The sequence below is a fragment of the Zootoca vivipara genome, chromosome 6 (genome assembly GCF_965207765.1).
Source record: "Zootoca vivipara chromosome 6, rZooViv2.hap1.1, whole genome shotgun sequence".
NCBI classification, from domain to species: domain Eukaryota; kingdom Metazoa; phylum Chordata; class Lepidosauria; order Squamata; family Lacertidae; genus Zootoca; species Zootoca vivipara.
Genome location: NC_142589.1, coordinates 81,704,340 through 81,845,100, shown reverse-complemented (window position 1 = coordinate 81,845,100; position 140,761 = coordinate 81,704,340). Strand labels below are relative to the sequence as shown.

The 140,761-nt window shown below is 48.7% G+C and overlaps 5 protein-coding genes across 8 annotated transcripts; 3 read left to right on the top strand and 2 right to left on the bottom strand.

Moving 5' to 3' along the window:
• Window positions 1–23,951: 23,951 nt before the first annotated feature.
• On the bottom strand, window positions 23,952–31,917 carry MED29 (mediator complex subunit 29). The gene is made up of 4 exons (XM_035117366.3): window positions 31,634–31,917; window positions 27,210–27,268; window positions 27,023–27,107; window positions 23,952–25,615 (listed from the first exon to the last, which is right to left on the bottom strand). Exons 1-4 carry the CDS (start codon window positions 31,886–31,888, stop codon window positions 25,388–25,390), a joined length of 627 nt encoding a protein of 208 aa, XP_034973257.2. The 5' UTR covers window positions 31,889–31,917; the 3' UTR covers window positions 23,952–25,387.
• A 139-nt stretch (window positions 31,918–32,056) lies between these two features.
• On the top strand, window positions 32,057–44,488 carry PAF1 (PAF1 component of Paf1/RNA polymerase II complex). The gene is made up of 14 exons (XM_035117365.3): window positions 32,057–32,367; window positions 33,128–33,157; window positions 33,240–33,332; window positions 34,085–34,206; window positions 35,424–35,490; window positions 36,454–36,555; window positions 36,787–36,892; window positions 37,257–37,325; window positions 38,745–38,848; window positions 39,023–39,139; window positions 39,692–39,820; window positions 40,729–40,834; window positions 42,400–42,487; window positions 43,637–44,488. Exons 1-14 carry the CDS (start codon window positions 32,318–32,320, stop codon window positions 44,083–44,085), a joined length of 1,632 nt encoding a protein of 543 aa, XP_034973256.2. The 5' UTR covers window positions 32,057–32,317; the 3' UTR covers window positions 44,086–44,488.
• A 763-nt stretch (window positions 44,489–45,251) lies between these two features.
• LOC118086104 (suppressor of cytokine signaling 5-like) lies at window positions 45,252–52,293 on the top strand. 3 transcript variants are annotated; one of them, XM_035117367.3, is made up of 2 exons: window positions 45,252–46,488; window positions 49,613–52,293. In XM_035117367.3, the coding sequence occupies exons 1-2, from the start codon at window positions 45,946–45,948 to the stop codon at window positions 50,933–50,935; spliced, it is 1,866 nt and encodes a 621-aa protein (XP_034973258.2). In that variant the 5' UTR covers window positions 45,252–45,945; the 3' UTR covers window positions 50,936–52,293. The 3 variants fall into 3 exon arrangements, with proteins under 3 accessions (XP_034973258.2, XP_034973259.2, XP_034973260.2); XM_035117368.3 differs by having other exon boundaries at window positions 46,156–46,492; XM_035117369.3 differs by lacking the exon at window positions 45,252–46,488 and adding an exon at window positions 46,685–46,818.
• Window positions 52,294–55,270: 2,977 nt separating this feature from the next.
• Window positions 55,271–85,733, bottom strand: SAMD4B (sterile alpha motif domain containing 4B). Of its 2 annotated transcripts, none has more exons than XM_035117370.3 (13): window positions 85,603–85,733; window positions 76,368–76,824; window positions 71,854–72,336; window positions 70,179–70,421; window positions 68,747–68,868; window positions 68,186–68,272; window positions 66,923–67,232; window positions 65,077–65,162; window positions 64,864–64,982; window positions 60,771–60,969; window positions 59,829–59,952; window positions 59,266–59,349; window positions 55,271–58,248 (listed from the first exon to the last, which is right to left on the bottom strand). In XM_035117370.3, exons 2-13 carry the CDS (start codon window positions 76,561–76,563, stop codon window positions 58,220–58,222), a joined length of 2,082 nt encoding a protein of 693 aa, XP_034973261.3. In that variant the 5' UTR covers window positions 76,564–76,824; window positions 85,603–85,733; the 3' UTR covers window positions 55,271–58,219. The 2 variants fall into 2 exon arrangements, with proteins under 2 accessions (XP_034973261.3, XP_034973262.3); XM_035117371.3 differs by having other exon boundaries at window positions 68,759–68,868.
• A 5,542-nt stretch (window positions 85,734–91,275) lies between these two features.
• Window positions 91,276–108,533, top strand: GMFG (glia maturation factor gamma). The gene is made up of 7 exons (XM_088672849.1): window positions 91,276–91,608; window positions 93,046–93,142; window positions 96,361–96,410; window positions 104,756–104,807; window positions 105,814–105,894; window positions 107,415–107,488; window positions 108,238–108,533. The coding sequence occupies exons 1-7, from the start codon at window positions 91,606–91,608 to the stop codon at window positions 108,307–108,309; spliced, it is 429 nt and encodes a 142-aa protein (XP_088528975.1). The 5' UTR covers window positions 91,276–91,605; the 3' UTR covers window positions 108,310–108,533.
• The last annotated feature ends 32,228 nt before the right edge of the window (window positions 108,534–140,761 follow it).

Here is a 140,761-nt window from a genome sequence, read left to right as displayed (position 1 = left end):
CATCACAAAATCACGCAAGCTTGTTGCCACAGCAGTCAGTCAGTCATCTGAGACTCCAGACAGAAGAGTTGGACACCCCTGAAGATCTCCGCTTCGTTTTATTTATTTTTCAAAACACATGCACATGCATGTTTCTAGTCCTCATTGAGGCTCCTTCTAAAATTGAAAGTAGCAACCTAACCCAGACTATGGAGAGGTGATATGCTAGCCATCTTTAAATATCCGAAGGCCGTTCCATGGATGATGGAGAGGAGGCCTGTTTGCTGCCTGCTCCAGAGGGCAGGACACGGACAACAGATTCAAAAGGCAAGGAAGGGGAATATAGCGAGTATCTGGAAAAGCACTGCCCTCAAATCAATACCTGGACTTGCCTTGACTAGTTTCCGCAAAATAAATTAAGGTGTGAGAATGTAAGATAAAGAGAAAAATAGAGAAGAGGAATTGAGAAAGAAACAGTTGACTGAGTATACAACCGGACCCACGTTGAGGATGAAGGAGTCAAATGGAAATGAAGAAGAACTGAAATAGGGATGTGTCTCTAACATCTGCTTTGCATTTGTAGTTGTAGTATCTTTTTGTTAGTTTGTTTTGTGAGTGTTTTCTGTGTTGGTGTCGGTTTGATACATCAATAATAAAGAAAGAAAGATTGCGGGGGGAGGCAAGGAAGGAGATCCCAGCTCCACATTGGGGAGAACTTTCTAACAGTCCTTCAATGGCAGAACAGACACCTTGGGAAGGGGGTGGAGGTTTTTAAACAGAGAGTGGATGGCTGTCTGCCAGGGATGCCTTTGTTGTGATTCGTGCATTGGAAGGTTGAACTGGATGACCCCTGGGGTCCCTTCCAACTCTATGATTCTACTCAGTGAAAACCATATACTGTACTGAGTCATCTCCAGAAAATGTTGCTCACCACATGTATCGACAGTGTTAATGAACCACATTACCCCAAACTCTCTGGAACTCTGCCTCTGCAAACCTGAAGCCCAGATGTTTTCTACTACAACTCCCATCAGCCCCAGTCAGCACAATCATGGGAGTTGTAGTCCAGAACATGTGTGCTATTCTGGCCCTTTAAGAACAGGCCAGCCTCCAGCTGTTCCTGATTTTCCCTGCTGCAGGCCTGTCTTTGGTGCACCTGCTGGAGAATCGTATAAGACCTCATACATTTAAAGCAGCATAATACCACTTTAAACAGTTGTGGCTTCCCCCAAAGAATTCTGGGAGCTGTGGTTTCCTGATGTGGCCCCTGCATTGCAGGGGGCTGGACTAGATGACTCTTGGAGAGCCCTTCTGACTCCCCAATTTTTTATTTATTTAAATGTCTGGCCTATGCAGGTGCTGTCTCCCTCTCCCTCTCGCACAACACAGTCCCCCCCCCCAATTCCCCTGGTCTGCATGCATGCATGGCAAATTCTTGCAGCTTCACCATCATTGATGACAGGTGGATGGCTGAGATTCGCTTCCCTCTTGAAACTCCTGCTGACCTTGTATGACCCTTGGGCTTGTCGATCAGAAAGTCAGCGGTTTGAATCCCCATGACAGGGTGAGCTCCTGTTGCTCTGTCCCAGCTCCTGCCAACCCAGCAGTTCGAAAGCATGCCAGTGCGAGTAGATAAATAGGTACCACTGCGGCGGGAAGGTAAACGGCGTTTCCGTGTGCTCTGGTTTCCGTCATGGTGTCCCGTTGCACTAGAAGGGGCTTAGTCCTGCTGGCAACATGACCCGGAAAGCTGTCTGTGGACAAACGCTGGCTCCCTCAGACTGAAAGTGAGATGAGCGCTGCAACCCCATAGTTGCCTTTGACTGGACTTAACCGTCCAGGGGTCTTTTACCTTTTTACTTTACCCCTATTTTGTGCATCTCAGTTCCCTCTGTGAGAACAGAATGCTGGACTAGATGGGCCATTGGCCTGATCCAGCAGTTTCTTCTTAGGTTCTTAACTAAAGTTTCTGTGGATATGCGATACCCAGAACCCAGCTTCACCCCTGGGCTGAGCTCAAAATCCCAATCGTGGCTTTGGAGTGTCAATGTGTGTGCTTTGATTCAAACCATCTAAGGACCAGATCGGGAAAGAAACATCTCTGAGCATGGGCGAAGTGCCTTAAACTTGCCATCATCACATCACTCTCCCTATGTACCTGAGGTTTTAGAGGGAAGTAAACTGGAGGGTTAAACATCTAGGCCAGGGGTCAGCAAACTTTTTCAGCCGTGGGCCGGTACACCGTCCCTCAGACCATGAGGTGGGCCGGACTATATTTTGGGGAAAAAAGAATGAACAAATTCCTATACCCCACAAATAACCCAGAGATGCATTTTAAATAAAAGCACACATTCTACTCATGTAAAAACACCAGGCAGATCCCACAAATAACCCAGAGATGCATTTTAAATAAAAGGACGCATTCTACTCATGTAAAAACACGCTGATTCCCGGACCATCCGCATCCGGCCCCCGGGCCTTAGGTTGCCTACCCCTGATCTAGGCTCATCTGGTCAGGTCTTCCTGCCTTTTACAAGAAACGGAGAAGCTTCTTAAAAATGGATGTTATTTATGAGATATGGGGTGGGTGGTTTAGGCAAAAATGAAAGAAGAGGGGAATGAGCTTGGGATGGCCTCCTCTTGCTGGAGAGTCAGGTCTCATGCATCCTGCTTCCTGTGGAAAGATGAGCCAGGTTGGTTTTCTTGAGATGTAGTTTCTCCCCAGAAACTGATCCCCTTCCAGGAATCGGCTCCAGCGGTGGGAGAGGTTTCTCCCGACTTCTTAATGGAGCACATTGAGTCTGCCTTTGGCTACTGGGGAAACCCCTGGCACTGAGCTTTGTGCAGAGAGGCTGGGCCAAGCCAGCCTGGAAATACCCCTTCGGGAGGGAGACAGCGCAGTGCTCTGTCAGTCGGCAGGCCTGCAGCATGTGCTTTCCGGGTGTCAAGGAAGCAGGGAGTGTTTTGGAAGGGGATTGCCTGCTCTGCTTCGGTCGATGTCGCAACGAGATGGTTTATGGCACAACAGAGCTGGGGGGGGGGGAAGAGGAGGGAGGAGGAAAAACCCCTCCACCTGGTGCCTATTTGCTATGATTGACCATTTCCATTTCCTGGCGGTTGCCAGGATGGTTTCCCTAGGTGGTGGAAATCAGGAAAAGGAAAATAAATCTGCTCTTGGAAAGGCGCCAGCCTGCTGGTTTGTCACCTGGGTTGATTAAATTTCAGTGCCTTTGCAAGGGCTGAAATATCGACACAGGCGCCTTTCAGAGATCTGGAGATATCGAGGGAAGGACACGGTCACTTAAACAATGCATGCAATAAGCAACAGACGCCCGCTGATTAAATAGCCGGAGTTGGTCAATCGTCTGCCTAAGGAGTAATTAAAATTAAAATCACCTTGGACGTTGCTTGCTCAAGAGAGGGACAGGAGCTTCCTTGTGGGAAGGAAAGGGTGCCTTTGGGATTTCCCGTTTTCATTCCCCAACCTTTCCCAACCTAGTGCCCTCCAGATCTTTTGGACTTGCAAGTCCCATCAGCAACCGGCAGCCCTGCTGTGCTCCCCATCGACACCCCCCAGCGTTGCTTGTTGTCAGTAGCTACTGGGAATTGTAGCCCAAAGCCTCTAGAAGGCACAGAGGCCACATAAATGTAAAGGTAAAGGGACCCCTGACCATTAGGTCCAGTCGTGACCAACTCTGGGGTTGCGCGCTCATCTCGCATTATTGGCTGAGGGAGCCGGCGTATAGCTTCCAGGTCATGTGGCCAGCATGACAAAGCCACTTCTGGCGAACCAGAGCAGCACACGGAAACGCCGTTTACCTTCCCGCTGTAGCGGTTCCTATTTATCTACTTGCACTTTGACATGCTTTCGAACTGCTAGGTTGGCAGGAGCTGGGACCGAGCAACGGGAGCTCACTCCGTCACAGGGATTCGAACCACTGACCTTCTGATCAGCAAGCCCTAGGCTCAGTGGTTTAACCCACAGCGCCACCTGGGTCCCCTAGTAGGTCAGTAGCTACTGGGAATTGTAGCCCAAAGCCTCTAGAAGGCACCGAGGCCACATATTTCACCATAAATCTAAGGTGCTCTGACACCGCTTTAATCAGTCACACCTCCCTGCAATGAATCCTGGGAGCTGTAGTTTGTTAAGGGTGTTTTTTGGAGGCTTCTGCTCCCAGAGTGGTTTAACAATTATCAGTCCTTCTTCCCAGAGCATTCTGGGAATTGTAGCTCTATGAGAGGTATAGAGGTCCCCGAACAAACTATAGCTCCCAGAATTGTTTTGGGGAAGCTGTGTCCTGTGTCCTGGAGGGAACTCAGTGGCAAATGGGACGATGGACTCGGTGGTCTGTTCTAGCAAGGCAGTTCTCACATTCCTTAGATTCCTTAGTTCTCTCTTTGCTTTCCAAAACCGATTTTAATAGAGGGCTGGAAAACAAGGAAATCTTAAGCCAGAGATAGATATAGATAGATAGATGATAGATAGATAGATAGATAGATAGATAGATAGATAGATAGATGGATGATAGGTTTTTTTCAGCCAGAACTCGATTCAGGTGGACACCATTGCCATTATAAGAGAACGGAGGGGGGCATTCATGGTGAGTTCTGGCACCTCTTTTTCTAGAAAAATAGCACTGGATAGATACACAGTGGGACCTCTGTTTAAGAGCAGCTCTGTTTACAAACTATTCGGTTTACAAACTCCGCAAAACTGGAAATAGTGTCTTGGTTTGCGAACTTTACCTCGGTCTACGAACGGAAGCCGAACGGTGGAAGGGCACCGGCAGCGGGAGGTCTCATCAGGGAAAGTGCACCTCGGTTTAAGAATGGATTTGGTTTAAGAACAGACTTCCGGAACGGATTAAGTTCGTAAACCGAGATACCACTGTAATCATTATATAATGAGTCTGGCTGCCAGCATAGCTGCCAAGTTATCCCTTTTTTAAAGGGATTTTCCCTTATGCTGAATAGGCTTCCTCGCGGGAAAAGGGAAAACTTGGCAGCTATGGTCTGGCTGGGGCAACCCAGTGAGATGGCCAGCATGTAAATCATAAAATAATAATAATAATAATAACAACAACAACAACAACAACAACAACAACAACAACAATCCTGCCAAACCACTGTGCTCAGCAATAGTAGTCTGATCTGCCAAACCACTTAACAGCACTTAAAACTGGTGTCGCAGAGAATAGCTATGAAGCTATGAAAGTTTGCAAGGAAATTCAAGACTGGGGAGGGAAGTCTGGAGGTTTTCCGTCAATCCGTTTCCGTTGGAGAAGGACCTGGAGTCTTCCTAGTGGCGTTTCCAGGGGCGCAGTGGAAGCCGACATGGGCACCCTGACCGCCTTTGCGACACTGCCAGAGGTCTCCCAGCCCACGCTTCTGGAATGGCGCACTGCGTCACAGGTGCCCTGAAGACCGAGGCCACCTCCAATAGCCCCTCGTGGTGCCGGGCTGGCCTTGAGTGGGTGGGGGTGATACCAAGAGCGAAACCCTCTGGATGAGGACGGGTGGCCCCCTTGCATTGCTGCTGCTTCTAAAGATAGGGCAGCGTGTTTGCTAAGGGTTTACACATTGACAGAACTCCAGGCGGGCGCAGAAAAGCCAGCCGTCAAATTGTGAGTAAGCGCTGCGGTACCGAAACACATATGACCACCCTGGTTATTCACCGTCTGAACCTGTCTGTCTGCAAGCAGCAGCTGCTGTCTTTTACCCACTCCTAGTCCTGAGACTTTGGCACTTGTTCTTTTATTTTTTAAAACCACAAACAGGATCTGGGACGTGATGTCCAGGCGCTGGGAAACATGAAGGCGAGTGCAAGATAAGGGTTCAGTTGCTGGGAAATTATGATCTTGCTTCTTGTTATCAAGTGTCCTTGGGTTGGGACAGGTTTGTAGTCAAAATAAGGGGAGAGGGTATAAGAGAAACCGCAGACTGAGCTTTGCTGTTGCTCTGTGCTTGCTGAGAAGGGGTAAACAGAAGGATTCTGGGAAGTGAGAGGCCATAGTGTCATGTTTGGGTCTGGTCTATGGCTGAGCAGGCCCTGGAGGATTCTGGGAAATGAGAAGCAACCATAATAGTCAGAAAGGATTATGGGAAAGGAAAAGGCCCTGCTGGCAACCAGGAAATGGGCCCTTTCAGTTCCTTTGCGAATCCCGGCTCACTTCTCCTTTCTGTGCACTTGTATAACGTCTCTCAAATGTCAGCGCGGAGAGTTAGGCAAGTGGAGGAGGGAATCTCCCACAAAAGAGGTTGTTAACTTCCTCTCCAAGCTGGGTGAGGAAGTTGGTCATGCGCACAGGAAATTGCGCTTGCTCTGTGTGTGTGTGTATTATTGCCTCCAAACTTCTGTTGAATTTCAGCTACGTACCTTGCGACTCCCAAACAAAACAAAACAAAACAAAACAAACAACAACACCCCGCTCAGCCCCGGAGAAGAGGTTGTGGGTAGAGTGCGCACAAGATGGGGGAAGATGCTGGGTTCAGATCTTACTGCTGACACTCACTCGCTCGGTGGCGTCAAGACAATTGGGGCGCGCAGCCAAAACAGCACACATGACCCCCTCAGAGCAGCCCCTTCAGCAGCCTGGTGCCCTCTGGACTACAACTCCCATCTTCAGCCCCCTCCTGGTTGCTGATCATCATGACAGCTAAAAAATGCAGTAGTTAAACTGTGGAACTCCCTCCCACAGGAGGCAGTGATGGCTTTAAAAGACGCTCTTCTTCTGCTTTTATGTGCACATTCCAGACTGGGGCCCTGTGCCGTTACTTCTCCTTTGAAACTGAAGAGGTCAACTTCTGCACACCATTTTTAAAATATGGATAATGGTGATTACAGAAACAATGGGCCAGATTCGTGGAGGAGGGCAGGGGTGTCCTCAAGATGTCCTTCAAAGCGTGTATTCATGATCTGGGCTCACGGTGTCTTGGATAGACACGACCCCACTCTCATGAACTGTTTGCGCCTGCAAATGTTTCGGAGGACGGGCACACTTCTCCGTTTCCAAACAGGGCACGCCCCGTAACTTCCTGCTGCAATCGGGCAACTTTTTGTGTACCACAAATGCTCTGATATATTTTCTGCTCCTCTTTTGTTGTGCTACAGCGCAAGGGTGGCAATAGCGCAGTTGTTTTGGGGAAACACCACGGAACAAGAGGAATGACGTGTGGACGGTCCGGTATAAATCTTCCAACAATGTGTTTTTATTGCACCCATGACCTGAGGCAGAAGGCACCCGCAGACCACCTCCAGCACCCTGCAGTCTGGAGGGTCCCTTCTGTGCTGCCGGGTCCTGGGGTGGCAGAGCCCAGGCTTTGGACACAGGGGGTCTCCAGTTCAACAACCAATTACTCAGCAACTGAACTTGACCATCGGGCCTCTCGCTTCCCAGAATCCTCCAGGGCCTGCTCAGCCATAGGCCAGATTATGCCATCAATGTAGCTCTCTTATCCGGGTTTTCAAAGAGTAGGGAACTTCTGGATTTAGAGAGGGGAAACGGCAGTAGTTGGAGGAGAATGCCGTTTGGGCAAGGGGGAAACTAAAGGAGGCACACGGGGGTTCGCAAATCACATGAAGACGAGGTGTGGACAAGCCCCAAATGAACATAAGAACTGGGGGTGGGGGGGGGAGAGAGAGAGAGAGACAACCCCAAGTTCAGGCAAAGGAGGGTGTTGCGGAGAAGAAGTTAGGGCAGACTGCAGAGGGACAGAGGGGTTTGGCTCTCCTAAAATCTACCTGATGCTGCCTGGGTGCTCCTTTGTCTAGCTGAGCACCTCCTTCTCTAAGACATTATCTGGAAGCTCTCTTCCCACACCCACGGGTCTCTCCACGCTGGGAAACCACCCCTGTCGTGCAGATGCCAGCGTCTGGCCCTCCTTGAGACATACACGCCTGACTCATCCTATCCCGCTTGGCTGGGGTGACACAGGGTCAGGGCAGCCTGGCGAATTGTTTGGGGACTGTTCTGCAGATGGGCTTGGATGAGAACAAAACCGGGTGGCGGGAGGCAGAGGGAGCCAAGTTTTGTTTTTTGTACCCCTCCGAAGGAGCCTTGGCAAGAAAACACACACATCAGAGCTGTTAAAGCCAGAGGGGGCAGGGTTGTGACTCCCTGGAAGTAGCACCAAGGCCCCGCCAAGGCCCCAAGCTAAAGTCAGGATGATGAGCCTGACCGTTCCCCAATACCATACACAATTCTTCTTCTTTGGCGATCACTTGTAGCTGAGTTTGTGTTCCATAAACATGGTTTAACAATGAGTCCGTAAGTGACTGTGGAGGCCAATTCTGGATCCACACGTCCTTCCACAGTGGGGACATTGGTTTTGGGGAAGGAGTTGATCACAGCGTAGATTTGCCAAGCGTGCCTTCCTCTTAGCACGTTTCTCCCTTGCGTCCAGAGTTCGAGCGTCTTCAAAGCCCATGACACCTTTGGTGAAGGCTGTTCTCCAATTGGAGCGCTCGCAGGCAAGTGTTTACCAGTTGTCGATGTTTATACTACATTTTTTTTAAAAGATTTGCCTGGAGAGTGTTTTTAAACCTCTTTTGTTGACCACCAGCATTACACTTTCCATTTTTAAGTTCAGAATAGAGTAGTTGCTTTGGAACAGTGTTTCTCAACCTTTTTTGGGCCACGGCACACTTGTTCCGTGAAAAAAATCACAAGGCACACCACCATTTAAAAAGTTAAAAAACTCTGTGCCGCGCTATATTATAATTATGACTGTAAGAAACACTTGCCAAATATTGCTTTCCGGCGGGTCAGTGTTGTGTATTGGCGGCCGCCAGGCTCGTTTGCACTGAGCTTTGGGAAAGAGGAGGAGAAATATTGCTTTCCGGCGGGTTATTGTTGATTATTGGCGGCCGCCAGGCACGTGACAATGCAAATCGCCCTTCTCGTCGCGGCACGTCGCGGCACACCAGCCAGCGTCTCGCGGCACACTAGTGTGCCGCGGACCAGCGGTTGAGAAACGCTGCTTTGGAAGACGATCATCAGGCATCTGCACAATATGACCAGTCCAATGAAGTTGATGTTGAAGAATCATTTCTTCAACACTGGTGATCTTTGCTTCTTCCAGTACACTGGTTTTAGTTCACCTGTCTTCCCAAGTGATGTGTCAAATTTTTCGGAGACACCTTTGATGACCTTAAAATCCCAAACCTCCCTCTTTTGTCCTAATTCTACGGCACAAGTGAAACCAGCTATTAAATGCATGCTTAAATGAAATACTATTATTTTATTAAAGAACTCCGCATTTTCTGTGAATGGGTAACGACTGACCAATCAGGATGGTTACATTTTGACAGACAGCCAACCAGACGTTGCAAACAGCAACCTCTAGTGTCTGGAGCGCACACTCAACAGGGAATCACCGCGATTCTTATGCAGGGAAGGCAGCCCAGCCTTTTGAATGGTTGATTGAGCACCGTCCTGCTGGCAGACAATGGAATTGGATTCATAAAATGTATCCATTCTGATTTCAATTGCCCAGAAGTGTTACAATGCAACTTGGCTGAAGGGGAAAACATACAACTTCTCCAGAAATTTATATAAAATCAATGTCTTAACTCAGGGGTCAGCAACTTTTTCAGCAGGGGGCCGGTCCACTGTCCCTCAGACCTTGTGGGGGGCTGGACTATATTTTTTTGGGAGGGAAATGAACGAATTCCTATGCCCCACAAATAACTCTGAGATGCATTTTAAATAAAAGGACACATTCTACTCAAGTAAAAACACCAGACAGGCCCCACAAATAAATAAAAGGACACATTCTAAAAACACGCTGATTCCCGGACCGTTTGCAGGCCAGATTGAGAAGGCAATAGGGCCGCATCTGGCCCCCAGGCCTTAGTTTGCCTACCCATGCCTTAACTGATTCGCTGCATTCCAATGACATCTTACTCTGACTTGGAAGGCAGATCTTAGGCACGGCCTTCTTCCATAATCCTACAGGCATATGGTCATGTAAGGGACGCAGGTGGAGCTGTGGTCCAAACCACTGAGCCTCTTGGGCTTGCTGATCAGAAGGTCGGTGGTTCAAATCCCCGCAACGGAGTGAGCTCCTGTTGCTCTGTCCCAGCCCCTGCCAACCTATCAGTTCGAAAGCACATCAAAGTGCAAGTAGATAAATAGGTACCGCTGCGGCGGGAATGTAAACGGTGTTTCCATGCGCTCTGGTTTCCGTCATGGTGTTCCGTCGGGCCAGAAGCGGCTTAGTCATGCTGGCCACATGACCCGGAAAGCTGTCTGTGGACAAATGCTGGCTCCCTCGGCCTGAAAGCGAGATGAGCACCGCAACCCCATAGTTGCCTTTGACTGGACTTAACTGTCCAGGGATCCTTTACCTTTTATGGTCACGTCACATACAACTCGCCCCTTCCCAGGAGGAAGCAGAATAAGGAACAGGAGATGTTCAGAAGCAACAATGAACCAGACAGAAATCCATTGGTGGAGTGTATCGGAACCAGGTACTCTCAAAGCCCAAACTCAGGAAAGTCCGGAAGGCAGAGAAAAGTGTAAATAGTTTTATTGTTCTTTGGGAAGTTGGTTTGTTGTTGTTGTTTAGTCGTTTAGTCATGTCCGACTCTTCGTGACCCCATGGACCATAGCACGCCAGGCACTCCTGTCTTCCACTGCCTCCCGCAGTTTGGTCAAACTCATGTTCGTAGCTTCGAGAACACTGTCCAACCATCTCATCCTCTGTCGTCCCCTTCTCCTTGTGCCCTCCATCTTTCCCAGCATCAGGGTCTTTTCCAGGGAGTCTTCTCTTCTCATGAGGTGGCCAAAGTATTGGAGCCTCAGCTTCACGATCTGTCCTTCCAGTGAGCACTCAGGGCTGATTTCCTTCAGAATGGATAGGTTTAATCTTCTTGCAGTCCATGGGACTCTCAAGAGTCTCCTCCAGCACCATAATTCAAAAGCATCAATTCTTCGGCGATCAGCCTTCTTGATGGTCCAGCTCTCAGTTCCATACACCACTACTGGGAAAACCATAGCTTGAACTATACGGACCTTTGTAGGCAAGGTGATGTCTCTGCTTTTTAAGATGCTGTCTAGGTTTGTCATTGCTTTTCTCCCAAGAAGCAGGCATCTTTTAATTTCGTGACTGCTGTCACCATCTGCAGTGATCAAGGAGCCCAAGAAAGTAAAATCTCTCACTGCCTCCATTTCTTCCCCTTCTATTTGCCAGGAGGTGATGGGACCAGTGGCCATGATCTTGGTTTTTTTTGATGTTGAGCTTCAGACCACATTTTGCACTCTCCTCTTTCACCCTCATTAAAAGGTTCTTTAATTCCTCCTCACTTTCTGCCATCAAGGTTGTGTCATCTGCATATCTGAGGTTGTTGATATTTCTTCCGGCAATCTTAATTCCGGAAGTTGAGAAGTTGGTACTTAGTGTCATTTGAAGTCTACTCACTATTGATCCAGAGTAGATTCCAATGTATAGTTAGCAGAGTAAAAACTTAAACACGTTGCAGGATTCCCAAAAGTAGACCAGAGGCAATATTTCATCCAGCAGAACTTTACTGCTACTGAAGGCAAATGAGCATAATGGTCACAAATCCAATGCAATCAGGATTGGCTCTGTCCATAAGAAATCCAGTTGCAGCAGACTTAACTAACTTACAATTACTAATAAAACTTTAGAACCTTGACACTATACAGTATACAGAACACCAAGAGAAAAGAGGTACAGAAAGCAAAAGAGAGTGAAACTCAGGCTTCTTCTGGCCGTACTATTATAGTCTGCATGACCTTGCAGAAGAGATAACAGAACCAGTTTAAACCAACTGTACTCAGCTTCCCAGAAGGTATAACCCATGGGTAGGCAAACTAAGGCCCGGGGGCTGGATCCGGCCCAATCGCCTTCTAAATCCAGCCCACAGACGGTCCAGGAATCAGCATGTTTTTACATGAGTAGAATGTGTCCTTTTATTTAAAATGCATCTCTGGGTTATTTGTGGGGCATAGGAATTCGTTCACCCCCCAAAAAAAATATTCTCTTCCCTCCTGCCTACTGTCCTTTCTTGGCTTTCTCTTGGACAGGGCTAGTGAGAGAGTCTGCGGACCACTGCTCAACTCAAAAGGGAGTTCTGAGCTCTATCCCTTTCCTCAAATTCTTCTGGCCAGCCACACCAAGGGAAAAGCAAGGGGGGGCAGGGCCTTCCGCCCCAGCTGCCCTCAGGCAAAATCCCTTGAAAGCAAGGGGCCGGAAGCCCTATTTCCTACTTTCTGCACTATCATAACCCCAGCCACACCTGTCAGGTCATGTGACCCACGTGACCCCCACTTCAGAAAGCAAGGGTGGTCTTCCAGTCTGAAATATATCCAGGGAGCGCCCGAGCTGGCGCCATGCTGTGTGGGCATCCAGCAGGGTCCCTTTTCTCAAGTTTGTGACGATAGGTAGGAGGATGCCAGGAGGGATAGCCTAGTGCAGGCATGGCCAAACCTGGCCCTCCAGTTGTTTTGGGACTACAATTCCTATCATCCATGACCACTGGTCCTGTTAGCTAGGGATGATGGGAGTTGTAGTCCCAAAACATCTGGAGGGCCGAGTTTGGCCATGCCTGGCCTAGTGGGAGACTGCTAGGGCATGGCAGAGTGGAGGCTACTGAGTAAAAGAAAAGGCAAAGGTCAAGGAAAGCCAGATAGCTCAGGACTTGGGGCCAACCCTGTGAAAGTCCACTCCGCAGAAAGGTATAGTGCCACGGCCAGGGTTAAATCAGATCCTAAGCAGAAATTGCCCTATTTCCCCTCCCCTTCCTGGTTGTCCCAGAGCTCTAAGAAAATGGCTACCAAATCATCGAAACACAAGCGGACTTCAACTGGGAGGAAGGCCTCCCGCAAGCCTTCTAGATCTGGAGGGACCCCGACTCTCCTTTAGAACATGTCTTATCCCCCTGGAAGGCAGTACCAGGCCATGAGATGCTGTCAAGAGAAAAGTTAGAAGATTTGTGGACCATCAACACAGCCTCTATGAAGCCGGAGCTGCGCTGGCCCCCAGAGGGCTCCTTTAATGAGGACCGGCTGGAAAAATTTGAAGAAAACCTTAAGGGACAAAAGGACCCATTGATTAGAGTATCTTGCTGCCTTTGAGGAGATACAGAAGCTCACGAAGAACCCAGCCTCCCCCCCAAAATCCAGCATTACAACTTCCTGTGATAAAGCAATCTACTCTTACCCCAGCACCTCCTTACGCGGATCAGTCGAAGGAAGAAGATACTAAGGAATAGACACTGATCCCCTTCTATTACCCTACACCAAGGGACCGAGCCCCTGAAGACAGACTTATAGACCTAGAGGCTGGGGCAGAAGGAGGGGGAAGCATCTGGGATGACTACCCACCAGCAAAGAAAGAAAGGGAAGGATGCACAGCCCAGACTACCACGTCCCATAATTCCTCTACGAGCCCTCCCAATACTGCCAGTTAACCCGGGGGGAATTGATGCAGACCCTCCAAGATCAGGAAAGGCCAGTAGCCTATTCTTCTTCTTTCTTTGGCAATCACTTGTACCCGAGTAAGATTGTCTTCCATCAACACGGTTTTAACAATGGGTCCGTAAGTGACTGTGGAGGCAAATTCTGGATCCACACGTCCTTCCACAGTGGGGACATTAGTTCCCGGGCGGGAGTTGATCACGGTGATAGTTTGCCAAGCATGCCTGCCTTCCTCTTAGCACGTTTCTCCCTTGCGTCCTGAGTTCGAGTGTCTTCAAAGCCCATGATGCCTCTGATAAGGGCTGTTCTCCAATTGGTGCGGTCGCAGGCCAGTGTTTCCCAACTGTTGGTGTTTATACTACATTTTTTTAAAGATTTGCCTTGAGAGATTCTTTAAACCTCTTTTGTTGACCACCGGCATTACGCTTTCCATTTTTAAGTTCAGAATAGAGTAGTTGCTTTGGAAGGCGATCATCAGGCATCCGCACAACATGACCAGTCCTACAAAGCTGATGTTGAAGAATCATTGCTTCCACACTGGTGATCTTTGCTTCTTCCAGTACACTGATATTAGTTCGCCTGTCTTCCCAAGTGATGTGTAAACTGCCAGTTAACCCGTTGGGGGGGGGGGGGATTGATGCAGATCTTCCGAGATCAGGAAAGGCCAGTAGCCTATTGCTGTCAGAAAGTTCTTCCTACGGTTTAGTCGGGATGATCCTTTCTTGCTGTTTGAATCCATTGATTTGGGTCCTGCCCTCTGGAGCAGAAGAAAGCAGGATATCTTAATGCACACACAGTTCTGGGATTGTATAAGTTTTATTTTATTTTATTAAAGCAGCAATAAAGCTCTGCCGTGAGATTGCAAGCTCCGTGGGGCCAGAGCGCTGTGCTTTGCTCTCAGTGGACACTTCTACAACAGCCTTCGCCAACCTGGTGACCTCCAGTTCGCCCGATCCAAGAGCCACCCCAATGGGAGCGCTGTGACGAGGCCTGGGTTTCTGCAGCCCAAGGTGCATCGAACTCTGTGCACAGAGCGTATTCGACACCAGCAACTCACGTTCCTGCTGAGACCGTGACTCGCCGGTGTGTGTATTTGCGACCACTGCCTTTGTGCTTGTGGAGGGGGTGGAAAGGAGGGGTTGACTCATCCCAGCTGCTCTGAAGAACCAAACAAAGCAAAACTGAATCTGGAATGTGCTGAGAACAGGACGAGGGTGTGCGTGCGGGTGACGCATAAGAACAGAGACGTCAGGCCTGGGAAGCAGGGGTGTGCCTCTGCGAGTGTGTGCAGAAAGCACAGAGCTTGTGCAGAAAGCACAGAGTTTGCTTTTCGCAAGCTGGGATCACCAAGCACTTTGGTTCCCTCCCCATCCTCCGCAAATCATCTCAGAAGCAGCACCTAATTCTCAGAATGAGGTCCTCAAGGCACTCGCACAGGCTCAAAGATGTGGCTTGTTATAATTGCTTGGTAGGTTCTAAAGCTCAGCCCTGGCTGGAAAAAGAACAAGGCCGATGGATGTCAATAATGGTTTCTGGCTTTTAGGACAGTCCTTTGGGGTTGTTTGAAGTGGATTATAGTGAGAGTGTAGGTCGCTAGACCATCCACCCAGGGGAAGAAGCAGTCCAAATCTCATCACTGATTGTTTTATTTTTATTTTTAGTTTAAATATTTTTTGTTGCATTTTCAAAATTACATATACATATGCATATATCTTCTTCAATTCCTGTTAATTATATATACTATATTCTTACATACATTGAATTTTCCCTTTCAAAGAACTATGACAGGCACCAAAGAACATTTCCCACCATCAAATTCTTTTTCTCCAAATTGTCTTCCTCCCACCTCACTGATTGTGTTAATCGTCCGTTCAAAAGCATGCCAAAAAGTGCAAGTAGATTAATAGGTACCACTCCGGTGGGAAGGTAAATGGCATTTCTGCTCTGGTTTGCCAGAAGTGGCTTTGTCATGCTGGCCACATGACCCAGAAGCTGCCTGCAGACAAACGTCAACTCCCTCGGCCAGTAAAGCGAGATGAGTGCCACAACCCCTGAGTTGTCCGCGACTGGACCTAACGGTCAGGGATCCCTTTACCTTTAACCGCCCTCAGCACCTTTCATGAACTACAGCTCCCAGAATTCTTTGGGAGGAGCCATGACTGCTTAAAATGGAATCAAAGTGTTTCAAAGGTATGGTGTGGAATTTGCTCTAATTTGTGCTCTTCCAGGATAGGGAATTAGGAGCTTAATTTAAACCATTCTGTCTTTCTTGCATTTCTGTAGCGATTTTAAAATTTCCGTTTTATAATGTGCATAAAAAAAGGAGAGTTATGGCAACGGATTAAAATTAAGAGAGCAAAACCGAAACCATGAAACAGGCACGCAGAACGAGCACATTTGCACGTGGGTTAAAATAACGAAGTCCAACTAAAGAATATCAGTGTTATTTGATTATCAAGTCCGGTTCCAGATTTCCCAGGCTTGCGATGCAAAGGAGGGTGGTCTTGAAAACGATGGCCCCAGTTTTGTATATGTAATAAAGGAATGCTAAATGATAGGTAGGAAGTGTCTGGAGTTTCCGGTCCCTGTCAAAATCTCAAAAGGGGTGCAATCGTCTCCATTAGAGCTCTGCCCCGGTGTGAGCGGTGCCAAGCACACAGTGTGAGATTTCGGGCTGTTTCCCGAAACATAGCCAAGTTTGCTATGGCATCACCCTGTCTTCTGAGCTGCGAGAGGCACCCTGGATTCCTCCTGACCCCTTTCCCGCATGTGTCAAACCGCAGCGGCCTTTCCGAAAACAGCAACTAAACGCGAAGCCCCGACTCTCACGCCCAATGCTGGGTTATCACTTCCCTTTCCTGACTACAGATGCAGTCGTGAGTTCCCAGCACGCCACTTAATCGACAGGCTTCATTTAGCCATCAGATGCCATAAAGGCACACAGCAAGAGTGCCTCTGAGCAGGTCCACAGCCAGCACTCGGTCCTTCCAGGACGAGGGGAGCTAGCAAAACGTAAGGCGGGAGGCCCACACATTTGGAAATAGTTTTGTTATTTAAAGGATGTCTAAATTAATCACCGCGGGAAACTCTCACACACACGTAGGCACGATGGCAAAAGCTGCCTCTCCGGTTCTGGAAAACAGCCCTCTAGATTATGTTATTAAGCGTGAGGATTATTATTACTAATGGCATGTTATTAAATTGCTAATTGCCGCTGTCTTTGTCTGCGGCACTTACATAACAGGGGCAACCGGGTTCACCTTGAGAACGCGATTTCGCCCCAAGTTCTCCCACACTGACGCAACGTGCAATCAGATCAGATTTGTCGGTGTGGTTTTCTTAATCAGGAAATACAAAAGAGAGAGAACCTAGTGCCCTTTCCATGCCACGAGCAGCGCTCTCTGCACTTACTGGAACCCGTGCGGAGGGTTCCATCTGGCTAACATGCTGATCACCTATTGGGGGGTGGGGGGGAAGCTTGCCCCATATGCAGAGTTACTACTGAGTACACACAACTGCCCCTAGCACCTTCCTTTTTATATACGAGTGCTGCAATACCGTGGGAAGAGGGAGGAGGAATCAGGACCCGCACAGCCTATTCGTCACTGAGGGATGGAGGTCTGATTCCTGAGTTAAAAGTGGTTTGAGCTCTTTTGCTTGCAAGAACATAGGTTCCCTCTCCTCCACCACCTTACCAGAGGACCTGTGCTCCAAATAGCTCCAAATACAGGCAGTAACGCAGCAGGTGAAGCACGCTTGCTGCAGCAAGAGTCTAATATCTATGAATCTAAGATGAACTCAGAGCAAATCTGGTTCAGAGCAAATCTGTAGTCAGAGACAGGCTGACCTGGAAGGCAAAGGCCCCATTTATATATACCATCCAACATTTCTCTAATGAAAATGGGGATGTTCTATTACTACTACTACTGCTACTACCCCACCCATCTGCCTGGGTCACCCCAGCCACTCTGGGTGGCTTCCAACAGATATAAAAACACAATAAACATGAAACATGTGTTATAAGGATTTAAGGTCTCAATTATAGGGGCAGTATTTCAATATGAGTAGGAAAATGAGAGTACTGTTATAAGAATTTAAGATCTCAAATATATAAATTAAATGTTCCTAAATTTACAAGGCAAACACATACATAAGTATGTAAACCACCTGTCTGAAAAAGCACAGGAGAGCAATCCTGAAAGCATTTTGACTCTCCCAAATTGACCTCAAATGCTTCTCTGCAAGGAGGAAGGAAATGGGGAAGCCTCTCCATTGTCTTTTGCTTACCTGTCTTTAGGGCATCTTTGTGTATGAATAGGGCAGTGGTTCCCAACAGGTGGTCCGCGGACCCCCAGGGGTCCGCGAGCTATGCCAGAGGGGTCCGCAAGATGCTATTAGAATAAAAAATATATTAAATATATTTCGTATGATAACAGATTTTTTGTTTTGGCCGCTTCCTGCATGAGCAGAGTCTAGCGCAAAACTAGAATTAGATAGAGGCAGTAGTTCTGCTGTATGCCGTTAGGTGGCGCTTTACAAACACTACTGTTTTGCAAAGAGGCAGCACGCGCATTCTACTAACGCTCACCTCCCCAAGATGCTTTGCGCGCGTCGGCTTCATTTGTGCGCTACTGCGCAGGTACCCTGTCTTCTCCATTCCCCTCCCTCCTCCCTGTTTGTAAACAAAGCGTTGTTTTTTGCGGAAGCTACAGTTCGCGTAGTTAAAAATGGACCGTTGGTTAAAAAGTGGTTCGTTCAAACAACAAAGGCCTACAGATGAGGAGGAAGATAATGCATTTGATGTTCAAGCAAGTAAGTCAGTGACTCTCGAACTGATCTTGTCAGTGTCCATTGAACCTAAATCGTCGGCGTCCCTTGAACCTAACCCTTCCAAGATCAGTGTTAAGTTTACTGGAAGAATTAGATTAGGAATTAGGAATTAGATTTAGGATTAGGAATTCATGGGGGTCCTTGTCACAATAGCGGCTCGATGAGGGGTCCTCGGGAAAATTTTGTTGGGAACCCCTGGAATAGGGTGAGCCTGTAACCTGGATTCAGGAATTAAGAGTATTTACCATCACAAAAGAATGGCCAGGTTCCCCAGATAAAGCAATCAGTGACCATTGTCAGGTACCCTGGCAGACAGGATTCCTGCTGTATACCGCCTCTTTCTGTGATGATGTTTTTGGGGGTGGTCTTGAGCTACACGGTGGGCAATTTCAAAAGTCTGTATAAAAAGGGCTTGCACATCAATGTTCTGGGTTCCTTCTCCCTCCTGCGTGTGGTGAGTGGGGACCCTGTTGCAACAGTTTAATAAAGATCAGGCTTACTAGCTGCTTTGCTTCTCAATATTCTCTGGCTGGCCTCTGTTATTTTCTCCTACCAATAGGGAACCTACTTAAGGACTCTATACGGGCTCTTGGGTACCCCATAAGGGAAAAGGAGATTTTGTTTGCATCACATGAAAAAACTTCCCCATATGGCGTAGCCTTCAGATGTCTTCTAAAGGTTGTATAGTTACTTACTTCCTTGACTCGGGGGTTGCATAACTCCAACATTTCTCTGCTGAAAATAGGGAAATCCTAAGGAAAAGCAGGACATCCCGGGGCGGCTTCTGTAAATCTCTGAAAAACAGGGACACTTGGAGGCATCCTAGTATTTAGGCATTCTAGCTAAGAGTCCAATATATACAGACCAACCCTCTGTGAGTCCCTGGTCACCTCTGGAAGACCTGCCCCCAAATAGGGGAGTTTGGTCGAGCCTTGGGGTGGGGGACCTGTGGCTTTCCAGGGGCTGTTGAACTTGCAACTCCCATGGGACACCCCCCCCCCAAGCACAAACGACCGAGGAAATCAAGGGTGGTGGGAGTCCAGTCCAGCAATATCCAGAAAGACCCCCCCAATTTAAGAAAGAGAGGAGGCAATAGGGTACAACTTTATAAAATGACCAAAACAAAAATTTAAAAAAATCCTTCCAGTAGCACCTTAGAGACCAACTAAGTTTGCACCTTAGAGACCAACTAAGTTTGTCATAGGTATGAGCTTTCGTGTGCATGCACACGAAAGCTCATACCTATGACAAACTTAGTTGGTCTCTAAGGTGCTACTGGAAGGTTTTTTTTATTTTTTGTTTTGACTACGTCAGACCAACACGGCCACCTACCTGTAACTAACTTTATAAAATGATGTACGGCATGGGAAAAGCGAGCAGATAAAAGTCTCTCCCCCCCCCCACAGGACACTAGAACTTGTGAACATCCAATGAGCATCGGAAAACTCAGGAAGGATTTTTTCATGCAGGACAGAGTTAAACCATGGAACTCACTGCCACAAGGTGGCAGCCAGGCCTTTGGCCGGTTAATATCCTAGAGAGTCCTTTAAATGTGTCTGTGGGAAGGGTTGGGTTACTGTTTTGTTGTTTTTTTGCTTTCATTATCTACTTGTGTTTTTTTATCTTGTATTTCATTCCGTGAAACACCCCCCCCCCCGGAGATCTGGTGATGAACAGCAGTATATAAATTTAATAAGTAAACAAAGAAATGGCCACCAACTGGGATGGATGGCTTTTAAAGAGGATTAGATGAAATGGCTATTGATGGTTGCTAACCGTGATCCCACTGGATTGTGAGCGACGGAGAAAAATATCTCTATGCAAACTTAAAAGAGATTTCTCTCCAGGCTTCGCACTGTGAGAGCTTGTCCCCAGACTAAATAAATGGGAGAAATAAATACATAGCCTACGCTACAGATTGGAGCTCAGCCTTGCAGAAAACCAGCTGATTTACGAGCCGCTTTTCTGGGAATTGCATACCCGAAAAGGAGCATGTGTTATTGAGGCTCAAAATAAACCGAAGAAATTGTATTATTCCAAGTGCCTCCAGCTGGAAGTTCTCTGCTGGTGACGGGAGGAGTGTGTGGGCATATTTGTAAAGGAGACTTATGTGTGAGGAAAAGGAGACTCTCCTCTGAACCTCTCACAAGATGCAAAGCAAGATCATTGAGAAGAACACAAAGACACACACACACACACACAAAAACACATGAAACACAACCAGCTCAGCACTGCCCCCTTCAGGTCAAGAGGGGACAGCAGCCTGTTTCTAGGACAGCCTGGTCCGTGTGCCAGGTTCACTTCCCAGAATCCTCCAGGGCAATCAAGCCTCTTTTATTTCCCAGAATCCTTCAAGACCTGCTCAGTCACAGACTAGGATTGAACTTTGCACGGGATATAAAAGGAATGTGTGGCCTCATTTTTCTGTTAATAATAAACAGGACAATATCTGTAGCCGTTGAGACTATTGAGGTCCCGATGGTGGATATCAACAAGATAAGCACCTGCCCGGCCGATGCTGAACGAACCGTACGCTTTGAGCACAACACAAGTGTGCATCGCACAAGGACGTTGCTGTATTTGCACGGGGCTCGCTTACAAAAATCACTGCACACAAGATGCAGACCCTCCAAGTGTCCCTATTTTCCAGGGACAGTCCTGGATTCACAGAAAAACCACCCTGGTTTCTGATTTGATCCCAGAATGTCATGCTTTTCCTTAGGGCATCCCTATTTTCATTGGAGAAATCTTGGAGGGTCTGGAGTTATGCAACTGCGAGCTAAGGAAATAAGTCACTATACAAGCTTTAGAAGACACCTGAAGGCAGCCCTGTAGAGGGTTTTTTATATTAAAAAGTTTAATTTAATGTTATATTATCTGCTTTATATATGCTGAAAGCTACCCAGAATGGCAGGGTATAAATAAATAATTTACTATTATTATTAGGGAATAGGACGTCCCTGTTTTCATCAGAGAAATGTTGAAGGGTATTATTATTGTTTTTCAGCTCTCCCTAACAGGGAAGTTTCTCTGATGCTTAGATTCTCAGTCTCCCTCGGGAGGTGGTGGTCTCTCCTTCCTTGGAGGTTTTTTTTAAGTCATCTGTCATGGATGCTTGAGTCGAGATTCCTGCATGGCTGGGGGTTGGACTAGATGACCCTTGGGACCCTTCCAGTTCTACGGTTCTATGCTGGACCAAGATGGGTCCTTGGTCTGACCCAGCACAGGCAAAATAAGATTAGCTCCTGAACAACAGTCTTATTACTGATCATGGCAGATCCCAAACCATCTCCACTGCCCCAGGGTGGATTGGCAGCAGGCTTTAATCTGGGCAGGCTCCTTTGCCACCGTGCCAACCTGGCCGGCGATCTCGGAAGCCGCGTTTGGCACCGTTTGGGGAATGAGCTGTCGGAAAGCCCAAACGAGGCTTTTTCCAGCCCTCGGCTTGCTTGCTGACACAGCTCTGCCCCTGTGGCTTGGCAGGAGGTGCCTTTTTCCAATAGCTCACAGGCGCTTTTGGCTCGCAGGCCCAACATGCTCGAAAGGGGAGGCCAGGGAGCAGGCTGAAGAGGTGCAGCCCGAGCCGTTTGGGGACAGGCTGTTCTCTTGCGGTTTCCTCTGCAACCCCCGGCAAGAGACGGGTGTTGGTGGTGCAGAAGGGTGTGAGGTCGGTGGGTGGAGGAATGAGACATCATTGCACCCAGGGGGAAGGACCCAGGAGACGGCTTGGCAGGCTGGACGATTTTGTCCCTTAGCAGCAAGAGGCTTGAAATATATATATATAAAGAGAGAGAGGATCATCCAGTTGTGATGCAACAGCTGCTTTTCCGGCCACAGCTCCCGGGACTGAACGTCCCCTTCTTGCTCTGCCTGCCTGGAAAAAAACTATTGCAAAACCTTCCTCCTGGGTAGCTCGAGGATGGACTGGGTGGGGCAGTAAGAGCACAGAACAGCAGAGAAGCCTGCTGGAAGTCCAGCATCCTCTTCCCCCCATGGCCAAATACCTCTAAGAACTTACAAGTTCAGATAGACTGCCTCTGGACCTGGAGGTCCCATTAGAATGTAAGAAGTTGAGGTTTGGGAACAGAAATGTGACCTTGATGTGTAACAAGGGATGTGGGGCTTGGAACTTCCCTTCCCACCTCTCTCCCTCCCTCCCTTGCCAAATACCTCTAAGAACTTCAGATAGACTGCCTCTAGACCTGGAGGTTCCATAAGAACATAAGAGCCTGCTGGATCAGGCCATGGCCCACCTAGTCCTGCATCCTGTTCTCACAGTGGCCAAGCACCCTTAAGAATCTAGGGATCTAGATAAGACTGCCTCAGGACCTGGAGGTTGTGAAAGAAGTCTTGCTGCCCTATCAGGCCAGTGACCCATCTAAGGCCAGTCTCTTGATCTCATCATGGCCAACTGGTTGGCCTGGGAAACCTGCAAGCAGGATCCAAGGGCAAGAGCCCTCTCCCCTCCTGCGGCTTCTAGCAACTGGCAATCAGAACCATTGCTGCCTCGGGCTGTGGAGGCAGAGCACAGCTATTGCGGCTCGCAGCCATTGATAGACTTGATTCAGGTAGGTAGCCGTGTCGGTGTGGCACAGTTGAAATATATTTTTTTTAAAAAATCAGAGACAAACTAAGTTTGTTCTGGGTATAAGCTTTTGTGTGCATGCACACTTCTTCAGATACAAACAATTTTTTTTATTGATAGACTGAGTTAGTTGAGGTTTGGGAACAGAAATGTGTCAGGGATGTAGGGCTTGGAACTCCCCTTCTCTCTCTCTCTCTGTCTCTTTTTACTGCTTCAGAAGAAAACATCGGACACAGCAGCTAAATGGAACCTCCTTGGACTGCAGCAGTCTACCAGATGGAAGGCTGCTTGTGAACTTCAGTGGTGGGTGGGTATATCCCAGCCATTTGCTGCTGGAAACGTAACACAGAGAGATAAATGCAGTTTGCTTTCGTCCTATGAGGGCACCTGTCTCAAGAGACAAGAGTGCGCGCCTCTGGGGGTGAAGTCAAACAGCTGTGTTAGCATCACTGAAGTGATCTCCTTGGGGCGCAAGCTTGGGCACTGTGTAGGGAGGTATTGGGCTGCCCAGATGACCCCCCCCCCCAGGCAGTGAAGGTTTAGGATCAGAGCTTTCCTTCTCCTAGATGGGCATGGGCTACCTTCTCAGGTGGACGAGCCCCACCTGCCCCTCACGTCCCTCTGCAGCACATGCAGAAACCACCTTCTTGGCAGTTGGACTCACAACTGGTCTCATCCACTCAATCTGCCGGAGCTTGTCTTTCATATGTAGAGGAATTCCATAACTCACTGAGGATTTGAGACCCATCGGCTGCCCTCACCTGGTTGAGCCGGCTGGTCAAAACTGTTCCTGGTCTGTGGCCACTGTTGCAGCTTCCAGGAGCCGCAGGTGAGGTCTGAGTGCAGGGTGGCTACCAAAGGTGATCAAACTACTCCAGAAGGAGCATGACCCCACCAGAGGTACTACTCGTCCCCTAACGCCCAGTACACCACATATACCCCATTCTGACCCAGTGTAGTGATTATCTTTGAACCCTGGTCTCCCAGATCCGAGCCCAACGCTCTAACCACTATGCCATGCTGGTTCTCGATCGAGAAACCTGCTCTCAGTCTTGTTGAGAAATGCCCAGAGTTCCACGGGTTCCCCTGCTAAACGAAAGCAACCGAGTTGGGAATTAAGAGAAGCAAAATGAACACTTTTTTTAATTATTAGGAACAGAATGGATTTTTGGGGGGCGGGGGGAATCACAAAGGAATCCTTTACTGCTGTACAAAGTAACAAAACTGCATTGCCTTGGTCCCCAAGTCTGGCAGCGTAGAAGGAAACAAAGCTCTTTGAAAAGGTTAATGGGTTGGATCCGGACCTAGTCTTACTTAGAGTAGGCCCACTGAAATCAATGGAATGTAAGCTGGTTCTGGCAAGCTTACTCCTTTTCTGCTAGTGGGTCTTCAAAGCAGGACTGCTAGCGTAGAAGCGTGAACTCAGAAGGAAGTCCCACTAAACCCAGCAGGACTTACGCCCAGGTAAACCTGTGGAGGACTGCAGCCTAAAGTCCGGCACCCTGAGAGTCTTCCACAACTGAGAGTCTTCCACAACAGGGGACAGGTCAGGTCTTCTCTGCAGTGGCAAATTATTGCATGAAAACAGGGAGCAAAACCAACGAGAGATGGAAAAGGACACACTCCCCCAGGGCAGAAAAAAACAAAATGATGAGCAGAGAGAACGCAGAGATAAGAACCAGATAAGATTGCATTCCTTCCTGGATTCATTGTGTGAAGACTTGCTTGCAGGGTCTCTTCTTCCGCAAGAAAATTTTTTATCCTGCCAGGGTCACCCAATTTATGGACGGCAGGGTAGAGACAGCCTGCCCAGGTTGACCTAAGACTACTGGGTCAGATTTCTCATTTTGTATTCATTAGGAAAGGAAAATCCACAGGCAGGAGGCCTGCACAGGGTTCCAGGAAGTCTCCTTTGCAGAATTATGCATTTGATAAATCTACAAACTTACACACACATTCGCACAGGCTCATCTTCCAGAAAAAAGTCAAGGTGTGAGATTTAGAGGGGTTTCTCTATAGCAGGCGGAAAGGTTTGGCTAAGGAACCTGCAGAATTGTGGGGGATTAGGCTGGCAGGTTCACTTCTTATGGGTGGTCCTCAAGCCTCTCTCTCCCGAAAGGAAAAAAAAGAGAGCAAAAATATTGACTGGCCAGCTCCAAGAAAGACCTGCAGATCGTGAGGCCTGATAGATCAGGAGAATTTTAATTTGTCGTACTTCCACAGCATCCTTCTCTGACAAGAGAACTGTTTGTAAGCGAAAAGATTTCTGTGCATCTGAGTTGAGCTCCTAGTGTTTCGGTTAGAAGTTGTGGAAGATGTGAAACCAACACAGGCCCAGATGGAGACAAGTCCTGTCGGGAACCTGAACACCACAGAGGACTCACGTCTAGACCTGGGCAGAAGGAAGGGAGCAGAGGAGGGAGGACAATGAAGCTCCCTGCTCCTTGTCTGTCTGTGTTGACAGGACTGCCTCCTTCTGGTCATGCCGGGAACTGACTGTCGCCCAGCGGTTCCAACCAAAACGTCCTGCAGGAACAGCTTGCAGGCGGCCCTAAAGTACGCCCTGGGAGGGGGCCTTTCCTGTGATCTTGTTGGAACACTCCAGGAGGGCATTGTGGATGTCTTTGGCGCAAGAGATCTGGGACTTGATCATGCTGAGGTACTGGGTGTAGGGCAGGCTCTCTGCCTGGACCGCGTCCGGCTTGGTGGCTGTCGGCACGAGGGTCGGGGAGTGCTTGGCGCTGTCAAAGCTCTGGGAGAGGCACTCGTAGGCCAGGCGCTGAGGAAGGGGAGGCAGATCGGAAAGAGAGTTAGGAACTTGGCCTCGCTGGATTGGGCTGAAGGGCCGACTAATCCAGCATCCTTTCTCCCCGAAACGGTGACCCAAGTTGTAAGGCAGAGCAAGGTGTTTCCCCTTGATGCTAGTCCCGGGCACCTGCTACCCAGGGGTAGACTGCCTTTGTATATGGAGGACCCATTTAGTACTCAAGGGTAATAGCAGCCAATCAGTCTCTCTGTCTAACCAGGGACCGTGGGCTTCATATGGACTGTGAGAAAATATCTGGGGAACAGCCAGGCTTTTAAGTTTTCAAAAAATGGGGAAGAGCATCGCACTCCTGGGCAGCTATCTCAGATGGCATCAAATACCCCACAGGGATATTGGTGCAGCTGCAGGAGCAGGGGGACATTTCCCCACTTATGGTGGGAATGCCCCCCCCCGACATTTAGGGGGAAAAAAATAAACACATTCCCCATTCAAGCCTCCCCACAACTTTCCCTTTTGAATCAGAGAGTTGTAGTGTTAGGAATGCCCCCAAATGTCATCTAGTCCAACCCCGTCTAATGCAATTAAATTTGTGGGGCAGACAAACAGCAGCTTTCCAACCTAAGAAACTTCTTAATGTGGCTGCAACGAGGACCTCTTTGGCCCAGAAATGGAAGGCACCACAGGAATTAAAACCTCTTGTTGCAGTACAAGAATATGTACTCTGGCAGCTGCAGAGAAAACAAATTGCACATTGTGCGTTTCTAAGGGTATGAAGATCCCAGAACACTTTTACGTCGCTTATGGGATCTTATTTCTTATGTGCCCAATGCAGATATGCAAAACTCTCCTGGGCCTTCATGATGTTTCTTGCTCCTCTTTATTTTGCTACTTTTATCTGCTCTCTGTTTATTTGAAAAACACCACCTCTGCCCGGCTCCTCTGTTTTGTAACCTCAATTGTGGGGTTTATTTGCGCTTCTGAATTTACATCAATACAAATCTGCACAAAATAAATAAATCCAAGTTGCAACCTGCAGCACCAAGCAAAGATGGATTCCGTCTCCCATCTTGGAGCCAAATCCAGACTTCACAGCCAGATTTTTGCGCCCCACTCCCAACCCTGCTGCTTCTTTGCCTGATGAAAGAGTACTGGAGGACTTGGAAAGCCTGCTCACTATTTTGTGGCTTTGGGGTTGGTCCTAATGAAGATGCTGCCCAGCTGTGAATTTGGGGGTTAATCTCTTACTGACTGACCTTTGCTTTGTACGTGCCTGTTTGTTTGTCTTTCAGTGCTCCCGAGCAACTGAACCTGCGGCGGTGAATCTCGCCAATTAATGATATGGCGTGCAAAATAAAAAGGAGGGAGCATTTCATAAGGCCTGATCCTGCTGCCAATATGGGAAACTCTTGGGACACTCACCAGGCACAACTCCAGCTGGTCACACAAGGCATAGAATTCCTCGAGGCTCTTGTCCACTCTCTGCACGGGGCCGTCGTTGCTTTTCCTGGAAGGAAAGGAAAGCCAATCTTTGATTTGCATTTAGGGGAGGGGGTGAGGAGGGGAGGGGAGAAAGAAGCAGGGCAAGGGGGTAGGAGCAAAAACTCACTGTCCGCTGTCAATGTTGGTGTTCTGGATGAAGTTCTGGGCAGCCACTTTCATCAAGCTCTGCAAATAGAAGAGGCAGAGAGTACAGTATATTGGCTTACAAATCGGGGGCGATAGACAGCTGTGGCAGGAAGAGAGGGCACATCTGCCAAAGACCCACATGCACACCCCTCTGGAGCCTGGCCAAGTGTGCAAATATCAATATACCATATGCTGCCGATTTCTTAAAACGATGCAAATTTTTGGTTTCAGCATGAAGCAAACAAGCACATTTTCAAGACAAAACGCCTGATCTGGGCTTGAAAGGGCAGTTTGCCTGGCAACTTCTCAGCGGCTCTGTGACGCTGGGAATCAAGACGATTAGATAACCAAACTGTTAACTGGGAATGAATTAAGGCTGTGGCCTAGCCACCTGCTCAGTGGCCCTGTGACAGCAGCCTGAGAGGGTGTTTATCGGAACAAAGAGTGGCTATTTTGGCTGGACCCCCAACACCCAGCATGGCCAATGGCATGGGGGGATGGGAGTTGTAGTCCAGCAACATCTGGAGGGTCACAGGTTCTCAGCAGCACCACTGGACTCCCAGGTAGGGTCAAACAAGAGCAGAATAGAGCAGTGTGTTGAGTTTATTATTATTAACCTAATCTGTATATTGTACTGCCCTTCTTCCATAGATCTCAGGGCAGTTCACAATATTAAAATACAGTAGGACACCCATTAATCTGGACACTAGACTTCTGCTGATGCAGCCGAGAATTGCATTTGCTTTTTATCGCTGCTGCATCACAGTGTTGGTTCATGCTAAGTGTGCAATCTACTAAGACCACCTCCCTGCCCAATCCTTTTGGCAAGCCCTGCTGCCAAGCCAGTTGTCCCCCCATCCTTTCATTTGGGCACTAGCTTATTCCTTTTGGAAATCTTTTTATTATAGGTATGCGACAACAGCAGCATGGATGCGACTAGCCCAGAGATGGAAAGAAGAAAGAGTTCTCACCAGAGAGGAATGACAAACTAAGCTGTTAGACTACACTGGGAAAAGTTTATAATTTATTTGGGAGACCACTGTAAGCGGATGAAAATGTGAGCAGGATTTTAATCTCACTTGTAATGTAACAAATACTATGGACAATATGGATAGATATAAAATATAGATTATGAAATAATATGCAGTTGAAAATGCTGACAATGGGACCCATGGAGGGGATGGGGGGAAGTCTCGAGAGTCAGAGTAATCTCTTTATAAAGATGTGTATTTGGTATGGCTATAAATTTATATTTGTAAAATCAAATAAAAATGATTTTTTTTAAAAGGAAAGCTTTTTATTATTGCGCAGCTTCCTAGTATGTTCCACAGAAACTGAGCCCCAGGGCACATTAAATTCTACCCCAAGGCCACAGCGAGTCAGAAATAGCTGGCTGGGAGCAAGCAGCGATTCCGAGAGCTGTGGTTTCGTTTCCAGGACCTCGCAAGGTCAGGAAACGCGAGGGCAAGCTCGATGGTATCAAAACAAAACACACAAAAAACCACCAGATCCTGGAAACCTGCATGCCAACGCCTCCGGGTCCAAGCAGAAGTGTGTTCCGTTTCAGCTCCATTCGTTCTAGGGATATTGACACAGGGATAAAGGTGCCCCCCACCCCCAGCCCCGGGGGCTCATCCTGCCATGCTGATTCATTTACCAGAAGCCTTGGACACGAGCCCTGGGGCTGGTGAAGCATCCATTTCCCACCCCACCACGGGACCCCTGTTTGTGCTCTCTTCGCCCCCGCACCACACAGACCAAAGGAGGGGAGGGTAAAAGTTACCGCTTCAGCAATTCATATATTTGGGCCAAGGACTGACGCTTCATTCTTTCGGAAAGAGTCAAGAGTTGTTTCAAAATGCGGGGATAAAAATAAAAATAAAAAGTCTGACTCGGCAAAGGGCTATACGGGAAAAACAAAGCAAAAAACAAAACCACACATTTGCGAAACAGAAAGGGAAGGGAGGCCTGTGCAAGAGAGACCAGAGCAGTGGAGGCAGGAGGAGCAAGAGGGGAGTGATGCCTAAGGGTTAGAGCTGTGATTTCTCAAAGGTGGGTTGCTAGCTGCTCTGCAGCCGAGGTCAAGCAGTCTGGCAGAGCAGATGTAGGAAGTTGGCTTTGGACCTGGGGAGGGAGAATTTAAGGGCCTCGCAGGGCTATCAGTTCACAACAGCTTCCGAAAGGGCCATTGTATTTCATGCTGCCCTACTTGCCCCATATTTAAAGAACCAGTGTGGTGTGATGGACTCAGGAGAGGGCTCAAATCCCCCACTAAGCAATGAAGATGACCGGGAGTGACCTTGGGCCAGTCACTGCCCCTCTCAGGCTAGCCTAAGAGGTGTCTCCGAAAAATTTGACACATCACTTGGGAAGACAGGCGAACTGAACTGGAAGAAGCAAGGATCACGAGTGTCAAAGCAATGATTCTTCAACATGAACTTCGTTGGACTGGTCATATTGTGCGGATGCCTGATGCAAAGCAACTACTCTATTCCAAACTTAAAAATGGAAAGTGTAATGCTGGTGATCAACAAAAGAGGTTTAAAGACACTCCCAAGGCAAATCTTAAAAAATGTAGTATAAACACTGATAATTTGGAAACACGGGCCTGCGAGCGCTCCAGTTGCAGAACAGCCTTTACCAAAGGTGTCATGGGCTTTGAAGACACTCGAACTCAGGGCGCAAGGGAGAAACGTGCTAAGAGGAAGGCACGCTTGGCAAATCCACACCAGAGACCAATGTCCCCACTGTGGAAGGATGTGTGGATCCAAAATTGGCCTCCACAGTCACTTACGGACTCATTGTTAAAACCGTGTTTATGGAAGACAATCTTATTTGGCTATGAGGGATCTCCAAAGAAGAAGACGACCCCACAGGGTTGTTGCGAGGATGAAATGGGGAGAAGTATGTGTGCCAGCTGGAGCAACAGTGGGATATAAATGTAATAATTATAATAATGTAGCTACAGCCTGTCATATTTTTCAAAAAATCTAAACAAACCAACAGCTATTTCAGATACAGCACAGCCATCAGGCTGCCTCAGTGGAGGAGGAAGCAGAAGGCTCACTCCACAAGCTTTGCCAAAACCCTGGCTCCATCAGGCACCTCCTTGCCCCCTGAACTGTGCCAGGTGGCTGTGATAAGAGCTGATTAAGCCTGAGTTTGCTTTTTTCCTTTTCCCTCCCTGCCCCTTCCCCCTTGTGCGCCGTATTTTGTTCTTAGATTATAAGCCATTTTGCTGCATGTAAGCCACTCAAGCAAAGCTGAAGAAGAGCTGGGTAGGAATGTTATAAATAAATAAATAAATAAATGCATATGGCTAGATTAATGCTAGGTTTCTCTCTCTCTTTTAATTGTCTAGATCAGAGGTCAGCAACCTTTTTCAGCCATGGGCCGGTCCACCGTCCCTCAGGCCATGTGGTGGGCCGGACTATATTTTGGAAAAAAATATGAACAAATTCCTATGCCACACAAATAACCCAGAGATGTATTTTAAATAAAAGGGCACATTCTACTCATGTAAAAACATGCTGATTCCCGGTCTGTCCGTGGGCCGGATTGTGAAGGTGATTGGGCTGCATCCAGCCCACGGGCGTTAGGTTGCCTACTCCTGGTCTAGATTTACTCTCTTATCTGCTCTCGCTCTAAAATCTCACCCACAGAGTATGAGCAAAGAATGAGATGGCAAGCAGCCTTTGGAAGGGGATTTAAATGTTGAAAAAGCTTAATGCATGGGGCACACCGAGGACTAAATGAGTTGAGGGGAACTTGCATCAGCCCTTAGAGGGCACATTCAATGGGTGCAGATGGTGGGAGTTGTAGCTCACCAATACCTGGAGGGCCACAGGGCTCCCCTCACCCAGACTAAACTCTAGCACAGTGCTTCTCAAACCTGGGAGTCCCAGCTGTTGTTGGATGACAACTCCCATCATCCCTGACCACTGGTCCTGCTGGCTAGGCATATAAATTTAATAAATTAATAAGAATAGTAAAAATAATAAATAAACACACCACAATAAACAAACCTGTCACTGGGAAGTGACATATAAAGATTTGAAGAGACTGTTCAAAATTATTTTTGTTTAAAAAAACACAGAAGCTATGATTTTGAAAGGTACAGGACTTAATTGTGCTGGACTCAGAGCGCGAAAGACTTGACTCCTGTATGTGAGAGTGGATGCTAGGCCAAGACCATCCCATCCCTGCAGAAAGAAGAAGCCACCGCCAAAGATACAGAAGACTGGAAAAAGGACTAGAAACCCACCTAAGTAAACACACAGAGCTTAAGCTCTGCCCCCCTTTCCCCCGCCCTTTCCCCGAACTCCGTCCCTCCGTCTCCACGGAAACGGCCCAGCAGCCCCTCCCCTTTCTCTTGGCCATCAGGCCCCGCCCCCCGCCCCTCACCTGCAGGCTTTCTTTGAGCTGCGGCAGCAGGAGGCGAAAGCGCTGCACCGGGTCGAAGTCCTGCGCCTGCGCGGGAGGTTGGAGCCCGCCGGGAGCCTGGGCGACCGTTAAAGAAGCCGCTCCCGCCGCGGCCTGCGCCGAGCCGGGGTGCCCACCTACCGCCGCCGCGGCGCTGCCGGGGGGTGGCCCCACCTGCGCCTGCAGGAGCGTCAGCTGCGCCGGCTGCGGTTGAGGCGGCTGCTGAGGCGCCGCCATCTTGCCTCCCCCTCAGCGCGCTCGGTTCTGTAGTTCGTCTCAACTACCTCTCCCGGCATGCATCGCGGGAGCAGGAGGAGGCGCCGGCGCCGGCGGGGAGGATCCCGGCATGTATTTCGCCTGAAAAATCTGATTGGCCGTTGCGGGCTCTTATGTACCCCACAGTGCATTGCGGCCAGGACTCCATTTCCCGACCTGCCTTTCGTGACAGCTTTCTGTGTGGGGGAAGGGCGGCTCTCGGCGTGCTATATCGCACTATGGATTTCCCGCGCATATAAGCAGGCTGCGACGTTTTCCCTTCTGGCCGGAAGTGGCTTGACGTAGCAGGCGAACTACATTTCCCAGCGGGCTCCGCGGCGGAAAGAGGTGTTATTAAGCCCCGCCCCCGTTGACTGGCGTAGCCTGTTGCTCCTGAGGGGGGGCTTCGCGATGGCGCCCACTATCCAGACTCAGGCGCAGCGGGAAGAGCCCGGCCACAGGTACGGGTGACGTCACTCCCCTCTCCCGGACGCCTGGGTCCCCTGTGGAAGAGGGGAGGGGGAATGGGGGAGGAAAGTGAGAGGGGTCTCCTGCTCCCCCCCGCCCCGCCAAGCAGTTCTCCCCAAAGGTTTCGCAGAGGGGGAGGGGCTGAGCCCGGACTCCTGGGTCCCTCTGTCAGGCGTCTTGTTGCTCACAGTGGGAGGAAGGGCCAGGCTGGGCAACTTGCTCGCCTGCACTTGTTCTTAAGTCGATTTGAGTCACTTCCGTTAAAAACTGAGAAATAAAGTGTGGAATAATGCAGTAAATAGAAAGTAAGAATAGTATTTAGGTAGCTGCTGCATATTAAAAACTGCTTTTAATGCTGTGTTTTGATGCTGAAAACCGTCTTGGGACCTTGGGGTGAAAGACGGGTAATGAATAATGCTACTCATATTATGGACAAGCTTGGAATGTGTGCAGAGGAGGGCGCCCAAGACGATCAAGGGTCTGGAAACCAAGCCTTATGAGGAACGGTCGAAGGAGCTGGGTAGGTTTAGCTTAGAAAAGTGGAGACTGAGAGGCGATATTATGGCCATCTTCAAATATCTTATTGGCCGACACTTGGTAGGTGGTCCAAACTTGTTTTCTCCTGCTCTGGGGGGTAGGGCATGAACCAATGAATTCCAAAGGAGATTGACTAAACCATTCCCCCAAGTATCATTTCTTTGGCGCCGGCATCTCTGTGCTAAAGTATCAGTAACCCCATCTCTTTTTCCTCAGGCCCAACTCCCACCGGACGCTTCCTGAGAGGTAAGGATCACCCCTCGCCATCCCTCACCCCTTGCTTGGAGCGTGGCAAGTGGTCCCACCTCTCTCCCCTTTCCCTTTGCAGGTCGGGAGTGGTGTGTCGCGTCAAATATTGCAACAGTCTTCCCGATATCCCCTTTGACCCCAAGTTCATCACATACCCATTTGACCAGAACAGGTGAGCAGGGAGAGGTGTGTGGAGCTGCCATTTTCTGCATATTAGCATGTCCACAGTGGATCCTCTGGTGCCTTAAACAGACCAGGCTGACTTTTCTACAGCGCATGGCGAGTTAATTCTGGAGTTATATCTGCAGGTTATCAGGCTGCAAAGCGTTGAATGGATATGATGTCTTAAGTTTGCATGTAAAAATAGATTATAGAAGCATAGAAGATGTGCAATACTTATGTGAAAAGTTACACAGAGGAAACAAAAGTGAATGGGCAGTCATTAGTTGCTAAAATAGTTTCATTTTTAAGTTGGCGCTGTTTTATGTGCTCACATTTTTATATTGCCATTTTTATTCTTCTTTCTGTTAGTTTACTGTTAGTTTACTGCTTTAGGCATCATTTATGGAAAGGCAAGATCCATTCCGCATTTTTGAAAGGTGTCTTCAGTAAATTGGGTTGCAGATTTAAAGACTGATTATTTTTGTGAAAACCGCATATTGCTGGTTCATATTCTCTCCTGTGCCAGAGAGAAAGGAGAATGCCCCCACTAAGTTGGTGTTCAGAGGCACGTTTTCTGCAGATTAAAACTCATAATTAGAACTGCCCTTTAGCTGGAGAACAGTGCAAGAATTTTTCATGACATACCCATGCAAAATTGGAAAATGCTTGTTCTTATATATTTTGAAATAATTATATTCCTTTGAAATTCTGCTTATGCATTTTCTGCTGCTTGACCTGCCTCTTGCTGCTGTAACCTTCCAGGTTTGTACAGTACAAAGCCACCTCTCTTGAGAAGCAGCACAAACATGACCTCCTGACTGAGCCTGACCTGGGGGTCACCATAGACCTAATCAACCCCGATACATATCGCATCGACCCCAATGGTGAGAGGAGTTGCGGGACCAGGAAACGTTAATAACCATGCGGGACGCGGGTGGTGCTGTGGTCTAAAGCACTGAGCCTCTTGGGCTTGCCGATCGGAAGGTCGGCTGTTCGAATCCCCATGACGGGGTGAGCTCCTGTTGCTCGGTCCCAGCTCCTGCCAACCTAGCAGTTTGAAAGCACACCAGTGCAAGTAGATAGATACTGCTGCGGTGGGAAGGTAAACAGTGTTCCGTGTGCTCTGGTTTCCATCACGGTGTTCCATTGTTCCAGAAGCAGGTTAGTAATGCTGGCTACATGACCCACCTGTGGACAAACGCTGGCTCCCTCGGCCTGAAAGTGAGATGAGTGCTGCAACCCCATAGTCGCCTTTAACTGGACGTAATTGTCCCGGGGTCCTTTACCTTTTTTACCTTTTTAATAACTGTGCACAGCAGTTGTGGGTTCTGATTGTGGAGATGTGCTTGATACATTTTGGATTCCCATTGCACAACCCACTTGATGTAACACACAAATATGTTGTGGATTAGGATGCCAGCTTTTAAACATGGTTGGCATCCGTCTGTTTTGGGAGGCAACAGAGGAGTGTGTCTTTGGGGGTGAAGTCAAAACCAATCGAGAGTTATCTACAGCAGTGTTTCTCAACCAGTGTGCCTCCAGATGTTTTGGGACTACAATTCCCATCATTCCTGACCACTGGTCTTGCTAGCTAGGGATGATGGGACTTGTAGTCCCAAAACATCTGGAGGCACACTGGTTGAGAAACACTGATCTACAGCACCGACTTAGGCTGTAGAGACCTAAATGGGAGAGACATGTTTCGTTGCAGCTGGGGCTGATAAAGGCATCCAGTTGTGCTGCTGCAGATGCACCGTGGCGTTTCTTCTCTTCGCTTCTCCCAGCGGTCATTTCTCCTATGGTCATTACATGAGCTGACTGTCTCCAGTCACTGCAGTTGTCTGCAAGGAATTCCCAGAAGGCCTGGGTTGATGTTCATGGCAAAAAAAATCCCACTTTATTGCCTACGATTGGTACATCTTAATGTGACTGTGTATCAGGCTGTCATGGATGTTCTGAAGCCAACAATCAGAACTCCAGGAAGTCTGGCCAGAGATGGTTGCCAGGGGTTTGGCTGAAATAGTTAGACGAGGCTAGGTGTTTATATAAGGGGTAACAGCCTGTGGCCTCTAACCACTGCTGCACCTTTGGCTTCTTGCAGTTCTTCTAGATCCTGCCGACGAGAAGTTGCTGGAGGAGGAGATCCAAGCGCCAACCAGTTCCAAGAGGTAGTGCTTTTCACCTGGGCCGGGAAACTGTTTTCTGCCCTTTGTTGTCTCCCGAGACTCCAAATGTCCCTTGCCCTCTTGAATCTTCAGGCCATCATCATCTCCCTTGGGTTACTGCTCTCCTCCTTCCTCCTTCTTTGCCTTTATTTCCCACCTTGTTCTCCAAGGAGCTCAAGGTGGCGTACGTGGGTCTCCCCCTCTTCACAACAACCCTGTGCGGTAGGTGAGGCCGAGAGGCAGCGACTAGCCCCCAAGGTCTCTTGGTGAGATTGACCAAGTGGCCATTTGAACCCAGGTCTCTCCCAGGTCTTGGGCCGATGCTCTTGCTACCTCACTGGCCAAGCTGTTCCTTCAGGAGCATCTCTCCCATGTAAGCTGCTTTCCTGGTTTGGAGCTACCTTCCCGAAACTCCCTTCTCCCCAGCTTCCCTTTCACCCCCTGGGGGCTGCACAACTCTTCTGCCCTCCCCCATCTTGTGCTGTTCTGTTCATCAGTTATGGGTCGGCCCCTCTCCCCAGTTCCAGAGTTTCTGCCCATGTAAATGCAGATCAGTGCAGTGGCCTCGTGTTCTGAAAAGCACATTGGCACGAAATACATACGTTTTAATGCTTGTTTTAAAGCAGGAGTCAGCATTTTGAACTTATATGTTAAGTGGAAAAATACTCTTAGAATATGGAAGGGACCCCCCAGGGGTCATCTGGCCCAACCCTGTGCAATGCAGGAATTCTGGCCACAGGGACCCCTGGGTGGGCTTGAACCACCAACCCTCTGGTTAACAGCCAGGTGCACAGCTCAGTGATTGAAATGAAGCAATGTAGTGGCAAAGGATAACCCAGCAACGTTTCCTTCCTAGGTCTTTCTCACAGGTGTTGCAGACCATCTTGAGGGCTAGGAACATGGCTGTGGGAATTGGAGGCTTGCCTCTGTAGGGAGACGTGGATATATATATATCTTTCTTTGCAGATCCCAGCAGCATGCCAAAGTGGTGCCATGGATGAGGAAGACCGAATACATCTCCACAGAGTTCAACCGCTATGGCGTCTCCAACGAGAAGCCGGAGGTTAAGTGAGTAGAAATTAAACATATTTTTAAAAGCTGCTGTTTCAGTGTAAAACAGCCAACAATACAGCGATGAACGTGATGAATCTTTGAGTTTCTGGACCAGGCCTTCAAAGCCTCCGGAGAGATCTGTTTCAGCCAGTTTCCCAAAGTTCCTCCCGAGGACTGCTATGGTCTTCCTTTATCTGGGTAAACGACTCCTTTCTGATACATATTTCTTTCCTGGTTCTCAATCAGGATTGGCGTGTCTGTCAAGCAACAGTTCACAGAGGAAGAGATCTACAAAGACAGAGATAGCCAGATTGCGGCCATCGAGAAGACCTTTGAGGATGCTCAGAAATCGGTGAGCTGCCTAGAGTGGAAAAATTCATTTTTGGAAAATGAAACCGGTGTCCTCTCACTGTTGCACTTTTGTAAAGGGGGGGATGATGATGATGATGATGATGATGATGATTGATTGATTGATTACCTACCCTTCACCCGAAGGTTCCAGGGCAGGTTAAGCATTAAAACACAATACTCAGAGCTTAAAGCTGCCCACCTGGCTAGGAAATGCAGAGGTGGGGGGCAGCATAAATATATTTGCTGTGTCCCTTTGGGAGGATGATGCTTTTCGGGGATTTGGGGGTGCAGTTCTGAGAAGCTTAATGGTGTCCTTGCCGCCGCTGGCCTCGCCCACATTTCTCACTTCCAAATTCTGCCTCCAGATCGCTCAGCACTACAGCAAGCCTCGAGTCACACCTGTGGAGGTCATGCCTGTCTTCCCTGACTTCAAGGTGAGATCGAGGGAAGGGGCAGTTGGATCTAAGATGTTTGGGGCTTTGTTTACAGCAGCCCTGCTCTCGCCACTAGGCCTCTACCTGCTCGGTTCCTATGGTTTGTCGACTACGAAGCTTCCTTTCCTGTTCATTTGCAAAGGGTCCGGAGGCAGGGAGAGCGAGATTAGAGAGGTGTTGGGCTCTTGGCAAAGGTGAATGAACCACTGAGCGAAACAAGCACTTGCTTAGGGCATCAAGGGAAGTGGGGAAGCCACAGAAATTTCCCATGGCTGGATTTTTAACATTAAAGGGTAAAGGACCCCTGACAGTTAAGTCCAGTCGCAAACGACTCTGGGGTTGCGGCGCTCATCTCACTTTACTGGCCGAGGTTGTACAGCTTCCGGGTCATGTGGCCAGCTCACCGAGCAACGGGAGCTCACCCCATCACGGGGATTAAGTGCTCACAAATTGCTCAGCTGGGTGTTCATTTTCTCAGCCGAAATATATTAAAAATCCCAACAGAACAACTATGCGACAAGGCAGGCGGGGATGCCTTATCTCCACTAAGTACAGAAGCAGCTGTGTTATGTAGAGTTGGTTTTGAGGATCTGATCAAACACTTTGCAATTGGAAAAAGTAGGAGAAAACTTTCTGAATACAAAAAAGCGGAAGTACAGTTGTACCATGGTTCTCGAACAGAATGTGTTCTGGGAGTCCATTTGGGAGTCCATTTGACTTCCGGAATTGTTCAAAAACCAAGGCATCGCGCCAGATGTTCAGTTTCTGAAAATCATTTGAAACCGGAACACTCACTTCCAGTTTTTGATCATTTGGGAGCCAAAACGTACAAATTCCAAGGCTTCTGGCAACCAAGGTACAACTGTATACAAAAGTGAACATTATTTTCCATGTTACTGTAGGTTTCATCTCGTTTCAAAAAATAAAATGTTATTTTGTGGTTTATAATTGCATATACTGTATTTTAAGTGCTTAGAGCAGGCATCTCCAAACTGCGGCCCTCCAGATGTTTTGGCCTACAACTCCCATGATCCTTAGCTAACAGGACCAGTGGTCGGGGAAGGTGGGAATTGTAGTCCAAAACATCTGGAGGGCCGCAGTTTGGGGATGCCTGGCTTAGAGCCTCTAAAGGGCTTAATCTGGACCTCTCTGCCCTAATCCCAAAGAAGAGAGAGTAAGACTCAGGGGGTGGAGTAGTAGTCACAGAACCCCTTCTTGCCCTGGTCTTCTCGCATCCACTCCCCATTTTTGCACCAGAAGCCCCTCATCTCTCCTCCCTGGACTATGCAGCCAGGCCCGTTTGGGGCGAATCCTGGAGGGGTGGGGATGAGGCACTTCTAAGCAGGCCCTGCCAGCTGTGTGCCATTTCTGGAGGGTTCTTGCCATGCCGTAAGCTACTCTTCTTCCGCCCTCTGCCAGATGTGGATCAACCCTTGCGCCCAGGTCATCTTCGACTCTGACCCAGCGCCCAAGGACACCAGTGGGTCGGCCGCCCTCGAGATGATGTCCCAGGCCATGATTAGGTATGGAAATGCAGCTCTCTTCATGGGCTCCAGGCAGGAATCCCTCCAAGCCCCACTTGGAGAAGCTGGGGGGGTGGGGTTAAACAACTGGTTTGTTACTGGATTCCATACAAGAGGTAACCTTCCTTCCTTCCTTTTCCTCTCTCTCTCCCCCCCCCCCCCAACCAATTGCAGGGGCATGATGGACGAGGAAGGCAACCAGTTTGTGGCTTACTTCCTCCCTGTGGACGACACGATGCGGAAACGCAAACGGGACCAAGACGAAGAGATGGACTACGCTCCCGAGGATGTGTACGTGTGCCAACTGGGAGGGCGCACAGGTTGTCTGGTTAAGAAAGCAAAACTATACCAGGAGACCTTTTTTTTAAAAAATAATAATAATCCCCGCACTTGGAAAACCAACATGTCAGACATGCTTCCTGCCCACGCCGTTTCCGAGGCACTACCTTTTTGCACGCGGGGACTTGTTTTCTCCTGCTTTAAAGGGTAGGGCTCAAACCCAATCGCTTCAAGTTTACAAGAAAGGAAATCTTGAATAAACATTTGGGGATGACTTTCTGAGAGGAAGGGCTGTTCAACAGAAGAACGGCCTCCGACTCTCCTTCCTTGGAGGTTTTTAAACAAGGTTGGATGGCCATTCTTCGGGGATTCAGCTGTGATTCCTGCATTGCAGGGGCTTGGACTATAGATGACAGTGCTGTGATTATATTTTGAGAGAGCCTGGCTAGAACCGTTTGCCCTCTTAGCCGAAGGGATTATTGGAGGGGGGCGGGAGAACACCTCGGAATGAATATGGGGGTGCTCCAAAGCCCTCACCCTTTTCTTTCTATCCCTTTCCTCCAGGTACGAGTACAAGATCGCCCGGGAATACAACTGGAACGTCAAGAACAAAGCCAGCAAGGGCTACGAGGAAAACTACTTCTTCATCTTCCGGGAGGGCGACGGGGTCTATTACAACGAACTGGAGACCAGGTGAGGCGGAGGGAGAAACTGAAGCCTTTTGGGAGGGTGGGGCAAGTGTGCTGGAGGCCAGGGGGGTTAAACTATGGAACTCCCTGCCACAGGAGGCAGGGATGGCCACCAACGTAGGCGGCTTTAAAAGAGGATTAGGCACTTTATGTATTTCTTTCCTTGTTTCTTGTTTGGTTCCTTTGTATACTGCCTTTCATCTGAAGATCTCTGGGCAGTTTGCGGCGTAAAAATGCAAAACAGAAGCACAAAATAGATAACGAAAACAAGGACAAAAACAAAACAAAAACAAATTATGAAGGAAGAGAAAGATATCGGTGGCTGCTTGCCATGATAGCTGTCTCCTCTGCCTCCCTGGTCATAGGCAGTAAACGCTTCTGAATACCAGTTTCTGGAAACGGCAGGAGGGGAGAGTTGCTCCTGCACTCGAATCCTGCTTGCGGGCTTCCCATAATGGGCATGTTACGATCTCATGGAACTTCCAAGTCCAGAGGCAGTCTACCTAGACTCCTGGGTAATTTGGGGTATTTGGCCACTGTGAGACTAGCTGGGCTTGATCCAGCAGCCTCTTCTTATGTCCCCCAACCTTCCCTACCTGAGTCCTTTCCCCCTGGCACATGTTGCATCCGAGCTGCAAGTCCTGCATGGCAGGGGGTGGGCTGGATGACCCTTGGGGGTCCCTTCCAATACTTTGAATTTATTAAATAAGGGCCTTCCCAGAGACATCCCATTGTGTTCCCTCTGCTAAGCGGTGCAGGCGGTTCCGGCATGCAACCAGCCCCTTGCTACCGCCAGTTTTGTGCAACATGCCACCAGCACTCGAGGGCTGTATCCTGCTGCCAGGGCATATCTGTATGCGCAGAGGGAGTCGGGTCCCTGCTCCCTCCTTAACCTCTCCCTTCCCATCGCAGAGTGCGGCTGAGCAAACGGCGAGCCAAGGCCGGGGTGCAGTCGGGAACCAACGCCGTTCTGGTGGTGAAGCACCGAGATATGAACGAGAAGGAGCTGGAGGCACAGGTAAGGCTGGCCTAGAGATACCTCCCTGATGGCGGGAGGATGGGGACCTATGAATCCTGGCTCTGAGCTTCCACCCCATCTCACTGTCCTGCTCTGGCCATTGGAGCCGGCCGGGTGCTGACTGGAAATGAGGATCATTGACAGAATTAGAACCAATTCCTAGTGAGGAGAGGCGAACCACTGGCTATTGGCCACCACCACTAGGGATACGGAAATCCTGTTTGGTCCTCGGCATCTGGGGCCTGGTACACCTTAATCTCTGAAGGCCAGGCCTTCTTTTCTGGTCAAAATTCTCTGGAAACGAGGACTTGGGATGGGAGACAGATGACAAAAGTCCACCCCCTGGGAAGGAAGGTCCCTCTGCTCACTGGTACCTTTGGGGTTCCTAAGTTCCAATAACAATTTTGGCCATGGCAGTTCTGTGGAGCCTCCATGTTCCGAAGCAGTCTATACCCGGGGGGGGGAGGTGGAGTCGGGAGAGAACAAGGCTTTTTCCACCTTGCTTTGCTAGATAGGTTCTCAGGGGCATCCCATCAGCCGCTGTTGCGGGAGCAGAGTGCTGGACCCTCTGGCTGGTCTTGGCCGGGTTAGGCTAGGTGAACCCAGAACCTGGGGAAGTGACATAATAATAATATAACAATAAATTATTTTATACCCCACTCATCTGGCTGGGTTTCCCCAGCCACTCTGGGTGGCTCCCAACAGAATATTAAAAATAGAATCAAACGTTAAAAACTTAAACAGAGCTGCCTTCAGATGTCTTCTAAAAGTCAGATACAGTAGTTGTTTATTTCCTTGACATCTGGGCGTTCCACAGGGCGGGCGCCACCACCGAGAAGGTCCTCTGCCTGGTTCCCTGCAACCTCACTTCTCGTAGGGAAGGAACCGCCAGAAGGCCCTCAGAGCTGGACCTCAGTGTCTGGGCTGGACGATGGGGGTGGAGACGGACTGGATGATAAGGAGTGGTGGGAGGCACCAGCCGGGGAAACCCAAGGGATATCCCAGAGGAGGAAGGCTCGGAACCCGGGGATTGATGGAGCGGTCAGAGGGAGATTGGAAGGAGATGCTGGATACGGACAGGACAACAGGGTTTAGTGAGCAGGAGGAACCTGTGACAGGGAGCAGTTCAGACTCTGAGGCTGAAACAGAGGAAGGGGGTCAAGAAGCTGCTGAATTATCCAGGATATCTCCCTCTCCTGTTGCAACAAACTCCCCTCTCCCCTGATCTCCAAGAACATGCAAGATAATGAGGAGGGCAGGCCAGAGGTGTGCAGATGCATCTTGAGACGGTTTGGGGAACATCCGGGAGAGGAGGAGACTTAGGAGGGGTGGAAGGCAGGGACCTTTAGTCCTGGCAGCTGCTCAGAAGGGGCAACTCAGGGTTGCTCGAGTTGCATGCTGTGTCCTTGAATAAAGAGTTAACTTCCCTGGCAGCCTAGCCCTTTGTTCTGACCTGCCTCTGACTCCAGCCCTGGCGCAGGAAGGCCAATGGTGTTGCTGGAAGTCAGCTGGGGGGATTTCTCCTTCCCCAAATGCCCCCTAACTCGCAGCTCTGTCCCCTGCAGGAAGCCCGCAAAGCCCAGCTGGAGAACCACGAGCCGGAAGAGGAGGAGGAGGAGGAGATGGACCTGGGCAAAGAGGCCCAAGGCTCAGGTAGGTGCTGGGTTGGCAAAATCTCTCCCTGGTGCCCTCCCTGCTCGCTGCTGAAGGTGCCTGTGTGGCCAGGCGGCCACATTGCAAAATTTGCATCCTCTGCTTTAAAGAACACCCCCTGCCTTTTGGCACCTGGTGGAACACTCCAAGGCGGCTCCATCACTGTTGCCTCATTGGCTGGCTCAGCGGCATCACTTTTTCTTAAAGGGGGAGGTCCTGCCTTCCATCGCTGCCCTTTTCGTTTAAAGGGATGGGAAGCGTATATGTTGTGTTTACAGAAGTATTGTAAAGAAGTGGACTCACCAGCAGGGTTTGAGTAAACACTTACAATTAAGAAAACAAGCATGAAAGTTAAGATGCAATAATGGGGGAATAATAAAGGGCAAGATGTAATATGGATAAGTATGGTACAAAAGTGATAAGATTGTAATAATACAGTCATACCTCGGGTTACGTATGCTTCGGGTTGTGTACTCTGTAAACCTGGAAGTATTTTTTACCCTGTGCGCGGTCTGCACATGCGCAGAAGTGTGATGTCGCACTTTTGTGCGTGCGCAAAATGGACACTCAGGTTGCGTAGTTTTCGGGGTGCGAACGGCACCCCGGAACGAGGTACCACTGTATCAATTAAAAGATTATAAAATTAAGGTAGAATAAAACCGGCAGGAGAAGTAAATATCTAAAGAACCAGAAGAGGAAGTTGAGGGAAGTCATGGGTGGGATGGGGTGGGGGTGGGGATAGGGGTTTATATATACTTTTGTGATAAAAATGATTGTGTTGAATATAAAATTATAAAACTTAATAAAAAACTATTTAAAAAAAAGAAAGAAAAAGGAATGGCCCTGGCCCGTCCTCTCGCTTTAGCTAGAGCGTTGGGCGAGGAGAGAGCAGGGTTCAAATCCCCCCAGTTGGCCATGAAGCTTACCTTGTGACTCCTCGGGGGGGGGGTAGCCATCGCCTCTCTCAGCCCTTGCCCCACCTCAAAGGGTTGTTGTGTGGGATTAAATGAGGGGGGGGAGTCAAGTACTGCCACCTTCAGTTCCTTTGAAAGAAACTCAATCGGTCCCCCTGAAAAGCCAAGTTTCCCCCTGTTTTTTCCCTCCCCTGCCCCCATGTGCTCACCTCTCTCTCTTTCCCACTCGCCCTAGACGAGGAGCCAGAGAAAGGCAGCGAGAGCGAGAAGGAGGCCAGCGAGGCAGAGGAGGGCGAGGACGAGGAGGAAGGGCGCTCAGCCAGCGAGAGCGAGCGGGAGGCCAGCGAAGGCGAGGGGGCTCCGGCCGAGGAGAGCGAGGAGGACGAGCGGGCGGCCCGAGACAAGGAGGAGATCTTTGGCAGCGACGACGACGAGGAAGAGGACTCGGAGCAGGAGGGGGGCCAGCGCGACGAAGGGGAGAGCGGCAGCGAGGAGGAGGAGGACGAAGAGGAGGACGAGGAAGGGGGCGGCCGGCGCCAGCAGCGTCGCGGCAGCAGCCAGAGCCCTCTCCACAGCGGCAGCGAGGAACACTCCAACCACGAGGAGGAGGAGGAAGAGGAAGGGGAGGCCAGCGCCAGCGAGGCCCCGTCCGAGTCCAGCGAGGAGGGCAGCGACAGCGACTGAGGAGGGCCTGCAGGGCCATTCGGAAGTCGGCTTCACCCCTCTCCTGCAGGGAGGACACCTGGGAAGGGACGGTACTTACCTTGGCTGGCTGGCTGGCTACTTTGTCCCAGTTAAGCCCAGTGGATTCTGGGAATGTTCCTCCTGGCGAAAGAGGCGGATTGGAGGGCTGCCTGCCCACCACCCATTTCTGCCGATCTTCCGCCTCCGCCAGTGAACTCTTTGCTGCGAACCTTCTGCAGAAACGTCTGGCGTTTGGGGTGGGGTGGGACACAGACTCACACATGTTTGGTTCTTCCGCTCCTCTTCTTGTGTTGTTCTTTCCCCCCGCTGTACATAATGTGCCACACAGCAGATCTCTCACACACTCACACCCACCCTAAAATAAAGTTTTTTGTTTCTTGAATCTCCACTCTATTGTTAATCAGGGCCACTTGCAACATTGGGGCCAGTGTATTTTGGAAAATATTTGCCTACCGCTCTTTTGTAAAAATTCATTAAATCGGGATACAGGAATAAAACCATCCTCTAAAGTCATAAAAAGTTAAACACCCGCTGAATCTGCGGTGGCAGAGTTCCATAGGACTGGGCCAACAGCACCAAAGGGTTCTTCTAGTTGTCAAGTGACTCTCGCAAACTTAGGGAATGCCCAACAACACTCCTGTGGATGATCTCGGTGTTTGAGATGGGATCTACAGTATAAGGGTTTGGGCGAACCCTGAGGCACCCTGGACCCTTCAGGGCTTTGTAATCTTGGGTGGAGGGGTGCTGGTCAAGCTTGCCCGATGGCACCGATTGGAGAGGGAGAGCTGGTAAGACTCGGGACAGCATTTGAGATGTTTTGGGCAGAATTTGAGAACCCAGAACAAAACTCATGCCTTCAGCAGAAATCTCTGTGAAGTTCTGCATTTGGGCAGGAAGAGTCAGGCTAGCAAGTGTCTTGGTAGCAGGACTTGAGGAAATGATCTAGGGCAGGGGTTCTCAAAGGGTGGGGCAGGAGAGGATGGCAATGGGGCAGGAAGATTCAAGGATAATCAAGGGAACATTTAAACATTTCCATGTTATATAGTATAAAAATATTTCTTCCCCCTTTGGATAATATGGATAGGTACATTTTCAAAACGAAAGCAAGAGCAGGAAGTGATACGGAGGACAATCCTAGATGAGTTTTCCAATGTATTTCTTTTCCATTAAAAAAACCTGGTGCAGCGCAAACAAATTTTTAAGTTTGGCTCAGAGGGGGGGAAAGTTTGAGGACCACTGATCTAGGTTTTTTTTTTGGTAGAGCACAATCTGAACAGGAGGCAATGCAATGCGACTAATTTCTCCACTCTGCAAGGCCCATGTTGCATATTTTGCAAATAGCTGGGGATGTTTTGGGAACAGCTGAAGAATATTCAGAACCTGGCATTTTGGGGAAGACTTACAGAAAGGGGCTAGGAGCAGCACCGGGTGGTATTCTGGCTCTATCCAGGTTCAAGTAAATATGGCTGTGTTCCTTTGACTGTGGAGGCAGTCCTAGCTTAAGAAATTTGGTTGATTCACCTATTTACACCTTCAGTCTGTGTGGAAGAAGTCCTGACGTTGCAGCATGGTCATTTCAAGAGCTGCTTGTCCCCCGCAGCAGGGCAATCCTGGAGTCGGAGGCATCTCTCCCAATTTTTCCTATGGACGATTTTGTCCGTCGTCTTCTCTGTAAACCGCTTTGAGGGCTTTTGAATTTTATGAAATAAAAGTAGATAAAATCCCGCACGGGCGTGGTCTCATTTCCAGTTTTATCCTCTCCCACCCTCTTTGAGTCTCTGCCCCGCTCTGCCATCGCAAAGAACCCCAAGGCCATGGCGCGTCGGCCTTTTGCGCTTGATGGAAAGAAAAGTGGCGTGCGTTAGGAAGGAAGGAATTTTAAAAGGGGGTGGGTGGGGAGTAAACTGGGGATCGGGGCTCCCCCCTCGGGTTGCTTCCCGGGTGGGGATGGCGAGTAGGGAGGTGGAAGGCAGTCGGAGAAAGCGGGCTTTCTGTAGCCCAAGATGGCGCAAGAATTGGTCCAGCTGCTCTGCGTTCCGGAAGGGTCTCCCGCCAGCCCGGACTCCTGGGTCCTGCGGGGCGAGGGCGCTTTCCAAGGCGCGTGCCCGCCCGAGGGCTCCGCTGTTTCTCCTGAGTCTCCTCCGGCGGCAGGTGGCGGCGCTGCGCCAGGCAGGCAGGCGGCGCGCTCTCGCTGCCTTCCCGTCTCTCGTCGCTTCCCGGATGCCACCCAGGAAGCGGTCTCGATCGGGGCAGGGCGAGCGCGCCTGGACGCGCGGGGCTTCCGGGGAGCCGGAGATCCAGCGGCCTGGAGAAGCGGAGAGGTTCCGGGGCTCGCCGTGCGCCTCCAACCCTCGGAGAGGAAGGAGGCCTCCGGGGTCGCCGGTCGGTAAGGGGCGCGCAGGGCGGGCGGTGCACTCGGCCGCCTTGGAGAGGCCTGGGAGGTTGATGGAAGCGCGGGGGTTCCCTTTTGGGTGCGCGAGCGAGCCGGCTCTGAGCATGTGCAGAGTGCCTCCCACGGGCGAGGCCCTTGGGTGGATGGAGCGGTGAGGTGGAGATGAGGAATGCGGGGTGTGAGCAGCAAGGTGCGTCGGGTTTCGGGGTGCGCCTCTGGGGCGTCCTGCGCCAAGCCTCACTGCTGCATTTGAAGCGCCGATCCCAGCTGCGGGGAGGCGGAGAGGGCCCGGCGCTCTGCACACGCCCAGAGGCCCACAGGTAAGCTGACTCCCCCAGCCTCACTCAGGTACCCTAAAGAAAGGAGTTAGAGCCTGTGTGGTATGGAGGTTAAAGTTTCGGGTTAGCACCTGGGAGGAGCCAGGGTTCGAATCCCCCACTTGGCCATGAAGCTCCCTGGAAGATTTTGAGTGCCAGTCGCCGCCTCGCAAGCTCACAGGGTCGTTGTGGGGATTAAATGAGTGGTAGAACCCTGTTTGCTGCCTTGTGGTCCTTGGAAGAAAAGGTGGCAAATAATTGTCTTTCTCCTCTTCTGATTATATCTAAGGCAGCACCTGAGTTCATTGATTCTCTCCTGTGTTATTTGCCTTTCCCAGCAGACCTAGAAAGCAACCTCTTGTGAAGGAAAAAGGGGGTGAAAATCTAAGAAATAAGTGGCAGAAAGGTGGTCTATAAATGGAGTATTGGGGGGGAACAATTCCACCTGTTGCTGTCTCTTTGTTCCCAAACTGTGGTCTTCCTTCTGGCCTGCTCAGGTGCTCCACGCGAAGGAAAGGGAACCCCCCCCCCCGCACCTGCCTGCTTCCAACACTTGGTTAATGGATGAGCCGAGCAGGGCAAGGAACCCCATTTGTAACCCTAAGCTCACCCCAAGATGGGATAGTCTGATGGGGAGTAGGGGGCCGCAATGGGCAGCAGAGGGAATTTCGTCTCTTTGTTGCATTTATGCTCCACCTTTCTTCTGAGATGTCGTACGTGGTTCTCCCCCTCCCATCATTTAATCCCACTACTTCTTCAGATGCACACTTCTTCAGATACTCTAGCCCAGGCATAGGCAAACTCCGGCCCTCCAGATGTTGTGAGACTACAATTCCCATCACCCTTGACCACCGGTCCTGTTACCTAGGGATGATGGGAATTGTAGTCCCAAAACATCTGGAGGGCCGGAGTTTGCCTATGCCTGCTCTAGCCTCACAGTTCTCAAATGTGGGTCCCCCAGCTGGTCTTGGACTACAACTCCCATCATCCCTAGCTGGCAGGACCAGTGGTCAGGGATGATGGGCATTGTAGTCCAACGTCATTTGAATACCCACCTACTATGCAATACTGTCTCTTTGGAGCAGGGAGGGGGCAGTGTTGAAATAAGCTTGAGCCAGAGAAGTTGGTGGAGGAGAAGCGAATTGTGGGGCAGGAGAGAGGGAGAGGCGAGCTTGTAGTTTGCATGTGTGAAGGGAAGCTGGACTCCAGTGAGGCGCAGCTGCGGGCCAAGGCAGCAACAGCACCCTCCTGCCAGCTGCTTGGCATGCTCCTGATGGGAGCTGGACTCCAACGTTGTAACAAAACCCTGCAGGATCGAGCCCGTGGCCCATTTAGTCCAGCATCCTGTTTTCACTGTGGCAGTGCTGGATTAAACCCTGTGGAGGCCCCATGGCAGTTAAAATCTCCGGGGAGGGGGCCTTGCAAATCATTTCCTGATACGTTTTTGATTTAACCAGCCAACCCTTCCATAGGCCGGGGCCTGTTCTGCCTACTGTATTTGGTAATCTGGCACTGTGCAGTGGCCAACCAGACGCCCGCAGGAAATTTGCAAGCGGGACCCGAGTGCGAGATCAACTCACCCCTCCTGTGCTTTCCGGCAACCGGTATTCAGACATGTTGGCTGCCTCCAACCACGGAGGCATGCCTTTGTCCAGACCCTAGTCCTTTTTTTAAAGCCGCCCAAATCGGAAGCCATATTTGCTTCCTGCAGCAGTGAGTTCCACAGTTTAACTAGCACTTTGTTTCATCATCTGGCGGGCCCCTAGTTGCCCAGTTCTGGCCTAACTGGAACCCTGCCGGTTTCTGGGGTCTTTCTGCCGAGTTGCAACCAAAGCAGTTCTGTCCCTTGGGAAACAAGGTTGAAGTAAACTTCATCCTTGCAGCTTTTTGGGTGGGTGTTTTTCACAGTCCTCCTCTGTGTGGGGCAACCTGCCCCTCATTCCCCTCTGGGCCTGGTGGGTGGTGGTGTTTTGGTTATGGAGACAAGGATCCACTTAGATCACACACACACACACCTTAAAATAGCCATGCTGGCTTCCAAGTTTATTTCTGTGCATGATTCAAGGTGTTGAAAAACCCCAAATAGCTGAAAGGCCGCCTCCTTACCTACAGATCCTTTTGGGGGCTGAGATGGGCAGAGGGGGGCCCTCTTGGTAGTTTCTCTGCCCTCTGAGGCTTATGGGGTGGCCCAGTGGGAGAGGGCCTTCTCTGTGGTGGCCCCTAAGCTGTGGGACTCCCTCCCCACAGAGATGCACCTGGCACCTTCATTGCACAGCTTCCAGAGGATGCGGAAAGCGCACCTTTTTACCCTGGCTTTTCCACCACCAAGGTACCCCGAGACCTTATGGTGGAGGTCAGTCAATCAAATCTATCAATCAATAAGGGTCCTAGCTGATTTAATGTGGCACCGATGACCTGATGACCGAAATTCCCCAGGCACATATCGCTACTGGCACAGGTTCAGTTCCAACTATGTGGAGGTTTCTCCACAATTACAAAACCTCTGCCCTTAGTCCATAGCTAATGCCATTTCCAGTTCCACTGCATGTTTCTCCTTCTTGCTTATTGAGAGACGTGAACTGTTTTAAGAGTGAGCAACAGTCGAGCAATGTAGTTGAGAGCACAGCATCATAGGATCGTAGTGTTGGAAGGGATCTCTGGGGGTCATCTAGTCCAACCCCCTGGCAAATAGACATTTGTGGTGTTGTGGCGACTGTAACCTAGGGTTAAGGAGCCATTTGTTGCCTAGCTTATGTTACCCTAGTTTCTAATACGGGCTCTCTCTTCCCTTGCCCAGGTCGCACTTCCCACGCCGACGACGCCACCATGTGCTTCCGCTTCCATGTCTACCTCTCTGTGCGCCTGCAAGATGCTCCGCCCCTCTAGCTCCTCCCCCCGTGGGGCCATGTCGCAGGAGGGCGGCGCCCGGCCAAAAGCCAAGCAAGATGCAGGTCCCGGCGCCCGTCCCGGCGGCCGCTGGAGAGCCCGAGCGAGCCGATCCGTGGAGAGGCAGAGCCTTTCGCCGCTGGAAGCGGAAGCAGACGGAGGAGGCTTCTCGGGGTCCCCGGAGCCCGTCGGCAAAGGGGTGGGCCGTTCCTTGCGCCAGAAGCTGCAGGCAGCCGTGGGGCAGTGCTTCCCTCTCAAGAGCGCCTCCCGCTCACCGGACCTCTCCGTGCAGCGCAAGATCCACCTGCGGGAGCTGATGCTCGACACCTGCCCCTTCCCTCCTGGCTCGGAGCTGGCGCGCACCTGGAACCTCATCAAACAGCACACGGCGCCCGTCTCTGATCACGAGGCCCTGGCCGCACCGCGCTCTGACGACGAGGATGACCGCCTGCGGGAGCGCCGGCGCATCAGCATCGAGCAGGGCGTCGAGCCACCCCCGGATGCCCTGATCCACACCTTCGAGGTGACGGCGCAGGTCAACAACCCCCTCTACAAACTGGGGCCGAAGCTGGCACATGGCATGAGCGAGCTTGCCGGCGCTGGATGGGCGGCGCTGGCGGCTACGGACGAGGAGGAGGAGGAGGAGGAAGAGGAGGAGGCCGCGGGCTCCTCTTCCTGTGCCGTGGGGCTGCCGCCTGATGTGCGCATCCACACCCAGATCGACTACATCCACTGCCTGGTTCCTGACTTGCTGCAGCTGACGCAGCTGCCCTGCTACTGGGGCGTGATGGACCGCTACGAAGCAGAGGCGCTGCTGGACGGGAAGCCCGAGGGGACGTTCCTGCTGCGCGACTCGGCGCAGGAGGACTACCTGTTCTCGGTGAGCTTCCGCCGCTACGGCCGCTCCCTGCATGCCCGCATCGAGCAGTGGAACCACAACTTCAGCTTTGACGTGCACGACCCCAGCGTCTTCCATGCGCCCACCGTGACAGGGCTCCTCGAGCACTACAAGGACCCCAGCGTGTGCATGTTCTTCGAGCCGCTGCTCTCCGTCCCCGTCAACCGGACCTTCCCCTTTGGGCTGCAGCACCTCTGCCGCGCCGTCGTCACCTGCTGCACCACCTACGACGGCATCGGCCGCCTGCCCATCCCCAGCACCCTCAAGGCGTATCTCAAGGAGTACCACTACAAGCAGAGGGTTCGCGTCCGGAGGCTGGACGCCTGGTGGAGCTGACCGGGGAGCCTGTGGCTCCCATCTCCAGCTGGTTAGCTCTCTCCCGCCACTGCCTATTTTACTCCGATACTTCTGTCCCCTCGGCCCCCTAGGAGACATTCTAATCCATCCCGCTGCAGGGTTTCAAACGTGGGCGCTTTCCTCCGCGAACCAGGTTTCATTCCTGCTGCCGAATTGCGTGGCTCGCTTTCGAGAGACGGTCTGGGAACCTACGGGGAGGACTTGCGTCTGCAGAAGAGGAGTGAAGAAGCAGGACTTTGGTGGCGCCGCTGCCAACAGCTAGGAAGGGACCTTGGAAGCAGCCTTATAGAGTCTACACTGACTGGCAGCAATGGCTGGCTGGGGTTTCGGGCAGGGGACGCTCTGAGCTGGACATAAAGGTGCCGTTTGGGATTGAACCTTCTGCAGGCAAAGCAGGTGTTCTGCCAGCTGGAGGACCCCTGCCTCCCCGCCCCCCAGCCTGTTCTGACCCAAGTACCCACCCACCCTGCCCCGTTTGGGTGCTGCTTTGGCACTGGCCAGAGGTCAGTCCCTTTGCCATTTCCTACTCCACCAAGTGTTTATGTGTCTGTCAAGTGCATTAACCAGGTTCTGGGTGCAACCTTTGCCTTTCGAGAAACTTCCAGTCACACGCAGTGCCCACACCTCCTCTTTCCCCAGGAAGGAGATACTTCAGCTGCGGTTCCTGTACCGCTGCGGGTTGGGCTAGATAATGACCCTTGGCGGTCCCTTCCAGATCTACGGTTCTGTGACCCAGTTGTCTTACGCACACTCTTATTCCTGAGCTCACACCACTGCCGAATGGGAACTGGGTGGGGTGGGGCGGGGCTGGTCAGTGACCAACCATTGTAGGTGGCTGGGGATAAAAAAGCACAAAACTTTAAACAAGAGTTGCTTCTTCCAAGACAGGCTTTGGAACAAATTTCACACAGGAGGGGAATGGACCGAGACTCTCTTATTTGGCAAGAGTCCTCCTCTCGACTTGTCTTTAATCCATCCCCACAGGCCTGAATCCTGCGCTGCTGCCTTTGCTCCTGATGCAAGGGTGGCAGGGAGGCTGAGGAACTCTGAGGCAGGATGGCAAAGGCTTCCTAACTGCGAGCTGCTCTCAGAGCCAAAGGAGCAGCTTTTGGCAAATCCAGCCAGTTTGCCACTGGACTTTCCTCCTGCCAATGTGGATCAGCTGAGTGGCGATGCTTTTAGAAAAATGAACTGCCGAGGTGGTAGTTTTTGAGTGGAGGGGCAGGTTGAATGAAATCTAGGTCTTGCACTCCCCTCTACTGCCAGAAAAGGACTGCTGCTGCCTTCTGTCTCACTGTGTGTGTGTGTCTTATTAAACAGCTTTCTTTTTTTGTCTACACCTGCTTGCAATTAACTCTTCCCTAGCATCGCATCCTGGGAACAGTGCAGGGAGGGAGATGTGGGTGGTTCAGATCCCTGGATCTCAAGGAAGTGTATGCACTCAGAAAACACAGAGCCGGTGCTTGTTAGTGCACAATGTAAGAGCCTGCCGGAACAGGTCAGCGGCCCATCCAGTTTGGCATCCTGGAGGCAGAGCAGAGCCATCCTGGCTAGTAGCCACCGATGACCCTCTCCATGAATTTGTCCAATTCTCATATAGAGTCGTTCAAGTTGGTGCCCATCACTGCGGGAGGGAGTTCCATAGACTGCGCCAAAGCTGGGACATAGCACCTTGCAGGGAAAAGGCACTTGAAATGGATGCTGGAACCAACACGCACCCGGCTCTGCATCTGCAACTAATCCAGAATGCGGCAGCTAGACTGGTGACTGGGAGCGACCGCCGAGACCACATAACACCGGTCTTGAAAGATCTACATTGGCTCCCAGTAAGTTTCCGAGCACAGTTCAAAGTGTTGGTGCTGACCTTTAAAGCCCTAAATGGCCTCGGTCCAGTATACCTGAAGAAGCGTCTCCACCCCCATTGTTCTGCCCGGACACTGAGGTCCAGTACCGAGGGCCCTCTGACGGTTCCCTCGTTGCGAGAAGCCAAGTTGCAGGGAACCAGGCAGAGGGCCTTCTCGGTGATGTCGCCTGTCCTGTGGAACGCCCTCCCATCAGATGTCAACGAGAAAAGCAGCTACCAGATTTTTAGGACATCTGAAGGCAGCCCTGTTTAGGGAGGATTTTAATATTTAATTGTTTTAGTTCATTTTTCTGTTGTAAGCCACCCAATGGCTGGGGAAACCCAGCCAGATGGGCAGGGTATAAATAATAAATTATTATTATTATTATTATTATTATTATCATCATCATCATCTATTTTAGACACTACCAACCCCAAGAGTCCCCACCAGCTGCAGTCCTAAACATCTGGGTGGGGGCAGCAGCCGGCAGAGGGACACGGAAGGGAATTGGTTGAGGGGCTTACAAAGGGGCGCTGGGGTGGCAAACGGGAGCATGCCCGACGACACAGTGGCTGCCGGAGCTGCCTTTGGAGCAATGCCGGGAGGTGGAGGGCAGGCTTGGTGCGCAGAGTTTGGCGCATGGGCTCTTGCGCTTGCTTTACACTGAGTCAGAGCCTTGGCCCGGCCAGCTCAGTGCTGTCTACCCTGAGCGGCAGTAGGATTTCATGCCGGGAGTCTCTTGTCGACTCTTAACCGGAGGCGCTGTCATGGACTGAATCTGGAGCCTTCTGCAAGCTGGTCCAATGCTCCGCCGCTGAGCTGCGGCCCTCCTGCTCCATGAGTCTGTGGCAGGCTCATTCCTATGAAAAGACCTCGCCGGGCAAGCAAGCATTGGAGGGCACCGTGAAGTCACAGGGGGAGGATGAGAAGAGTTGGGTTACCGTGGGGCTCTGAAGCAGCACCCGGCCCGGAGGAAGCTCAGAAGCTGCCAGGCTCATGGCTGCCATAGGTGAATCAAATGCGCATCCAAGTACCCTTTGCCCAAGCGTTGCAGGCGAGGATGGCGAGCCTGGAGAAGGCTGAGAGCGGGTGTGAGAGCCACCTCCAAACATCTGAAGGGTTGTCAAATGGAGCAAGCTTAGGGTAGAACCAGGGTTGGAAGGGACCATGAGGGCCATCCAGTCCAACCCCCTGCAATGATGGAATCTCTGCCTAGCATGGGGCTTGAACCCACAACCCTGAGATTATGATTCTCACGCTCTGCTGACAGAGCTGTTTTGTCCCTGTCTGCTCCCGAGGGGAGGACCCGTACCAGTGGATTCAAGTGTCAAGGAAGGAGATTCCAACCAGGTAACAGTGGAGCGCACTTCTTCAGAAGGTGGACTCTCCTCCTTTGGAGGTTTTTTAAGCAGAGGCTGGATTATTTGATTCCTGCATTGCAGCGGGTAAGCTGGATGACTCTAGGGGCCCCTTCCATCTCTGCAGTTGTGTGATTGGTGTTTTGTGCCTGATCCCACTAAGACACCCACTAGATTTGAGGACGCTTTGCCCCTCCACCCCCAACAACCGAACAAGAAGGTTCATTGGAACAGCATTTGCTGCTCAAACCAAGAGAAATTCTGGAGTACGGAAGGAAACGCCAAGAGTCCCTTCGACTGGGTTTTGACCCTTTGTGAGGAGGCATGGCTGCCAAAAACCAAGGGGGGAAATCCAGCCAGTTCACTCAAGTCCGTCTTCCTTCTGGAGCATAGGTAGTCAAACTAAGGCCCAGGGGCCGGATCCAGCCCAATTGCCTTCTAAATCCAGCCTGCAGACGGTCCAGGAATCTGTGTGTTTTAATTGAGTAGAATGTGTCCTTTTATTTAAAATGCATCTTTGGGTTATTTGCAGGGCATAGGAATTCATTCATTATTATCCCCCCCCCCCCAAATATAGTCTGGTCCCTCACAAGGTCTGAGGGACAGTGGACCGGCCCCCTGCTGAAAAAGTTTGCTGACCCCTGTTCTAGGGTGCACAACCCAGCAGGAAGACATCCCAATTTACAGGGGGTTGGAGGTCCCATCCAATCCTACGATTCCCATGAGGTCCATTGACTATGAACAAATAGGAGTTGTGTGGATCAGGGCCGCAAGCCTTCAAGAGAGTTGCCTCTGGCTGTAAGTTCTCCCGAAGGTTCTCCCGAGGGGTCTTTAATGAGGAAGGGGTGTTTGCCTGCGTAGACCAGCACCTCCCGTCTCTTCCATGGGTGCAAAATGGTGCTTGTGTCCCCCCCCCCATGAACTCAACTCTAAGGGTTTTAACCCTTCACCCCCCCCCAGTTGGTGAAAAAGGCTTTGATAGTCCTGCTACCCATAAGAAGACATTCAGGAGCCCACCCCTCCCTCCCCATGTCGACCTGTCAACCCGCCACCCTCCCCACAAAAAACCCAAACCCAAGCCAAAATAAAAAACCCAAACGTTTTAAAAGAAATTAATACAAAATAAGCACAGCTTTATCATAGAGGTTAATAAAAAAGGGCTAATACTTAAATTCTGTATGCCTTTTACAAAGCAAAAAACTGGAAGAAGGGAAAAAAGCGGTAAAGGAGTCCAACAAAGCAATCTAAAGTCAGAATTTGGATTTTTTTTTTTGTAAAACATTTTGTGGTTTTTTTTTTTAAATAACGTATTCATGGTTACCAGCCATAGTCATAACAAAAGTTATTCATAATAAAATGTATCTAAAATAACATTTCTATCTGAAACAGGAACCTTGTCTCTCTAATTTTTTTTTGTTTTTTTTTAAAGAAATAATTCTCTCAGGTCTGCTCTTCTGGGTTTTTCTGTATGCTACTGTTCGGGATACTTTTGGGGGGGGAGGGAAAGGCCTTTTTTCAATATTTAAAACAGTTCTTGGAGGGCGAGAGAGGGGAGAGGAAGAGGAGAACGATGAAAGGTCCTCTGTACCTAAGAGCCTGCCAAGGTCAGCTTTTGGGGAACGGGGAAAAGGGTTGGGTTGGGTTTTTTGCCCATCATGCGAAAAACAGTGGCTGGGGAAGAAAGGCACACTCACACACCCAACTCGCATGCACACGCACAAACAAAGTCGGGGCGCAAGGGAAACTAGCAAGGCGACCCTCCCGCAACCCCCCCCCAACCTGACAAGCTGCCTTGGGCACCCTGCACCTTGGAAGAACCCCCCCCCCTCCCGCTCAGCGCCAAAAGTGAAAACGCTTAGGATGTCTGTTTCACCCTCCACCTGCACAGAAAGGTCTCGCCCGGGCCTCCCATTAGTCGTTTTCTTATTTTTAAAAAAGAACAGCCAGTGTCTCAGCGCCTCTGAGGGCATCAGAGACGCGGCGAAAATCACGCCCACCCCCACCCCCGTTCCGCAGCCGTTCCGATGCAGAACGCTGACCCAAAGGGCTGGTGGCAGGAGGTTTGGAAGTCCAGAGGGTCCCGACACAGCCGTTTGCCCGCCTGTAGTGTTTGTGTAAATGCCAGCACAGAGAAACCCTCCACCCGCCTGGAGTTAAAATGGAGAAGCCTTCTGGTCCCGTTTGGATTCCTGCCCGGAAGGTCTTTCTGCTCCCCAACCCTGTCGGAGGGGGGTGGCGGGGATCTCTTGGATCCCTCAGCTGCTGCCGCCAATTGCCTCCCAGGTCGGGGGGAGGATGGAGGATCTCTGCTTGGCTCCTGCAAATTCATTAGCACCGTGAACCCAACTGCCTGCACCCAGGAGTGCCACCAGTCACTTGTAAGCACCAGAAAACCGCCGCAGAACCTGGGGCGGTGGTCCCCCCATTGGTGTCAGGGACCCACCATGGCTTTTGCTGTGACCCACTCAATCTCCCCCCCACACACACATACACCCGACTCAGGGAAGACAGACAGACAACTGTGCACCCCCAAACCATTGAAGAACGTTAGGAAAATTAACGGCCGAGCTTGCGAGACCCGCCAACAGAACTGCTCCTTCTCCACCTCCTCCTCCTCTTCCACCAGCCTTCTGACCTTCTCCCGCCTTGCAATTATCGGAGGGAGATGAGAAAATTCACCTTGCATCGGACACAAGGAACCCATAGCAGCTGAACCGAGAAAAGAACTTTGATCCTAAACCACGAAACTGCCGACTGATCCCCCAAACCCATTTGAACTGCTTCAACACAACTAGGTCTGGCTCCCAGCTCCCCAACCAACCAACCAACGCTCTGCACACCCAAGAGAAGGCGGCCGAAGGAGTTCAAAACCCCAGTGCCCAAAGGGCCACAGCACTCTCAATCTAGGGGTGGTGATGAGGCGGGTGGGTGGCCCAGACGTCTCTCCTCAACTGCCACCTGCTACTCCTGCCCAGTTCCCCAAAGACCGTCTTCCCCAACCAAGTGCGCCCCTCGACCCGTTTCGGATGACAACTCGCATCGGCCGGGGGGAAAACGCGCCGAGAGAGGGCACTTGGGTCCGGGGAAGGCCGCCCTAAGAGGTAGCATACGGACATCGTTTCAATTATATATCTATATATATATTTATATGTATGTATGTATAAAAAGAACCAGGGACAGGCCTGCAAAGTTCATGCTGAGCACTCAGGTGTGGGGCTGTGCCAACCCCCGCTGCATCCTGCCCTTCTCCACCTGCTCTCGGTAAAGTGGGGGGAGTATTAGAGGCACTTAAAAAAATTGTGTCAGTCACCTGCAGCACCAATGCCTTCCCTCCCTCTCCACCAAGACTCTTCCACCTCCTCCTCCTCCTCCAATGCCAGGTACGGAAAGCTGTCGGCTGGGTTAGCTCAGACGGAAACCAGCTCGCCCAGGTAACCCCACGATGCCCCTCCCGTGTCCTGGCTGCTGATGGGGCAGGCATCAAAAACACCCCAAATCCAGATAGCGGGAGAGGACCAGTCTTTCCTGCTCATCATCACCTTGGCTGGTCTGTTTCAAGAAGAGGAGAGGAAGGAGGAGGAGGAGGAAGAAGGAGGAGGAGAGGCGGTCGGAGGGGGGTGGGGGAGATGAGGGAAAGAGAAAACGAGAAAAACCCCAAAGGGGAAGGGGGCGACATGACCCAAATTCAGCCTCCTCCGCCTCCTGCCAGTTAAACTTCTAGGAGCCTCCTGCCCACCTGCTCCCTTGTGCACATTGACGTATTAAAAACCAATAGCTGAAGTTATAATAATAATAAAAAGTAGGGGGAAAAAATATTAGAACACAATAAGACGGTGAGATTGTAGTGACAGCTTTTTCTCCCCCCCATCTCCCCTCCGGCGGCTGGGAACGGCTGGAGGTGGTTTTGTGGGGGAAGGGGTTCGCCCACCCCCACAGCAAACACACCCCTGGGAAATGAGGGGCTTATAACAAAAAACAAAAACAACAAGGAGTGAGGAAGGGGAAAAAAAATAAACAGCCACCCTAAAGCTTCTCAGGAACATCAGCAGATGCAGCTTCTTTCAAATGGTGGAAGTCTTGTCGGTGCCATCTGCAGAGAGAGCAAGAGAGAGCGCAGAATTATAGCAGGTGGAGGAATAGATGGGAAAGTATGTTGGTTCCCAGTTTCCGAGCACAATTCAAAGTGCTGGTGCTGACCTTTAAAGCCCTAAACGGCCTTAGCCCAGTAGACCCGAAGGAGCGTCGCCACCCCATCGTCCAGCCTGGACACTGAGGTCCAGCTCCGAGGGCCTTCTGGCGGTTCCCTCACTGCGAGAAGTGAGGTTGCAGGGAACCAGGCAGAGGGCCTTCTCAGTGGTGGCACCTGCCTTGTGGAACACCCTCCCTTCAGGTGTCAAAGCAATAAGCAACTATTTTACTTTTAAAAGACATCTGAAGGCAGCCCTGTTTAGGGAAGTTTTTCATGTTTAATGCTGTATTGTGTTTTTAATATTCGGTTGGGAGCCGCCCAGAGTGGCTGGGGAAACCCAGCCAGACGGGCGGGGTATAAATAATACATTATTATTATTTATTATTATTATGATTCTGGTGGTTCCCTCCCTGTGAGAAGTGAAGTTACAGGGAACCAGGCAGAGGGGCTTCTCGGTGGTGGCGCCCAGCCTGTGGAATGCCCTCCCATCAGATGTCAAGGAAATAAAAAACTATCTGACTTTTAGAAGGCATCTGGAGGCAGCCCTGTTTAGGGAAGATTTTTAATGTTTGAGGTTTTATTGTGCTTTTAATATTTCTAAAATATTTTAATATTTACCGTCTCAAACTATGTAAAAGGAAAGGCAAGAATCTGGATGTCACAAAAGCAGGAGTTGGTGTGGTGCAGCAGTTAGAGTACTGGACTGGAGCCTGGGAGACCAGCATTTGAATCCCGCCCCCCTTGGCCATGAAGCCCCCCTGGGTGACCTTAGGGGTCAGTTTCTGCCTCTCAGCCTAGCCTGCCCCGCAGGGTTGCTGTGGGGATTCAATGAGGTGTAAGCCGCCTTGAGCTCCCTGGAGAAAAAGGTGGGCTAGAAATGCAGTGAATAAATGAATTGAAGTAAAATAAGCCCCTCACCGCCCAGTGCGTGCTCCGTCATGCTGAGACACAGGGACTCCAGCGTAGGGTTGATCTCCAGGTCTGTTCCAGGGAGCTGGCAATCTGGAGGGGGGGGGGAACGCAGTCGCAGGTGGTCACTACCCATTCTGACCCAGGTTCACGGAATCAAAGAGTCGTAGAGTTGGAAGGGACCACGAGGGTCATCTAGCCCAAATCCCCTGCAGTGCAGGGATCTTTTGCACCCACAACCCTGTGATTAAGAGTCTTCACACTCGATCCCAACTGAGCTACCCAGTCTGGTTTGCTTGGTCAATGGAAAAGTCAGGGGACAGGGACAGTGCTCCCCTTCGTCTCCACAAAGGTTTAAGTCCTGCAGTGAGATCCCGCAGCAGCTGCTCTATGAGTTGCCAGTAGTTACACAGAAGCAAGGAAAAAGCAGTCTGCACGTGCCCAGTGGCACTCATTGCCTGCGTTCCAGCACTGTGCCTGTTTTGTTTGCGGCTAAATTTTTCTCAGAAGAAGCAATGGCTAAGCAAATGCCACCCTCCCCGCCACTGAAGCCAAGAAGCTGGCTGACTCACCCTGTGGGAACATGAGGATGGCCTGGGGGGATGTGTGGACGGGGAGCGAATGGGTCCGCTGGACAGAACTGCGACTCTGGCCCGGCATGCTGTTGCTGCCCCCAGGGTTGGCAAACCACAGGTTCTTGGAAGGGAAAAGAGAATTTGATTTAAACAGGGGGGCAAACCGGAGAAACAAAACAAAACACACACACGCATACACACACCAAAAACCACCCCTCCCAGTAGGTGAGTTACTACTACACGGAGCCGAGGGAGAGGGCTGAAGCCTGGCATGCCCCAAATAGTCTCACCTGCAGGTTTCTGTTTTGGGCGTCTGGCTGGTGACTGCGAGACCAGGGTGCTGACCCGGCTGGGAACTTCTTCTGCTCTTATGTGAAGCCGCTGTCTGCATGGAATCTGCAGCGATGCTAATATGGGGGCTGCTCTATCTCCTTCGTCTCCTTCAGCAACCTGGTGCCCTCTAGGTATCTGGGGCTACAGCTGCCGCCCGCGGGGCCACAGACAGGAAGGAGGCGAGTTGTAGTTCAAAATACCTGGAGGGCACTTGGCTGGCTATCCCTGCGATAGGCTTTCAGCCAAGCCCCTGGGGTTGCACCGGAGTACAACACAGTTGAGACCTTCCTTCCACAAACATCTTTTTTGCAAAGTGCAGTCAGCAAAAGGCAACTCCACACATTTTGCTCACTGCTTATGTCCCTGTAAGATTATTTCCAAGACAGAGCATGTTGCATGTCCCTGGTAAGAAATCCCCCATTTTCAAAACGCACCAACACTTGGAAATGAGTTTAAGCAGCACAAGAAAGGCGGCTTAGAATGCCCCCTTCTGAAGGAGCCCTCTTGGGTCAACGGAGATGTGGCCAGGCTGCCTTTCAGAGGCATCCTGTTACCTTAGCCCAGGGCTATAAAGGGAACACTGCCTCCATCCCATCCCTTTCTTACCTGCCGCCCTTGGCTCCCAAGGTTTGGGCTGGTGAGAGCATGCCGAGGGGAGACTCCGCCGATCCCCGCAGGGCTCAGGATCCCCAGGCGGCTGGGAGGAATGGCGCGGGGGGGCATCTGGAACTGCCGCTGTCCTCTGCGGGCCACCCCCACCCCCACAGATCCAGCTATGGGGAGAGAATTGGAACCAAAGGCCCATCTAGAAGAGTACCAAAGCGGGGGGTGGGGGAAAGAGAGAGAGAGAGAAGTCAGTCCCGTTGGTAAGTACCATCACTTGTGAGTATGGGTAGCATTTCACAATAAGGCTGCTGTGACCCAAACCCAGGCCACAGGCTGGCCACCCTTACGGTACCTTAGCTCTAGTGGTCCCCAAACATTTTCTGGCCACTAGCCCCCTTGGTTCCAGAAAATCACCCCAAGTGTCCCCTACCCCACCCTAGAAAGAGCATCATTCACATGACCCACTGATAACAACACAATAAAATTCAAACTGCTAACCATTAATTGCACATTTATTCAATACCGGATTCAAACCATTTAGTTTAATACAACAAAACTGATGAACCTGATCCAGTGATAAAAACTTCAAATCTGATAGTCATTTGCACCTCCAGTGCCTCCCTGCCTTGCCAGCCTAAGATGGCAGGGCCCTGACTGACTCCAGCTGCAAAAGCTGGGGCTGCTGAACAGACTCTCTTGGGTTGGGGTTTTTGTTGGGGAGCCAGTTGCTGCTGTTTTTGATATTAATTTTTTGTATCTGTACTTCAAATCTTACTACGATTTATGTGGAAATTGCTTCATTCGGTTGTATACCTTTTGATGTTTTGTTTATTGTTTAGGAGCGCTTTTGTAAATCTTTTCATGCTGTAAGCTGCCTTGAGCGTGGTTTTGTCCAAGGAAGGGCGGCATACAAACAAAATTATGTATGGATGTACCACCCACTTTAGGAACCACTGCTGTAGTATAAAGCAGCCCAGGGCACCCTGGGGAAGGGACACAGCTCAGGGGTAGAGCATCTGCCTTGCATGCAGAAGGACCTGGATTCAATCCCTGGCAACCTCTGGGTGGCCAACAGAATATTAAAAACAGAATAGAACTTCAAACATTAAAAGCTTCCCTAAACAGGGCTGCCTTCAGATGTCTTCTAAAAGTCAGATGTTTATTTCTTTGACATCTGATGGGAGGACGTTCCACAGGGTGGGCGCCACTACTGAGAAGGCCCTCTGCCTGGTTCCCTGTAACCTTACTTCTCGCAGGGAGGGAACCGCCAGAAGGCCCTTGGAGCTGGACCTCAGTGTCTGGGCTGGACGATAGGGTTGGAGAGGCTCCTTCAGGTCTACTGGGCCGAGGCTGTTGAGGGCTTTAGAGGTCAGCATCAACACTTTGAATTGTGCTCGGAAACGTACTGGGAGCCACTGTAGGTCTTTCAGGACTGGTGTTATATGGACTTGGTGGCTGCTCCCATCACCAGTCTAGCTGTCACATTCTGGATTAGTTGTTGTTTCCGGGTCACCTTCAAAGGTAGCCCCACGTAGAGTGCATTGCAGCAGTCGAAGCGAGAGATAACCAGAGCATGCACCCCTCTGGTGAGATAGTCTGGGAGAGACTCCCTTGCCTGAAACCCTGGAGAACCACTGCAGTCAGTGTGCACAATACTGAGCTGGATGGACCAATGGTCTGACTCAGTTTAAGACCGCTTTCTTTGCTCCTCTGCTTCAACAGGCTCTCATAGTTGGGTGTGAAGAAGCACCTGCGTGGCCTGAAGAAGCCACCTTGGATGTCCCTCTGGCTGCCACCCTCCCACAGGAGTTGCATGATAGTCACTACGTCTCAGCTGGATGGAGCTGAACGTATTTCAGGGCCCCGCACCACCTGATGGGGAAGGGGCGATAGCGTTCTGCTGCTGGAGTCTGACTTAAACACGGAAACCTTCTCAAAAGGGGGAGCCTGGTGTGCCCAAGGTGTTCTTCCTGGCACAAAGGCTTCCCTCACTCCTTACACAGATCAGACACACACAACCCACGCGAAAGGAAAACCACCCTCCCAAAAGACGAGCAGGCACCAGGAGGCAGCAGAAAGCAAGCCCACGCAAACTAGTCTCCTGTGCTTTGAATAGGGTTGTCAACCGATCAATGGCTTTGATCAAAACTGTTAGAGCCAGACAGTTCAAATTTACATATTGCCAACTCCACAATAGGGGATTGCTTTCATAGGATGCTGACTTAAGCGACGACAGTTTCCCTTAAGCATGAAAGGAATAATTTGACAAGATGTTGCCCCTTCTTTTCAGGCAAGGTGGAAAGTCATTTGTATTGTTTCAGAGAATTCATTAAGCAACAATGCTCCAACCCTTTTAAGCGTTCCCGAACTTAAGCAGCTGCTTCCAAAACAGCTCTGATAGTGTTGCGGCTCTATTTTCATCAGCAAGCTAGAGAAAGGTGTGCTTTGTCATAACAGCAGTTAGTACCCAAGCTGCTCGCTAGGCACTAAAGGAAAGTGTTGCTCTCCTGAGCAGAAGTGTTTCCTTGAAGCACAAGCTGATGACTTTCCAGGTCAGTGGCATATTTCGTATGCATTGCAGGTTACACCGTGTGTCCCTACCAACTCTGCAATTCTATGATTATATATTATATTCCTGTTCCACTTTGGCCCTTCCCAAAGGTGCCATGCAAGAAACAGTTTAAAAAAAATTAAACTCCTGATGGGTTATATGAAGAGAACTTATACAGAGTCAACCTACCAGTTCAGCAAGGCTCATACTGTCAACTCTGACTGGCAGCAGATCCCCAGGGCCCCTCAAGTGGAGGAAGTTCTTTCCAAGCACCTGGAGGTGCCAGGGGTTCAACCTGGAGCCTGCAACACACACACTACCCCCGAGGCAGACTCCGTCCCCTTCATGACAGCTGCTTCAATCAAGAAACCTGCTCTCTTAGTCAGGCACCACCAAGCACTTGCAGCCCCAGCTTTTTTTTTAAAAAAAAGAATTATTTTAAAAGCTTCATTAGGCAATCAAAATGTTTTACATAGAGTCAAAACCAAAAACCAAGTGGTAACTAGAGATTAATCGAGAATATAAGCAGCAACAGGGGTTCATATTGGAAGTATAAGAGTGGGAAGCCAGTTTTGCAAAAACTGTATTAAACTGAATTAATTTGGCAATGATTTGTAATAATTTGGAATATGAATAAAAATAATTGGCAAATAAAACCTCAATAAGCAACCCAAACACTGGGCAACTTGCTGGAAAAAATCCGCAATGCATAGCTTCATATTGTATTGGAACGCAGAGACAGCAAAGGAAGTCCAGAGACAGGTTCAATCCAGACATAATCAAGAAAATGAAAGCATTCCACGGTAACAAGGATGGCAAAGAAAAAGTGACTTGTCCATCTGCAGACAGTACCAGATAAAATCAAATTTGGTGGGAACTTGCCAGCCACCAGTACGTTTCTTGATATATGTCAAGAACATCCACCACGTAGTCAGAATTCAGCGGCCAGGCTGCTCACCGGAGCAAGGTGGTTTGAGCATGCAATATCAACCCTGGCTCCACTGCACGGGCTGCCAATTAGTTTTTCTGGGCCCAATTCAAAGTGCTGGCTTTGACCAAAAGGCCTTAAATGGCTCAGGACCGCAATTACTCAAGGACTACCTCTTTTCATATGAACCTACCTGGACCCTGAGATCCTCATCTAAGGCCCTTCTTCATGTGCCTCCTATGTGCGCGGTCCAGCAGGTGGCAACATGAGAATGGGACCTTTTCTGTAGTGGCTCCTTATTTGCCGGATGTTCTCCCCAGGGAGGCTTGCCAGGTGCCACTGTTATACATACATGTTTAGGCACTGGGCAAAAACTTTCCTCTTTTCCTCTTGCGTTATTTTTTTATGTATTAATTTTAAGGTTTTTTTTTTAAATGTAACTACGTTTGCTTCTCTTTGCAATCAATAAATTTAGTAAATAGTAAGATAATAACAACAGTAAAACCCTAGCTTCCAATCTTAGAACCCTCCATGGCAGGAGGCTGCCCTGCCTAACCCAGGACCCTCCTGGCCTAATCTTGTCCCTTGAACTCCTTGCTCCTGCCAAGACTCACCCTTTCTGTGGACGGTAGCCTTGCATGTCCAGCACGGCCTTCCTGGGAAACGTCCGGAGCAACTTTAGCACCTGCTGCTTCCAGGACAGGAGCCTTTTCTTCTGTGTCTCTGTGAATGCCTGGAGGGAGAGCACAGGAGGGCAGGCGTGAGTTGGGATGGGAAGAGCAGGCAGACATGGGGTGCTAACCCTCTCTGGGAAGCCTAATGCCTACCTCGTGCATCAGGCATTTCTCTATCAGCTGAAGGTAGCTGGTGATGTTCTCCTCGTCCGGTCGGGAGACCAGCAACTGCGTACACACTGCAGGGGAAAGTGGAAGAAAGGAACTGAAAATAAAACTGCCACTGTCGTAAAGGCTGTTACACAGATCTACGGGGCAACCACAATCGGAAAACTGTGTGTGGCTGCGGTCGCCTCACCTCAAAAAGGATACTGCCGTCAGAAAAAGGTTCAGAAAAGGGCAACCAAATTGATCAAGGGGATGGAGCAACTGCCCTGTGAAGAACGGTTGCAGACTTTTTAGTTTCGAGGAAAGGCGAGTCAGAGGTGACACGATAAAATGGTTTGGGGGAAAGTGGGTAGAGAAAAGCTTTCCCCACACTCAAACTCATGGACATCCAACGAAGCTGAATGTTGGAAAATTCGAGACAGATAAAAGAAAGCCCTCCTTCACACCATGTTCTGCTCACTGCTTTCCCACTGTGGCACCTGGTTGGCCACTGTGTGAACAGGATGCTGGACTAGATGGGCCATTGGCCTGATCCAGCAGGCTTATATTATGTTCTAAAATGTAGCTACAAAAGCTGCACTGCAGCACCAACACTCCAGTCTTAGCAGAAGATTAAAAATAAATAAATGCTGGAGCGCTGGAAAGCTCACTTAAAAGCCTGTTCCAGTGCCACCAGCTCTAGGGAGCCTCTCCTCCAGGAGGAAACCTACATGACTGGACCCTGCCGGCTGCTCCAAGAGCAGGTGAGATCCCAAAGGCTCTGGGAGTCTGCCTGGGAGCGACAGGATAAAGACTTATGATGAGATCCTTGCTAGTTAACTGACATTAAACCTGCCTTAACTAACGAGGATTTAGTTTAGTAAGCCTGGATGATAAGGAATAAAAACTCTTCTTCAAGGCACCGAAGAAGATAACTCTTCTTGGATCTTATAAAGTACAGCTGTTAATAGTGCTTAATACTGTAATTTATCCTAAGATGCTACCATACTATGCTTGTTTATTAAAAACAAACCTAAGAAACAGGGCCCATTTACCATATTTGTCTGTGTATAACACGCCCCCGTTTATAAGACGCTCCCTATTTTTGGGGACTCAAATTTAAGAAAATGGGGGGAAATTTCCCAGAGTTGTTGAGGCTTTTTTTCTAGAGGATTGCCCAGAGTTATTGAGCTTTTTCGGGGGGGGGGGGGATGGTTTGCAAAAAACAAACTGCCAGACAGATGATGGCAATCGCACACGTCTTTGAATAGCCCGCTCACCGCCACCAGCCAATCAGCAGCAGCCCTAGCCGTACCCACAAATCAACTGCCCTGACAATTTCCTGCTCATGGCAGCAACCAATCCCCCATCCCCCCTATGCATTACCCGTGTATAAGACAACCCCAAACTTTGGACATGATTTTCTTGGGCGGAAACCTCATATTATACACAGAAAAGTACGGTATTTTACCCTCTTCTCATAGCTACCATAACCCTTCTATCTTTTATAGTGTCTTACATCCATCTTTGGATATATGCCTCTTCCTTTTCTCTCCATCATTCGCTGCTGTTAGCTTCCTGCATCCACATAAGTTTCAGATCACCCACCCATCACACAGGTGGTTGCCCCCTTGGTCTTTGGAAACCGGAGGGGTCTGCATGTCCATTTTAACTTTGGGGGCCCTGGGGCAAGAGGCCCTGCAGGCTGATGGACTAAAGCAGTGTTAGCACGGACCATTTCAAAAGACCAGCCCTAACCATAAACCTAAGAGGGACCATGAGGTGTTAAGAGAATTCACTGGGCGGCCCAAATCCTACTGCTTTAGACCTGGTGGCACTCCGGAGCACTCACCTTTGCCCATCACCCGGGTGAACTGCCCTGCGATGTCCCCCTCGGCGATGGGCGCCGCCCCCGACTCCCCATCACAAGGGGAGCCTGTCGGGGGCAGGAAGGTGTCGGTGGCAGAGTCCTTGTCCTCAGAAGGGTTGCCACTCTTGTCCAGACACAGCTTGGTGGCTCCGCGCTGCTCTGCCGGCAGCTGTTGCTGGCCCTCCTTGGATGCTGCCATGGCCTGCAGGGCGTGGAAGGCCTTGATGGGGGTGATGATGATCTGCTGCAGTTCCTGGAGGGCGTTCCACAAGTTCCCACCTTCCAAGATGTCCTGCCCGGGGGAAGGGGGGTGAGAGGGGGAGGAGGAGGAGAGAAAAAGGAGAACTTGAAGAGGGGAATGTTTCGGCAGCTCAAGACTTGGCGGGGCTGGCGCGGTGCGGCTAGAAGCATTAAGGAAAATGAGCTTTTGTCTAAGTTAATTTGGATTTTTGTACTTGTGTATTGTTTAGGGAATTTCGTTGGGAAGCATATTGTTTATTAGTGTGTATACATTCATATTGTTAATTGTTATTATTATTTTTAATATGTTTTCCTAATTTTTATTATGTATTTTATGCTTCATATATTATAACTTTATGTTGTGAACCACCCTGAGACCTACCGGTATATACAAATTTTTATTATTATTAGTGCTTTTTTTCCTTAAAAAATATTTAAGGGTGCTCTCATTTTCCTACTCATATTGAAATACTGCCCCCTCAATGAGGCCAAACTTAGGTTCACAAAATGTTGAGGGGTACACGTATCCCCGTAAAAAACACAGATGTTGATGATGATTTAGTTACACTGTTATTCTGAATCAGATTTTGGATGCACTCAGCTCCTATTTTAGACACCCTGTCTTTCCCACAGCTTCTGGATACTCAAATGACAATTCTGTTCCATTTAGTACAGGAAAATCGCATCCTATGAGGGGGTTACATTCTGGGGGTGGCACATACACACGGGACCACCCACTTGGAAGCGCCCCATAAGAGCATCTCTACCTTCTGGAGCTGGTGCACTGAATGGATCTTACCCCACAAGCAAGACAGAGCGCTATTAAGGGAAAACCCTGTGCAAAAAGAGCTTTTGAGCTCTCCGCCTTCCATGCATTTAAATCTGCGTGATTTCAACCACATCAAATTGAAATCACACAGGTTAAAATGTGCATCAGCTGTGAGTTACTGGTACCGGAAGCCCAGCCCTGCCTCTCAGCAGCAAAGCCTCCACCTTCTCTCTTACCTTCTCCAGAGACTTCAGGACGCTCTGCCTTTCCCGCAGCTTCTGGATACTCAAGGCAATTTTGTGCCTCGCTCCTTTGGTGACGTTCTGGTCAGGGAAAAGAGGGACAGCTGAAATACCCACCAGTAGAGGCAGCTGCTGCCCAGCCCTCGGAGGAAGAAACATGTTTGAAAATGCACAGCAACCCCCCAAGAATGGATGGTCTCAAGTAATATCCGCCTTTGCAAGCATGTGTGAGCATAACAATGTCATGCTGCATAAAAAACTCCTAAGCCTCTAAGCTTTCCTTTGGGGGTGGTAGTCCTCAAAGTTGTAAGGAAAGGCTTAAAGGAATGCGGATAGTGTGCGAACCACCCTGAGACCTGCGGGTATAGGGAGTTATACAAATTTAATAAATCATAGTAATAATAATAGCTTCTCAGAAACCAAAAAGGCCCCTGGTAAGAGGTCTTCCAACAGCCTGGAGGCACAGGATCAACTCTAGACATGCTTTCTTCCCCCAGCCCCCCCCTGCTTCCAAAGCATCACCCCCAGCTGCCCCCAAGACTCTGGTTTAAGCACCTTGTGCAGTACCTGCGACTCCAGGTGTTGCTCTGTGAGGGTCATCATCTCTTCATAGGTCATCTGGGAGAAGAGGGCTGCATATTTGTGGAGGCGAAGACTCTTCAGCCACGAGGGGACATCTGTGGAGAGTGGCCGAGAGGTAAGACACCTTTGGGGACAGCCTTGTGAGTGAACCAGTGTCACAGAGTGTGGAATCTAGGCAAACTGTATTTGGTTAGGCCCTTGCGGTGCAACAGAAGTGAAGTTGCCTGAACCATGTGTATTAATAAAACCTATAAACCATGCCGTTTTATGTTGATTAGAAACTGAAATGTTTTTAAAATATCTTAAGGTCTTTTGGCGGGTGTTTTCTTGTGCTGAAAGCCATCTTGGTCTCCCTTTTGAGAGGAGGAGTAGAATAAACTCCCACCGGCCTCATCCTGCACGGCCAATGGTCAGGGATGAGGAGACACCTGAAGGGCAACAAGTTGGGGAAGGCTGTCCAGCACAGCCGAAGAGTAGTCAAAAACTGAGTGCCAGGAAACTCCCCCAGTGATGAGACACCTCAGAATGGGGAGTGTTCTTACCGCCCTTGGTCAGGACCACTGCACTATGTCTATTGGCATAGCAGTGTCTTTTAAACACAAGGACGTTTTCCAGGTAACAGGGGCCAAGGCTAAGCATATGTTTGCGACTCCCATTGGGATCATCAAGTCTCTTTCTGCTGCAGACTCAGCTGCCTCAACCTGGGGCTGAACTGGCAAGAGGTGTGTCTGTATTTACCGGTAACTCATACACACACAAATGTACAGGCCAGGCAAGTGCATCCTCCTGAGCTTCCTGGGCATGAGAACATGGCAAGCCTGAAGAGAATGGGCATGTGTGCCATTTTACAAAGTCTGAGGGGGAAAATGGACTGCTCAAAGATACATGCACGTCTGAGGACTCCTTTTGCAGAATCCTCAAATCCCATGATCAGGGCTGGTGCTCAGCAGCTCTTTCTGAAATTTTGAATTACTGTAACAGCATTGTTTTGATGATTTCGTAAGAATTGTAGAATTGTAGAGCAGGAAGGGACCACAAGGACCATCCAGTCCAACCCCCTGCAATGCAGGAGTCCTTTGCCCAACGTGGGGCTCGAACACACGACCCCGAGAGTCTCAGGCTCTACCGGTTTGCTCTATTTATAGGTTTCTGTGTTTGATATGACAGCGGCTGCAATGTGTTTAATGCTACGGTGATTGTGTGAGCCGCTCTGAGCTCAACATTTGCTGTTGGAAAAGCGGAATACAAATATTAAATCAAATCAAGCCAATTTGGTAGAACTGGGTTTTCTGCGGTTTGGGGACCGGCATTCATCTTTGAGACCAGTCTCTGACCCAGGAGGAGAAAACCGCGGTCCACCAAAGTGGCTGTCGAGTCCAGCCGCACCCTCTCCCTCCCAAGGTACCTTTCATGCCGCTGCCCTCCTCTTGAAAGGTGTTTCGACTGCCAGACTGCTCCTCCGTCTGCTCGCTGCCTGATGAGGCCACGCTGCTCTGGGGCGAGAGGGGAGCATGCTCCCCGCCGGGGATGAAGGCTGGCCGGGCGCCCATCTCGTCCACGTTCATCCACTCGCTGGGGACCTGCTGGCTGGTGGGGATGAGGGACATGGAGCGCTTCAGCGGGCTGGGGTGGATTTGGCAGGGGAGAGCTGGAAGGAGGAAGAGACGGTTAGGACCTGCCGACAATGGCCCCACACTTGGGCTGTGAAATCACCAGGAAGGCTTAAGCAGCTCAGGAGAGATTTCAGGACGAAGGAAAGTGTTACAAATTCTGAACCTGTCGAGTGGCTGTACTACCCAGAGTGTAGGTTTATTCGGTGAACCTGACCGGAAGGAAGTTTGAGCAGGAATACACCAAGAACCACCCATTCGTCTTCTGAGGTTCGGAGGGTGGCAACAGCTTTTCAGTGGTGGCTCCCCATTTGTGGAATGCTCTCCCCAGGGAAGCTCACCTGGCACCATCAATGTATATCGAGAACAATTCAAAGTGTTGGTGCTGACCTTTAAAGCCCTAAACGGCTTCGGCCCTGTATATCAGAAGGAGCATCTCTACCCCATCATCCAGCCTGGACACTGAGGTGAGGTTACGGGGAACCAGGCAGAGGGCCTTCTTGGTGGTGGTGCCGCCCTGTGGAATGCCCTCCTGTCAGATGTCAGAGATAAACAACTATACAGTCTTTCAGAAGACATCTAAAGGCAGACCTGTATAGGGAAGCTTTTAATGTCTGTTTTATTGTGTTTTCATATCTGTTGAAAGCCACCCAGATGGGTGGGGAATAATAATAATAATAATAATGATGATGATGATGATGATGTATTCAGGCACCACGCGAATTCATTACTTTTTAACCAGGCCTTTGGTTTTTAACTGTCTATGGCCTTTTAGAGTAGGTGGGATGTTTTAATGTATTTTCTTTTAAGTTGCTTTGAGTTGACATGGCAAAACAACGACTAATACATTCAACTTCAACAACAACAACAACAACAACATTCAGGCAAAGAACTGGAACAACCCAACTGGTTGACTAGGCCTCAAGGATCACCCGATCAAAGAAGTTTCACATAGTCCTTTGCAGTGTCTACAGATCTGAAATGTTTTCTTAGTTCTGGCATGAGGATAGGAAAGCAAGACGCAGCCTGAGATATCAACAGACTGGTTCCCCCCCAGAGATGAGAGCTCCCTCTGGCTCGAGATAGATAGCTCAGTTTATTTCCAAGCCATTTCACCAAAAATTGGGAAACGTTTTGGTTAATTTCCAAGCTAATCAGAACTGGTTAACTCCTTCCAGGGTCAACCTTTTAGAGCAGCAGAGATAATTATTTCAGAAAGGCTGCTCCTGAGGAAACTGCTGCGGTGGGGCAAGAACCTACCTTAGTGAATTGGGAAGGTCTTCTATGTCCCAAGACATAGATTTTAGATTTTAAATTGTTTTGCAGAAGGACCTAGGGGAGCAAGCGAGAGGGTCAACCCATTTGAGGATCCCCTCCTCCCTGCAGGAAAACACCCCCACCTTCACCCTCCCAAGCAAGATGGCGCCTGTTTCACAGACCCTCCTCATCCCTCCGCCCTGCCTTCCACACCTGTGTTTGCGTTGCTCCCGATACTGTTGATGGCCGACGGCACGGAGCCAGAGGAATGGAAGGACATGTGCCCATTTTCCCGTGGTGGCTTCTCCTGCCAGCCGTGCCCCAGGTCTCCGAGGCCCGTGTCTACGGGGCCCTGCCACTCGTCCGAGCCCTGGCGCGAGTGGTAGGCCGTGTCGGGCCGCCCCCTGCTCTGGCCGGAGTAGCCGCTGGAGAGGCGTTCCTCGAGGTGGTTGAGCCACAGGGCCAGGGAGTTGCGGTCGTCAAGCGTGGTGGCCGGGTGGATGAGGGCGTAGGAGAGGAGCTGCCGGCTCTCCTCAATGAAGAGGTTGCTCTCGATGGAGTAGGCCAGCACCTTCTGCAAGAGCTTCATGTACTCGGACTTGGCATCTGTGTTGCCAGGCTGGAGGAGAGGCAGGTGGGAGAGGAGCAGGGAGACTACTTTATCCTTGGGCTCTTGGTGCCACTGACTGATGACAGCTGTTGGGGTAAGAGAGAGAGGGGCAAGTCAAGAGAATATCTTCTGGTGCTGCTGGGGATGGTTGATTGATTTCAGTTGACTTGATTGACATCCTATGCCCTCTTAAAATGTTTGGGGGAGGGGTTATTGCTGTTTTTATTTTGATTATGTGCTTTGTTCCATTTTATTTATTAATACTTTTCAAGCTTATACATTTTGCTAGTTTTTTACATTTCACTAATTTTGACATTTCAAAACTTGACTTCCATCCCCCTCTTTCTGTGGTTCCTTAAACTTGTTTTTAGTATCTTCTGCATATCCAAATTAACTTAATTTACTCATTTATTCATCTTCTTTAAATATATACTGTTATAAAATTGCAGGTTGTTACAATAATCCTTCAGTGTTTTTATCTGTTTCTAATTTATCTGAAATATTCAATAAACCATTTCCATTATTTTATTTTAAAATGTTATCTTGATTTTCCGGTAACTTTCGCCATTTCTGCATATTCCATAAGTTTTTGCATCCATTCTTTCTTTACTGGGACTTCTGCTTCTTTCCATTTTTGGGCAAGTAACATTCTTGCCGCTTTAGTCACATACATGAATAAGTTTCTGCAAGTTTCTATGGTTTCTATACATTTTAGGTAGTTCTGTCCCTATAATTCTCAAAAGAAAAGCTTCTGGTTGTTTTTTTTACAAAGGTTATTTTAAACATCCTTTTCATTTCATTATATATCATTTCCTAGAAATGAATTGATTATGTATTTTGTGGTTTTATATTCAGATTTTAGCCTGTGAACCGCCCTGAGACTTGCCGATATAGGGTGGTATATAATAAGGAATAAGGAATAAGGAATAATTTATTGGCCAAGTACCAACATACTTGAAATTTTGCTTCGGCTACATTGCAATGTAAACGTACCTTATACAACACTGTTCCAATCACAATACAATAGCACAGCAAAGGAACCCCACCCATAACTGGCCTCCCCTTCCGCTACACAACTACGAATTTAACAATTTGATGGCACAAGGGGAAAAACTGTTCCTGTGCCTAGCCGCTTTTGTGTATAGAGTCCTGTAGTGACGTCCGGATGGAAGTAAGTCAAACAGATGATGACCGGGATGCAAAGGATCTGTGACAATTCGCTCTGCTCTCTTCCCAGCTCAGTTAGCATAAAATTCAATAAACAACAATGAGCCACTTCCAGGCACTCCAGTGTAAGCCTGTGAACTGAAGCAAGATTCTTCACACCAAGAAAGCCTGATGGCTTAGCTCAGGGGGCATCAAGGGAGGGGTGTCTCCAGCCACGCCACCCCACCTCTTGCCCTTGGAAGGCTTGCAAGCAGCTGCTGAAGAAGGACACTGAGCAACATCAGTTGCTCTAGGACTAAGGAGAAACTGTGAAGCTCCCTTATTATTTTTTGCTATTGAATGCTGCACGTTGTTTAATCATTCTGGTTACATTTAAGGTACAGTGGTACCTCTGGTTGCAGACGGGGATCCGTTCCAGAGCTCCGGTCAGATCCCGTGGTTTCCGCAATCAGAGGGACAGCTTCTGCACATGCACGCAGTAGAACGCTTCTGCGCATGCGGCAAAACCCAGAAAAATACTTCCGGGTTAGCTGCATTTGCATCCTGAAGGATACGCAACTGGAGGTGTGCATATCCAGAGGTATCACTGTACTGAAATGTGGGTTTTTTAAGTTATTATATTTTTGTTTTGCTGTGCTATTGTAAAATTTGTTATTATTGTAATTTTGTGTTGTGAACTGCCCTGAGAAGGGTAGTATACAAATTTAATAAAGAAAACCATAATAATACAGGCACCCCCCTGTTCTTGCAGGGGTTATGTTCCGAGGCACCGAGCACGTCGGTAAAATTGTGTATAACTGAAACCCATTGAAAAAGCCTGCAACCCACCCTCCCTTTTAGTGACGTTTCAGTGACGTCTTTATGACGTTTCCAGGTCACGTCTGGGTTCGGCACAATACACAAATACGCAATCACAATCATACTGAATGTGCGTAAACAAGTGGTTGCCTGTAATAAGTTTTCATAGTGTTTGTTTGAATGCATTCCTGTTTCTTTGTTGTAAGCTGCTTTGAGCACGATTTTTTTGTGTGGAAAGGCAGAATACAAATAAAACAAACAAATGAATCTATTTACATAGTATCACTGTGGTGTTTTTCAGAAGATGATGCTGGAAGCCACAGGTGAGGAAAGAGTGCTCAAGTCCTGCCAGTGCGTTCCCCAATGGGGCATCTGGTTGGCCACTGTAAGAACAGGATGCTGAACTAGTTAGGCCATTGGCTTGATCCTGCAGGCTCATCTTACATCCTTATATTTGAACAAAAGCACCTTCAATTGTTTCCGGAGAGTGTAGACCAGGCATCCCTCAGCCCTCCAGATGTTTTAGGACTGCAGTTCCTATCATCGCTGACCACTGGTCCTGTTAGCTAGGGGTGACGGGAGTTGTAGTCCCAAAACATCTGGAGGGCCGAGTTTGGGGGTCCCTGGTGTGGACAGAGATGCCGTTCCACAGAACAGGAGCAGCTACAGTAAAAGCCCTGCTCTCAGTTACTTCAGAGCAGGCTTCTGAGATTTTCAGAACTTGCAGGTGAAAACTCTCCTGCAGACAAAAGCAGGCTCTTCTTAGGACCACCTTCCCCAAGGTGAAGCCCTACAAATGTTTCTGACTACAGCTCCCAGCAGCCACCTAGCTGGGGCCGCTGGGAGCTGTAGTCCAAAGCATCTGCAGGGCTTTATCTTGGGTACAGGGGGGAAAAGGTTGATTGAGGGTGCTCAAGGTTGACTGAGGGTACCCCGAATTGTCTCCTGGCTTTATGTCAGCAGCCTCTGAAATAGAGTCAGTGAATTCAACCTCATTTCTCCCTTTTGCCTTAATCTTGGGCAACACTATTACTAGAGAGCTGTAGGAGTTGCATTTCGCCTCACAGATAAAAGGGAGAGGCTTGTGTGTGTTAGTTGCAAGGGTGGGGGTGAAGGGGGTACACATGTGCTTGGGGAATGGAGCTTAACTGAGTGGCATGGAGTTCTCACAGCTTAGCAAGATCCGGCTGAACTTGTGAGGACACTTGGTCCTTATCAAGCGTTCGGCAAGAGGAGGCAGATGCCACAGGCTGATCACCCCCAAAGTGCTTGCATACACACTCCTAATCTGCAAATTATCCGAGATTAGTTATAGGAGGTCTACTTTTCCTCAGTATTCAGTCACGAGTAAACTGAGGGGGGGGCCTCCTTGACCCATTTGCAATTTTTAGGCGAACACTTAAATGCAAAGTGTGAATCAGGAAGAACGTGCATTTGCAAACTTGTGTACCAGGGAGGCCCACTCACAGAGCCAGAATTAGCTGCAGCTAAACCATATGCTCTGGGCAAATGCAGGTCCTCTATCTATCACAGTGTGCGAAGTGGTGCGAGGGGATGAATCACAGAGCTTCATGAATAAGGAATGGAAACATAATTTTATCTTCTTCTTTAATATCAGAATGCCGAGTCACCCAATAAAAAGTGACTGAGAAGTACTTTTAGCACACAATTAATCTATGGAATTTGCTGCTTCAAAACAGCCATTAGCCAGGGGGGATTTTCTGAAGAATTGGACCTCTTCTTTGTAAATCTGCTTAACAGCAGCTATGAGTCACAACACAGCTAACTGGAGCCATGCTCACATGAATACCAGGTGATCAGTGTTCGAAATTAGCCAGGCGCCAGGCGCGTTTTGTGACAGGTAACCAGCCTTTCACGAGGAAGTAGAGATGCCTGGACACCTGGTTTAGTGCGTAACATCACCATCTGGCTGGCAACACCTTTCTTCATCATTCTGCCCCTCAATCATTTTGGTTGCCCTTTTCTGTACCTTTTCCAACTCTACAAAACCCTTTTGGAGGTGAGCGACCGGAGCGTGCCTAACCCAATTAAGGACCTGTGGCAATATTGCCACGTAAGCAGGTGGTCTGAATCCATTCGGACTGTGAGGATGTTAGGTGTAAGCTCCAGAGGGAAAAAAGAGCTGACTTACCCGCACTGTTGGCCTCTGACTCCAGAACGTGGATCTCTGTGCAATCTGCCAACGAGTGCTCCAGGCACAGCTGCAGAAAGCGGGCTTGAGTGCGAGAGATACGCTTGAGGAGAGACAGCAGGGCCACCGTCTGCTCACATTCATTCCAACCTTTGAACCAGCCAGCAAGGATGCCCACCTGGTCCCGGAACATCATGGTGGCTGGCACCTCAGGCTCGGTGGCAACTCACCCACAATGGGGTCAAGAAAGCACCAGGGTTTGGGGTGGGGTGGGGGAAGGACCCCTCACATGGTTTCAACCTCAAGTCTGGAGGCTCGGCAGAAGGCCACAAACCAGAACACCGACTTTCCCGTTAGCAGAGAAGCAGAATGGCATGGAAAGGGAGTCTTTGCTGTTCCGAAGATCTTTGGGTTCTTTGGGGATTATTCCACTTCAGCAGGATGTCTCGGAACCCCCCTGTAAGAGAGAATGAGAGTCAAGGATGAGGATCTTTGCATCCCTCCATATTTCTCTGCACCCTACAAAATTATGCTGGGCAAACAGAACCCCATACAATCTGCTGCTTTCAAAAACTCCCATCTATCAACACAGTGTGGTAACAATGGAACACCCAGGCCCATTTGCATTTGTTTTTAAAATGATACTTTTTAATTATTGTGAAAGGCCCCCTGAGAATATTTATATTGAAGGATGGCATAGTAGTTGGTTAAAAAATAATAATACTGACTCAAGGAAATGTTAGACCTGTGTCTGGTAGACCAGAGTTCAAATTCAGACGTGTCTCTGGGAGGCAGAGTCCAGGAGCAACTGATTTGGACAGGTCACACAAGGCTCAACATTTTGAACTTCAAAATGCAGTGTGATGACCACAGCAAACTCAAAGAGTGTGGAGCCCCTTTCACAGAAGTGCAGAGTTGGAAGGTACCCCAAGGGTCATCTAGCCCAACCCCCTGCAATGCAGGAATTACGGCTTTAGAATCGCTTCTTGCACCCTTCTAATCCAGGAATGCCAACCTAGGCCACAATCACAAAGCATTTGCTTCGGTTTGACTGGGGCACTTTTCACCCCTGTACTGCTCTTGCCCAGAGAAGAGCTTTTGGAGACCTCTGAGCAGGGACTGGCACACCAGTTAAGTCAAGGTTGGCACTGGCCAAGGATACACAGCTGTCTTTGAAGGCAACAAAGGGAAAGCCAAACAATAGTAGCCCCTCACGCCCAACCACTTGGGCACACTAACCCTATAGTAATGATGCCTCTCCCATTTCATTCCCTTGGTACCATGGAAGTTTAAACTCGAAGATCTTCAGAGCAGAGACCCCCTCCCCCATCATTCTTGCTCACGTGAAGTACTATATACTGTATATTCCTGCGTATAAGACTACTTTTTAACCCAGGGAAATCTTCTCAAAAGTTGGGGGTCGTCTTATACGCTGGGTCGTATTTCTTACACGGCGAGTATATCCCAAACTCTATATTTTAACTGGAAAAGTTGGGGGTCGTCTTATACGCCCAGTCGTCTTATATGCCGGAATATACGTATACTTTGATGATACTGCAGGAGCCATACAACTTGAACAGCACCTGAAAGTGACGTGGAACAAAGGCCTTGAAAGGAGTCAGAAGCAAGATGAAAAACATGGGTTACCTCAAAGACACATGTAACTCCCACCCCCCACCAAAACCCCTCACCTATTACATAACTGAATGCCTGGGAATACAAAAGAATGCCAGTGTTGCTGGATAAAAGCTCCGTTAGTAGACTCCTCCTGCTTATCAGTGCAGAGGAAAGAACCAATTACAGGTTATCTGCCTTTTGAATGATAAAAAGGACAAGCACAAAAATCCAAGGAATTTCCTAAAAACTAACTGGCATGAACACAAAATACTGTATCCACGCGCACAGCACAGCTTTCCCCACTGTCTGGGCACTGCCTCGGGTTTAAACAGCTGTGAACTCTTTGACAGAGAAGCCTGTTTCTATTAAAGCCCTTATATAAAGAGAGAGCATCTGTCTTTAAAAGAGAGAGAGAGAGAGAGAGACTGAGGAAATGGCTGTCTGGATCCCTCTATCCTCTGGACACTATAATTAGAGCCAACCAAAGCAAAGGCCGTCCCCAAGAAAAGCCACCAGGAGAAGTCTGGAGAAGCAGCAAGGCAGCTGGCCCTAATTATACCTTCAGAGGAGGAAGGAGGCACATCAAATGCCACCCAAAGCTACGTAATGTGGAGGAGGGAGTCGCTTGGGTCTACAGATAGAGATCCAAAGCTGGGCAAGGGGCTGTGCCAACAGCTGGCAGAGCCATCCGGACGCTGGTCAGGGAGCAAGACAGGTTGAACTCTTCTCTGTGCTGTGACACCTTGGAGCTGCCACATCCTGATGCCATCAAGTGAAGGTGGTGGGGTTAGAACGAGCAGCCTACGTGAGGGCTTTCTGCTGATGGCAGTGGAGGAGGCTACCACCAGTGGGGATTCTGCCGGCATCACTTTCATCCAGCCACACTTCTGAACAAGGAGCTCTGTATTGGGGGAGTGGTGCTGCCCTCATCTCCTGGTGCCATTAGCCATGACTAGGCAGTTGCCTCTGGTGGCAGGCTGGGGACAAATCAGAGGAGCGCATTGCTCGCCACCTCCTGTGCTTGTTGCTTTGGATGCTGCTGGCTCAGGGAAATGCTGGCAAGCGGTGGTGGGCGTCATTTTCTGTTTTGCCTCTTGTGGAAATATGTCCAGCCCTGGCTGGTGGAGCTTCTATTGGCCCAGGCAAATAGAGATCTCTGCCTCGTCCAAACCCGGTGCAGTGGGTTGTGGGGTTGGAACACAGCCCAAGAGAAAGAAAGTGAAGCTGAACCCCAATACTACTTTCCAGCCCTCAACGGCCTTGGCCCAGTACACCTGAAGGAGCGTCTCCACCGTCATTGTTCAGCCCAGACACTGAGGTCCAGCTCCGAGGGCCTTCTGGCAGTTAAATGTCTAATGTTCTACATTTTTTAATGTGCTGTAAGTCTCCAGAGCCTAGGGCTTGCTGATCATAAGGTTGGCGGTTCAAATCCCTGCGACGGGGTGAGCTCCCGTTGCCCGGTCCCAGCTCCTGCCAACCTAGCAGTTCGAAAGCACGTCAAAGTGCAAGTAGATAAATAGGTACCGCTCCGGCGGAAAGGTAAATGGCGTTTCCGTGTGCTGCTCTGGTTTCACCAGAAGTGGCTTTGTCATGCTGTCCACAACCTGGAATCTGTACACCGGCTCCCTCGGCCAATAAAGTGAGATGAGTGCCACAACCCCAGAGTCAGTCACGACTGGACCTAATGGTCAGGGGTCCCTTTACCTTTACCTTTAAGTCTCCCAGAGTGGCTAGGGAAACCCAGCCAGATGGGCGGGGTATGAATAATAAAATTATCGTTGTTGTTGCAGGCACCGTCCACCAAGAGCGAAAACATTATCAACACTCAACCAGGGCTCTGACCGGTTTTGCAAGTCAGACAGGGTTCAGAAACCCCCAAAGTTTCTGAACACATGATGGCAACAGCCCCAAGCTTAATGAACATAAGAGGGGGTTTGGTGGATCAGATTGAAAGGTCTATCTAGTTCAACATCCTGTTCTGGCAGCCACCACCCAGGAACTCCAAAGGGAAGCCCACAAGGAGGACCTGGGTGCAGCAGCACTCTCATCTCAGACGGCCTCGGCCCAGTATACCTGAAGGAGCGTCTCCACTCCCATATTGTTCTGCCCGGACACTGAGGTCCAGTGCCGAGGGCCTTCTGGCGGTTCCCTCGCTGAGAGAAGCCAAGTTACAGGGAACCAAGCAGAGGGCCTTTTCGGTAGTGGTGCCCACCCTGTGGAACGCGCTCCCATCAGATGTCATGGAAATAAACAACAACCTGACGTTTAGAAGACATCTGAAGGCAGCCCTGTTTAGGGAAGCTTTTAATGTTTAATAGAATATTGTATTTTAATACTTCTGTTGGAAGCCGCCCAGAGTGGCAGGGGAAATCCAGCCAAATGGGCAGGGTTTAAATAATAAATGGGCAGGGTGTAAATTATTATTATTATTATTATTATTATTATTATTATTATTATTATTATGCAACTCCCAGCGAATGGCATTCAGAGGCAGGTTCTTTCCCTGGGGGACAGACACCCCCACCCCATGCGAAATGGTCACTGTCTGTACTAGGAGTTCTGTACTGTACATTATAGCCCCATCCTAGGACCCAGCTACTACGCAGCACAAATGTTCTTCACAAAGAATCCAAGGGGGCACTGGTGGCAGCTCTTCTCTCTGAACCTCAAAGGGATAATGCTGAAACTGAAGTCTGCTTCCCCAACAAACTGGCAACCCATCAAACGCAGGCAGTAGGGTGCAGCCTATGTGGCCTGTGGCTAACCTGCCCCTGTCCCTAAAACATCCAAGTATCTTAAAAGGCCAGCACGTCCCTGGTTCTCACAGCTGAGAAATCAAAACGTGGGAAACAGGGCTGCCAAGAGCTACAAAAAGGACTTTTAAACCAGAATGCAAAAGGCCCAATTCAAAATGAGGTTTCAGGGCTCAGGAGGATGCTTGGCACTATTTCAAGCATGAGGAGGCCAGCAACATTACAGTTCTTGATCACAGCAACAGGTGGGACTTGAGAGGAAGAGTCAGGTCTGTATCGGCACACTTCTAGCTGACCAAAATTGTGCTAAAGCAGTGAAGGTGAAAGGCTCATTAGGAAGAAAGAACACTGGCCTTGGAAGGGAGAATCTCCGAAGCCTTGATGACTCTCCCTGCTTTACTATCCGTAATTTGGCTAGCTTTAGTTTTCACATATTGCTCAGCCGGAAAGGAGCCCCCACAAAAACATAGTAATAAGGTTCACCCTGAATTAGGTCTTGTCCACACTCTTGTTTGACCTGAGTTTTGACTGTCGTGGATTGATTCATTTCCCTGGGTCTGAGAGTTTTTCTTGTTGTTCTGTAGCTGTGCCTTGCAAAAATCTGATCTGAACTGGATATTATCAGACCCATGGAAAATCCGGAAAAAGCGATTCTGCTTAGCCAAGCTTCAATTCAGCAGGTAAGACTGAACTTTCGCAAGGCACGACAAGAAAAGCTCTTGGACCCGGAGGAATTAATCAGTACACAATATGATCAAAATATGGTTCAAGCAAAAGTGTGGACAAGCCTTTATTTGTTCACATACCCTTTCCAGGTGATTTCCAGAGTGGCTGGGGCAATCCAATCAGGTGGGCAACATGCAAATAATAAAATTATCACTATTAAATTATTACCTACCTACGTGTGCTTTAGGAATCAAAGTCTGTTTTTTAAATAAAGTATTTATATACCACTTTATCATGTAAAGAAAAATATCAAAGCGGTTTACAGCAATAATACATAAAACATATAATAAATTTAAACAATTAGCCATTGTGCAAATTCATAAAGAACTCTGGGGTATCCTCCTCACAGTTACCAGTGCCCTGGTAAATGAAAAGCTTTGCCTGAGCCTAGTCCAATACTGATATACACACACAAGCCAATTACTCTCTATGGTAGCGCATGCAAGCAAACGGCTTCACAGCTGAAGCGTGCAGAGGAAGTACAAGTGAATGGAAAGCCCAGAAGATAAACAAGCTTGCCAATCCCAGCCTGTCATGTAATGAAGCCTGCAAAGCAGCTCATGGAATGACAAACTGGATGATGACCCTCAGCACCCACGTTGTCTCATGCACTCAACCCAATTTCCAACCCCCTTGCAAAACTCCCAGAAGTTAAAAACCCAACTAATTGTGAAGTGCAAAGTTTGCACTAGTTGGGTCTTCTTGCAAGCCAGGTAAGAGACACACCCACCTTAAAACAGGGTCCAGAACAAGTTTCCAATAGACAGTTCAGAATAAGACTTATGGGTCATTTTATAATCTAAGGACACTCAACAGTGGCGCATCACAAAATGTATTTTGAGTCAGATAAGCTTTCCCCCAAATAAAGTCTTTTGACCAGGCCCTTACATATCCACAGCACACAATTTGGGACTACATTACTAGTGTTATAGAGCATTACAGTAACAGATGACCTCTCCTTCCAAGATTCTTAATCTGCTTTTGCTCTCTGGTTGCAGTTTCTAGGCAGGCAGAAGAATGGCAGAATCTCAGCCTTCTTATCTCTTGTCCTGACAAATCTGGTTACAGAGTGTTAAATGCAAGACAGGAAGCCTGAGGAAAAAACACAAAGGATGGAACCACAAGCTTCAACCAACCAATAAGTCAAGAAACGTTCGACAATAGGGTTGCCAATTTATATCATGCTTAGTGTTAATAGTTTGTACTGTCACCAGTGACTCCCACAATTGCAGACAAGGCTCCTCCAAAGGTTTACTTGTGTGTGAAAGAAGCATGCCTACAATTTTCAATCAAGAAAAAAAAGTGCACCCATCACCAAAAGTTTGGGAAACACTGGCCTGGTCATACCAGTTATTAAAGTTCCCTCTTTGCAACATTAACTTGAAGACCCAAAGATAAATGTTCAAAAAACCACAATTACAGTACAGTTAAAAGAGAGAGAGACTTTCTTCCATACACAAACCCTTTCCGCCAGTGATCCCAAGGTATACAAAGAGAACAGCAAGATGTTTTGGAGAGAAGTTAAATGATTATTTCAGGAGTCAGTATTTCACACCTCAGGTATTGCCATCAGTTTATCTCCTTCAGGCAGGGAAAAACAGCTTTCCACTTCTATACAGAGAGACCAGTATTGTAGTTTATTGATTTAGCAACACAAATAGAAAGCTCTCCTAGAAACCATTCAGAACAAATGGCTGAAAAGAAAGATAGGAGGAAGCCCCAGTACGCTGAGCCTTATAATTCAGAAAGTACAAGATTCAAACAGAAAGTGCACCAGAAAATTACACCAAGCCCACCAGGGCCATGTGACCAGGCCTGCCAAATACCACCCCCAATGTGTTCAATTCTTGCAGAGAGATGCTCAAGTTCTGCACCAACAGCACACGCTGTCCCCTCTGAGGAGTTGAAGGGTCACCATCCAGCCTAAGTCAGAGCATCCATTTATCTAAATGCCCAGAGGAAAACCGGAATTACTATACTCCTCTTTCCAACCACCTTACAGGTGTCATAAAAGCAACCAATGTGTTTTCATCTATTGAAGGGGGGGGGGGGGAGAACACAAGCTTTTTGACTGGGATAATCAGGAAGCAGTCTGAACATACATTTTGCTTCAACTGTCTAAACCTGTGCAGAGGCATAAGAATATTCTGGCTCTCTTGGAAAAGCCTTCCAAAACTCTCAGGAAACAAACCTACCTGGGAAGAAATTTCCCAATAAGACCCTTAGGTGAACAATGGGCACAGCTGCTTCATTATGATGTGCCCATTTGGTCTAAGGAGTGGCAAGGAGAGGAGAAAATGATAAAAGGCACTTTTAAGATCCTTCCAATTTGTGTTCCAGATAAGGGAAGACAAGGGAAGCTGCTTCTGGAGGTAGGGAGGAGGCTTGCTGAATGTGGAAAGTTTCTGGACCAGGAGAGAGGTAAAGCACTAGATAAGCGTATCATTGGCTGGATAACTGGATTAATAGTTAATGCCCAAACCAAGCGAGGGAGCCTTAAATGTTACTTACTGTAGAAAGAAGTGCAAGGGGCTAATAATGATTATCAGCACAACTCCTGGGCTTTGGGGAGAAAAAAGTGTGTGAGGAAAAAGCCTAGATTTAAAGAGGGGAATGTTGACTTCTGGTCAAAAGGTGTAACTGAAGATGGAATGGGGTGCGGGGGAAAGGATGGATGATCTAGATTAGGAAGGAAGGAGGGTATTCAGTCTCACCTAAAACAAAACACCCAGTATTGGGGCCGGGTCGGAGCTAAGAATGGATACCACAAATTGAGATCAAGAGAGATGGAAACGACAGCCAGCTGTTGGGAGATGCTCTAGCACTAGATTTTAAGCACTGAGTGAGGAGCAGGGCTAGAACCCGTCAAGGTCCTCCCTCCAATTTCTATGACTCCAGAACTCATCTTAGGGATTGGAGGTGGAGGAGTCCTAAGAGATGGAATACAAACAATGGAGGAGAAAGCACAAGAACAAGGCTAGATCAGAGCAAAGGCACACCTAGCCCAGCATCCCTCAGGAAGCAGGGCCTGAAAGCAACATCACCATCACCAGCCCAACACTGCCAATCTCCAGGATCTGGTCTGTTGAAATGCACTGAACCCTGAGCACAGGAGGTTCCCCTTACCCATCATGGGACTCTTAATTTTGAGGCCATGGGTTTGAGCCTCACATTGGGCAACAGATTCCTGCATTGTTGGGGTTGGACAAGATGACCCTCATGGTTCCTTTCCAACTCAACAATTCTATGATCCCCACCTCCACCCAGATATGATCAACCCTCCCTTAAAACCAGCTTTAAAATGGGGGCGGGGGAGAGAGGAGTATTAAATATATTAAATTTGGGAAGGGGTGAGCATGAATTTGATGAAAAGGAGCTGGAATGTGAGGAATGGGTGAGAGGCATGGAGGGAGAACAGAGGCTCAGGCCCCCCAAAGTGTGTATATATCATCAAATACATACATATCTCTATGCTGGGGGTGGCGAAGAGAAGAGGCTTCAACATCTTAATTTGGGAAAGGGGTGGGTGGGGTTGATGGGAGGGCAAGTGGGGAGGAGGGAAAACGGGCTCAGTACCCCCACCCCCGCCAAATTTTAACATGAATACCTCTATATGTGGGGCATAGCTGTCAGGTTCTCCCTTTTTTTAAAGGGAAATTCTCTTATGCTGAATAGGCTTCCTCGCAAGAAAAGGGAAAACTTGACAGCTATGATGTGGGGGCAAAGGGGGAGAGGATTTATACCTTAAATTGGGAAAGGGGTGGGTGGGGGTGATGAGGAGCAGGGGCTGGAGTGTGAGGAGGGGGAGGAAGGGAGGCCCCTCCCAGCCCCCCTAAAGTGTGTCTATTTCTATATCACCAACTACATCCACATCTTTATACTGGTGGGGTGGGGGGAGGCTCAAAGGGGTGGTGGCGGCGGCTTGGGACGGGGCGTGTCCGCTGCCCAGCCCCTCCCACTAGGGGCGGGGCCTCCTTCGCCTACTGAGGACCACTGGGGAGGGGGAGGGGCCCGCAAGGCGGGGAGGGGGAGGGGGCGAGGGTGGGGGCAGTGGGGGGAGGGCAAGGGGCCCGCGACTCCCCCTCAGGGCCCGCTCTCCCTCCGTCGTCCTCCCCACCGCTCCCCTGCGCCTCACTCACCGTCGCTGCGGCCCACTGCGGCCCCTCCAGGGAAAGGCAGAGGGAGGCAGGCAGGCAGGGCCGGCGCAAACACACGCACACACGCACAGCGCCAGATACCACACACTCCAGAGGGCGGCGCGCGACGTCACAACGCACGGCAACGTCAGCACGCGCGCGCACGCCGGACCCGCCCTCCGTCCCCGTCCCTCTTCCGCGCTCCAGTCCGCGGCGCCGTCGCCCCGCTACGTCACCCCCTCCCCACCTCCCTCGCCTCTCCATTGGCTAGGACTGCCGCGCGTCAAGCGCCAACGGACAGCTGCCCGAGCCAGTGAGCGGCTTCCTCTGAGAGGGTCGGGTGGGGAGCATGAACTTCCACCTCCCCCAATAGGAGAGCGGAGCTTTCCAACCCTTTAATCCGAGGGAGAGAGAGATCAGCCCTACCCCTCGCTTTTTCGCCGCCAGTGAGCGGCGGGGGAAGGCGGGCTTTGAGCTCCCGCGCCGCCAATGAGCTGGCGAGAGGCGGGAAGGGGTGGTGGGGTGGGGACGGAGGCGTGGCCTCCGAGGTAACGCTCCAGGTGCCCTCAGATCCAGGGCCCCGCCCCCTCCGCTTACTTTTCCCGCCCAAAGCGTCTCCTCACGCAACGACATTCCCTCGCTTTCAATTCTCCAAGGGATTTAAACCGCCCCTCACAATATGTATATACTCGGTCCGATAAAAACACACATTTTAGGCCCATGTTCCGATCAATAGTGTATCAAGCACTACGTGCCCGTGCGTGTGTTCAATTTATATATTGAAAAAAATAAATAATAGTTTTGGGTTCTGAGAGACCCAAGTGTTAACCTGACAAATTTATTCATTCTTTTTCTTCTCCTGAAAATAAAGAAGAAACTGGTCATTGCCCTTGAAGGAATTAAAACCTGTTCACACATCCAGTCACAACCAGAAATGGGAAAACTTAAATTCTCTTCGAGAGCGCTGACAGCATAGTTTGTAAAGGAATACAAGTTTATATGTATTGCATAAAACAGGATAAAATGCATTTTGCCGTTAAAATAATGACTAAAAACGAGGCATTCTGACAGAAGAGTTCGCTCCCTTGAAGAATTGTACCTTCCCCTCACAAACTTCATCATATCTGATGAAGTGTGCATGCACACGAAAGCTCATACAAAAATAAAAACTTAGTTGGTCTTTAAGGTGCTACTGAAGGAATTTTTTTTATTTTGTTTCGACTCAGACCAACACGGCTACCTACCTGTAACTAAAACTTCATCATAGTTTGGCAAACGACCTTAACTGGAAAAATCACCACTAAAAAAATGTCTCATAGGACAAAAAAAACCCCCCAACAATAACGAAGGGAAACATAATTTCCATGAAATCGGGCATGGTTTTATTGTATATACAAAGGATGAAGCACATGGAAGTGAATTACCCCCCCCCCCCAGTTTATGGCACAGTTTGGTGTGTATAGACCAGAAAGGTTTTTATTTCATTTTGATTCCCACAGTCCATTTCCTGTAACACAGAAAGTAAACAATACAATAAGGCAAAACACGTCAACGTTAATGGAAAAGTCTGTTACGGCTTGAAAATAGATTTTATTTACAGTATTTATTTTTTAGATGAGCTCTTAGATCCTAATAACTTTCATTTACTTCAGCTTTTAGATGCCTGATACGCCTCTCCTTTTCCCTTTCCTGTGTTTGTTAATATTTTGAAATGCAATAAAAACACAATCTGAAATAAAATAAAAGGAAAGGGGGAAAAAATAGGAGAGCAACAAAGATTATTAAGGGTCTGGAAAACAAGCCTTATGAGGAACGGTTGAGGGAGCTGGGTATGTTTAGCCTGGGAAAGAGAAGACTCAGAGCAGATATTATAGCCATCTTCAAATATCTGTCAAAAAGCTGTCACATGGAAGAGGGAACAAGCTTGTTTTCTCCTGCTCTGGAGGGTAGGACTCGAACCAATGGCTTCAGATTGACAGTAGAATGGTCTTCAGTGGAAAGTTGTGGACTCTCCTTCCTTGGAGGTTTCTAAGCAGAGGTTGGATGGCCATCTATCATGGATGCTTTAGCTGAGATTCCTGCATTGCAGGGGGTTGGACTAGATGACTCTTTGTGCCCCTTCCAATTCTACGATTCTATTTCAGGTGGCATGCTTGTTGTTGTTTAGTCGTTTAGTCGTGTCCGACTCTTCGTGACCCCATGGACCAGAGCACGCCAGGCACTCCTGTCTTGCACTGCCTCCCACAGTTTGGTCAAACTCATGTTCGTAGCTTCGAGAACACTGTCCAACCATCTTGTCCTCTGTCGTCCCCTTCTCCTAGTGCCCTCAATCTTTCCCAACATCAGGGTCTTTTCCAAGGATTCTTCTCTTCTCATGAGGTGGCCAAAGTATTGGAGCCTCAGCTTCACGATCTGTCCTTCCAGGGAGCACTCAGGGCTGATTTCCTTAAGAATGGATAGGTTTGATCTTCTTGCAGTCCATGGGACTCTCAAGAGTCTCCTCCAGCACCATAATTCAAAAGCATCAATTCTTCGGCGATCAGCCTTCTTTATGGTCCAACTCTCACTTCCATACATCACTACTGGGAAAACCATAGCTTTAACTATACGGACCTTTGTCGGCAAGGTGATGTCTCTGCTTTTTAAGATGCTGTCTAGGTTTGTCATTGCTTTTCTCCCAAGAAGCAGGCGTCTTTTAATTTCGTGACTGCTGTCACCATCTGGAGTGATCAAGGAGCCCAAGAAAGTAAAATCTCTCACTGCCTCAATTTCTTCCCCTTCTATTTGCCAGGAGGTGATGGGACCAGTGGCCATGATCTTGGTTTTTTTGATGTTGAGCTTCAGACCATATTTTGCGCTCTCCTCTTTCACCCTCATTAAAAGGTTCTTTAATTCCTCCTCGCTTTCTGCCATCAAGGTTGTGTCATCTGCATATCTGAGGTTGTTGATATTTCTTCCGGCAATCTTAATTCCGGCTTGGGATTCATCTAGTCCAGCCTTTCGCATGATGAATTCTGCATATAAGTTAAATAAGCAGGGAGACAATATACAACCTTGTCGTACTCCTTTCCCAATTTTGAACCAATCAGTTGTTCCATATCCAGTTCTAACTGTAGCTTCTTGTCCCACATAGAGATTTCTCAGGAGACAGATGAGGTGATCAGGCGCTCCCATTTCTTTAAGAACTTGCCATAGTTTGCTGTGGTCGACACAGTCAAAGGCTTTTGCATAGTCAATGAAGCAGAAGTAGACGTTTTTCTGGAACTCTCTAGCTTTCTCCATAATCCAGCGCATGTTTGCTATTTGGTCTCTGGTTCCTCTGCCCTTTCGAAATCCAGCTTGCACTTCTGGGAGTTCTCGGTCCACATACTGCCTAAGCCTGCCTTGTAGAATTTTAAGCATAACCTTGCTAGCGTGTGAAATGAGCGCAATTGTGCGGTAGTTGGAGCATTCTTTGGCACTGCCCTTCTTTGGAATTGGGATGTAGACTGATCTTCTCCAATCCTCTGGCCATTGCTGAGTTTTCCAAACTTGCTGGCATATTGGGTGTAGCACCTTAACAGCATCATCTTTTAAAATTTTAAACAGTTCAGCTGGAATATCATCACTTCCACTGGCCTTGTTATTAGCAATGCTTTCTAAGGCCCATTTGACTTCACTCTCCAAGATGTCTGGCTCAAGGTCAGCAACCACACTACCTGAGGTGTACGAGACCTCCATATCTTTCTGGTATAATTCCTCTGTGTATTCTTGCCACCTCTTCTTGATGTCTTCTGCTTCTGTTAGGTCCTTACCACTTTTGTCCTTGATTATGGTAATCTTTGTACGAAATGTTCCTTTCATATCTCCAATTTTCTTGAACAGATCTCTGGTTTTCCCCATTCTATTGTTTTCCTCTATTTCTTTGCATTGCTCATTTAAGAAGACCCTCTTGTCTCTCCTTGCTGTTTTTTGGAAATCTGCATTCAGTTTCCTGTATCTTTCCCTATCTCCCTTGCATTTTGCTTGCCTCCTCTCCTCCGCTATTTGTAAGGCCTCGTTGGACAGCCATTTTGCTTTCTTGCATTTCCTTTTCCTTGGGATGGTTTTCATTGCTGCCTCCTGTATAATGTTACGAGCCTCCATCCATAGTTCTTCAGGCACTCTGTCCACCAAATCTAAATCCTTAAACCTGTTCCTCACTTCCACTGTGTATTCATAAGGGATTTGATTCAGATTGTATCTTACTGGCCCAGTGGTTTTTCCTACTTTCTTCAGTTTAAGCTGGAATTTTGCTATAAGAAGCTGATGATCTGAGTTACAGTCAGCTCCAGGTCTTGTTTTTGCTGACTGTATAGAGCTTCTCCATCTTTGGCTGCAGAGAATATAATCAATCTGATTTCGATGCTGTCCATTTGGTGATATCCATGTGTAGAGTCGTCTCTTGTGTTGTTGGAATAGAGTGTTTGTGATGACCAGCTTGTTCTCTTGACAGAACTCTATTAGCCTTTGCCCTGCTTCATTTTGAACTCCAAGGCCAAACTTGCCAGTTGTTCCTTTTATCTCTTGATTCCCTACTTTAGCATTCCAGTCCCCTGTAATGAGAAGAACATCCTTCTTTGGTGTCATTTCTAGAAGGTGTTGTAGGTCAGGTGGCATGCACTGGTAGATTAATCAAGATTTGTGTGTCTCTCTTATTCAAGAAGTAGTCACTCCATCACAGTTTGAGAACTGTAGGTGAAGGTGAAATGTGTTATTTGCAACCATCACTTTTCAGGAATCTCAGTGCCAGTTACTTGGAGAGAAGTCATCATAGAATCATAGAGTTGGAAGAGACCACAAGGGCCATCCAGTCCAACTCCCTGCCAAGCAGGAAACACCATCAAAGCATTCCTGACATATGGCCGTCAAGCCTCCACTTAAAGACCTCCAAAGAAAGACACTCTACCACACTCCTTGGCAGCAAATTCCACTGCCAAACAGCTCCTACTGTCATGAAGTTCTTCCTAATGTTTAGGTGGAATCTTCTTTCTTGTAGCTTGAATCTATTGCTCCATGTCCGCTGCTCTGGAGCAGCAGAAAACAACCTTTCTCCCTCCTCCATATGGCATCCTCTAATACAGTGCTCCCCAACCTATCGCTGCGGACTAGTCGACGTTTGATAATTTTACTGTGGCCCGCTGAGGGGGGGACGTTGATTGTTTATATTTTATTTAGATAGTTTTGATTTAATAATTTTAATTTAATTGTATTTAAATGTTCCTTGGGCAGCCCGGTACCAATTGATCCACGGACCGATACTGGTCCGTAGCCCGGGGGTTGAGGACTACTGCTCTAATATATTTGAACATGGCTATCATATCACCCCTTAACCTTCTCTTCTCCAGGCTAAACATACCCAGCTCCCTAAGCCGTTCCTCATAAGGCATCGTTTCCAGGCCTTTGACCATTTTGGTTGCCCTCTTCTGGACACGTTCCAGCTTGTCAGTATCCTTCTTGAACTGTCGTGCCCAGAACTGGACACAGTACTCCAGGTGAGGTCTGACCAGACCTATGTCTGACCAGACCTATGTACAATTGGGTGTTGGTACCAAAGCTAGATCACTCAGTCTCATTTAGATATTATTAGACTGGTAACTGAATCCCCCTGTTCACGCTTACTTTCTGCTTGTGTCTGTCCTTCTATTGAAAGGCTGAGCCTGCTTTGAGTCTGATCCTGAACCCTCTAGGATTGGTGCCATCTTTCTTGTACTCTGCCTGTGGCTTCCCCTTTTGTAACTGCGAATGGAAACCTTTTACTTCTCTCTGGACTCCTCCCTACCACCAGCAATGACTTCCGCCCCAGCGGAACTTCCCTTTGCAGCTGTCAAGAGTGGTGTTTCGCAAGTGCTGATGTTGAGCAGAGTGTTTCCTAACTAAAGCAAGAGCACAGAGATCTGCACATCCTGTCAGAAGGGTGAGCGGCTGAACCCGGAGCTGCAGCGTTTCAGCTGACACGGAGATAAGGCTGGAGAGACCTAAGACAGAATGGTTAGCTGAATGGTCGGAAACAGTGGGTAGTGGGTGGTGTAGATTTTGTGGGTAGATTTTGCGCCATACTTGTGTTGAACTACTTTGAAAGTTTACTTGTAAAAAAAAACTGACCTCTTTCCTTGCCACTCAGCCCTTCCTCCTTGTTATTATGCAAATAAGATGTCCAAAATCTAGTGTTTCTAGCCTTGTCTTGATCCAAAATGCTGCCCCTGTCCTTTAAGCTTTGGCAGAGGGAGTTGTTGTGGCTTGGCCCAAGTTGGAAGCCACATCTTGACAGTTGGCAGACATGAGCTTCCTGTGTGGTGTGTGCAAGCCTGAGTGGCAGATTAACCTTTCAAAATGAAGGGGCGTTTGATATAAGAATGAATGCACATAAAACAACAGCAAAAAATATAGATTGTGGATTATGAGAAAAGGTGTTGAGCCTTGTAAGACCCCTTTAGCAATGGGAAGACCCTCTCTCAAAGTGCTTGTGAAGAGTTGGGACAAGTTTCTGTTTGGGATAGTTTTCTGTCATAAGAGACCCTGTTTGTGAAGAAGTGAGCTGAGATATGGGTGGACAGGTTGCAGGGCCTTGCAGAGAGCTTTGGCTTGGAGAGCATCCTGAAGCTCTTAATAGAGAGGCCCAGAGGTTTCTCCACTGTGGCACCAAACTGTGTTTTGCAAGTGCTGTTAAGCAAGTGTTTTTCAGGGGAAGCTGAGTAATCCAAACCAACCAACACAGAATAAGTATGGGAAGAAAATATGAATCCCTATGACACAAATGTGGGGGGTAAATAACAAAAGAATCAGCTGGGTGCCTCTCTCCAGCATAGAGAGCCCTCAGTAGCAAAGCTTAAAAATCACACAGTTAAGCAGCACTGTGAAGTGTTAGGACTGTAGGCTGTTAAACTTTCTGCATAAGTCATTTAGTCCGTTTGCAAAGTGCTTCCCTCTTTCTGCCTCTCTTGCAATGAACAGACCACACTGTTAAGTACTGTAAGTTTAAAATGCTTTACTAAAAAAACATTACAAATATCAGATTCATGCATTTATCTAAGCAGCAGCAGGAAAGACACAGGCAGAATACTCTTGGGTAGAAAATACAGAAAGATAGCTTCAGACACATGCTCTAAGCTTGGAGCTTGCTTATGTACGTCTTCCTTGCTCAGTTACATCGTGCAGAGAGGGTGAGAAATGACCAGGAAGAGAAGGCTTCACTTCCTTTCTCATCAGAGAAGAGGGGGCATGACCTGAGTCTAGGAAATGCAGCTCTATTGCCTTAACCCCTTCATGCACTAACTAGCACTCATGCATAGTTAAGTTTGATTGCAATTTCCCACAATTAGTTCTAGAGGAGATGAGACTATTCCATGGTCTTCAGGGCAATGAAATAACAAGGAGAATGGCCTGCTTGATTGGAGGAGAAAATCCACATTGCTTTTTCCATTGCAGTCAGATTCTCTGGTTGTGTGTGACGTGGACCCAGAGCTGCAGGAGAAACTGAAGAAGTTCCGGTTCCGGAAGGAGACTAACAATGCAGCCATAATAAGTGAGTTTACTATCCTGTATGTCACCTCCCTATTTTTTCCTAAGATTGGGGGCTATGGTATTGTGGCTTGGCACACCTGCCATAGGAACATAAAGTGGTACCTCGGTTTATGAACACAATTGGTTCTGGAAGTCTGTTCATAAACTGAAGTGTTCATAAACTGAAGCGAACTTTCCCATTGAAAGTAATGGAAAGTGGATTAATCCATTCCAGACGGGTCCGTGGAGTACTCAACCTGAAGCGTACTTAACCCGAAGCATGGGTGTAATTGGTTCTGGAAGTCTGTTCATAAACTGAAGTGTTCATAAACTGAAACGAACTTTCCCATTGAAAGTAATGGAAAGTGAATTAATCCGTTCCAGATGGGTCCACAGCGTTCGTAAACCGAAAATTCGTAAACCGAGGTGTTCATAAACTGAGGTTCCACTGTACAGGAAGCTGGAATCAGACCACCTAGCATAGTCAACTAGTTGACAGCTGTCTAAACTGAGTGACAACGGCTCTTCTGGCTTTCTGGCAGTGTTTTCTTCCAGCACTACTTGGAAATGCGATTGGCGGACTATAATTACTCCTAAGTAAATAAATGAATAAAAATTGGGATCTTCTGCATACATAGCAGAGGCTATACTACTGAGCTACAGCTCTTCCCCATTCAGTGCAAAACAGATGGGTTGCCCAACATCTCACAAGTGACGACGGCAGTCTCCTAAACAGGCATCTTAAATAGCTTACTACAAGGTGTACCTAAATAATGATGCATTTCAAACCTTTGTGCTTCATCAGGGAATGCTTTAAAAAAAAGAAAATAGAAATGAACGCAGTTCTCTGAGAATGTGGTGTTTGTCTTTTCTAACCTGAGAAGCCTGAGGCATACCAGCTTGAAATGTGTTGGGGATCGGGGCACCTTGTATTAAAGCAGCTTTGATGCTGATTGAACTTCTGTTGGAACCTGATCGACAACTCTTAACTGCAGTTAATCCGGTGTCACTCTGATAAACGTGAATGGGGTGTGAATAGAGCTGTTGGCTGTAGTCCTTCTGCACACCATTAGGCCACTGACTTAAGGGCCATTTCAGTCTCACCAGCAGTTATCTGGCTCACAACTCGCCCCCCCCCCCTGCAATGGGGAGCTGGGTAATTTGTGAAGGCGAGGGAGCTTGGGCTTGGCTTTGATGTATTTATTTATTTAGTGCTCTTGTATAATGCTTTAAATCACCAAGTGACCTCAAAGCAGTTTCCATACCAACAAATAAAACAAAATCATTAAAAATTAACGGGACACAATTAAAATATCAATAACGAAACCACAAAAGATCAGTGCTATAATGCATAACAGACTCAAGGCACAAAACAGTCTAACCTATGGCCTCTGGAAGCTGGAGAAAAACAAACAACTTTTCACTAAGCAGCAGCAAAAACCCATCAGTATCATGGGAACATAGGGATATAGGACACTGCCTTATACCGAGTCAGGCCATTGGACAGATTTCAGGACAGATGAGAGAAAGTCCTTCTTCCTTCATGCAGTATATAGTTAAACGGTGCAACTCCCTCCCACAGGAGGCGCTGATGGCCACCAATCTAAAAAGGTAAAGGTAAAGCATCCCTGACAGTTAAGTCCACTTGCAGACGACTCTAGGGTTGCAGTGCTCATCTCGCTTTACAGGCCGAGGGAGCCGGCGTTTGTCCGCAGACAGTTTTTCTGGGTCATGTGGCCAGCATGACTAAGCCACTTCTGGGGCAACGGAACACCGAAACCAGAGCAGCGCACGGAAACGCCGTTTACCTTCCCACCGGAACGGTACCTATTTATCTACTTGCACTTTTGGGCGTGCTTTTGAACTGCTAGGTTGGCAGGAGCTGGGACCGAGCAACGGGAGCTCACCCCATTGGAGGGATTCGAACCACCAACCTTCTGATCGGCAAGCCCAAGAGGCTCAGTGGTTTAGACCACAGGGCCGCCCGCGTCCCTGGCCACCAATCTACGGTAGATGACTTAAAAGAGGATGGGACAAATTTATGGAGGAGAATGATGTATGTGGCTATTATCCAAGATGCTTGTGCTCTGCCTCCAGCTGCAGGCAGCGATGCTCCTGAATCCCTCAATTCCTGGAAACCACAGGAGGGGAGGGGCTCTTCTGCTCAAATCCTGCTTGCGGGTTTTCCATAATGTGAATCTGGCTTGGCCAGTGTGACTAGATGGGTCCTTGGACTGATCCAGCAGGCTTCTCTTATGTCCATCTAGCTCAGTATTTTCTACAGTGACTGGCAGTGGTTCTCCAGGGAACTTCTGCATGCAAAGCAGATCTTTCTACCATAAGAATGGAGGTGAAGTTCTGTTACTAGGTGTTAGGGCAAAATTCTGGGTGCGAGAATGCTCAGCCACCCAGCTCATCAGGCAAGGGCCTGTGGTCGTTGTGGAGTATAAAAGGAAGGAGTCCAGCCACGATCCGGAGCAAACAGCAAGGTTTATTACTGCGCAGCAGGTTCAATGCCAGACTGAACACCGTGAACAGGGCTGCAAGAACTTTTAAAAGTTCCCACTACCATCCCATAATGCACATCGAAAGCATCATACATACATCACTTGTGACAGGGTAAAACGTCAGAAAAGGGGAAGGTGCAAGGGGCATTAGCATACAGGTAAACAGGAGGTAAACAGGATTAACATAAGGTAACAATGCACGATGTCCCAGGACATTGATAAGCAAGTACCAGTAAGTATCTGGGAGGGGATCCTTGAGTACCTGGCAGGGAAAAACAATGGGTCCAGGTGTGTGTATTGCCTCTGGCTTCGGAGGGTCGGAAATGGCAGGAGATGGTACCTGAATGGATTATGGATATGCAGAGGAGCACCACCCTGGCTACCTGACCTCTTGCTTAAAGGATTATGGCTGTCCCCTGCATCCCTGAGAGCCCTTGGCCAGAGTCGCAAAATGAGGTTTCATTTAGAAATAAAGATACACGGTATTCATTCATAAAGAAATATGATTACATAGAGTCTCAGGCAACAGAGAAAGGGTAGGAAAGGGAGCCTTTATTACACAGGGCTTGATCTTGAGGGGTTCGTGTTGGTGCGATACTAGAGTGGTGTTGTAGGATCAGACGGTGTCCCCTTGAGGGCATTTGTGCCAATCTTGATTCCCAAATGAAGCCTCGTTTGGGTGCCCCCCCTATAAAATTCCCTAACACTAGGTTTTTGTCTCCTCTCTCCTCAGTGAAGGTTGACAAAGAAAGGCAACTGGTGGTGCTGGAGGAAGAATTTCAGGTATGTAAAACCTTTCCACTTCTTTTTTCTATTTAAAATTAGAATAATTCCTCCTGCTTTTTTTTAAGCACCCTGATTCAGGTCAAGTTTTAAAAAGTACCCCTCATTCAAATTTAGAGGGTGCAAAAGAAGGCTGATAGGCTTCAGGTTGAAGGTGTTTTATACCGTATTGGCCCGAATATAAGCAACATCTTTAAAATTGAAGGGGGAGGGAAGGGAAAAAAACCCAGATATAAGCTACTCCCTTCCTCACTGCTCCTGGTTACATACTGGGGGTGGGGGGAGCCGTACTGTGTTGCCAGTGGCCTTTCCCCTTCCTCACTCTCTCTCTTCCCGGCCTTGGGGGAGAGGATAGTACCGCTTCCCCACACTCCTGGCTCTGTTTGCCCCATGCTCCTGTCTGCATACTGTAAGGTCAAGAATAGAAGCTGCACTTTTACTTTTCATGGTTTCGGAATTTGGAGGGAAAGTGTGGCTTATATTCAGGCCAATACAGTATATGTGTGTGCACACACACACAAATTGCAGCCTTCCCCAACCTGGTGCCTTCCAGATTCCAAACATTTTGGACTTATGGTCCAAAACATCTGGATGGCACTGAGTTGAGGAAGGCTGGTGTGCTACACACACACACACACACACACACACACACACACACACACACACACACACAGAGTATATGGCAGGTGTTCTGCCATGCAGACCAGAGCAAATGGCTCCAGGTGACATATATGTGATCCCCAACCACACAGTGCAGGGAAAGGTAAGCAACCCTCAGGTCACACGTAGGCTTACATGAACTGAGGAAAGTTCTCCCTAGCTACCAAGTGTGGTGCTCAGTTAGATTCTGACTGTGGGGAGGAGGCTTCAGATTTCATTGCAACACTTATCTAATCGTTTACCTGCCGTGTTCGTGCGCTGTATAAAAACAGTGGATTCCCCCCGCCCCCTACAAAGCCAGTAAGTGATTGAGCTGCAGACTTTGTTGTGACTATAAAGTGAAGGCATTACAGAGTGGGTTTTTTTTTCTGAAGAAAAGCATAATTGTCTCCACTACAGGCAAATGTTGAACAAGCTCCTCTGCCCAACCATAGTCTTGTTGTTGGGAGGAGGTGGAAAGCAGGGATGTTGAACGCTAAACAAAGACAGTGCAGAAGCAAAAGCCTGCTTTTTTATATTGCAGGGGAGTGGAACTGTAATCAACCGGATCTCTCACACATACATGTGTGTGCACACACTTACTTTTCACTTCACTTCACTTCACTTCAGCCTGCGACAGCAACTGAATTCCCAACTCTTCCAGCAACTGCCTGGAATCTGACATAGAGCGACATCCCCTTTTCCCCAAAGAAATTCCATCAGCTCCTCCATTCCACCTTCCTGCATTCTTGACATAAATTTTGTCGGTACATTACAAATTACGAGTCTGGGTTAAAAGCAAATTGAATTTCAGATCAAGTTTAATATCTCAGGGGAGCGATGTGCTGATGGCGTCATTTGCTTTCATATTTAATTCAACACGTTATGCAAGAACCCTCACACGCGTTAGCAAAATGTTAATCAAATGGCAGCGCGGAATATCCACTACGCTGTGTTTTAGGGAAGCAGAAAAACTAGCGGTGGGGGTTTCAAGGGAAGATCTGTTCCCATTTCTTAAAATACGAAGCGACTGGCAACTTTTGCTTGTCAAAATGGAATCCCAGCTGCACACGCTTTCCAGACAGGAACTGATCCATAATAACATTCCTCTGAAATAATCCAGGATGGTCCTATCCTGGGAATGGAAGCTTCTAAACAGAGTCAGCTTGTTAAGTGATCCTAGAGCCACAGCTTGCTGAAAACAAGGGACTGGAGAGTGAGTTTGTCCAAATGTCAATTAGTGCTCCCTTCTCAGTTTACATCACGTAGTTCTTGTGGCTGCTGGCGTCATCTGGCAGCGCTTCCAGATGGTTGCTGTTTTGGGGTAGGATCCAGTGACGTCATGACAAAACCAGGGTGCTCAATTACAGTTGACTTGGCACCTTTGCACAGCAAACTCCCTCCCTCCCCCTCGGCCCCCAGACCAGACTTTTTGTGATAAGGAAAGTTAAAGAGAGGCTTCCGGTCCAGCGCCAGCGCCGATCGGCGGGGTCTTTGTCTCGCTCCGAGACAGCCCGTCTTTGCTAGAGGAGGGAGGGCAGCGAGAGCAACGCTGCACCCCATAGAACCTCGGGTCGAGCATCCCGGGGGCAAAACTGCTCAGCGGAGCCCAGATCCGGACTCCCCAACTATCCGGCTGCCCTAGTAAGAGCGCCGGAGTGAGAAGGGTCGAAGTCGCGGGGGCCATTTTGAGCACCATCGTCGCTCTAGCGGAGAGAAGCTCCGAGCCGGAGGCGGAGAGCGCTGGATTTTTCCAAAAGAAAGAATTAGAAATCAAGATTGTAAGTAAGCTTTTAACATTGGATTGGATATTAATTTGGATTTGGGAGAGAGGGAGATAAAACGGAAGCCACCCCCTCCCACCGGTAGTTTAAGGAACAGTAAAATAAATACCTGAAGCCGGGAGCTGAAGATTTTGGTTAAAAGGTATTCTCAAAGACACAAAAAAGCTCTCCCCTGGATGCAGGGTAAAAGGGGAGAAGGACGATTCCCTGCAGAAAGATGAAAAAGAATTAGGAAAGCCTTTCGTTTCCCCGGGGGCCGGCAGCCCAGATAACCCAGCGAGCTGACGAGGATTAATAAATGAGCTTTATTTTATCTAGACTTTTTAGAAGTTAGGTGTATATGCTTTTGAAATGTCTGGATTGTGAAATGTTGGTTTGGATCTTTGTGAATTTGGAATTGGAAAATGCAACTACTTTGCTAAGAGACTGGGAAAATAAGCAGCGACCATTTTCCACCCCACACGATAAGTAGTGACCTTGACAAGACGGAACTATGTCAACAAAAAGGTATTCGCCTGAGTTCCAGCGGATTGTTTTGACAGCCATGTGGGAACTAAAAATAGGACTATGCCGAGATGAGACTCAACAGCAAGAACTAAAGCAGCAATTCCAGATGGTGATTGCTGAATATGATTTTTCAGATGATGAAGGTACTGAAATGGAAATGGAAGAGGAAGATAGTGACAATGACAGCGATAGCAATTTGGATGATTTTGACAATGAGGTGGATTCTGATTTGGAGTACGAAGATAACAATGATGATGACTGTAACAATACAACACAAAATGAAGCACACCACAAGGGAAAGGTTGACATTGTTTCACAAAACGATAAGCGGAGTACCCCTCCTTTGAGGAGGGAACGACAGGAACCAATGGAATTACAGATTACCCACAAGGAGAAAGACATGAACAATTTAAGAAGGGGAGAAACTCAGGGGGGCCTCATGGACGCCTGGGAGCAAAACATTGGAAAAAGGGGGTGGGGTGAAGGAAGAATGGGAGTGTAATTATTAGGATGGATTATTAAGATCAAATTAGGACTGTCGACTACGGAACTTGCTGGATTGGAGGGAGGTAGCCGGAATTTGGGGAAGAAAGGTTATATTGGGATTTGTTAGAGTGCAAGAGTTGATTATGGGAAAAGTTAAAACAAAAGAAGTCTAGTGATATAATAATTTTAAGAAGTCTATTGAGGGGGAAAAAATTAGGCAAGGGAAGAAAAATTGGATTATGAATTATAGGGATTAAGAGATTGAGTGAAAATGGTATTAGTTAAGTTTAAAAATTTTATGAAGAAGAAAAGCAATTATTTTATAGACAAGGAAACTGTTAAAGAGGATAGTAAAGGGATGAAAACCGGGAAAGGGGGGAGGTAGGGGAAGCCCACAAAACATGGCTTATTAATGTAGACTTGAAAAAGATTATTTTTATTTTTGTTTTTTGTCTTTTGTCTTTTTTATCTTTTTTTTCCTGAAATTTTTTTCTTCTTTCCTTTTTTTTTTTAGTATAGATTTTTTCTCTGTGGTATGAGAACGGATGGTTGGGTGGTTGTCTTCCTGCTTTCTGCCCCGATACCCTGGAGTTCTCTGGTGGCAGGAGGGGACTCTGGGGGGGTGGGGGAGGGGGGGACATAAACTCAACCACAAAATGGACCATCTTCAACTGTTCGTCTGCATGGGATTCTCCTGTGGCAGGGGAGGGCCCATGGGAGGGGGGTGGAAAGAAGGTGGAAAACTTGTCCATGCAAATATCTTTTTTATATTTTTTTTTACTTGTTTTGTAATATGTAAAATTAATAAAAATTATTATTATTTTTTTTAAAAAAGGAAAGTTAAAGAGAATTGCGTGGGGTAACAGCTGTTTGGTGCAGCTATACTCGCCCGACAAACAAATCAGAACAAACACTCATAAATAGCCAACTTCACTTAACCTTCCTGCACCCTTTGTGTGAACAAATAAGGATGAATAAGGCTCAATCAACAGGCCGCCAACAAGTGACTTTACCCTTAGCTTTTCAGGCTCTGAGGAGGCCTCATTTACATCCACCTTCCAGCCCTGCCCTCCCTCTCGCTGCTCTTGAGCACCAAAGTCTGCAATCTCACACATCAGGAGTGTGGAACTTGTTGCTCTCTGTGCTGGACTTAAATGCCTACCAGCCCCAGTTAGCACGGTTTGGGGTGAAGAATGGTGGGAGCTGTAGTTCTGCAACATATGGAGGGCCACAGATTTCCCCATCTCTGCTATATGCATTTATCTGGAAATAAATTGAATTCAATGGGATTTCTGAGTGTGCATACATAGGATTATTCACAAGGCTGGTGAAGGAGGGCCAGCTTCTGCACCTTTAACTAGAGGACTTCAAGTCGCCTCCTTGTGCCACCTGCTTCAATGTCTTCCCATTGGTACAAGGTGCCCAAGACTCAGCTGCATCAAAGGACACAGCAGTCTTGAAGAACAGGAAGGCTGTCGATCCTTCCAACCATCTTGTTTGTAGTATGCGGCAGCAAGCTCTGCTTAATTCTGCTCCTTTGCCAGTTCATTACAGGGCTTGTGGTGCCTGCTTGGCTGCAGCAAAGAGGATTAGATAATGGGCTATTTCAGAAGAAAATAACTTGTGAGCCCTTCCTCCCTTTAGCAGCACAGATGAAAAGGCAGTGTGAAGCAGCAGTCTTTGGTGAGGGAGACGGGGCATGCTCCTTCCTTTTCCTCCAATCCCTAAACCCAGTTTCAAACCCACTGAGAACACCTTGTGGGACTGTTCCCTTCCCATACACCCAGATAGAGGACATAAACCTCTCAGTCACATCGGAGCCACAGAGCCGTACACCTTTGTGCAATGTCAGAGGTGACAAGCAAATTTCAGCATCACAGGGGGGGGGGGGCAATCCGGTTGCAGCTGCCTGGAATGCTGGGTGGGAGCAAGGGCTGAGCAGAGTGCCACTCTTGGCATTTGATGCAAGACATTGGAATGTCACCTGTCACCTGCACACACCTTTCAACCTGCGCACAGGCAAAGCACCTGAGCTCCACCCTTGTCAGGCAATAGCCAGAGAGCGATGGCGGAGGAGATGTTGTACTGCATAGACCTGGGTTCAAATCCCTACTCTTCTGCAAGGCTCATTGAACACTACCCCCCCCCCTGGGCTTTTCCAGATGACCTATTTATTCAGCATTCATCCTTAAGTATCTTATTGTTTCCAAAGGGTTTATATACCACTTGGTTGTAATAAAACCTCAAAGAGACGCTGACAGAAAGAATTAAACAATAAAATTATCAGTAATAAATAGTTAAAAACAACGATAAGCCGGATTAAAACAAACACCAGCATTCTGTATGTCTGGATGTTGTTGTTGATTAGTCGTTTAGTCGTGTCCGACTCTTCGTGACCCCATGGACCATAGCACGCCAGGCACTCCTGCCTTCCACTGCCTCCCGCAGTTTGGTCAAACTCATGTTTGTAGCTTTGAGAACACTGTCCAACCATCTCGTCCTCTGTCGTCCCCTTCTCCTTGTGCCCTCAATCTTTCCCAACATCAGGGTCTTTTCCAAGGATTCTTCTCATGAGGTGGCCAAAGTATTGGAGCCTCAGCTTCACGATCTGTCCTTCCAGTGAGCACTCAGGGCTGATTTCCTTCAGAATGGATAGGTTTGATCTTCTTGCAGTCCATGGGACTCTCAAGAGTCTCCTCCAGCACCATAATTCAAAAGCATCCATTCTTCGGCGATCAGCCTTCTTTATGGTCCAGCTCTCTGGATAGGCTTGCTTAAACAAAAATGTTTACTGTTTTGGTAGGCTCCAAAATGAGTTCAATGAAGGCACCTACCTGGTGACGACAGGCAGGGAGTTCCAAAGTGTGGGTGCCACACTAAAATATCAATGTATTAGAAGTGCAGAATGAGTATTATGTGACACTTGTAACAGTGCCAGTTTCATGGATCCATAGGTAAGAACTCCCTGGGGCCCTAAGTGCCTGAGCACTCACCAAATTCCCAATGAAGGGGCCAGGCATCCACAAATTTTGGTGCCACGGCCATGTACGCTACATGGCACCCACAGCCCTGGGCACCCACAGTCGCAGGGCCAAGCTGGCACTCCTGCAGGGATCAAAGTGCTCAAGTCAGCACATCTCTATATATATAAATGTAAACTGGGTATGTTCCTTCGTCTCCAATGTTCAACAAAACTGCTTGACCGATAGCGTTGAAATTTAGACACAAAGTCAAATGTGACTACCTGAGTGACCCCATACCGTTTTCAAAGACAGATGTGTCACTTATGCCAGGTAAAACCCCGTGTTTCAGAACTCACAAATCATATGAAAGTGCATGCTGGGAGCACAGGAAAGATTGCAACACAGCGCCCTCTAGCGCTACACTGGTACTGCACCTAGGAAAGCTTCCCTCTCCACAGTCTCTCGGCTCGGCTTTGCAAACTAGGCTGCTTTCCAGACTAGGCCGAGTGGAGGTGGGGGTTTGCCTGGGTGGGGGGAGGGGGGCAGGATAGGTGATGGGTTGGGACAGGGTGGGCCCAATCACAGGGATGAGCTGGGGGTGGAGGGAGGGGGGCGGAATGGGTAATGGGTCAGAACAGGGTGGGGGGGGAGTCACAGGGATGCGCCTGTGTAAACATAACATGCGTAAAACAGGGGGACTCTGAAGGTGAGGAGAGTCTGAAGGGGGACTCTGAGGCTCCATTTAACAGACTGAGCCACAGCAACGTGTGGCAGGGCCAGCTAGTATAGGATAAAGTGATCTCTGAAGGAGTGGGTATGTAGCTTGCGGGTCCTTCTGGATCCATTGCTGTTACTTGTGGCTCAGATGGCCTCAGTGGTGTGGAGTGTCTTCCATCAGCTTCAGCTGGTGGCCCATCTGCGCTCTTATCTGGGTGGGGATAGCCCAACTTCTGTCGTCTATGCTCTAGGTTAGATTACAGCAATGCATTATACGTGGGGCTGCTTCTGAAGAGTTTGGAAACTTTAGCTAGTGCAGAATTTGGCAGCCTGGTTGCTCACTGGGGCAAGATGGACTCAGCATATCACACCAATCCTGGCTCCGACTGCACTGGCTGCTGATTGGTTTCTGGGCCCATTTCAAAGTGTTGGTTTTGACCTGTAAGGCAGGGGTAGGCAACCTAAGGCCCCTGGGCCACAAGTGGCCAACGGGCGTCATTTAACCGGCCCACAAGCCGCCCCCTAACTGAGCCACCCTCTCAGCAAGTCCCTGTGTACTGCTCTAAACCAGCATAGCCTGACACGGCGAGGGGACTCACTTCCGCGGTGCCAGAAATCGTGTCTGCGCAGACGCAGCTGCTGGAAATCGCAGGCACGTGCACTCACACACACGGACAATCCGGCCCATGGAGGGATCTCCGCTGGAGTGAACCGGCCCAGGCAAGGCAAACCTTGCCGACCCCTGCTATAAGGCCTTAAACGACTCAGGACTGCAATACTTCAAGAACTGCCTTTCTTTATATGAACCAGCCCGGACCCTGCAATCATCATCTGAAGCCCTTCTTTGTGCGCCTCCACAACAGGTCTGGAGGGTGATAAAATGAGAAGGGGCCTTTTCTGCGGTGGCTCCTTGCTTGCGGAGTGTTCTCCCCATGGAGGCTCACCTGGCGCCATCATTACATATCTTTAGGTGCCAGGCTGAAATGTCTTGCTTCAACCAGGCCTTGGGCTAATTGACATTCACCCTGATAGGCTTGTGGGGAGTTTATTTCCCTTCCTGTTAATCACTCGCTCATCCTACACTATTCAATTTGCCCATCACTTTCAAAATTGCAAACAGCCACAGTTTTTGAAAAATGGATTTGTTGTGCGGGGGGTGGGGGTGGGATCTCATCCCTTCCTACGCAGCTGCTCCCCTTGGGAAGACCCTCGTCTACAAAACATGCCTCTTTTTTTAAATCTTCTTTAGGACATCTCTCCAGAGGAGCTGAGAAGCGAACTACCAGAACGTCAGCCTCGATATCCTAGTGTTGTTTGAGTGTGTTTGTGAGGGGGGAGGGGACAACCTGATTTGGCCCATACACACTTCCATACTCAGCTATAGTTTTGAGGAGGTGGCCAGAGAAAGGGTTTCCAACGGATTTCGGGACAGGCAAGCGGAAGCCTAGTTAATTTATAGAATTTTCTGCCAGAAGGTTCTGTGATGGATGGGATGAGGGACAAATGTAATTCCTTTCGCATTCAAAGGCATAATACCCTTTTTTGAGGTGAGGCGACCAGAACACAGTATTCCCAATGCGGTTGCATGATATAATTCACACGCAACTGGAGCAGGAACCAAAGATGCTTTTGGACTAATAAGGCCAGTCTTGGGGGACTTGGGCCCTTTTTCACACATGGTATGGACACAAACTGGGCTGTCAACAGCTACCAGCTATGATGACTTGGCTCTGCCACCACAGTTTGAGGCAGCCATGCTTCTGAAGACCAGTTGCCAGGAACCACAGGAGGGGAGACTTGCTCTTGTGCTCATGTTCTGCTCCCTGGATTCCCATAGGTGACCATGTTGAGAACTGGATTAGATGGGCCGTTGGCCTGATCCAGCAGGCTCTTCTTATGTCCTTATGCTGCTTTCTTAGGACAGGAAGTAGCCCAGTGCCTACTGGGAAAAGGAGAGAGAGCAAAAAGAAAAGAAAACATTGGGGAATGAGATTTGTGGGTTTCCACATTCAGGGAGTTCCAGAGCTTAAGGCCGGCACCCCCAAACTGCGGCCCTCCAGATGTTTTGGCCTGCAACTCCCATGATCCCTAGCTAACAGGACCAGTGGTTAGGGATGATGGGAATTGTAGTCCAAAACATCTGGAGGGCCGAAGTTTGGGGGTGCCTGGCCTAAGGTGTCGACACAGAGGAAGCTCTCTTCCAACCCTTTGCCAGTTGGAGACAAGCTGCTCCAGTCCCCCCCCCATATTTACCTTGCCATGAGACACCCAGTTGCTTCCTTGACTGTGCCTGTGTGATGTTTACATTTGTAGTTTACAGCTATAAATACATCCATGATGATGGCCGGATCTCATACCCTCTCTGCTTCATCTTCTCCAGCCCAGTCGGTGAGAACCAGTGACTTCTTCAACTGAGGGTGACCAGGGGGTGGGATTCTCGGCTTCCTGTCCAAAGAGTTGAGCTTGATGTATGTCGAGAACAAATGTGAAGCATTTAGGATGGTGGCGGGGAGGCCTGTAGGGTTCGATTAGAGGTGGTGCAGGACCAAAGGACCAGACCTTAGGCCCCTGGGCCTCCCCGTAACAACAGCCAAGCTGATGGGCGTTGTAACCCAAAAGGTTCTGGATGGTGCCAGGTTGACGGGGAAGCTTTTATAACTGGCATTACTGTGACAATGGCTGTGTTCACACCATGCGTTTTTAATAAAAGTTGTAATTAAAATTTATAAGTTATGACAAAAAGGGGAAACTTTTGCACACAAACAATAGGAAGCCTTGGAATAAAAAACACTAGAATAATATGTAACATGAGGTTGAGCAGGAGGAGATGAAGAAGCAATGGCCATATTTCCCATGTGAAATGGGCATTTCCTTAAACTTAGGAATTCGCGTGCAGGTTTGCCAAATGATAATGATAATAATAATTTATTTATACCCCGCCCCTCTGGCCGGGTTCCCCCAGCCACTCCGGGCGGCTTCCAACAAAATATTAAAATACAGAAATCCATTAAATTAAAGGAATGAGAGAACGAAGGGATAGCTCAGTCGTGGGTTTGAGCCCCGCATTGGGCAAAAGATTCCTGCATTGCGAGGGGTTGGACATCACCCTCAGGGTTCTTTCCAACTCTATGGTTCTATGGTCATAGGTTCTCTTGCTTCCTAGTTCATTGTAGCCCACGAGAAATACAAAGATAAAGAGCACCCATCTATCTAAACATACTTTCGCAAAGTCCACACCTTGGAACAAACAGGATGGACCATACAGCCATGGGCTTCTTCATTTTGAAATAAAATCATGCTATATTCTATATTGCAAAACCATCGGCATGGAGAGTTGTTATGTGACCCCGATTCCCATCCCAGAGCTGCAATTCCCAGAGCGGTTTAATACTTAACCCCTCTTCGCAGGGAACAGAATTGCAGTTCTGGGAGCAGGATACTCTCAGCACCCTAAAACAAAATAAAAAAAATAAAAAATACAGCTCTCAAAAATTATCTGGGGGAAATCATGTCTGTTTAAAGTTTGTATAATGGTGCTTCAAATGTACGATGTGAACACGGCCAATGTCTTTGAACATTCCAAAGTGCTATAAAAATGAGTCATTTGAATGATTGAATGCTAGTCATTTGTTAGGTCCCCCCCCCACTCTACTGGTGGAAAAAAACCAACAAATTCCACCTCTGTTGCAGAGAGATAAGGCAGTGCCCCATAGCACCTGTGTGCCTTGGGTTCAAGTCCCAACGTCACCATAGCAGGAACTTGTTTTGTGGCCTTGGGGGAGTCCGCCTCTCTCCACCTCAGTCAGTCCTTAACTCCCTGACCCGCTGTGGATCACACAGCCCATTGTGAACAAGATAATGAACAGTAATTGCAACTAAAGGAGCTGCCCTCTCCTTTCCCCTCCCAGGGTGCAAGCCGGAGCAGCAGATGATGTATGCCGGGAGCAAAAACAGGCTGGTGCAGGCAGCTGAACTCACCAAGGTATTCCAGGCACACTTCTTACCTCTGGTTTTGTCCCTGATTGTCTTGGCATTGTTTTTGGCCTTTCTTCCTGCCAGAAACACCCCCCCCCCAGCCTCTTGGGATTCTAGAGAGCAGCCTGGTTGCCTGGTGCAACCCAGAGAACATGCAGGTAACCTTAAACCCCCAGGCGAAGTGGAAGATGATGAGGCAACAGTGCTTTCTCTCTTACATGTTCCTCTCCCCCTACCCCCATGCCTATATGTGGTTATTTTGGTCTTGGGCCGCGGAGTATTATTGCTTTGGGTGCCAGAACTGGAGTTCAATTCCTAGAAAAAAAAAACCCTGAAGCCGAGGAAAGAGAGACTGCCACGTCTTTCAAAATGTGCAATATAGTAAATTATAAAATCCTCACAGGGAAGTACCTTAGCCCAGTAGTAGGGCACCTGCTTTGCATGCAGAAGGCATAGAAACATAGAATTGTAGACCCTCCCAAGGGTCATCTAGTCCAACCCCACCTGTAATGCAGAATTCACAGCCCCAGGTTCAGTTCACAGCTTCTTTGAGTAGGACTGGGAGGAGACTGAAGCCTGAAGCCCGGAAAAGCCACTGTTACTCAGCACTGACATTACTGAGTTAGACCAATGGTCAGACTGGGTGTAAGGGATAATTGTGTCCCTACTCTGTCCCTCTCCTTAGCTACCTGGGAAAGGCAGGGAAGGATGCTTGATAGACCACCTCCACCTGACTGCTGCTCTGTTTCCCCCCAGGTCTTTGAGATTCGGTCCACAGACGACCTGACGGAACAGTGGCTCAAAGAGCGCCTGGCCTTTTTCCGCTGATTGGTAGGATAATCCTGGAGGGCTGGTCCATCAGTAAACTCCCCACTCATAGCTGGTCCTGTAATCTCACTCCCCCCACCCATTTCACCCTAGAGATACCACTGCGCAGTGGGTGTATGTGGAATATAGGGAAATGTAGCTGACTTACTGTCTCCATGACCAGCGCCACTGCCTCTCCCCCCCCCCCCCGAGAAATTAAAATGAAATAAAGCGATTGGACCTAATTCTTCTTTTCTTTTTGCATTGCGCTGAGCCTGTGTTCTTTATGCTTGATTTGTGGTCTTCCAGGGAGGGACATCTGGCCACTAGCTACAGTACCCTTGGGGCTCCTCCAGGATCATTGAGCATTTCTGCTGATTTGCTTGCACAAAGCTTACCCAGAGGTTGGACAATGCCTGGTTTTCAGTTGAGCATTTGTTCTGATTTGCTTGCAGGGAGGTTAAACAACAATGAGCATTTGTCTTGGTTGCATCCTTACTTGCTTGTCTGGAGGTTATATGTTTTCCTGTTAACCAGTCATTCAGCTTACACTTTTCGTGCATTAAAAACAACAACACTGGCTCAAGCATCAGAGCACTTTAATTCATTGCACATACCTAAATTTTTCGTATGCAACTGAATGTCTCCCACAAAATACTGACAGGTTTATCTCGTTTTGGTCATGTGCACATTACACATTAAAGCACATTTATAACAGTCATGACTTTCCCTAAAGAATCCCAGCTGACCCCTTAGAGCTGCAGTTCACAGCACTCTTAATAAACTACACTTCCCAGGATTCTTTGGGGCGGAGCCATGTGCCTCAAATGCACTTTAAATGTATAGCTTGCATTTCTGCCCCACCACAGTGCAACCTTTTGCCACCTGGTGGCGCCTTCTGTCCATCAGATGGGTGCTGTGTGGGACAGTCAGATGTTTCCTGTCAAGTTCTGTTATATCAGGGGTCGCCAGGCTTTCAATATGAGGTCTCACATCTTAAATAGCTGGGGAGATGGATGTCTTTCACAAGTGCAGCTTTTCAAATTGCAAAAGGGCCGAGGCAGCAGAAACTGCACACCTGCTGAGAGGATTTCACCACATCGTTGCAGGTGCCTTGGGAACAGAAGCATCAAAGCAGTTCCTACAGCACTAAAGCACCACTTTATCGCCACCCACCCAAATCTCTGTCTTACTTGACGAATTTTCTGCCTGGTGCAGAGGCAAGATAAAAAGTGCTTTTTAGAAGTTGTGTCATGAAATGATCCTACACATATCAATTTGTGTTGTATGATTGTCCTCACAGCGGCTAAATTAGGTTTCTAGTTGTTATTCCTATTTTTTAGCTGAGGAACTGAGCCTGTGAAAGAGTGACTGCATGGCCAAAGTGCTGGAAAAAAAGCAAATACAGTACATTTCCTTCTCTTGACTTCGTAGTTAATTCATGTGTTACTTTAAACCACCAGAGGGCATGATTTTGTCTACCGGTAGTAATCGAGCCAGCTCTTGCTTGTAACCTCTCTATCTAAGCTACCGTAGCTCCAACCCTAAAACAGGAGCCATTATGTTTGCTGTTTTCTCTGGAGAAGATGTCTGCTATTTTCTTTTTCTCATCTCCACTCATTCTGTAAATAGTTCCTGCATGAATAAAGCCTTTGAACTCCAGAAACTGTAAGTAATCATTCCAATCTAATTCACCCAAACTGCAAGATCTGATAACCCAAAGTAGATCCAGAAAAAGGCAACTGAAAGAACAACTATATTTTAAACATACCTTTTTAAAAAGCATGCTTGGAACTGTCCAATTTCTCCCCACCACCCAAAAAAGTGGCTGCTTGGACCATCTGATCTGGATCAGGGCCGTGTGGAGGGGTGTGTGAAAGCCTTTCTGCCCTGCATGACCCCCCCCCTCCAAAGTCACCTCCCCAGCTGCTCTGGGCCCCTAAAGGTGCTATTTCAAATCTTCTTGGTTAGACTTGGCTGGGCAGCCATCCATTCTGCCTGAGCCTGCTCCATCTGGCTCTAAACCTGGAAGGGCTCTGTCCACTTGCCTGCTTCTCTCTTTCTTAGTCTTGCAGGACTTCCCCATAGCCCTCAGTCCTGGGTCTCATCCTGCTCCCCGTACCTTCCGCCGGCTCAGCATCTTGGCGACACCTTCCAGTCATGCCGTGAAGCTGATAGCTGATAGGACAAATAAAAAGGAAAACACTTCTTTTATTTCATGCACCATTAATTCAGGGAATTCATCGCTGCAAGACGTGGCTGTGGCAACAAGCCTAGATTAGGCCTATTCATAGAGGTGCCGAGGTCTCCCAATGGCTATTAACCTTGATGGCTAAGTTTAGGCACACATTCCCCTTCAATAAGGAACCGTGCGCTGCTCAAAAGCTTCTGAGGGACATCTCATTGACCACTGCACCGAGGAAGCGCGCTGGACCAGGCCAGTTTCTCCTGGAAATGAGGAGAGGAGCTGGGTGGGGGGAGAAGGGAAGAGAGCAAAGAAGATGAGTCAAAGGAGAAAGATTTTAAGGAGAAAGATTAGACTGGTGAAGAGATATTAAACCACTGTAGTGCTATTACTACCCCGAAAAGATGGGAGACGGATTGTCCCCGGCAGGAAAACACTGCATTTCAGAGATATATCACCCCCTGGAGACCTCCATGAGGGAGAGCGATGGCCCCCCTGAGGGATTCATATCCTCCAGAGATCGGGGGTAATTATTGCTTCGTTTATATAGATGGAACGAGCTTCCCTCCATCTACCCGCCAAATTAATCTGGAAGGCGATTAAGCAGCCTGCCATGGGTAGTGCTTTCTGCTGAGCGGTTTGCTCTTTGAAGGACAAAAGGATGGAAGAGGAGAAAGGGGGGTGGGTATGATTGTGTGTAAGTAACATTACTTAACATTGATCTGTGGTCTGGCTGATCAGCCGTTGGGTGAGGACCTGAGCCGACGACTTGCTCCAGGAAACTGGGTCTGGATATTTGCACGCTGTTCAAAAGCTGCATCGCCTTTGCCCAAGGGAAAGAAGCAAGTTTCTGGACCTCGGAGGCATGGAGCACAGCTTCCGAAAGCCATTTGGGTTGCTAAAAGCTGGGACTGCCAGAAAGATCTGTGCAACTGCCCGTGTCAATGCCGGATTCTATATACAATATGAGCTGCAGGGCCTCGGGACAATTTGGACCCTTATCCTGGCACCTCAGCTGCCAATTTAATGACAAAGAAAATGAGAAGAAGGCTGTACGAAGAGCTTGCTGTATCAGGACAATGGCCCATCTAGTCCAGCATCCTGTTCTCACAGTGGCCAACCTGATGCCTGTGGGAAACCTGCAAGCAGGATCCGAGCGCAAGAGCCCTCTCCCCTCCTGTGGTCTCCAGCAACAGGTATTCAGAAGCATCGCTGACATGGAGGCAGAGCACAGCTATCACAGCAAGTAGCCATCGATAGCCCTCTCCTCCACGAATTTGTCCAATAACCCTCTTTTAAATTCATCCTAGTTGGGGGGGGGCATCACTGCCTCCTGGGGGAGCGAATTTAACTTTGCAGACGTCCTTCCTTTTATCTGCCCTGCATCTTCCAACATCCAGCTTCCTTGGAAGTCCACCAAAATCCTTCTTTCTCATTCCCCACCCCTCCACCCTGCGAGGAACTCTTCCATTAATTTATCCCTGGCAATGTCAACTTGTATCAAGTCACTGTCATATCGTGTGAAGTCTTTATGTCAAACCATGTGAACCATGGAGAGCGGCAGATCCGATGAGCCTCATACCCTCGTGAAGATGACAGTCGGGTTGTTGGATGGTTGCTCTGTGGGGCCAAAAGGAGGGGGCATGTTTGATTTACAGTGCAACCATCAGGCAACATGACACTTTTGAACATTTTTAACCTCTTTTTCTAATTGTTTTTTGTCCTTCAGGGTGGGATACAGTAACAATTTCCTTTAAAACGGGGGGGGGGCAGGAGTGCTAGCTTGGCACTACGACTGTGGGTGTCCGGGGCTGTGAGTGCCATGCAGCGTGCATGGCCCTGGCACCAAAATTTGTGGGGGTCTGGCCCCTTCATGGGGAATTTTGTGAGTGCTTGGGCACCCAGGACCCCAGGGAGGTGGCACCTACGATGGGGAGAGCAGATACAATCCATCAATACCTAGGAACAGCATTTTGGGGTGACTGCCTACATCAGTCTCAGCAACCCATAACCTGCAAGTACCTGAGGAAATGACCAAGGGTGACCATGGTCAGAAGCATAAATGCTTCTGAAATGCCAGTTCCTGGGAATCACAAGTTGGGAGAGTGCTATTGCACTCAGGTCCTGCTTAAGAACATCAGAAGAGCTTGCTGGATCGGGCCCACCTAGTCCAGCCTCCTGTTCTCACAGTGGCCAGCCAGATGCCTGTGAGAAATCCTCAAGCAGGAGCCGAGCACGAGAGCCCTCTCCTCTCCTGCGGTTTCCAGGATTCATCGCTGCCTCCGACCGTGGAGGGCAGAACACCTCCATGATTTCTCCTCCATGAATTTGTCCAATCCTCTTTTAAAGCCATCCAAGTTGGTGGCCATCACTGTCTCCTGCAGCAGGGAATTCCACAGTTTAAAACATGCTGTCTGAGACTGATGGGCACCCAGGGATGGGGACCCTGCAGGGCCCTGCAGAGATGGTTGGACTACAACTCCCAGCATGCCTCTGACCATGAACCATGCTGGCTGAGGCTGATCGAGTTGGAGCCCAGCAAATGTGGAGGGATGCAGGTTTCTGCATCCCCATTATATATCAGCAGTGTGCGAAGTGCTGCAGATTTGCCGCCCCGACCCAAGAGAGATGGAGTTCTCTTTTTTGAAAAGGATTAATTTTCTTTGTAAAATGTATACACCCCTTGATTGTAAGGGAAACAACCACAACCTCGGAAAAGATAAATCAATCAAGTATCAGCAAGAAAAAAGTCAACAGCAATAATGTAAGGTTTCCAAAAAGGTAAAATAACAATAGATTAAAAGCTCGCATCAGCTTTCTAAACATCTGGGTAGGGCTAAACAAAAATGTTTTTAGCAGGCGCCTAAAAGAGTACGGTCAAGGCGGCTGCCTGATATCAATCGGCAGGGAGTTCCAAAGTGTAGTTGCTGCAACACTAAAATATCAAGTTCTTACAAGTGCGGAACGGGTATGATGTGGCATGTGTGGCAGTCCTAGTTCTGCTGATGGATGTACTATCAACCTTACTGTATGCTTGTGAAACATGGACCACTTATAAACGCCATCTCCAGCTCTTCGAGAGATTCCACGAATGGTGTCTCCGAAAAATTTGACACATCACTTGGGAAGACAGGCGAACTAATATCAGTGTACTGGAAGAAGCAAAGATCCCCAGTGTTGAAGCAATGATTCTTCAACATCAACTTCGTTGGACTGGTCATGTTGTGCGGATGCCTGATGATCGTCTTCCAAAGCAACTACAGTCATACCTCATGATACGTCCACTTCATATTGCGTCTTTTCAGGTTATGAACGTGCCGAACCCGGAAGTCCCGGAACGGGTTACTTACGGGTTCAGCGCATCTGTAATGTGTGCGCATTCGCAGAAGTGGTGCATTGCATCACGTGCGTGCGCAGATGCGGTGCTTCATGTTGCGGCCTTTTCATGTTGCGAATGGGCCGCCGGAACAGATCCCGTTCGCAACATGAGGTACCAGTGTACTCTATTCCGAACTTAAAAATGGAAAGCGTAATGCTGGTGGTCAACAAAAGAGGTTTAAAGACTCTCTCAAGGCAAATCTTTAAAAAATGTAGTAGGACCCTCGTACCTACGGGACCGCCTCTCCTGGTATGCCCCGCAGAGGACAAATAACAACAGTTTGGAGATCCCAAGCCATAAAGTGGTGAGATTCGTCTCAACTAGGGCCAGGGCCTTTTCAGTACTGGCCCTGACTTGGTGGAATGCTTTCTCACAGGAGACCAGGGCCCTGCGGGATTTGACATCTTTCCTCAGGACCTGCAAGACAGAGCTGTTCCACATGGCCTTTGGGCTGGACTCAGTCTGACCCCTATGTTTTCCTCCCTTAAGGTTTTGATTTGCCCTACTTTAAAATGAGGCTGCATTTTAAATTTTTTAAATTTAAACTGTATTTTAACCCGTATTTTAATTAATTGTTTTTCTTTCTTTTAAGTTTTATTGTAATTTTACTGGTGTTAGCCGCCTTGAGCCCAGTTTTGACTGGGGAGGGCAGGGTATTAATAATAATAATAATAATAATAATAATAATAATAATAATATATTATTATTATTATTTATACCCCGCCCATCTGGCTGGGTTTCCCCAGCCACTCTGGGCGGCTTCCAACAAAAATAATAATAAAAAATAATCTATTAAACATTAAAAGCCTCCCTAAACAAGGCTGCCTTCAGATGTCTTCTAAAAATCGGGTAGCTGTTTTTCTCTTTGACATCTGATGGGAGGGCGTTCCACAGGGCAGGCGCCACTACCGAGAAGGCCCTCTGCCTGGTTCCCTACAACTTGGCTTCTTGCAACGAGGGAACCGCCAGAAGGCCCTCGGCGTTGGACCTCAGTGTCTGGGTATAACGATGATAAATAATAAAAATAATAATATTTATTATTATTATTTATTACCATATTATAAACACCGACAACTGGGAAACACTGGCCTGCAAGTGCTCCAATTGGAGAACAGCCTTTACCAAAGGTGTCATGGGCTTTGAAGACACTCAAACTCAAGACGCAATGGAGAAATATGCTAAGAGGAAGGCACGTTTGGCAAACCCTCACTGTGATCAACTCCCACCCGGAAACCAACGTCCCCACTGTGGAAGGATGTGTGGTTCCAGAACTGGCTGCCACAGTCACTTTTAAAACCGTGTTTATGGAAGACAATCTTACTCAGCTATGAGTGATCACCAAAGAAGGAGAAGAACATTTTGGGGGTCAGAGAATTTTGCAGGTCAGCTGGCCCCACGTTGTTATGGGTTTCCTATATTAATGGTAACACCTTGAACTTGGTTAGGTAGCAAACCGGCAGGCAGCACAGATCTTTGAGTCCAGGAGTTAAATGCTGCAGCTTTCAAATGCAGAGTTCAGGCTGGCCGGTGTGCAGCCAGCCAAGCCAAAGATTCCTTGGAGAGATCTAAAAGGGCAGGCCTCACCTTCTCTCCCAGCAAAGGCAAGCAGAAAACAGAGCCGCCTCTCTCCGCAGAAGGGAACCGGGGACTTGCAGTTCTGGCCTGCGGGCAGCAGGGGGCATGGTTATCCAGCCCATGGCTTTGCAGGGAAGAGGAGCTGGGTTTTGTGTTGATTAGGATTACTGTTTGTCAACGTGGAGGGAGGAAAAAGGGAATTAAGGATGATTTATTTATTTATTTATTTTGCTAGCTGCAGGAGCTAATGCCTAGAGGAGACGGAGGGGTACCAGAGATCCCTTTCTAAAAAGAAAAGATGTCAGCGTTGCTCAGGCCTGCTGGAAGGATATGGAACAAGGAATGCTATTGTTGTTGTTGTTGTTGTTGTTGTTGTTGTTGTTGTTGTTGTTGTTGTTATTATTATTATTATTATTATGTTTCCAGTGTATCTGAAGAACTGTGCATGCACACGAAAGCTCATACCAAAATAAAAACTTAGTTGGTCTTTAAGGTGCTACTGAAGGAATTTTTTTATTTTGCTTTGACTCAGACCAACACGGCTACCTACCTGTAATTATTATTATTATTATTATTATTATTATTATTATTATTATTATTATATATTATGCTTACTCTTCTATTGCATCAGGTGCCCGGGGCGGGGGAGAGGCTAAGGCAGTGGTGTGGCTGGGTCATTCGAGACCTTGGGCTTAATGCTCATCTGGAGAGATGTTTAGCCAGCTGTGTGGTTGCATACCCTCCAACATTTATCTGATGAAAATAGGGACGTCTAATTCCATGGTAATTATAATTAATTTAATAATAATAATAATAATAAGTATTATTTATACCCAAGCCATCTGACTGGCTTGCTTCCAACATATGTAAACACATAATCAAACATTAAACATTAAAAAAAACTTCCCTCTACAGGGCTGCCTTCAGATGTCTTCTGAAGGTTGTATAGTTATTTATCTCCTTGGCTCAGGTGGATCGCATAACTCTAACATTTCTCCGATGAAAATAGGGAAGTCGCAAGGAAAAGCAGGATGTTCCTTGATCAAATCAGAAACTGGGATGGCATCTGTAAATCCGGGACTGTCCCTGGAAAACAGGGACACTTGGAGGGTCTGTTCTTAACATTTCCCTTTTTTCCCGGCTATTCCATTCTGCTTCTATTTTCCTGATATGTTGGACAAAGAAGCAGGCAGACAGAGAGAAGTTTACCTGTTTGTGGAGGAGAGGGCTATCAAAGGCTTCCGGTACTAGCCCCAATGGCTCTGCTCTGCCTCCACAGCCAGAGGCAGCCATGCTTCTGAATGCCAGTTGCTGGAAATCACAGGAGGGGAGAGTTGCTCTTGTGTTCGAATCCTGATTGTGGGCTTCCCATTGAGGCATCTGGTTGGCCCCTGAAAGAACAGGATGCTGGACTAGATGGGCCATGGGCCTGATCCAGCAGGCTCTTCTTATGTTCTTAGCACTGCAGCTGGAAAGAAAGAAAGAAAAACTCTGTTCTGCATGTGCAGTTCTGCATTTTAATATCACAGCCCCGTCATGACTGACAGGATAGCCCTCGTCAGATATCCAAAGGGCTGTCCCAAGGAAGGTGGAGCAAGCTTGTTTTCTGTTGCACCTGAGCTGCAGCTCCCCCCCCCCCCCAATTTAGGGACTCAGGTGTGTGCAGGTAGATTCCTAAGCACCTGCAACGTACCCACACTTTGAGAAGAGTGCCAGCCTCTGCATTTTACACGCATTCATGAAAAATGAAATTTTGAAAAGCCTAGGAATGCACCCACACTTGAAGTTGTGGAATTAATGCTAGATAAATATATATGTCTGCAAGTGTGTGTGTGTGTGTGAGAGAGAGAGAGAGAAGGCAAGCAATCTTGCTCTTGCAAATCAGAAGATTAAGAGATCTGAAGGTACACGGATGCAAATAAGGCAAGCAAGCAGAATCCTGCCTTGTTCAGAATCCACTTCTCCCATGAATCGGTTGGGCTTAACCCTTCGTTCCTCATCCCAAGCGAAAACAAAGCCCGGCTGAGAGAGTGATTCAATTAAGATAGCTGGTCCCACCTTTCCATCTGTGAAGGTAGCTGACATACAACCAAATGTTTTTTATGGGGGGTGGCAGGCGGCGGATGCTGATAGGAACACAAGCGTCATTGTTACAAACAAGACACTCATCTGCACAACGATTACAGCAGGAGGAGACGACCACACCAGGCCGCAGATAAAAGGAATTTGCTGTCGTTCCTGCATTGCAGGGGATCGGACTAGATGACCGTAGGGTGGCCTTCCAACTCTACGATTCTTTGAATCGAAGAGAATAATTGGTTAACGTCCAGTGGCTCCTCCAGGCGGCCTCTTTATTGAGCATTCGTCCTGATTCGCTTGCGCGGGGGTGAAATTGCATGTCCAGGCGCCGTGACCCCCACCCCACACCGGCGTTAAATGGTCACTTGTGACCACAATTGTTTTGGTTCAGATTAGGCCACAACTTCATTGATTGCAGATGTAAGTGGCTTTGGCTCAGGCGTTGGGTTAAGCCATGGGTAGGCAAACTAAGGCCCGGGGGCCGGATCCAGCCCAATCCCCTTCTAAATCCAGCCCACAAACGGTCCGGTAATCAGTGTGTTTTTACATGAGTAGAATGCCTTTATTTAAAATGCATCTCTGGGGCATAGGAATTCATTCATTATTGTTGTTTTCAAAATATACTCCGGCCCCCCACAAGGTTTGAGGGACAGTGGACTGGCCCCCTGCTGAGAAAGTTTGCCGACCCCTGGGTTAAGCTATAGCAAGCAACTCGCCTGTTGGCTGATTCTCTGTCAGTGAGGGAGACTGGGTGTCCAGACAGGAGCCCCTCCTCCAGGATCCCTTTAATGGGATACCCCGTTCTCTTGGAGGGGCAGGTGGAGGCTCATAATCATAGAATTGTACAGTTGCAAGGTACACCTAGAGCCATCTAGTCCAGCCCCCTGCAATGCAGGAATCTCAGCTAAAGCATCCATGATTCTATGATTCTGTGATTCTAGGAGTGCCTGCCCCTTGGTCCGGCCACTATTGGCCAATCTGCAGCCAGACCCAAGTCAACTCCCCCTCCCGGCCAATGGGAATGGTTCTAATGTCTCCCGCTGTCCAGGAACCCAGCTGAGGTGGCTGCAGATGCAACTGGCCGCTGCCATGCCTCAACGCTGACCACTGGAAAGGGTAAAGCGCGGAAGTGTCAGTCAATTGTATATCCTGCACCAATAGCAGTGGCAAATTCAGAAAAGCAGTGTCCCTCCATGATTGCCGCAGCCGCATCCCCTCACAGCCATGTCCCCTTCTGAGATGATAGAACCTTCTGAGATTGCATAATGATCTTGTACAAGAATAACGGTTAGGATTGTACTGCGATGATCAGCGCAGATCTCCTCACATTGCCTTCCAGTTAGATCTGCTATTTTCTGTGCACACACGCAGGCAAATGATTTGGAGTGCTCCGATATCTTCTTCCGGAGTGACCTAAGTTGTGTTTTCCTTGAAGTTCCCTTGCACGGAACAGAACTTGCACACAGAGTTCCTTAACTGTCATTTATGCATTGCAGGGGGTTGGACTGGATGACCCCTGGGATCCTTTCCGTGAATCTATGACCGTTCTCTTGAAATTGAAAAGTGCCTTGTGTTTTCAGCATTCCTGAATGCTTAGCTTTGGAGTGTGCCGAACAAGGCCTCCTCGGTGTTCTTCCTGCACCCCTTCTCCAGAGTGACCTTAGGAGCCCATTCTTAGCGGCTGAGTCACCTGCTTGCATTCTGTCTGTCTCCAAACGGCAAGAAGACTGCTCGCCAGGGGCTGAATCACTCCTCTTTTCATGCTGGTTGGGGAGACAGGGACCCTGGGGGGGGGGCTTTGACCACTGCACCTCTGCCCTATGCTTCTGAATGCATTTCCCCATACATTTAAAGTACATGGTTCCATCCTGGGGAATCCTGGGAACTGTAGTTTACCCCTCGCAGAGCTACAGTTTCCCAACACCCTGAACAAACTGCAGCCCTGAGTTCCAGTCCAAGCAGGGCTACTGCTAGAGACTCCTGCCAGATGAACTAGTGAAATCTGTATAAATCAACTTTCTCCTGATCCCAGTAGCAGTATCATCCCTGCCCACGGGACGTGGGTGGTGCTGTGGTCTAAACCACTGAGCCTCTTGGACTTGCTGTTCGGAAGGTCGGCGGTCCAAATCCCTGCGACGGGGTGAGCTCCCATTGCTCTGTCCCAGCTCCCGCCAACCTAGCGGTTCAAAAGCATACCAGTGCAAGTAGATAAAGAGGTACCACTCTGGTGGGAAGGTAAACAGCGTTTTCGTGCACTCTGGTTTCCGTCACGGTGTCCCATTGCACCAGAAGCGGCTTAGTCATGCTGGCCTCATGACCCGGAAAGCTGTCTGTGTACAAACGCCGGCTCCCTCGGCCTGAAAGCGAGATGAGCACTGCAACCCCATAGTCGCCTTTGACTGGACTTAACCGTCCAGGGGTCCTTTACCTTTTTATCTTTATCCCCCCCCCCCAATAAAGCGTTGTGCACACACACACACAGTGCTTTTTTCTTTAAAAAAATGATTAGTGGTACTCTCATTTTCCTACTCATATAAAAAATACTGCTCCTCAATGAGGCCAAACATAGATTCACAAAATGTTTAGGGGTATGTGTTCCCCTGCGCCTCCCAGAAAAAGCACTGGTGTGTGTGTGTGAGAGAGAGAGAGAGAGAGAGAGATCCACTCCCCGCCTCCCTGGCCTAGGAATCCCCCCTCCTTCCCCAAATCTCCTTGTCTTCGAAACCTACATGTGTTTTTCTTCCCTCTTTTCTCTCTCTCCTCTTTCTCTCCCCCTCCCTTAAAAAAAGCAAAAAAACCCACAGTGGCTTTGGATGGCGCATCTCCATGGAAACAGGTTTGCTCCTGATGGTGGCTAAAGCCATCATAAATATCTCCTTCCGAGGAGTTAGCCCCTTCCCTCCCATCTCTCTCTCTCTCTCTCTCTCTCTCTCTCTCCATCTCTCCACCTTATCCCCAGTCCATCTGTTACACAGATTTGTGTATATGTGTATGGGGGGGGGGGCAAGGAAGTACTTAATTTCCACAGGCAATAGATTTTCTCCAGCTCCGCCCAGACAACCTGTTTCCCCTGCTGGCCACTCGGACACCCTCTTCCACGGTCCACCATATCCTGTATCCAAAAGATGGGGATGCTTGGTTTGGATCAAGCGGTCATCACCCAGCTCTGGATTCAGAAGATTCAGGACAGGGGAAAGAAAATGTTACAAGTCTTGGACATGCAATGAAGCTTCAGTGTTGGAAGATTTGGGGCCAGGTAAAAGAAAGAACATCTAAAGAAAGGGCATAGTACCTCTGGTCAGACCTCACCTGGAATACTGTGCCCAGTTCTGGGCACCACAGTTCAAGAAGGAAACTGACAAGCTGGAACGTGTCCAGAAGAGGGCAACCAAAATGGTCAAAGGCCTGGAAACAATGCCTTATGAGGAACGGCCTAGGGAGTTGGGTATGTTTAGCTTGGAGAAGAGAAGGTTAAGGGGTGATATGATAGCCATGTTCAAATATACAGTATAAAAGGATGTCATATAGGAGAGAGTGAAATGTTGTTTTCTGCTGCTCCAGAGAAGCGGACACGGAGCAATGGATTCAAACTACAAGAAAGAAGATTCCACCTAAACATTAGGAAGAACTTCCTGACAGTAGGAGCTGTTTGGCAGTGGAATTTGCTGCCAAGGAGTGTGGTGGAGTCTCCTTCTTTGGAGGTCTTTAAGCAGAGGCTTGACAGTAATATGTCAAGAATGCTTTGGTGGTGTTTCCTGCTTGGCAGGGGGTTGGACTGGATGGCCCTTGTGGTCTCTTCCAACTCTATGATTCTATGATCACTTTAACTGAGATTCCTGCATTGCAGGCGGTTGGACTAGATGACCCTGGGTCTTGGGTTCCCCTCCAACCTTAAGATTCTATGATTCGGGTGGCACATAGCTGAACTGCGGAACTCACTGTGGCTGGAGGCAGCGGTGCTTCTGAATGGAAGCTGCAAGATATGCTCGGGTCTGCATTGAGCATTTCCGACAGGTTGCCCATGGGGGGGGGGAACAGGATGCTGAACTTGATGGGCCTTTGGCCTGATCATAGAATCATAAAGTTGGAAGGGACCCCCAAGGGTCCTCTAGCTCAATCCCCCCTGCAATGCAGGGATCTCAGCAAAAGCATCCATGGCAGATGGCCATCCAACGTCCTCTTTAAAACCTCCCGGGAAGGAGAGTCCAGCAGGATGTTCTTAGTGGTGAGCATGTCAGACTACTAGAGCCTGGGAGACCAGGGTTCAAATCCTCACCTGGCCACTGGGCAACCCAGGGTGAAGCTCGCTGGGCAGCTGGTTGTCAGCCTCACCTACTTCACAGGCTTGCTGTAGGGGTGAATCGAGGGGGGAGCTGTGTACGCCAGCTGGAGCACCTTGGAGAAAAAGGTGGGAAATTGGTGCATTAAATAAAATGATAAATACAGTAGTAATAATGATACTCAGTGTTTAGAGAAGGGAAATGGCTCTCCTCAGGCCACACACCCCTCTCTGGTCCTGATTTGTCCTTTCCTTTAGTGGTTCTGCTCATGCCTCTGGGTTGCCTAGATGGAGGACACAAAATGGCTGGTGACCAAACTGACCTTTGTTGTTCCACTCGCTCGGTCCAGAAAAGATCCCTTCCCCGAGTTCAGGGGAAAGTCCTCTGCACATGCTCAGAGGCTCGGTGCCTTTACTTCAGAATCCTTGGTGGCTGCTTTCCAGGGTGCTGCGAAGGTTTCGCCATTGAACTCTGGGCAAACAACTCTGGGCGGAACAGGCATGAAGTCACCATCATTCGTCGCAGAAGGGGATTGTGGGGGGCACTGCTGCACCCCCCAATGGTGTTTTACATTTCTGGGTGATCCCAGCGAGGGAGGTTCTGGTCTGCTGGTCTTGTGATGAGCAAATGGGATTTCTGCAGAATTGCCTCTCTGTGAGTTGAATCTGGCCCCTTTTTTTGGGGGGGGGTTCCGACGAGGAGGGTCTCAATTTACCCTCCTTCCTTCCAAAACACCCCCCCCCCGCAGCCCTAACCCAGAAGCATCCCCCGCCGCTTCCTAACACTTGTCTCCATTTTAAGAAGAACAATGCCGGCGCCACCGGTTACCGTGGCAACTGGTTGACAGTCCGGCTTAGTTTAAAAACTGAAATCCGTCCAGCTGGTTCACCAGCGTGGGGTTCCTTGTCTGTCCTGCTGCCCACCTGAAGCTGACTCCCGGGGAGCACCCTGGGGTACAGGGACTGAGATAACACTAGGCCCCACACGGGAGCTCCTGGGGGGGCAGAGCGGGCAAGCCGTCTCTTTCCCCACAGGTCCCCTGGCTGCCATCACTAGGGGCCAAATCTGTGTCCTGGGGATGATTCAGGCCAAGCGACAGAGAGGGCAGAGCGGACAATTCCTTCCGGTAGCCATTTGCCACTTGCGCCAGCCTTCATCCCCATCTCTGTTAAGCAGCTGTCACTCGCCACTCCATCCCATAGTGCCTTCTTCAAAGTCACAGGGGAGAACAGCTAATTCCGGCCCTCCTGCACATATGATTCTTATCGAAGTTTGAAAATTACAAGGACGGAGGGGTGGGGTGGGGTGGGGAAATTGCAGAAGGAAAAAGAGACAGAGGAAAGAGACGAGGACAAGAGCACTGTGCGGCATCAGCGCAGACACGGAACACAAATGCAGCACGAATTAGTGTTGCGCTTTAAAAAAAATAAATGCTTCGGAAACGAAAATGGTAATTAATGTGCAGCGGATCGAGCCAAAATGTTAATCTCCGTTCCCTTGTTTTCTTATCAGGCGCAGAGATATGATAAGAAGGAAATAAGATAAAATAAAAGAGCATGGGAGCATCGTGGATTATTGATTGCATTTCCATGAGATCCATGTTATAGCATAAGCTGGAGGGATGCCCTGCATCTCTTTCTCAACTGAAAGCAGCCAAGTTCTGCTTGGACCCAAAGCTGGGTCAGAACTGGTATCACTCCTTAATATCCCTTTGGATTTTGGAGGGAAATAGGGACGGATGTCCCCAAAAGGATGATCAAACTATTTATGTACGCAACAGCAGCAGCCAGAATCCTATACGTGCAGAAATGGAAGGAAGGAGAAGTTGCAGCCGAGGAAGAATGGATCTTAAAATTAATGGTCTATGGGGGAAATGGGGAAATTGACAGCAAGAGTAAGAGATCAAAACAACAAACTTTTTATTGAAGAGGGGAGACGCCCTTTGGACTATCTGAGGAAGGATTGTAGGCAAAGGAAGCTCTGAGCAGGATTCAAAATTTAAGCAGAGGAAATGGCAATTGTAACAGAGGAAATGCAGTAGGTGTGAGATTTATGTATGATACATAAGACAGCAGAAAGAAAGGGAGGGAGGGAAAGGAGGGAGGAAATGCTTCTGTGTGTGTGTGCAGCGAAACCCGGAAGTAAACACTTCTGGGTTTGCCGCGTTCGCAAGATGAAAAGACGCATCCTGAAGCGGATGCAACATGAGGTATGACTGTATTTGATATTTGATGTTAGCCGCCCTGAGCCCAGTCTTGGCTGGGGAAGGCGGGATATAAATAAAAATTTACTTCTTGTGTTCTTATGGAACCTCCAGGTTCAGAGACAGTCTATCTCCCCAATTCTATTGCCCACTGTGAGAATAGGATGCTGGGCTAGATGTTTACGGGATGAACTGTAAACAAGCACCCCATAATCCTGCCTGAATTGCTGGCTAGCTGTCCTGCCAGCGGCCCTGGCAGGTAGACCATCCCCAGTCATGCGGGCGAGGGGCTTGAGACCGGTTGTGAATTACATAGGTCTAGAGGAAAACCTTTGACTGTGTCGACCACAGCAAACTATGGCAAGTTCTTAAAGAAATGGGAGTGCCTGATCACCTCATCTGTCTCCTGAGAAATCTCTATGTGGGACAAGAAGCTACAGTTAGAACTGGATATGGAACAACTGATTGGTTCAAAATTGGGAAAGGAGTACGACAAGGTTGTATATTGTCTCCCTGCTTATTTAACTTATATGCAGAATCCATCATGCGAAAGGCTGGACTAGATGAATCCCAAGCCGGAATTAAGATTGATATTAAGAAATATCAACAACCTCAGATATGCAGATGACACAACCTTGATGGCAGAAAGCGAGGAGGAATTAAAGAACCTTTTAATGAGGGTGAAAGAGCAGAGCGCAAAATATGGTCTGAAGCTCAACATCAAAAAAACCAAGATCATGGCCACTGGTCCCATCACCTCCTGGCAAATAGAAGGGGAAGAAATGGAGGCAGTGAGAGATTTTACTTTCTTGGGCTCCTTGATCACTGCAGATGGTGACAGCAGTCACGAAATTAAAAGACGCCTGCTTCTTGGGAGAAAAGCAATGACAAATCTAGACAGCATCTTAAAAAGCAGAGACATCACCTTGCCGACAAAGGTCCGTATAGTTGAAGCTATGGTTTTCCCAGTAGTGATGTATGGAAGTGAGAGCTGGACCATAAAGAAGGCTGATCGCCGAAGAATTGATGCTTTTGAATTATGGTGCTGGAGGAGACTGTTGAGAGTCCCATGGACTGCAAGAAGATCAAACCTATCCATTCTTAAGGAAATCAGCCCTGAGTGCTCCCTGGAAGGACAGATCGTGAAGCTGAGGCTCCAATACTTTGGCCACCTCATGAGAAGAGAAGAATCCTTGGAAAAGACCCTGATGTTGGGAAAGATTGAGGGCACTAGGAGAAGGGGACGACAGAGGACAAGATGGTTGGACAGTGTTCTCGAAGCTACGAACATGAGTTTGACCAAACTGCGGGAGGCAGTGCAAGACAGAAGTGCCTGGCGTGCTATGGTCCATGGGGTCATGAAGAGTCGGACACGACTAAACGACTAAACAACAACAGAGGAAAACCGGAAAACATTCTGCACATGCTCAGAGGCCCAGAGGCCCAGGAAAGCAATGCCTGCTGAGTCCTGGCTCAGAGTAAGAGCCTGCTCCCAAGCAAGGGGGGGGGGCTGTTTTCACACCGAAAGCAGAGGAAAAACACACATTTTTTTTCTGGGTCAGGGTCTCCACAAGAGCTAGGAGGTGGAGTACCAATCTAGTGTAAAGCAGAGAGACCTTCAACTGACTTTGCAAGGCAAGAGTCAGTGTGACTCACACAAAGCTTGTCCTAGACCTAATTCCAGCCTTTGTGACAGACAGGCCTCAGAGATTTCTGTTGTCAGACAATGCCCCCTCCCACAAGAATAACCCACTCCAAGTGTGAGACTGAGCCCGGTGGGGATTGGTTTCAGCCTGTTTGCTGCTTGCTACCTGATGGTGGCTTGGAGCCATACGCAGAGTGCCAGAACTAGGCCAGGTACTCTACGTCGTTCACAGCTTTGCAAGGATGCAGCTGTCATTCCCCACCTTCCTCTTGGATAAAGATCCGGAGCTAGAAATATCTGCCCCGAGGTCTCACAGCTCTAAAATCAGAGGTAGTTGAAGGTCTCGGAGGAAGCGAGGGGTAGCAGCTGGTGGAAACAAAGGGAAATATAGGGCAGAGACGTGAGCTCAAGCCATAGGGGCTGCAGTCTAGCCTCAAGCCCCCTTGGAGAGGGCAGAGGTTGGGAAAAGTTCAGGAAAAGGTAACCAGGAAGGGATGGAGCAACTGCTCTTCAAGGGAAGTGTGCAGTATTTTGGACTTTTTGGGTTAGAGAAACGGTGATTGGAGGCATGGTAGGAGTCTATACACACCATGGAGAAAGTCCCTCTCTCATGACACCGGAACTGGGGGTCATCCAACGGAGCTGAACATGAGAAGAAAGCAATTAATGCGGCACATAGTTAAACTGTGGAACTTACTGCCACAGGAGGTCATGATGGTCACCAACTTGGGTGGCTTTAGAAGAGGGTTATTATTATTAATAGCTCAGTCGGTAGAGCATGAGACTCTTAATCTCAGGGTCGTGGGTTTGAGCCCACATCAGACAAAAAGATTCCTGCTTTGCAGGGGGTTGGACTAGATGACCCTCGTGGTGTCTCCCAACTCTAAAAGTCTATGATTCTGATACTTTATGTTATGTACCCCCACCCATCAGACTGGGTTGGCCACTCAGGGCGGCTTCCAACGGAGGAAAGCATAACAAAACAGCAAACAATAAAAGCTTCCCAATACAGGCAAATTAGGCGATAGTGATCCTGTGTTCGAGTCCTGCATTTGGGCTTCCCATTGGGGCATCTGGTTGGCCCCTGTGAGAACAGGATGCTGGACTGGATGGGCCACTGGCCTGATCCTTCAGGCTCTTTATTTTCCTAAGCTACCTTGCTTTTCCTGGCGAAACAGGACCTCGGAGAGTTCCGAGCGAGTCTTGCCCTGCTCTTGCTCTCTCCTGCTGAAGCAGGTGGAAAAGCATGTTGTCCCAGCGGGGAGCGAAAGGCAGCTGAAGGCTGATGCAGGCTGACAAACCCTGCAGCACAGCACCCTCTCGGGAGGATTTTGCAGAGTTGTGAAAAGGGCTCTTGCGTGATTTTGCAGACCTTGGCTTCTGTGAGGTTGGTAGATGGAGGTTCTTTCAGGGGACTCATCCTCTGACCCAAAAAGAAAGGGGGGGACAGGGGGCAGAGCTGTGTCTTCTGTCTGTGAGGGCCAGGAGTCACAAAGGCCAAATCTGGATGTGTTGCACTTTAGTCTACTTTAATGGCACACACCTCAGTTTTTGGACCTGGACCACTGCACGTGGGTCGTCATATTCCAGTGGGCACCAATAGCAGCAGTGGTGGAGCAAAGACCAAAAGGTCTGTATTGTAGCTCCTCTGCCCAACTGCCTTGTCTTAGAAAAGAATCATCAAGTTGGAAGGGACCACGAGGGACATCTAGTCAAACCCCCTGCAATGCAGGAATTATTTTGTCCAACGTGGAGCTTGAACCCATGACCCTGAGATTAAGAGTCTCATGCTCTAGCGACTGAGCTCGTGTCACATAAGAACATAAGAACAGAGCCTGCTGGATCAGGCCAGTGGCCCGTGTAGTCCAGCATCCTGATCTCACAGGAGCCAAGCAGGATTTGAACACAAGACTCCCCCTCCCCTCCTGCGGTTTCTAGCAACTGGGATTCAAAACCATTTTTGCCTCCAGTTGTGGAAGCAGAGCATAGCGATCTTGGCTAGTAGCCATCAATAGCCCTCTCCTATCTTTAATTTGTCTAATCCTCTGTTAATGCCAGCTCAATTGTTGGCCAGCTCTGTCTCATGTGGGAGAGAGTTCCATAGATTAACTACCTGCTGCTTTCTTTAAAAAAAAGGTAAAGGGACTGAATTTCCAAACATTCAGCTTCACCAGATGTCTATGATAGGATAGCTCAGTCAGTAAAAGCAGGAGACTCTTAATCTCAGGGTGGTGGGTTGGAACCTCACATTGGACAAAATGATTCCTGCCTAGCAGGGGGTTGGGCTAGATGACTCTGGGGGTCCCTTCCAACTCCAAGATTCGATGATTCTATGAGTTCTAGTGTTAGCAGAGAGGGAGAAATATTTCTTTCTCTCCCCCCCCCCACTCTTCAAGCCATACATAATTTTTACAAACTTCTACCCTGTCGCTTCTTATTTGCCGTTTCTCTAAGCTAAGACGTTCCAAAGGCCGCAGCCTTTTCTCTCCGTCCTCTGATCATTTTAGATCATTCCTTCTCTGACTCTGCAACATCCTTCTGGAGGTGGGGGAACCAGAACGGTACACAGTACTCCAAACACGGCCGCGCCGTCGATTTGTATAACGGCCGCGTTATGATACAGGCTGTTTTATTTTCAGCGCCTTCCCTAATGATCCCTAGCATGGAATTTGCCTTTTTTTCACGGCCGCTGCACACTGCGTAAGCCGCAGCCTCGACACAGACAAATGCTCTCCTGCTCCCGCCTCACCAAAGAGAGGCTGGGGGAGCCTGTCGCTGACTCATCCCTCCCCTCCGCCACCCCCAGCCCCTTTTCTCCCCTCACCAGAGGGTGTGGCTGTGACAGGGCTGGTGCAAAAGTCAGCAAGAGCCCTCAGTGCTTTGCAGGGCGAGAAAGGTCAGCGCCGACAGCCTCTGCGCACAGCAGGCAGCGATGCCAGGGGCCTGCGAGGCGCAAGCTGACATTAGCGGAACGGCAGAGAAGGGGCATTTGGGAGGGGGGAGAGACCCACATGACTGTTGAAAAGAAGGGGGGAGAGTCTAGCAAGCAGGGGGCCAAGGTGCAGGAAAAGGAATTGGCTTGGCTGCTTTCAATGCCAATGCAACACTCCCTAGTCAGGAAGAGCCTCGAGATTGTATCCAGCGCTAGTTCGATTCAGAATAGACCTACAGTACTGGAATTAAGCCCGGAAGCTGCCTTCTACATTGTGTACGCCATCAAATGCCAACAGTGCGCTTCAGCTCTCTATACTTGGACAAACAGGTCAAACCCTATGCCAAAGGATAAGTACATTGGCATTAGTTCGCCTGTCTTCCCAAGTGATGTGTCAGATTTTTCGGAGACACCGTTAGTTAAGCTGTGGAACTCCCTCCCACAGGAGGCAATGAGGGCCACCGACTTCCAAAGAGGGTTGGACAAATTCATGAAGAAGAGGCCTATGGATGGCTACAAACCACAATGGCTATGAACCATAGAATTGCAGAGTTGAGAGGGACCCCCAAGGGCCATCTAGTCCAACTCCCTGCAATGCAGGAATCTCAGCTAAAGCATCAAATACTCTGCTTTCCATTTTCAGAGGCAGCCAGTTGCTAGAAACAGGAGGAGAGGAGAGGGCTCCTATGCTCAGGACCTGCTTGTGGGTTTCTCTTTGGAACATCTGGTTGGCCACTGTGAGAACAGGATCCTGGACTAGATGGGCCTCAGTCTAGCCTGATCCAGAAGCATTCTTCTTAATGTTCTTCTGCTCCTCTGTCAGTCCTGCCCAGGTGCCTCTCTTTGAAAAACCTCCAAGGCTGGAGATTTCTGTGTAATCATCTATTGCCAAAGCAATTATAAGGCCCATTGCAGCCTTCCCTGCCTTGAATGGACGGGGTGAAAAAATGGTTCTCTTCCTCCTTTCCCACATCTCTTTACCTATTCAAAGACTCCCCATAGATTCACCCTTTAATCTTCTCTCCTTGCCCCTTCCCTCTGGCTAAACAGAACATTTTTTTTCCTCCGGCCTGCAAATTGTCTTCTAAACACGTTGAGCATCTTTACAGCTCTTACCTATCCAGTTTCCTTTTAAAACTCTGGCTTCCTGGCTGATGCCCTTTGCAACTGGAAGCAAGGTCCAGAGAGGACCCCGTCAAACAGTCGGCCACCCTGGATCACACCCCACCCAGGAAGGAGCATCTCCACATCCTCCGCCCTTAGGCTCCCAGGAACAGAGGAGGCGATTCTGGCCTCAAGTCTGGGAGTCCGTCTCAGGTAGATCAGCTGTTAAACCGAACCAGTCTTAGCAACATGGTGCCCTACAGAGGAGTCGGGCTACCACTCCGACCAATGCCAGCCAGCATGGCAATCCATGGGAGTGTGGGATGTAACATCACAGAAAGCAGTCAGATACAACATTTCCTGTTTGCCCAGAGTGGACACACAGGGGGATGTTACTCCAGCCAGGAGGACTTCCTGTCACACCTGGTCTGGAGCATCCTCCCCCTGCGTGTGACCAGGTAAATGGGCGTGACCCTGGCAGACCCCATAAAAGGGCTGGTCACACAGCCATCTGCCTTATCTTGAAGCTCTAGATGTCATTTCTTCTCCAGATGTTTTTTGCTGCGTGCTGGCTCTCGGCCAGCAGCACATGGGCTCAATCCCCAAATGGGATAAACTCACACTCTCTTCTGTAACTACAAGCTCAAGCCTGCCTTCAGGATCATACTGTGAACTGAATGTAAGTAAACTTCTTATTACTTTTAAAAGAAAACGGTTGTGTCTTTATTCTTTTTAAGAGGGAACAAAGGGGATTTACCAGGAATAATCCAATCTGGACAAGCCAAACTGGATTGCTTAACTCAAGAGATTCAAACGAATCTACCAACTAGCTTCCTGCAATATACTGGGGAATGTACTCTGCTACTGACTCACTAGTGAGGAAGGATAATATTTAATCAATATACCCTCTCCTACTATCCATAACATTGGGACGCGGTGGCGCTGTGGTCTAAACCACAGAGCCTAGGGCTTGCTGATCAGAAGGTCGGCGGTTCAAATCCCCGCAATGGGGTGAGCTCCCGTTGCTCGGTCCCTGCTCCTGCCCACTTAGCAGTTCAAAAGCACATCAAAGTGCAAGTAGATAAATAGGTACCGCTCTGGTGGGAAGGTAAACAAGGTTTCTGTGCACTGCTCTGGTTTGCCAGAAGCGGCTTATGTGGGAATGTTCTGGGATGTGGATGAGGAGATATTGTTTAATATATCCTATCCCTGCTTACGCTAGCAAGCACCAAACTTTAGCAGAGTAAAAACATTCCCCTTTTGCAAAATACACAGCAGAAAGGGTTTGCGCAGGCTTTATTTAAGCCACTAAAATAAAGTGTATTTTCCTGGTATTTTCCCCTTTATCCCTCTTAAAAGAAAAGACACAACACAATGCTCTTAAAAGTATAAAAGATGTTTACTTACAATCTTCCTGAGATACAGCATACTCAAGAGGTAGACTTGCTTAGGTAAAAAGTAATATATACATTGTGAAGTTCACTTATAAGAAGTGAGACTCCATCTCATCTCTCTCTGTAGGCTGGAAGCCTAGAGAGAGAATCCTCACTAGATGTTGAGTCCTTGAAGTCCAAGAGAGTAAGAGTGTAAGAGAGGGAAATGGCTGCTTCCTTCTGAATTTATCTGCCGCGTTTCCCAACTCATTTGCATGTGGAGGAGCAGGAAACTAGCCTTAGTCATGTGTTCCTCCTTAGTCCTCCAAGTGGACTATCTAGGAAATGTGACTTGACTGCACTTAACCCTTTGCATCCCACAGCTTAGTCATGCTGGCCACATGACCTGGAAGCTGCACGCTGGCTCCCTCGGCCAGTAAGGCGAGATGAGTGCCGCAACCCCAGAGTCGTCCGCGACTGGATCTAATGGTCAGGGGTCCCTTTACCTTTACTATCCACAACATTCCCACAGGGAGTTGTAATCTAAGTATCTCCTGGTCCTCAGCTTGGGGAAGACTGTTCTTTTGGTGATGAGTGGGCCAATTGAAAGGTCCAAGCTGCTTCTTGCAGGCTTGGGAGTCAGCTAACTCATAGTCTTCCTCCTCCAAGAGGTAGACTCACAGAATCATAGAACTGTAGGGTTGGAAGGGACCCCAAGGGTCATCAACTCCCTGCAATGCAGGAATGTCAACTAAAGCATCGATGGCAGATGGCCATCCAACCTCTGCTTAAAAATCTCCAAGGAAGGATAGTCCACCACCTCCTGAGGACGTCCACCCCACAGTTCAACTGCTCCTACTGTCAGAAAGTTCTTCCTGATGTTTAGTTGGAATCTCCTTTCTTGTAACTTGGATCCATTGCCTCAAGTCCTACCTTCCAGAGCGGGAGAAAACAAGCTTGCTTCATCTTCCTTGTGACAGCCCTTCAGATATTTGAAGATGGCTATCCTATCTCTTCTCAGTCTCCTCTTTCCCAGGATAAACATACCCAGTTCCTTCAACCGTCACTCATAAGGCTTGGCTTCCAGACTCTTGGTCATCTTGGTGCTTGAAGAGTCATCCTTCACATTATACCGGCAGATTCAAGGACAGGGTGAGCATTCTCAGACAGGTGGTCATTTCCCAAGAAACCACTAAGTTAATACAGTGGTACCTTGGTTTAAGTAAACAATTGGTTCTGGAAGGCTGTACTTAACCTGAAGCGTACTTAACTTGAAGCGAACTTTCCCATTGAAAGTAATGGAAAGTAGATTAATCCGTTCCAGATGGGTCCACGGAGTACTCAGCCTGAAGCGTACTTAACCCGAGGTAGGACTGTAATTGGTTCCAGAAGTCCGTACTTAACCTGAAGCATACTTAACCTGAAGTGAACTTTCCCATTGTTGTTGTTGTTGTTTAGTCGTTTAGTCATGTCCGACTCTTTGTGACCCCATGGACCATAGCACGCCAGGCACTCCTGACTTGCACTGCCTCCTGCAGTTTGGTCAAACTCATGTTCGTAGCTTCGAGAACACTGTCCAACCATCTCGCCTCTGTCGTCCCCTTCTCCTTGTGCCCTCCATCTTTCCCAACATCAGGGTCTTTTCCAGGGAGTCTTCTCTTTTCATGAGGTGGCCAAAGTATTGGAGCCTCAGCTTCAGGATCTGTCCTTCCAGGGAGCACTCAGGGCTTATTTCCTTCAGAATGGATAGGTTTGATCTTCTTGCAGTCCATGGGACTCTCAAGAGTCTCCTCCAGCACCATAATTCAAAAGCATCCATTCTACGGCGATCAGCCTTCTTGATGGTCCAGCTCTCACTTCCATACATCACTACTGGGAAAACCATAGCTTTAACTATATGGACCTTTGTCGGCAATGTGATGTCTCTGCTTTTTAAGATGCTGTCTAGGTTTGTCATTGCTTTTCTCCCAAGAAGCAGGCGTCTTTTAATTTCGTGACTGCTGTCACCATCTGCAGTGATCAAGGAGCCCAAGAAAGTAAAATCTCTCACTGCCTCCATTTCCCATTGAAAGTAATGGAAAGTGGATTAATGCGTTCCAGATGGGTCCGTGGAGTACTTAAACTGAAAGTACTCAAACCGAAGCGTACTTAAACCGAGGTATGACTGTACAGTCAAAAACCTCAGATCCCGAACACTTTTGTTTTAGAACATTTTATAATGATAATGATGATGATGATAATAATAATAATAATTTATTATTTATACCCCACCCATCTGGCCTGGTTTCCCCAGCCACTCTGGGCGGCTTCCAGCAGAATGTTAAAATACAATAGTCTATTAAACATTAAACGCTTCCCTGAACAGGGCTGCCTTCAGATGTCTTCTAAAAGTCTGGTAATTGTTTTTCTCTTTGACATCTGGTGGGAGGGCATTCCACAGTGCCACTACTGAGAAGGCCCTCTGCCTGGTTCCCTGTAACTTGGCTTCTCGCAGCGAGAACACTGCAAACCCAGAAGCAGATTCTCCGGTTTTCAAGCATTTTTTGGAAGCTTGATTGCACACTGTGCTTTAACAGGAACAAGCTCAGTTGGTTAGAACCTGGTGCTGATAACGCCAAGCTTGCAGGTTCGATCTCCGTACGGGACAGCTGCATATTCCTGCCTTACAGGGGACTGGATTAGGGTCCCTTCCAACTCTACAATTCTATGATTCTGTGATATACAGCCCCTTCCTAATCACAGTGAAGATGCATCCAGCCTCTTTTTCTTGAATAAATGGACATGATCTGGGTGGCAGAGACAGCAGGGGGTGGCGGCAGAGCCTTGGCAGCCTGCTTCTCCCCCCTGTCCATCTCTCCCTCAATGTCTGTGCCTTTCTCCCAGGCTGACATTCTGCTGAGTGTGGCAATCCACAGCTGGCTTCTCTGTGCTCGGTTGTTGTCAACACCAACCAAAGTAGGTCACCAAGGAAGAAGGGCGGCAGAGACGATTGACGGAGCTGGCACTACACCGTCAACCCGGGGCAGCTTTCAATTAGACCCAGCGTGAGGAAGGCGTCTCTGGATCTCCCTTTGATCCCAGGCAGGAGAGGAGAGCATGGAGATCAAGGGGATCGGAGGCGGATTTAGGGCAGCGCAACTAGTTCTGTCGTACTGGGCACCAAGCCTAGGATGTTGCAAGTAGGACCTAGTGTATTGTATGTCAACCAGTGTGCCGGGTTATTCTGGGGAGACTTGAGGAATGTTCGGGGGAGCCCTGGGGGCGGCTGCTGTCCTTTCCATTAATTTGCAGCCCAGGTCTTCCTGCATTATCTCTTGTTATAACAATTTAAGGTCTCGGTTATATAAATAAAATGTTCATAAATTTACAAGGCAAACACATACATAAGTATGTAATTCATGTGTCTGAAATAGTACAGGAGAACTATCCTGAAGCCATTTTGACTCTTCCAATGACCTCAAATATTCCTATGCAGTAAGGGAGGCAACCCAGGGACCCAGGTGCAGGGACCCAGGTGGCGCTGTGGTTAAACCACTGAGCCTAGGGCTTGCTGATCAGAAGGTCGGCGGTTCGAATCCCTGTGACGGGGTGAGCTCCCGTTGCTTGGTCCCAGCTCCTGCCAACCTAGCAGTTCGAAAGCATGTCAAAATGCAAGTAGATAAATAGGAACCGCTACAGCGGGAAGGTAAACGGCGTTTCCATGTGCTGCTCTGGTTTGCCCAAAGCGGCTTTGTCATGCTGGCCACATGACCTGTAAGCTATACGCCGGCTCCTTCGGCCAATAATGCGAGATGAGCGCGCAACCCCAGAGTCGGTCACGACTGGACCTAATGGTCAGGGGTCCCTTTACCTTTACCTTTAAGGGAGGCAAAGGGGGAAAGCCTTCCCATTGCCTTTTTGCCTTTGTTGTTTAGTCGTTTACTCGTGTCCGACTCTTCGTGACCCCATGGACCAGAGCACGCCAGGCTTTTTGCTTACAAATCCTGTATTAAGGGTGTATTTGTGTATGAATAAGGTGAGCCTGTGACCTGGATTCAGGAATTAAAGTATTTACCATCACATAAGAATGGCCAGGTTGCCTAGGTAAAGCAATCAGTGACCATTATCAGGTATCCTGGAAGACAGGATTTCTGTTGTAGACCACCTCCTTCTGTGATGTAGGTATGATGTTTTTTGGGGTGGTCTTGGGCTATACAGGGTGGGCAATTTCAAAAGTCTATATTGTCTAAGGGTTTGCACACTATTGTTTTGGGTTTCTCCTCCCTCCTGCATGTGGTGAGTGGGGACCCTGTTGCAACAGTTTAATAAAGATTTGGCTTACTAGCTGTTTTGCTTCTCAATATTCTCTGGTTGGCCTCTGTTATTTTCTCCTACCGATAGGGAACCCACTTAAGGACTCGATATGGGCTCTTGGATACCCCATAAGGGAAAAGGAGTAGATTTTGTTTACATCATCTCTGTTTCTCTTTCTCTCAATGAGCATTCAGGGGAGCTGGCAGGGGCAGAACAGGGCAGGGGTGGGGTGGAACGGGGGAATACCGACTTTCGTGCTTCCTGAAATGGAACCCCAGTGTGTGTGGCATCCACACAGGAGCCACAGGAAGAATGTGGTTGGTCAAGGGAGCTGTGGACTCAAAAAGGTTGAAAGCCACTGACTAGTGAATTGAGCAGAACAGGAGGTGAGAGCTGGAGGGTGCCAAATATTGGCCTTGCAATGGGTGCCGCTAAAATCTGAAAGACCAAAGTCTGTCCCTCAGGGGATGGAGTAACCGCCACCCTCATTATTATTATTTTTAAAGTTTTTATTTATACTTCTCAAGTTTATACATTTAATTAGATTTAAAATCAATTTAACATTTCAAAATTTGACTTCCTCCCCCCTCTTTCTGTGGTTCCTTAAATTTATTTATTAACTTCTGCATGTTTGCAATTTGGTCTCTGGTTCCTCTGCCCCTTCGAAATCCAGCTTGCACTTCTCGGTCCACATTCCTGCCTGCCTTGTAGAATTTTAAGCATAACCTTGCTAATGTGTGAAATGAGAGCAATTGTGTGGTTGTTGGAGCATTCTTTGGCACTGCCCTTCTTTGGAATTGGGATGTAGACTGATCTTCTCCAATCCTCTGGCCACTGCTGAGTTTTCCAAACTTGCTGGCATATTGAGTGTAGCACCTTAACAGCATCATCTTTTAAAATTTTAAATAGTTCAGCTGGAATGTCATCACTTCCACTGGCCTAGTTATTAGCAATGCTTTCTAAGGCCCATTTGACTTCACTCTCCAGGATGTCTGGCTCAAGGTCAGCAACCACACTACCTGGGGTGTACGAGACCTCCATATCTTTCTGGTATAATTCCTCTGTGTATTCTTGCCACCTCTTCTTGATGTCTTCTGCTTCCTTTCCACTTTTGTCCTTTATTATGGTAATCTTTGTATGAAATGTTCCTTTCATATCTCCAGTTTTCTTGAACAGATCTCTGGTTTTTCCCATTCTGTTGTTTTCCTCTATTTCTTTGCATTGCTCATTTAAAAAGGCCCTCTTCTCTCTCCTTGCTATTTTTTGGAAATCTGCATTCAATTTCCTGTATCTTTCACTATCTCCCTCACATTTTGCTTGCCTTCTCTCCCCCGCTATTTGTAAGGCCTCATTGGACAGCCACTTTGCTTTCTTGTATTTCCTTTTCTTTAGGAGGGTTTTCGTTGCTGCCTCCTGTATAATGTTACGAGCCTCCATCCATAGTTCTTCAGGCACTCTGTCCACCAAATTTCTGTTGTAGACCGCCCTTTTCTGTGATGTAGGTATGATGTATCTGGGGGGTGGTCTTGGGCTAAACCCCTTCTGTGATGTATGTATGATGTTTCTGGGGGTGGTCTTGGACTCCAGGGCAGGCAAGGCATACCTGCCAAGTCTCCTGGTGAAAAATGCGGGATCAGCAGCGGCTCAGCACAGGAAGTTGCGTAGAAGCAACTTCCGGGGCCGCTCTGCCCATGTGTGGGCACCGGAAATAGGGCAGAGTGGCACCGGAGGTCGCTTCTACGCATGCCTGGTGGCCATCTTGGTGGTGGCCGCCGCCATGTGGCCACCACCAAGATGGCCGCCGGGCATGCGTAGAAGCGACTTCTGGTGCCGCTCTGCCCTATTTCCGGTGCCCACACATGGGCAGAGCAGCACCCAAAATGGAGGCTCCCTGGCAGGTAGGAAATCTGGGGGATTTTCGGGATTTTTCTCCATTCGGGAGAACAGCGGGAAACGGATTAGTAAAATCCGGGGGTTTCCTACGAAAAACGGGATACTTGGCAGTTAAGATATAAGGACTTGCGCACCATTGTTCTGGGTTCCTCCTTCCGGCGTGTGGTGAGGAGGGACCCTGTTGCAACAGTTTAATAAAGATCAGGCTTACTAGCTGCTTTGCTTCTCAATATTCTCTGGCTGGCCTCTGTTATTTTCTCCTACCGATAGAGAACGTACAAAACGACCTTAGATGGGCTCTTGGGTACCCCATAAGGGGAAAGGAGCAGTTTTTGTTTTTTGTTTACTTACATCTCCTTATAATTCTCATAACATGCCCATAGCTACTAGCCATAATGGCTGCACCCTGCCTCCACAGCCAGAGGTAGCAATGCTTTTGAATGCCAGTTTCTGGAAGCCACAGAAAGGGGAGACAGCTTTTGGGGTCAGATCCTGCTTGTGGGATTCCCATAATGGCCATCTGGCCAGCCACTGTGAGAGCAGGATGCTGGACTAGAATGGCCCTTGGCCTGATCCAGTAGCCAGGCTCTTCCGAAGCTCCTCTGTTCACTCGCGCATACAGAGCGTGGCGCACTATTAAGAGTTGTCTGCGATGTTGTGCATTGTCTTCCGCGGGATGTCACATCCCGGAACAAGCATGCCTAATGTACGAGAATAAGTGAGGACTTGTATAACACCGTTACTTTAGGGCGAATGGTGCTGAATTATTAAGGTGTGAAGCGGTACGCCACTTTTGTGTCCCTGGTGCTGGGGGTAATCCGGGGATTTAATTAGATGCAGCTCTGGAGATCTGATCGAAAGAGACACCCCGCTCTCCTTTTTCCTTGTAGCTGAGGAGGAAGAAAACCCGAGTCCCGTATGCCTTGTTGCTTCTCTCCTTCCTCGAGCCAATTGATCTCATTGCAGGCGCCTGTGTCCTTAGCTCTCTCTCTTTCTCTCTCTCTTTTTCCACCTCTGCAAGGATCCTGTGCTGCACAATAACTCCGGGGACCTGCCACTCCGCTTCCGATGATTAATGCACTCCCATCTCTGGCGCACCAACTCTGCTTTGCAAGGAGCCCTAAGCGTGATTGATGAACCCACGTCGCTGGGAGCAGTGCTGCGTGATTCGGGGCAAATGGCTGGCCGATAGGTTTGCTTATTTGCTGCCTTTGTACCCCTCCCAGGAGCTCAAGTTGGCACACATGGTTCTTTCCCCCATCTTCATTTATTCCCGCAACAACAACACTGTGAGGTCGGGCTGAGAGGCGGCGCCCAGTGTGTTTCCTGGCTCAGTGGGGATTCGAACCCTGGTCTCTCCCAGGTCCTAGTTCGACACCGCTAGGCCACCACTGGCTCTTGCGACTAGTCGTGCTTCAGAAGCTCTTCGATGACCCCTAAAAATGAGCTAAGGTCCCAGTCCTCATGAACCCCAGTAAAAGGATGATTGGATAGGAACAAAGGAAGTGACCTTATTGCAAGTCAGTTCTTGGTTCCAGCTACAGTCTACATTGACTAGCCGTGGCTCTCCAGGGTTATTATGATCATTTATTAAATTTATATAATGATCGGACAATCCCAGGGCGGTTTAAAACATAAAATCGCAAAATGCATAGCACAAAAAGGGGAAAAAATACCCACCTCCCACATTTAAAAACTGCCAGCACATTTAAAACTGCTTGCATACTTGCAAAACTAAGCAGGTTCTGGTATGGCTTCAAATTAGATGTATGTTTAAATTCCTGCACTGCAGGGGGTAGGACTAGATGACCCTTGGGCGCCCAACTCTACAATTCTTTGATTCTGCAAAGACCTAGATTGTTTAGCAGTCAAAGCCCTGGTTGAAGAGGGATGTTTTTGCCTGGCACCTGAAGATATGTGATGAAGGAGCCAGGCGAGCAGCCCTGGGGAGAGCATTTCACAAACGGGGAGCCACCACAGAAAAGGCCCCATTCTCGGGTTGCCGCTTTCCACACCTCTCATGGGAGAAGCACATGAAGAAGGGCCTCTGATGATGATCGCAGGGTCCGGCGCAGTTCATAGAGAGAGAGGCGGTCCTGGACGTATTGTGGTCCAGTTTTGGTACCTGAGCCAGGTTTCAGACACAAAGTTTCTCCCAGCTTTGCTCGGAGATGCCAGAACCCAGAACCTCCTTTTTGCAAAGCGGATGCTCTGCCTTTGAGCTACGGCCCGGGGACTTCAGCACTGGGCTGGAAACATCTGGTTGCCCCCCTTTAGCGCCAAGTAGGCTGGCAATATATTTGGCTTGCATTTCTCTTTAAAAGACAATGCAGCTCAGCAAGGGACGGGGCTGTTTGGGGCACCTCGAGAGACAACATTCATGAGCATCTTTGCAATGGACTTCTTTCCAGGTGACCTTTCGGGGCAACAAAGGGAAGGGGTGCCTCGCCGAGAAAGAGCCAATTTCTTCCCCACGGTGCAGCCGGACTCATCTTTAATCCTGGCCCGATTCAATGCGCATCGTATCTTTTCCCACGTAGATTTTTATAGCCTCTTGAAAATTTGCAAAGTGTTGGGCAGCCTTTATGACGCTTGTCTTTGCCATGATGGCTCTGGGGACGGAGGGATGTTGGTCCTTACGGTTCCCCCACTGCCAGAGGGAGAAACCAACAGTTGGTAAAAATGCAGCTGGACTGAAACGCCACTAAAATGGGCTCAGACCTGACACCCAGGTGCTTTTCTTCCTTTCCAAGGAAGGGTGGGCAGCCTGAGTTTGAAGGTGCCGTTCTTTTGCCAGGGTGGGGGACGGACTCTTGTGAAGGCTGCACAACCTTAAGCTTGGTTCTGGATGTCAAGGGCCGTCGAAAATCTGCTCCAGCTCCTCCGAGCATCTCCCCGCTTAAAATTATCTCATTTGCAATCTGTTCTAGGAAAAAACTGCTCCTTTATCCTTTATGGGGTACCCAAGAGCCCATATAGAGTCCTTATGTAGGTTCTCTATCGGTAGGAGAAAATAACAGAGGCCAACCAGAGCATATTGGGAAGCAAAGCAGCTAGTAAGCCTGATCTTTATTAAAAGAACTGTTGCAACAGGGTTCCCACTCACTACCGGTAGGAGGGAGGAGAACCCAGAACAATGGTGTGCAAGCCCTTATATAGACTTTTGAAATTGCCCACCCTGTAGCCCAAGAAACACCATACCCGGTATATACATCACAGAAGGAGGCAATCTACAGCAGAAATCCTGCTTTGCCAGAATACCTGACAATGGTCACTGATTGTTTTACCTGGGCAGCCTGGCCATTCTTTTGTGATGATAAATACTTAATTCCTGAGTCCAGGTCACAGGCTCACCCTCTTCATACCCAAATGTGCCCTTCAGGCAGGATTTGTGAGCACAGAGACAATGGGGAGGCTTTTCCCATTTCTATCCAAACTGCAGAGGAATATTTGAGGTCACTGAAAGAGTCAAAATGGCTTTAGGACTGTTTTTCCTGTACTGTTTCAGACATGTGGTTTATATATTTATGTA

Excerpts from the sequence above, each read along its gene's own strand:
- PAF1 (XM_035117365.3), top strand. The coding sequence starts at position 32,318 with ATGGCGCCCACTATCCAGACTCAGGCGCAGCGGGAAGAGCCCGGCCAC. Across the intron at positions 34,207-35,423 it reads ATATCGCATCGACCCCAATG|TTCTTCTAGATCCTGCCGAC; the intron begins GTGAGAGGAGTT and ends GGCTTCTTGCAG. Across the intron at positions 38,849-39,022 it reads ATGTCCCAGGCCATGATTAG|GGGCATGATGGACGAGGAAG; the intron begins GTATGGAAATGC and ends AACCAATTGCAG.
- SAMD4B (XM_035117370.3), bottom strand. The coding sequence starts at position 76,563 with ATGATGTTCCGGGACCAGGTGGGCATCCTTGCTGGCTGGTTCAAAGGT. Across the intron at positions 65,163-66,922 it reads CACCCGGGTGATGGGCAAAG|TGTGTACGCAGTTGCTGGTC; the intron begins GTGAGTGCTCCG and ends TTTCCCCTGCAG. Across the intron at positions 59,953-60,770 it reads TTGGGAGCCAAGGGCGGCAG|AACCTGTGGTTTGCCAACCC; the intron begins GTAAGAAAGGGA and ends TTCCCTTCCAAG.
- MED29 (XM_035117366.3), bottom strand. The coding sequence starts at position 31,888 with ATGGCGGCGCCTCAGCAGCCGCCTCAACCGCAGCCGGCGCAGCTGACG. Across the intron at positions 27,269-31,633 it reads AGCTCAAAGAAAGCCTGCAG|AGCTTGATGAAAGTGGCTGC; the intron begins GTGAGGGGCGGG and ends TTCTATTTGCAG. Across the intron at positions 27,108-27,209 it reads ACCAACATTGACAGCGGACA|GAAAAGCAACGACGGCCCCG; the intron begins GTGAGTTTTTGC and ends CTTTCCTTCCAG.
- LOC118086104 (XM_035117367.3), top strand. The coding sequence starts at position 45,946 with ATGGAAAGAAAAGTGGCGTGCGTTAGGAAGGAAGGAATTTTAAAAGGG. Across the intron at positions 46,489-49,612 it reads GGAGGCCTCCGGGGTCGCCG|GTCGCACTTCCCACGCCGAC; the intron begins GTCGGTAAGGGG and ends TCCCTTGCCCAG.
- GMFG (XM_088672849.1), top strand. Across the intron at positions 96,411-104,755 it reads TGCTGGAGGAAGAATTTCAG|GACATCTCTCCAGAGGAGCT; the intron begins GTATGTAAAACC and ends AATCTTCTTTAG. Across the intron at positions 107,489-108,237 it reads AGGCAGCTGAACTCACCAAG|GTCTTTGAGATTCGGTCCAC; the intron begins GTATTCCAGGCA and ends GTTTCCCCCCAG.